We start from the raw sequence: 120,534 nt of genomic DNA on the forward strand, positions 1-120,534 counted from the left end.
ATTTTCTGCATTTTCTCTTTGACACACTAGTGATGAAACTGCTACGTATATTTTTGTATGAACATGTAAATTCATCACAGTTCCCTTCTCTTTCAAATAATCAAAATAAGTAGTGTTCTCACCATTTACTCACTAAAATTGGGTCCTGGAAGACTTAGAAAAGAAATAACATATTGAATTGAGTAGAATTGTTGATATGGGAGAACATAGGAGAGTATTAACAGTTACGCAGCACTTTGAGCATCCCAATATGTCCTATTGCTTGCTTTTCGGTGCATTGTTTTGTATAAAAAGTATCTTACGATATTGTATGATTACTGATATTGCTTACTGATTAAGGAAAAAAGTGGAATGCTCATAATTAATGTTTTTCAAGAGCCACTGATGTCAGAGGTTGACCATTAATGGTGTCATGTGGAGGTCAGCGAGACATATCCCTTTAAAGATGTCTTAACCTACTGTGAAAGGAAAATATTCCCACGGGGAAGTGGGAGTAAGTGTCTGCATGTGTGTGTGTTAGAAAGTGCCATCATCACCATGCAAACACCACTGGAAGAAAAGTATACTTATATTATATTTTGCTCACATCGTTAGGCTTATTCAGTAGGGGAAACAATTTAAATGTGCAACTGTGGTACAATCTTCGCCACCATTTCTGTATACATAATAATAATTGTAAATAATATGATAATATTTCAGAGTAAAACCTCAGCAGTAGAAGTCATTATCACATCCAGTGAGTATTCATAAATAAGTTAGAGAACTGAATCAATGAACTCCCTTTATGAGACATAATTTTATATACAGCAATCGATTGCGAGCTAAAAATAACCTGCAGTGATTACAAATGATTGTACACATGGCTTAACATCTGGCCTACCAAGACAAGTTTTGACTTTAGATGAGTTTGCCTGCACTGCGTCGGCTGTTGTGTGAAGCCAGCACAAGGTTACAGTAGATTTATCACGTCTGCAGACTTCCTTATATTCCCGCAAAGTTTTGTAATAAGTTACAACCAGGTGAGACTGTCCCAAAGGTACATGGTAATTTTTCTAGCTGGTGGACTAATCATTTAAGACTGAAAGCATAATGCTGCATCAATAGCAACACAATTAGAAAAAGACTCATACTGTAAAGGTAGCCTACAATTATCAAGAGACATGAAATAGCGAGTACGCCTTGGCTCTCCTTAGGTGCAATTGCAAGCATTTCTGAGTTAGTCAGAAGCTTTCTCACTTCCCATAACGCCCACACAGCAGTTAAAGTTTGGTGTAACTGTCTGCGCCTATGGTTCAGTGTACTTTAAGCATTATTGATACACACAATTATTAATATTATCAGGAGAACCTAACAAAATCTCATTAAAAGTTGGTTACTTGGCTATACAGTGTATTTGAGTTTCAAGAATGAAATGTCAGAAAATGTACTCTTTGCTATATACTGTATGAGGTTATATGTTGCCATGGAGGCCAGGTAAACAAGTCTGCAGCAAGAGGTGATTTTACTAATTGTCATCTTCTCATGCAGTGTTTGTTTTTTCAGCATTGCCTGCAGACTCTCTCAGGGGCACATGGTGTGAGAGTTCATCCTGCTGCCTGCATGTAAGGCTGGTTTGATTTCAGCACCATGGACAGATCCAGTCAGTCTGTCTGATTGAGGGTGCTGTGCTTATCCTGTTGTAGCCTATAGGCAAGGCAAGGCAAGGCAAGGCAAGGCAAAGCAGCTTTATTTATATAGCACATTTCAGCAACAGGGCAATTCAAAGTGCTTTACATAAACATTCAAGAACATTGCGACAAAGTGCAAAAGAACATTAAGACATAATTAAAAAAGTTATTAAAACATTAAAGATTAGAAAATAAAAACAAGCTAAAAATAAAAGCTAGGATCAAAGCCAAAATAGAATATAACACACAAGAGTAAAAGCTCTAGTGCAGTATAAGATCATTATCTGGTTTAATAAAAGGCAGTAGCAGCAAACAGGAAAGTTTTAAGCTTTGTTTTAAATGAAGTCAAAGTTGTAGTGGTCCTGCAGTTTTCTGGGAGCTTGTTCCAAATATTTGGTGCATAAAAACTGAACGCTGCTTCTGCATGTTTAGTTCTGACTCTGGGGACACTGAGCAGACCTGATCCAGATGACCTGAGAGGTCTGGCTGGTTCATAACATAGCAGAAGATCAGAAATATATTTTGGCCCTAAACCGTTTAGTGCTTTGTAAACCAGCAGGAGTATTTTGAAATCAGTTCTCTGAGAGACAGGGAGCCAGTGTAGAGACCTCAGAACTGGACTGATATGATCCACTTTCTTGGTCTTAGTGAGGACTCTAGCAGCAGCAGGTTCTGAATCAGCTGCAGCTGTCTGATCCATTTTTTAGGAAGACCAGTGTATACATTACACCTATGATCAAGTCTTTCCACTGAAGCAGATCTGCATAGAGGCAGTCAGTTCAGTTGGCTGCATTACCTTCAATTTTTAATTAATAAATTAACTTCAAATTAAAGTTTGGGGGGAGGGCATCCCTGTGCGTCAGAGCTGGCAACATCTGTATGGGAACGTGCCCACATCTGTAAAATGTAAGAACTTGCATCTTTTCCATCCAGACTGTTTGATTTCCTCGTGCGCTCAGCAGCCGACCGAGGAAACCCCTCAGAGATGGACAGACCGCATCTTTCACTGGGACGAGCCGTGAAGCATCCCTTTCGTTTTGCCATCTGGAAAAAAATGAAAGTGTGCTCTCCACCGTGTAACTACGCGATCCCAGACCGTCTGTCAGTTTTACCGACCTGCTACCTGGCAGGCTAGATAAAACCACCGTGAGTGGAGATACGACTCTAACATAATACACTCTAACAGAATCATCTCTCCAGGCTATGAATCTTTTTTTCACTGTTTTCTTTTATTTTCTTATTTTAAGCAACACAAAACACCTCACTCTTTCTGGCTTTTGTGTCGCTGAGTGATCGCGCTCTCTTTCTTTCTTTCTTGTGCACTGTAAAAAAAAAGTGTAAAATAATAAAAAAAAAAAAAAAATTTCCAGCAGCAGGGGCGCCAGAAAATGTCTGTTAAAAAACGGAAAATACTGTCCGTTAATTAACATAAATAAACAGTAACCCCCCCCCCAGTAATTATCTTTATATAATTAGCCTTTATTACTGTAATTTTACAAGAAATATTTTACTTTTAACATATATTTATTGTTAGAATAGAGTAATACACCCTAAATCTAAGACCATTTACATATAAATCACAAATAAAAACATGTAATTTTACGTTGCAAAAGCCCAAATTTACATTAACTCAGAAATTTTGCAAAAAAAATCTGTATTTTTACAAGAAATATTTTTAGAATTCCATGAAATCCTTAAAAAAAAGCTTAAATACAGATAATTACGATTGTGATTACAAAAAATACTGTACATCTAAGACCATTTACATATAAATCACAAATGAAACATGTAATTCTTTTTACATTTTTGTTCTGTCATTTTGAAATACAGACAAAAAATGTAAAATTTCTTGAAAAAAACTGTAAAAACATTTTTTTTTACAGTGTGGGTTTTTTCCTTTCCGTGCCCAGATGTTTGTGCTCATGAGGTCGTGACGGTGAAATAAGGATATCATCAACGCAGGTTCCGCCTCCTGTCACCTGGCCTTGGTGGTGGGACTCACCAAGGAGGTGGAGTCGACCAATGCGTCAGGATGGATGGATGTTGGGTTTAGTTATAGGCTGCAGGCAGAAAACCCTTCTGTCGCCTCACCAAAAACTCAACAGATCAGCAATCTAGATTTTCTTTTTTTCATTTGAAACACTTTCTCTTTTTCTGCTTTATTTCTTTCTTTCTTTCTTTCAAACATGCATGTTCCATATGGGGGAGTGGTGGTGGTCGATAACAAATTTGAGCCCCCTGTTAGACTAAATGCTGTCAAGCTTTACAGAGGGAGAGCCACGAATTAGTAGTGCGCGTAAACACGCACGCACACTCACGCGGATCCATTTTTTGGTGTTGCTTTCCTCCCAAATGAACCCGATAAAGGCTTCTCAATAGGTTGCAACTATAAGATTCAGTGTTACAGCAAGTTGGAGACGGCAGACAGGGGAGGGAAAAGTGGGAGATGGAGAGGAGGAGAGAGAGAAACAAACCATCTCAGAGAAAGAGAGAGAGGAGAAGAGGGTGGGGAAGAGAGAGAGAGAGAGAGAGAGAGAGAGGAGAAGCAGAGGGTGAGAGAGAGGGAGGAAAAGAAGAAGAAGATGAGAGAGAGAGAGAGGAGAAGAAGAGGATGGGAGAGAGAGAGAGAGAAACAAACAAACCATCTCAGTGAGTGAGTGAGTGAGTGAGAGAAAGAGAGAGAGGAGAAGAAGAGGGTGGGTGAGAGAGAGATAGAGAGAGAGAGAGAGAGAGAGAGAGAGAAACAAACCATCTCAGTGAGAGAGAGAGAGAGAGAGAGAGAGAGAGAGAGAGGAGAAGAAGAGGGTGAGAGAGAGAGAGAGAGAGAGAGAGGAGAAGAAGAGGGTGGGTGAGAGAGAGAGAGAGAGAGAGAGAGAAACAAACCATCTCAGTGAGAGAGAGAGAGAGAGAGAGAGAGGAGAAGAGGGTGGGTGAGAGAGAGAGAGAGAGAGAGAGAGAGAGAGAGAGAGAAACAGTGCGCGCATGTCCAGTTCTTCCAGCAGGCTGCTCTCTCAGCTCTCCAATCATTCTAGCGAGTTTCCCCACTCTCAATTCTCTCTTTCTCTCTCTCCCCGTCTGTATCCTCCATGTGCACCGGACACGCAGCTCTCCTCTGAGCGGACACTTGCAGGAGAAGAACCACCATGGAATAGGAATAGGAATACCGCTGGACAAAACGGGGGAAAAACCTCTCTCTCTCTCTCATCTTTCTTCTTTTCCCCCCTTTTTCTGACGCCTTTTTCTCTCTCGCGTCTCTCTCCTCTCCTCCTGTCCTCTCTCTCTCTATCTCCCGATGTCTCTCAACAGTTTCTGAAGGGATTGAAGGAAGGAAAAATGAGGATTATTATTTTGTCTTGGCACTTTCTCGGGGTGTATTCCGCCCTTTGGGGGCTGGCGACGGGGGCTTTCCCCAGCTCAGTGCAGATAGGTGAGTTGGAGGATTACTGGATTTACGCACGGCCACTCAGAGCTGACACACTACACTGAATAGCAGTGGCTTTTAGGACCCTCCAAAACACAAAATCAATGTAAAAACTCCAGGAATTTACTGCAGAAGCACATTTCCTCCTTGTGCATCTCTTGTCTTTTATCCAGAATATGTTTGTGGGTTAAAGGGAGATTGGTGCGTCTTCACTGCTGTGACTCATATATGGTTTATAAATGCACACTTTGACTCTGTCCATCCTTTTGCGTGTATTTTAAAGGCTGTTCTGGGCTCATGAATGTTTCAGGGAGCTTTGTTCCCTTCTAGTCTTCTTCACTGTTTAGACACTGCAGTATCTCTCTCTCTCTCTCTCTCTCTCTCTCTCTCTCTCTCTCTCTCTCTCTCTCTCTCTCTGCCCTTTTCCAGTTACCCTCCTGTCAGTGCAGAGGAAGCCTGTCTTTCAACCTGCCTTATAGATCAGAGATAAAGTTAACCATCATTGGTTTACTTCAGTGCAAACAGACCACACATGCATGGAAACCCCCTCTCTCTCTCTCACACACACACACACACACACACACACACACACACACACACACACATTGGTACAGGCATGTGTGTGATAATGAATTCACTGCATCACTCCGTGTGGGGGGCAGCTGGGAGGTCCTATAATGAGATTCGGCTCCTTGACTCTGTCTTCCTACAGCTGCCAATAAACTTAATACGCTAAATATTTTCTGCTTGGCACACACACGCACACACACGCACACCCACACACACACACACACACACATACATATTTGCACAGGTTTTCGACCATGCATGTGTGCATGCACAGTATGCCTAGTAGGTCCTATAAAAATGCACACATGCTGTATCCTGTGCACACTGCTACAAATAGGCATTCACATACATACACAGCGTGCAGGTAAACACTTTTATACAGGAAAAGCATACATGTGCACACACAGTGAACACACATGCATGCACACACACACTGTGTAAAGCATATGTGATCGTACAGAAGCACACACATGCCTTCCCTCCCATTGACGTCCTCCTTAAACACTCAAATATACATGCATATGATCATTCACTCGGCTCTCCAGCGCTTCACTTTAGGAGTCATTTGCATATCTCTGCATTGCACACAAGTGTGTAATGTCAGTGGAAGCACAGAGCCGTTTCTTTTTGCATGTGTATGTGTCAGAGAGACAGACACAGATGAATTAATTTGTGAATTTTCTTGGAATAACTGGTGCAGTAAGGTGTCATGTTGGGACATATTGATACTCCCCATGTAGTGGAAGTGTGTGTATGAATATGTGTGTGCTCTAAGGTGGAATTCTAACCTAAAAGCATGTTTATTTTTTTCCGTTGGACAATTCACTTAAGATGTGTAATCATACACAGGATATTAAACCAAATGAGTTATTCTGTTAATGCATAGATGTGTTCTCTGTGTGTTTAGTGTCCTGCTTTGTGATCTATACTAAGGGGCATAACAAGAAACACAGACAAAGACAAAGGGAAGATAATACAAACTTGAAGCGTGAATGAGACAAACACACACATAAGTGACATGTTATGTGGTGACGATTGCTTGGTTCAATACGCTCTGTCTCCCAACTCCTCCCCTGTCATCTTTCTTCCCTCCCTCCCTCCCTCCTCTCTCTGTCTGTCTCCCGATGCGATGTCAAGGCTTCGCAGTCTGCCACTGATGCGTCTGATTCAGTTCAACTTCACAGTCACATCACTTTATTTCAGTTCAGTTCAACCCACTCTGTGAAGCAATGTAGAACTAATGTATGGGATTAGCATATCAAACAAATGTATATTAGTATATCACTGATATCCACAGCAATACAGCAAGTTCTATTCAGGTACTGCAAATATTAGACACAGAAGATGACCCTTAATTATTCACAGAGACAAAACATTAAGTAATAATATGACAATATCCCTCTTTCTCAACGTTTGCATTTCTCATGGTGCTACTTCAATTTCAGCTTTAAATCTTCCCAGAATACCGCCTCAAGCTCTTTGTATTGTTTCATCAATACATTGATTTTAGCTCCGTTAAGGTTATACTATCTTCTCTGACTAGGCCATGGTTAATATGTGTGGATTATGTTACATGTTGCCAGTTAATTCAGTTTTCCCCTCCATTTTGCCAATGGCAAGTATACAGTATGCCTCTATATTGCGTTTGGTCCCTTTTCAGTTAATTCCAGCAGTTATTGGCGTTTAGATTACAGTATCAGTATCATTCATCAGTTTCAGGTGATGGAAAATGTTTCAAAGGATCACATGACTCCTAAATTAGTAGAGGTTTTTCTTAATTTCAAGCAGAGGAGTCCACCTCAACTCTATCTCGCTATTTTGTTGGGACTTAATGGGGAACACCACCAAAATTAAGAAATTCCAATATGTTATTTACATGGCCTAGGACAGTTCAATCAATATTTGTGAACATGAGCTACTCTCTCTCAAAGCCAGAAACCAGAGAAGTAAGTCTCACACATGTGATGTCATAATGTATAAAGTCTACAGCTGCTCCATAGGCATTGAATAGGAGACTGACTTTTGGTTTTATACCAAAATGAGCTTTACTCTACTGCTGTGTTCTCAGTTGTGAAACAGAAAATGTACCCATATACTCAGGACATTTCTCTGGGTGCCCTCAGTGCTATAACATCTTTCCCAATTCATCGTCTATGGAGCAGCTCCACACTTTATACCCCATGACATCACATTTGAGTTTAGTTTTTGGATTTGGAAGAGAGTTGTTCAAGTTTACTAATGTTTTTGGACTGTCCCTAGGAATAACATGTATGAACTTTAAAAAATGAGCATAGTTCCCCTTTAATACTGTCAGCTTCACTGTTTCTTATCATCACTTCTCCCCTCTAATTCTCATTTTGTCAGATGGGCCATATTGAGGGATACTTTCATTTCTAAAGGCCAACTGACACTTAGCACTCGCCCCCATCTCCCTTTCTTTTTGCATGGCCTATGCTCCTCCTTTATTTAGCTGACACTGTCTGGCCTTCCTCCTCTGTTTTCCTTTATACCCTCTCCAACTCATTATCTCTTTGACTGCCTTCCTGTCGGCTTAGTTGTCTCTCTTTTCTTCTCCTCTCCCGTTCTGTCTTTCCGATTCCATCAATGAAATGCGCAGTGTGGGTATCTGTACGCGTGCTTTTATGAATGTGTATGTGTGAGTGTAGATGTGCTGAAAGACAAATTACCTTTTGTATAACAAAGCTAATGAAGATCTTGGCTTTCTTCTCTCTCTCCCCTCTTCTGTTTTCTCTGCCCTCCCCTTCCCCATCTATCTTCCTCTCCCCACATTACTATCCTTCTTCCTGTCTCTCTCCCCCTCTCTGACCACACTCCCATCCGACCCCTCTCCGCCTTACAATGACTCACTTCCTTTCCATGCCATCACACTCTTCTTTTTTCTCTGCCCCGTCTCTTTGTCCCTCTCTCTAGGTGGGTTGTTCATTAGGAATACTGATCAGGAGTATACAGCGTTTCGACTAGCCATCTTCCTACACAACACCAGCCCTAATGCTACGGAAGCTCCCTTTAACCTGGTCCCACATGTCGACAACATAGAGACCGCCAACAGCTTCGCCGTCACCAATGCATGTAAGTAATTAAACGTGTGTGACTGAGAATGAGGCTCAAACACTCTTTTTTCTCCATCTCTCTCTGAGCTCTCTTGCTCTCTTTATGTTCTCTGTTCAGTCTCTCTTCTCACCATACTGTTGGATAAAGATTGGTTTAATTAGGAACTTGAGTTGTTTAAAGGATCAGACCGCAACTTCATTGGACGAGTGGTCTGTGGTGGACATGGCTTTTCTGCAACAGATGCTGAACAAATGCAATTTTGAAATGTTGATTTTGGACACTGTGAAGTGCATTTTGAATCCAAATTTCTTACTGCAAGGCATTTTGAGTTGATGTTGGTGGTTAACTTAGCCAACAATTAAGGCCAATACCGTTTTTAAATCATACTTTTGCTCCTCTATATGTTATTCACATCTATTCCCACTTGCACTATCAATCCCATCTGCAAAAACAGGTAACATTACCCATCACGATTACAGCTTATTACAGCTTTAAAATTAGTCCCGGATGAGTTGTAGACAGTGGTGAAAATGGGTCCTTTGTGTTCAGAACAGAGGGGAACAGTTGGTACCTGTGTCCTCTGTGATCTTTTGAAGGATGACAGCTAATCTTTCACCATCCCTTTCTGTTCTCCGTGAGCTGAGATCTAATCCCTCACACTTCCTCTCGACCTGGAGTCAGGAAAGAAAGAGAGAGTTTGTAATGTTTGATAGTGTTGGTGTTAACAAGGCTATGTGGAAAGCCTACAGTTCAGAAGTGCTCAGCGTGCTACAGGTGTCTGTACTGTATGTGTGTCTGAAATATTACAAATACAAGCGTATTCATATGTCATGTCATAAAAACTTATTTAAAATAGTTCTCAGTGTCTCAAAAACATTTCAAAGGCAAAATAAGAAGGATCCTCTGGTTCTGGCCCTTTAATACGATGTTGACCATAAAGCCAGTGCTGGACATTTGGCGTATTTTACGATGGACATTTGTGTGTTTTGAGGTAGAAATGAAATAATGAAAGAATGAGATTAACCAAACATGACATGCTGGAACATTTTTTGTAAAAACACAATGTTAAGTTGAAATTGCGCTTATTTGCTCAACAGCTTGGCTGTCATCCCACACTTTTGCTTTGCCATTTTCCTGCTCCTCTCTGCACCCCTAGCGTGTATTTATTCACAATAATTATCACTTTTTTTCATACAAACATGTCATTGGCAGGTGGAAGTTTAATTTCATTCATTTAATCTTTCTGGCCTCTTGGAGTGCCAGTTGCCAAAGCATTGCAGTTAACTGAAAATGATCTGATCATATATAGTCATCACAAAAAAAAAGATTATAGTCATCATCATTGTTATTGTTTGCCAGGAACGTGAGATAAGTAAGGACTACTTGATGGATTTGCTTACTCTAGATTTTTGCTTACAGCGTCAGAGCTTTGCTGTGGCTCTCTGCATGTATTTGCATGACGGAAGAAGTTTGGTTATTTGTTTTCTGACATCTGCTGAGTGACACTGATTTATTTACCTGACCCAAAAGGGCAGACACTTTCAAAAAAATACTTGACAGGTGATTGGATGAACCATCTGTCAATCAAGTTAACGAAAGCGAAATTAACTGAAGGCAAAAACATCGGCGTATTTTGCCGTATTTTGCTTTTCTTTCAGAAATATTCTCCAGTTCTGATATAACTGATTCTATTGCAACATCCACGCTAACCTCTTAGGGACCCGCCATTGCTTTTTTGAACAAACAATCGCCTCTATGTGTCGCGTCTCACACACCTAATCCATGGTCGTAGCGGCCAGTATCTCAGTTACGCTGATTGGTCTATGATCTGGCTTGCCGGCCATAAACACATTACTTTAAGCCTGACAAAATGGATTTACGTGTGACATTTGGTCTCGCGATTCTCGTGGGATCCTGTGACATCACGAGAATCCAGCTGCCGTGCAAGGTTACAGTCTATGCCACGCTGATCTAAATGCCTTTTAATGTTGTCAGGTGCATCTCTGTGTGCTTGTGAGTGTTTGCCCTTTTGAGATGAGAACAAATGTCTAAAGGATACCCTTTGTGTAATTCTCTTGCTCATCTGTCTTCTGGTAGGACATTTTCATGTCAGTGCATGAGAGGGTTTAAAGGTTCTGTTGTTACTTCGCACAATCACAGTTAGTTAGTTTAGTTATTTGCACACACAATAATTAAGAGCAGTGATGCTGAGCAGTGTGTGGTGGTTATGTTGATTAAAGAGAAAAGGATGATAATTTGAAAATCGGCTCCATTGTTGCTTTCTGAGCTCTCCTCACTGACTGAATTTCCCTCAAGGGTATCATATCATATCCCTTCATTGACACAATCCTATGATGCAAATATCTTATTTTAGGGAAATTTTCAAGTGATTGTACTGTAATGTTTCACCTCCTTATCTCATTAAACTTTAACAAATCGACCACTGGGGCTGTTAACTAGGCAGGGCGAACACAATCAATACGGTATAATACAACAATACAGTACTCCTCCTTGTGATGTAATATCATTGTGTTGTTTAACAAGATTTTTTAAATAACTTCAAATTGTGAATGATTGCTACTGAAAATGGCAAATAAATAATTCTCAAAGGAGTGCTTCAAAGTCTGAAAGATTTTGAATATCATCTAGCAATTGATCTGTGTTGTTTGTCTGTGTTGTGTTACGCATGAGTAAAATAAGTTTTGACATTTTATATCCCTGGAAGGTATTATTGTGGGATTTAACTGCAGCCAAATGCAAGTCACATAGAATCATAAATCAAAATGTATTTCATTTGTTTGTCTCCTGCCACCTGTATTGCAGCTCCACATGAATGAACAGACTAGTTAATACAACCTACATTGATTGGAAAATTAATAGTCCATCTACTACCTCCCACCCACAACATGCTGCATCTATTTCAGTTCACTGTTTAGCTGTGTGAGTGGGAAGGCACACATTGAATACTCATCAGGTGGCTTTCTTATAATGTAAGGGGAGGGGTATGAATTTCATAAATAATGAGTAAAGGGGCTTTGCTGAAGGGAAAAGATTGGGCACAATCAGTTCTGAATGTACAATATGTATGCAAGCACTGAAGCCAGACAAGCTGAGGTATGTTACAGTGGGTGCTAGAAACCTTATACTACTATACCTACTGTATCCACTTAAACCCCAATGACCTTCCAGTGAGTTAGTTATAACAACGTTCATGCTGTGAGTCAAACATAAACCCAGAGGACTTTATTTTAAATCCTAGTAGATATCCTAAAGCTGAAATATCAAATGAATCGGGCTAAATTTAGTGTAAAATGATGCACAAGACATCTAGAATATTAATTAATTATTAATATCCGTTTGACAGAATGGTGCAGCTGTAATACTGCCAGATAGTGTGGAAATCGTTTTCCTATTTACTTAAGGGGAAATAAAATTGGAAAATTGTAGTATAAATAGATAATAACTTTATTGATCCCGAGGGAAATTCAAGATGTATGATAATATGTAGGATAAGGCCAGAGATATTTTTATTATTGTCGACAAATCCCATTAAAAAAATAAAACCAACAATGAATCTATCCTCCTAACAATTTCTATTTGTCCGAAAACTATTAACAAGACTAACTTTGCTAACAGATCACTAAAGCTAATACAATGAATCCTTAGGACGACATGAATGTCTGTATCAAATGTTGTGGCAATCCATCCAATAGTTAAAGAGACATTTCACCTTGAACCGAAAATATAAACCTCATAGTGGGGCTAGAGGAAAAGTCGATTGATGAGATTGATATCTTTACCTCATTTTATAGTTTTCCATCTTAAAAGGCAGAATAAGTAGGATTTTTCAGTTGCGGTTTGTAAACACAACATTCAAAGTTGGCCACTCCTCCCCGGCTCAATAACACCCTATAACACCTATTGCATGCCCCCTATGATCACGGTTAGGGTTACAGTGCTCCCTAGAGGGTGAAAGCCAACCCCAGATTCACTCTTGTTTTGGAACGAACTTTGTCCACTTTGCGTTTAGCCTCGCTATAGTTGCGTTTTCTTTTTGGCGCTGTGTCCTCCGTGTTCTTAGCTTCCTCTTGGATGTGTGGTTATGATCTGGCACTGGTCGCTACGCTTTTATAGAGGTTGACGCCTAGAAACACAGCAAAATAAGAAAGTACAGGCACATCAAACACATCAACAAGCCATACTATTGCACTGTTTGACATGTTCCTTCATTGCCATGAACACGTTTAATGTGGTTTATTTTGAGTCAATCCCACATACAGTGGTGCTCTGACTAATCGCTGTATTCACCAATATACCAATGTGTATTCATTCGTGGCTGAAAATAGTCCCCAACAAATTCATAATTTATTCCTGTTTGAGTAAAGTTTGCTAAAAGCTACAGGGCCCAGCTGTTTGAGGACATAAAGAAGCCAATCTGAAAATTGAACTATATATTTATGACCCAAATTTTAAAGATTTATGTCTTCAGTTGAAACAAATGGGCTTAGGGCTCAGAGCCATAAACAGGCGAGGACAGTCGGACAGTTTTGGTCTTTTCATGGGACTTGTTAACAAAATTATCTAGTAGAATAACGCCAGCTTTATCCTTTAAGGGATTTATATTTCTTCTCTCTTCTGTGTTTTACTAAAATAAGATTTCCTTTATTTAACTCTGCGTTTCTGCTCAGCTATCAACTCTCTTGCTGTTTGTTTTCCTCTCTTACTTGTTTGTCTCTTTCCAGTTCCCTTTCCAGAGTTTGTCTCTGTTTACCTATCATCTACCTTTATATTATAGATGTACAGACACACCTCTCCACATCTTTGTTTTTGCGACATAGTTGACACCAAACCAGAGCAAGCTTTCTGGGAACCACCCTTTCTGAAAGTTTTACAGCACTGAAAACATTATGGCAGAAACAACTTCCTAGGGACTTGTTAGGAATCTGTGAGGTCAATATACAGTATATACACTATCTGGTATTTCTTGCTCTCTGAGTTCCACCTGTCACATATTTAGGTTCATCTTAGTTTGGAGAACCGCTGAACACCTTTCAAGGTGAGTGCTCTGGAACCATGGTGCAGCATGATACTCAGCCACTTGAGTTTAGCAATTTGCGTCAAAATTAGGTTTTGTTAAAGGTAAAGATATAGAGGATTAATGTCTACCTGAGCAGAGAATGAAGTTTGTTCTCCCTCTGTGTGTGTTGTAATCCCAGCCTCTCCTCGCTTTGTTAACATAGCTGGGTCGGTTGCGGGTGCTTTTAGTGCACGTTGGTGCATGTGAGCGTTCCTCATCGGCTAGTTCACGGCCGCCATTCTACACTGTTCTGCACGGCGGTTACGGCTGATAACGCCGTCGCTGCGGAACCGTGGCACCCACCCTCCGCTTCCCGCTCAGGTATACATTTTCAGCACTGTTGGCACCGTTAGCTGCGAGCCGCTGGCTAAGCCGTCGCCATCTTGAGAGCACGTTTAAGTAATTGTAAAACACTCAATTTCACTCATGAGGCATTGGGCCATAGGAGGAGGAGTGTTTGGGAAATGAACCTCTTATATGTGAACCGTCTGCTCTCTTTCCGCAGGCTACACATAACAAGCGTAACCCCTTCTCTCTGTCTCTGTCTCTTTCTGTCTCTCTTTCTTGCCCACTTGCCTTCTCACTTGTTCTCTCATTCTCCTCTCTGGTACTCCACCCCGACCCCCCGCCTTGTCTCCCCATCTCCTCAGATTCTCTCTCTCTTCCTCTGCTCTTTTATTCTTCGTCATGTTTTGCCGTCTCTCCCCTCTCCACAGGCGTGGTGAATGGATCTCTAAATTAATCCATGACTCTTGCTCCGGGTGGTGAGCGACGCTTCGAATTAGAATGGGGAATTCTGCCTCTGACCTTGGCTACTTCCTCTCTATTCTAGTATTCAGGAAGCGTGAACGGATCATAAAAATCCCCGGTCCCCATCGTTTTCCATATTCACCGAGGAATACAACCCACTTTCTTGTTCCAGGGTCACACATTCACATATCCTCTTCTGCTGTCAATCTTTCTTTGTTATTTTCCTGCATGCACATGCATACCCGTGTGGATGTCTCTTTTGTAGTATTCGCTTAGATGCAAACACAGCGAAGAGAAAGTCAGACATAAAAACACACCTACACAGATATGTGTGTGTGTGTGTGTGTGTGTGTGTATTTATGATGTGTCTCAGCCAGAGCAGCACACTATTCCACTGGGCTCCTCACCAATGCGTCTCTATTCACTGCCTCATAGAAAATAATGCACATGGATTAGCATGACCAAAAGCCGCAGTGAATGTGTGTGTGTGTGGTGACATTTCTGTCCATACTGAAGGCATGTGTGCAAACCTGTGTGTCGCTGAGGTGCATGAGCACACATATGAATGTGACAGTGTGTGTGTGTGCTGTGAAAGAAAGCCGCTGAGACAGAGCGTGATGAAGATGGACAGAAAGTGATAAGGTGAATTAGGGACGGAGGAGAAAGAAATGGAGAGGAAAGGATTTGTAACAAAGAGGTGGTTATGCTTGGTTTGTGGTGCCAGAGCTGAGAGACACAATGACGTGCTGCCACGGCAGTAAATGTGATTCTTGATATGTCGGATAATATTTCCCTTTTAAATCAGTTTCATGTCCACTAAGACAAATGATAAATGACTGTATTGTATTGTGTACCTACTGTACAGCGATAATGATGATGATGTTTAGTGTGGTGTGGTGGTTTGGGTGGTTGATTATTGCGCTGATGCATATCCTCATTTATCATCTAGAGTTAATATAGATTGCACTTATAGTGAATCATTCGCAAATCAATACAGTTTATGTTTTATTGACTGCCGCAGATTGCATTTACATGCAGGCTGCACCTGATTGTCTTTGCAGCCAAACTGTCGGAGTCAGAATCTCCTTGAGGTGTCAGTCTTGTTTTGTCCCTCTGTTGTGCCTGAGTTGAGGACAAAATTAATTCATTTAGAGATGTGAAGGAGACAAGGCTTTTAAATTAGGGATGGTAGATAGACCGTCTTCATATCATCAATTACTGTATTTGCATTAATATAACATTCTAATGAAATATTACACTTCACCTCGATGTAATCTTGGCTCCCATGTTGACTGCTGACATTCAGCACTCTTAGAATACATCTGTGATCTTCACACACTTCAGGACCAGGACCTGGGTCATTTCAAAACATTGTTGATAAAGTGTTATTAGTTGGCAATCGGAGTGTGAGTCCGTCAGGGTGGTTTTGATCGAATCTGTAAACTCTGCTGAACAATCGAAGAAACACAGCGTGTTTGTTTAACCTGCTGTCACTGTATTTTAAGATATTACTGTTTTCTGCTGTTGATAAAGGTTTGTTGGCACCAGTAATATCTGTAAACCCTAGTAAAACAGGTCAGATAATGTTTGATTTACAGTCCCAGTGTAGCTATGGAAACTAGCACACGGCCACATAAAAATGTAACTAAGCTTCAGGTCTATGGCAGCTACCAGGAGATACCACATGAGGACCGTGAGGTGTGTTTTCATCTGCATGTTTGTGACGCTGATAGAGACTGTTCATAGCAAAGACAACATTAAGAAAGTTGATGAAAATAGGGCTGCAACTAACGATTATTTTCATTTTTGAATAATCTAGTGATTATTTTCTTGATTAATTGATCAGTTGTTTGGTCTATAAAATGTCAGAAAATGGTGAAAAATGTTGATCAGTGTTTCCCAAAGCCCAAGATGATTTCCTCAAATGTCAAAGATATTCAGTTTACTGTCATAGAGGAGTAAAGAAACCAGAAAATATTCACATTTCAGAAGCTGAAATAAGAGAATTTTGACTTTTTTTTTCTTAAAAAATACTCAAACCGATTATCAAAATAGTAGGCGATTACTTTAATAGTTGACAACTAACTGATTAATCAATTAAACGTTGCAGCTCTAGAAGACAGACTTTGTTGTTGTCTCATTTTCAGTAACACATATCCAACGAAACCATCTACACTGCAAACCTTCTGCTCACCGCAATCGTTGGTCAATATGAATGAACGGAATCACACTAAACTAAATATTGTTAAAACATACCTGGATGTAACTCCAGTTCTATGGATAGTATATGGATACCCTACTTCTTATCACAAAGTAAATAAACAAAGTGTAAGTAACGTTAATGTGGGGAATTAAAGCCGATATGGCCTGATCACGCACAATACATGCAGTACAGAGTGTTGCAGTGGGGCTATAAACGGGTGAATCTGTCAAAAGATAAGGTATGTACAGCGGGACTCCCATTAACCCCTTGAATCCACTATGAATCTAGCTTCCTACTTTTTAGACTCTAACATTATCAGAGGAATTTGTATAGTCAAATGATTTTCAGTAGCTTTACAGTTATTGCAAGTGTAAATCTAAAAGCTAGCCCAACTTTTCAGTTGCTCTCCAATCGCAGTTCGAGCTTGGTTGACATTGTTTTCGACAGCTCTTGCTGTCGCTTTTCAGGAGCTTGTTTCCAGCATTTCTTAGCACCTTCCTGGTCATTAAAGATGCCAAGTGGAAACACACCCTTCAGTCTGTATTCCCGTGTTGACAAGACAATGACTGCATCTTATTAATTGAAAGGGTGTTAATACAATGATGACCATAGGGGACAGACATGTAGACTAAACACATGCACACATTTTCAAGAGTTCATCAGTGTCACTCTACATGTCCAGACTTGGCTTTGATTAAATAGACTCCTGTAGACACATTGCTACAACTCAGCACCTACACACACAAGCACAAATACAATGTTTTACAGTCTCTCTCTCTGACACCAATATACACATTGATTTGCAATCCCTGTCCGTATATTTCCATCTTCCTCACGTACAACAATTCTCCGTGCCTTTTCCTTGCTCACTTCTTTCATTAAATAGCCCAGTCGTCTTGTAGATGATTTGATACGCTCAATAATAGCACCGAACCATCATCTTTATTGGTGACGTTTTGCATGGTTATATGTCTTCTTAATGGCCACACTGGGGGAAATAGAGTGAAATGATATCTGAAGCCCTGGCAGGGCAAGGAGATTTATTTTGCAGCAAGCCTTCGTTTATTCATGTTACTGGCATACTGAAAGCGCAGGATGACTCTGACGGTGCCCTAAATGCTTTTCCTGGCATCAAGACACATTATCGGTTCAGTGCTAATAGCGTGGCAATAATGGATTTCATTCAAACTTCTCCCATTTACAGGTGCCTTTAGAGGAGCATTATTTTCTTAGTCACCAGCCACTAATTTACATGCATTATATGTTCCTATTTAGTCCTGAGTTGAAGTCAGTTTTTGTTAAAGGAATAGTGATAATGAAACAGTAGTAATGAGCAAAAATACATTGCAGCTCAGTTGTTAATGTGCTTCGCATACTGTACTTCTATAACATCATCAGTACCAAGCCTGCAAGCTCTACAGATGGCAACTCTACTGATCGAGAGGTTCAAAGATGCCTCTTGAATTAGATGGCTCTGATTTCATCTAATCAACTACATTTGACAGAAGTTATAGAAGCAGTATGTGCATATATTTGCATTAACAAGCTGACTGCTTGAGGACCACAAGTTTCACAAAGGAGTTCATCTAAATTGCACTAGACGTTCGTAGTTATGAATTTAGTAAGAGTTGCTAAGATGAGCAAAAATGAGACGTTATGGAGGTAAATAGCAAACTTCTGGGATTCCTGCTAAGTTTTGAAATCAGTCTGACTACCTCTAACTTTTCACATGGTTAAGAGCTGTGCCGTGTCTCAAATTGGATACTTCCGTTAGTACACTTCCATGTAGTACACTGTGCACACTATGTACTTACAGCTGTTGTGCACTCACCTGAAGCTCGGTAGATCCGCTAGTGATAGTCACCACAGACATCACGCCGTATTGGCAGTAATTCAATTTAGACGGATAAATTAACCCAATAATGGCTGATATCCGACTACAGTAGGCCTATAGTGGTACTTAGTGAAAGAAACACATATATTACTTGAATTTGTTTAGTTTGGTGTTCGCCGTTTCAATCACAACTGCTGCAACTTCCTCACCCAACATTTTCACAAGTTTGAAATAGGTTAGTGGCCCCTCCCCTCCCGCTATGTAGCAAAAATGGCGATCGTTGAGGGTAAGAAGTGTCCAGCGTTTCACACTCAACGTGACCGTTTTGAGTATAACATCGGGGTAATACATTTTGCCATACTTCTCAGTGTGAACGCACTTCTGCACTCAAAGTAGCAAGTGTAAATACGGAAGTACGAGAATTGCGACACAGCACTGGTTTTTCATGTTAAACTGCTTCATAAATTACTGACAGACACTGACACAGTCAATGACACAGACATTGTTTTTAGCATGTGCTTATAATCAAAAATATAATAAGCACATTGTTTTAGGAGTAGCATGGTTGAGATGTAAAGGGGAAAATGTCATGTGTTTCATTCCCCGCTGCTGCATTACAAATTAAGGGAATAAGACACACTAGTTGTGCGAACTACATACAGTATCTTAACCATGTTAGTGAACCCCACTTGGTGAATGGTCATGTACTTGTATGCCTCCGTGCCGGTGACAGCTGTAGCCAGAGGCATTATGTTTTTGGGTTGTCCGTCCGAACCCATTCTCATGAATGCGATATCTCAGGAACGCCTGGAGGGAATTTCTTAGAATTTGTCACAAATGTCCATTTAGATTCAAAGATGAACTGATTATCCTTTGGTGGTCAGACGTCAAGGTCACTGTGACCTCACAAAACACATTTTCAGCCATAACTCAAGAATTTATATACTATTACAGTATGACAATTTTACACAAAAGTCTAACAGGATAAAATGATGAAATTATGACATTTTGGATGTAAACTGCAACTTGAGTGGTTTGTGGAGGCATACAACCGTGAGGCGGTAATTCTAGTTAACGGTATTCATTGATATTTTTAGTGTATTTCAAGAGCTTGCAAACCTTTTCATCTTCTGATCCAGTGACGGCCAAATGCTGAACTGTGTGTGTGTGTGTGTGTGTGTCTGTGTGTGTGCATGGTGGCTCATGTGGAGTGCTGTAAGTGCTCCCTGAAGAATCGCTCTGTTGCATCATTTTATTCCAGCGTCAGCAGTAATGACCAAACAGCAAGCAATATTATTAGACCATGCAGCATGTCCCAATGAATCCGCACATTTGCTCCAGGTGATCTGATTTCATTTAGTGGTACAATAAAACAGACTGTTTCTCAGTGTGTCTCACTTCTTTCATTAAAAAGTCTATTGCCGTGGAATAAAACTGACATCTCAATGCACTGGCAATAGTGAGAGGGTTTTTTAAGGGCAGTAAAAGTTATTTCCTCCACAGATAGTGCTGAAGGCTAAGGTTCACAGGAAACATTAGACTCAACAATTATGACAAACGGTGTTTTTTAGTGTAGTTTTTGTTCTTTATTGCCAATTATGCAAGATTAGATCCTGATGGGCAGGTTGGCACCTTGCATGGCAGCCTCGGCATCAGTGTATGTGAATGTGTGGGTGAATGCTGACATGTAGTGTAAAGCGCTTTGAGTGGTCGGAAGACCAGAAAGGCGCAATATAAATGCAGTCTATTTGCCATGTTTTCGGTTTGGTCTGTTTGTCTGTTTGTTAGCAGGATTACGGAAAATCTACTGGCCCGATTTTCATGAAACTTGGTAGCATGGGCCAAGGACAAACCCATTAAATGTTGGAACGGATCTGAATCATGGTGCGGATACACAAGTTATTTTTCACTTTCATGAACATTGCAAGATAGGGCATGGCCTTGGCGAAGGTCTGCGCTCTCTGAGTTCGCTTCTAGTCTTAAAGTTGTAATCTCACCCCTGGTTGATTTGGTGACAGTGATAAAAGGGAGAGAGATGGAGGGGAATGACATGCAGCAAAGAATTGCGGGTCGGATTTGAACACCGGGCTGCTGCAGTAAAGACTGCCTTGGTACATGTTCACAAGTTCACCAAAGTTGAACTGCATTTCGAATGCAAAGATATGAATTTGCTTCGCTACCGGAAGCAAGTGTTTTTTTGCCCCTTGCATAGAATGGAAGTGAACGGTAGGCAAAGTTTAATTTCGCGCATGTGTGATTGTGCCTTTACAGTGAGTCCAAGTTGCTCAGACTGATAACATCGACATGAATGTGTCTCAAGACATCTTAGGACATTTCACTGTAGATTTCAAAGCGATGGTGATATAACTGAGGGTGTATATATTATGAATATTTCTATCAAAAAATCTGATTTGCGATTTTTGAAAGGAAAGGCTTTGAAATAGAACTTTGACTCTGTGGTAAAGCCAACATAAGCAGCTATGGTACTAAAATGTTATGAGTTTTTAAAGACCAATAACATCACAAACATTTTCAGACCTTAAGATGTCAGCTGGCAATATTTTGCATTAATTCATTTCATTGAATGTAGATCTGACGCTTGGCGCACAAAAGGTTTTAATTCTTAGGGGTGAAAAAAAAGCATATGAAACAGCATTTAGGGAATAATACTGATACTAAAGCTGCATTGATATTAATGAAATTCTTTTTTGTGGGTCTGCAGTTCCTCGAGGCAAGATGAGACAGAATGAGACAGCCTTGTTGCAGGTTTTACAGACTAGCGAGCCCGAAGCTGGTTGAGTAAAATCCTCCCACAACATGCCGCAGTGTTTTGTCTGGTTCAGCCAAGTGATACTAAAGTAACACTCCGAAAAAAATATTTGAATTTATTTGCTGCGGTCAGATGGGGTACGTCAATCAGAAGGATGGAGGGTTTTTGTGGTGAGATGTGGATATGAATTCAGCACCGCTTGTTTGCTCTAGCCTCGGTAGTAATGAAAAGTGAATAATATTGTTAGACCATGCAGTGTGTCTCAATGAATCGCCACATTCCCTCCAGGTAATCTGACTTCTCTGGGATAAAAGGCAGACTGTGTCTCTTTAACCCACACGCTGACCCACACCTACACACTCGTATACACACAGACACACCGTAAGAGCCTCCTGCTGCTTCTGTCTACCTAATGTGTTTCATTAAGACCTCTATTTTCTCACTGGGCATGATGGCTAATACAGAAGAAAATGTCTGTTTATTCTCTGTTTGTTTTTCACGCTCTGGCGTTTGGAAGATGAAAAGCACGAGAAGAGATGACGGCGGATTTTAAGTGTTACCCATCGACTTAGCAAAACACAGGGGTGTTTATGCTGAATGGAGCCATGTTCGCTGTAATTGTCTGTGACGTCTTTTTGTTGTTCTTCACTCTCTCGGCTTAGCTGCTGTTGTTTTCATGTTCTGATCAAAGGATTTCCGTTCGCGGTCTTTCTTCTCTTTCAGTCCCTCTCACTTTGCTTTTTTACGCTTATAAGCACAAGCATGCACTTGTGCATAATCACAAACACAAACATGGTGCTTTGCTGTTGTCTCATTCTTCTGCCTCTCCTCCTCCATTTCTCACCTTCAATTTCCTTGAGTCACCATTTATCTTTTGTTTTCACCTCGCTTACAGTATTTCCTTCCTCCCTTTCTCTCTCTGCGTCTCGCTCTCACACACCCACACCTCTGTCTGTCATTGCTCTGTCTCATTACTCATTAGCTGTTAAGTGGCTTTTGGTGTGGGACAAAAGCTGTGATGTGCGCGTCGTGGGTTTATTTCAACTCAAACGGACACATCAGCTGCTGAAGCACACACCGAACTACGCCTACACCATCACATCTGTCACCTGCAGGAAATATCTGACACTATGTTTTGTTTTGATTTACCTCCGCCATTGCCACAAAGTAGAACATGGATGATTTCAGTAAATTATATATTGTAAATAGCACTGTTTTACTGTGGTACAGTTGATTTGGACACACACACACACACACACACACACACACACACACAAGAACCCGTCCCCATACCCTAGTGTGTGGTTGTTTCCATGGATTTATGATGTGGATGAAAGGAAGGGCATTAGTTAATATTGATGAGTGCTGCCACTCGGCCCTTCTCACCGAGGCTCACTTAGAGATGAGAGGCATGACCTTTACACACACACACACACACGCACCCACACATAAACATATGCGCCCACACACAAACACTTACCGTCACAAATACACACAAAAAAACCCAACAAAGGTGCAGTACGGTCATGGTTATATATTCCCACTTTGTGCCTTTTAATTGGAGAAACCCAGCATCTGTATGTGTGTGCGTGCATGCAGACACCTGGTCTACTTTTTTTTTTTTAAACCTGTATTTTGCTCGTTTAGAACATTGAGATATTTTACCAAACCTCAAGTGTCAGCCTTCAACCAATCCATCCCAAATGGCCAATTGGTATTCAGCAAGGTTAACAGATTCCCAGGTAACCAGCAGGTAATTCATCACACTAACAAATAGGAAGAGACAGAGTAGGAAGCAAAAAAAGCTATTACGCTGATCAGAGCAGCAGCGGGAAGAGAGAGAAAGTCTCTAATGGAAATAGAGAAAAATAATTAATTATGCACTCTGTGGCGATTATCATGGGGGCTGATACACATACAGTAAAGAGGCAGGAGCTACGAACACATGAGCGTATAGACACACAATCAGCGATGCAGTTGAAGCAAGTCATCTAACCTTTATGCCAGACAGAGAGATGACAGCTGTGTATATTTGGACGCGTTCTTGTTTGTGTGTTTTCTGGCCTTAGAGGTCAATTTCTTTCTGACAGCATTGGTATTTATCTCCTTAAGCTCACTGGTTTACCTGTGTGTGTTCATGTGCATGTGAGCGCGAGCGTGTGTGTGTCCATGTTTCAAAAGTCACGTCACAGTTTGCCCACTCACATTCTGGCTCTTCTTGCTGAGTGCATCAAATAACATGGACACGCACACGCGCACACACACACGCACACACACACACACACACACACACACACACACACACACACACACACACACACATCGATCTGGCCCTTCAGACAGTCACAGTGATGGATGGACCTTTCCTTGCTTCTATTTTTACCCCTGAGCACTCTGTATGTCTGCCTTCTTATCTTCACAAGTATAGAAACATGAAGAAAATCCCCCTATCATCACAATATTAACTAGTCTGTACGTGTGCTGGGAGGATATTGGCGATTCTGCATTTTTTACACACTGGTAGCAGCCCAGCAGGGTTTTTTTTTCCCCTGACTGAGCCACATCTTCCTCATTCAGCCTCCCGACTCTCCTACTTCAGAGACAGAGCTCTGCGTGGAACCACTTGCTGCCTCACAAGGAGGTACCTGAGGAGTTTTTTCCTCCTCTAATCATACAGAAACATGTCAAAGCAAAACACAGTCAGCAGTGATGAAAGGCCAGGTAATACTTTAGAGACAGACTCCCGTGGTGCTTGGATGTGCAGTCTTAACGCTCCAGAATGCGTCTCATTGGGTTTTCACTTCAGCATGTGACTTTAACTGATACTGGAAGTAGATTGTTTTCTGATAATTCCTTAAAGGTACAGTGTGCAGGATTTGGTGACATCTAGTGGTGTGTTTGCAGATTGCAACCAACTGAGTACCCCTCCGTCCACTCCTCCTTTTCCAAGGCTGCGGTAACGTGAGCCGTTGAGTGCAAAATCATGGTAACACCGTTAGCCTCGCTCAGAGGCTATCCTTTAGGCCCAGACACACCAACCCGACATCAAAGAACTAGCGGCGATGAAGGCCACCAATTGCGTCGCCTCACGTTGCCTTTGTCTTGGCCAAAAAGTTGCGCTCGAACACACTGCAAAGATGACAGCCAATAGCCAACCACCACTTACGTTCTGTGCCCGAGTGAGATGAAATAACTCTTCCTACCAGCAAGTCGCGGTAGTCTGTATTTGTCATTGAAAAAGATAAACCAGAAGACCGAGCACAGCAGATATACAAGCCGTTGTTATGATACATACATGAAATAAAGCGGCGTTTGCCGACCATTTTCACACCACTCTCACTCACCAATTAGCTTCATTCTAGATGACCATGTTGTGATAATATCAGTGTATTTGAATGATCAGATGAGATGAAGATTCAAAATGAGTAGAGCCCTCTGTGTTTTTCCTCTTGACTTAACTCGTTTGCTTTCTTTCCTCACGTCCGTTTCTCATCTTGTGCACTGATTTGTTTAAGATGAATAGCCAATCAGAGTGTTTTCTCTCACCGACGGGCGGCGCCGCCGATTCAACATGCTGAATCGGCCGAATAAACTCCGGCATTGTTACTTTTACTTAAGCATCTCAAAAAAAATCTTCCACCACTGGTTATAGTCACCCTGCTTATGATTTGGGTGCTCACTGTTAGTCGTGGGTGCCCGAGCAATCCTTTAACTCTGTGCGTTGTAATCCCAAATGCTATCTTAAACTGGGCTCAAGCTCTTTTTTTTCTGCTGATCCACAAGAGATTTGAAAACATCAATTTGAGGGAAGAGGAAAATCTGTTTGACCCTCTGTAAAATCATGTCCAATATTAATAGAAATATTTCTTCCCAGGCTGTGACATTATCAGCGTCAACACTCGAGGAGGATGCAGCTCTCGATTATTTATAACACACTATGTTCCCTCTCATTGTAAAGCCAATCAAAATAGCATCCAGACAATAAAACCTGATTGGAGACAAATTCAAGTGATGTTCATATAAGTGGAGTGTGCTACCACTTAATTAAACCTGACCCCTACATTATAAAAACAATCCTTTTAAAACCATGTGTGTCAAACAGTCTGTGTGATAATCACAGTGACACATTCTCAATCGTTGTTTCTACAATGACTCACTCCATTTAGAGAGGCATTGAGTTGGGAAATGTAAACGAGCTGAGCATCAACATTACCTCGTGGCAGTGCGGGAAAAAGTTCAAACCAAGGTCAAAGCCTTCCCATCTGGGGCCCTTTTAGTTGGAGGAGTCACCAGAGGGTGCTTACTAAATGGGATCACCAACCGCCTGGAGAACCCCACTGCTGTTGCTTTGTTTTTTTTCCTCTCTAATATCCTGGAGGTAGAGGGCAGTGCTCACTGCCCGCTCCAGAGCAGCGTCTAGACTGTCTCTGTAAATAGCTTATTCTGACAAGAATCATTGTATTCCTAGAAATCTGTCTTTCCTTCTATGTGTCCATCCATCCATCCATCCATCCGTCTGCAGTACATGCTACATTTTAATTTCAGTAGCTAAATGCCGTTCATTAGCAGATATTATTGTCTTTCGACTGAGCAGCTGGATGGAAACACTCCACTCAGAAAGCCTTGATTGCAATCGTTGTCAACGCACAGTTAGTAATTACACATATAGAACTCCCATAGGTAAATGTCAAACTGTGAGAGGGAGTGTGTTTTATGTGCCAAGATAGAGCCCATTACTTTTATGTTAAATTAAGCTCTGCAGTCTTTCTTTCTTTCTTTCTGTAGTGGAGATACACCAAATCCGTTCAACGGATCCCATTCATGTTCTAAGGAGAGCAGGAGATTCGGCCGTGTGTTGACTGGCCATTTGCCATATCTGAATTTGATAATCATGACTCAACCTCAACTTTATGCAAATGGTGTCCGTCCATCGCAAGGCAACAGACTCGCGAAACTTCGATCAAACTGCCAAACTAGGCAGCGCTGATCAAATATGAATCAATATTCTGTTACTGTAATGTCTATTTCTCGCCTAAAATGTTTTCAGAAACATATTGTAGTGTACTGTTTAGCCATAAAATTAAAAAGTTTGTCTCCCAGCTGCCATGTTGAAAACAGTGTGAGCCAAAACCGAGCACTGCCCATTGGCTGGAGCAAACCGGGCCATTTTTGGTTCAGTCACATCTTTCCGTTTGTTGTCAGTCAGTCGGACACTTTCGTCCAGGCTGATACCCCGGACTTTTTATCCAGCACCACCAACATGGTCAAAGTTTTCTCTTATCCAGTAAACTCTTTCAACATCAACCAGATGGATTGGCACAAAATATTGTCCACACATTCATTTTTCCCAGACGATAATGACTTTAGTGATCCCCCCAGACTTGTCCTCTAGCACCAGCATGAGTTTTGGTTTGGTTTAGAAAGACAACTCTGAGATGGGTTGCCATGGAATTTTGGTACAAATATGAATTTCCTCATGAGGATGAATTGATCCAGTGATCCCTTTACTTTCAATCTAGCGCCATCAAGTCAAGCGGTCTAAACTTCGGTTTACATCCGTGCAAAACTTTTTTTAAAAGAAGCTTTATTTGTTAATCAACATAAGGCAAATTTTACACAAGGCAGCTGAAATGTATCCGTCCTCATATCCCTCCTAGATACCGCACCACACACATGCATTTTCAGACTGATGGCATTCCCATCACCCTCAGCTGTATTTTGTGTTTAATGCTAATTAGCAAATCTTAACATGCCGAATGGAGAATATGAACATGATTTGATTTGACTAAACCTCAACATGTTAACATTATTATTGTGAGCATGCTATCATGCCGACATTAGCATTCAGCTCAAAGCACCGCTGTGCCAACTCTGTGATTCTCTCTTTCTTTTTTCTGTCTCATTGTGTTAAAACATACTGACAGACAGAAAGAAGAGGAATATTACCTCAGACAGGTTGTGGTGTTTGTAAGGCAGTAGGTGAGACTAGAAAGGAAAGATTTGGGTCAGGAATGTGTTTCATGTCTGCTGTAGGATGCTGTAGGGGAGGGGCAAGATAGGGTAGGAGAGAGAGGGAGAAGAAAATGAAGAGGAAGGCAACTCTTCATCTCAGCAAGAGATATGGTTAAGAGCTGTGCATGTGTATATGTATTTTATCTAATCACATCTGTGTCCTTGGTGAAAAGCGAGGAGATAGATGCTCTACCTGCTGCGTACACTAACACATATTGTTGTCTGCTCGATGTTCCGTTGTTTGTTGTGTATGCATGAACAATGATGATTGTGTTTGTGAAGACAGTGACAGAGTCATTAAAACACCCCCACCGACAGAGAGCATCCACTATGACAATCAGCTCTAGGTGGAGATTATTACACTGGGTCTTATCATGGCAGTGTTATACAGACTGTGAAATACTGGAGCCGATGCATATGCACGTAAACTCACCCTCCATCTCACTCATTCACATGGCTATAAACATGCACACACACACACACACGTCCTTCATCTCTCTTCGCTCGAGGGGATGGATGATAGTACAGATGGCATACTAGAGTAATATTCTCCATATGGGAAGGTAATATCGTCAGAGCACTCGTCTAGGGGGAAGGAGAGAGGGAGATTAGATCTGCAGAGAGAGAGTTTCTGTTGTGTATGGCCACAGGATTGCACACGACTGGATTTAGTAATGTGGAATAATTGCTGTTTATTTCATTGTAAGTAGATTGCAGTAAATGTAGTTATACACATGCAGCTGTAGGTGTCCATTGAGCTGCATATTTTTCCATTTCTTAATCTGTATCAGATCATATTGTAATGTCCCTTTTGGGACATAGAACGTAGCTATGTATTTGCATATTAATAATGAACTCTTGTCTAATGAATGTCGCCTTTTACTGTACATAAAGAATGATCCCAGTCACATTCCACACAGTGAGACATACAACATATTAATTAACACTGTTAATTAACACTGATATTGGATCGGTACTTGGTATCGGCCGATACCCAAAGCCCAGGTATCGGTATCAGGACTGAAAAAGCCGGATTGGTGCATCTCTATGGAGCCCTATTTGTTTGGAGCAGGTGGCCAGGTATTACACATTGCACCTTTAATATATTGTAGTTATTATGATGGCTAAAGGACCTCTAATCTAGACATTATACTACTTGTTTCTACTAATTACTGTAATGTAGAGATTATCATTATACACAGCTGATATGTTTGAATCAAAACAAGGTTACCTTAATTGGGTGAACAGCTGTTTCACCTCACCACGTATGATTACTTAACTGCAAACTGTGCTTTATTTCCTCCTGTTTATATTTTTGACTCCACGGTCTGATAAGTACACGTTTCTGTTTGGCTGGCATTTTAAAACCATTTACTGTGGACCCCTCGAACACAGTAAAATCAGAGTTAATCATTAGACTTAGCTGTTATCAGTGAGCAACAGCATGCTACACTACATTATTTTTTAAAAAACACTAAGTTCACCGTGTGTCTCCCCCACTTTGTCTTTTTTTTGCTGAAAAAAAACAGCATTTTGTCAATCATTATTGCTTATTTAATGCATTTGTAGTTCAATTTCATATGCTGGTAAAAGAAAAATACTAAGCAATCTGTGTAGCCGTGCCAGAGACGATGGCATGATGCGACAAAATCTCACCAATATGACCTGTGCTTTTCCCGCTGAAACAACTATCTGTAAAAAAAAAAAAAAAGGGTGATCAACAACACAATTTCCCCTCGTAGATAAGAGATACTAAGATTCATTACTCTACAACCTCCTTCAGGTCACTTCCAGCGTTGTAGAAACAACTCTAAAAGACTGCAGGCTATAGATTGTAGCTTCTTTTTATAGAGCAAATCTATTTTTCATGAGAAGACTTCTGCATTTTGAGCTCCCTGGACTTTCTGAGTGTTTTCCTGCTGCAGATGCTCTTTACGATGCTGCCAACCGAGAGGAAATGAGAGACGGGAGAAAAGACACACATGACACTAACTACACATCAAGCTTGTGAAACATGTCTTTCGTTACTAATTGGAACGAGAAGGGATATTTTCTCTCAGGCGGACTATAGGGAGGGCAAACTCTGTGTATGTTCCTGCATTAAGTGCTCATCCAACCATCCATTTAAGCAGTCGCTCATATCATGCACGTCTTTGCACATTCTTCTCCATATTTCATTTTTGCGTGTGCGATTATCTGCCCTATTTGTTTATGGTTATCTGCCTCAAGATAGTGAATGAATCATTAGGAAGCAAAGCCCCTGAAAGCGTGATGTCCAGATAAGGCTCTGAATGTTTATCTGCACATGTGTGATATGTGTGTAATGTGTAAGCCCAGTGGTGTATGCAAATAGCATGTGTGTGGCTGACCTAGGCCACTCCATGAATGTTTATTGCACAACATTGAAACACTGTTTATCTGGTAGAGGTGAACAATTACTTAATTTTAGCCCTGCAATTAAGATGCAAAAAGATATGAGTACTGTATACAAAAATTGAAAAAGTAAAGGTGTTAATGCTGGTTTGAGTATGATTTGTTATGTATTGATGAAGAGTAACCCCTATAGCTTTGTAGACCAGAATAATAATGACAAAGCCATTGTTCAACAGACCTGCTGTCAATAGTTAGAAGCATTCTGCTGACATACATTCTTCGACTTGTCCTTGTCAGTGGTTTGGCCCAAGTTCCCAAGCCAATTACCTGTTAATGGATTATGTTTACTGAACACACTGTGTTAAATGTACCTATTTATGTCTTTGATGAACTTCTGTGTGTTTGTTTCACACGCATGTGTTCGCTTTGGCTGTACTGCTAAATAATAACTGCTGCAATGCAAAGAAACATGCTTAAGATTTCTTTTCACGCAATTTCTCTGTCAAGGAGAAATCTGTTTCAGATAGCTTTCTAACTAGGACATTCTGGTGCTGTGCGTCTTTGATAAACTTTTTTTATTTACTGTTTTCATTGGGCAAATCCTCAGCATTACATTCCCTACCCAAGAAAAACAAGCAAATCAATGAAAAATGCACTGTGAAGAACAAAAACCTGCGCAATAGCTGCAGTGTGCTACATTTTGCAGCCCTAGTGTGTACATGTGCATTCTGAGATGTGGGTCGCCCACCAATCAAAAGGTCGGCGGTTTGATCCCCGGCTCCTCCTGTCCACATGTCGAAGGCTGTGCCATCTGTGTGTGAATGTGTGTGTGTGAATAGGTGAATGTTGACATGTAAAGCGCTTTGAGTGGTTGGAAGACTAGAAAGGCGCTATTTAAATGCAAATCCATTTACCATTAACCATTTACTTTGCTAAACCCATAAAATAAAGCAGCTTAATTGAAATTTAAACCCCAAATGTATTTTGCACCTCTCATCCATCACAAACTTTGTGAATATATGGGTTTTCCCTCTTCGTTGTTCAGAAAAAAAACAGAAGAGAAACAATAACAGTCTTGAGCTTTTTTTGTTAACATTGTTATATAATCTTATAAACTGTACGATGAGGAATTCAATTTACAAAATATGTGTCTTTTCCATTTTTTTTCACACTGCCCCGACCGACGAAGTGTATAATAACAATAATAAATAAGAATAAAATAAGATAAGATAAACAAAAACATCAATTGTTATTAGCACATGTAGGATAGTATGCAAGTCTGTGTGCATGGACTTTACAGATGTATTGCTCACATAATGCAGAGCACACAGTATTTGTTTTAGAATCCTTTACAGACATCTGAAAAAAGCAGGTATCTTTTGGGCACTGAAACATGCACTCATGGCTTCAGCAAATGTCATCTGCAGCACCTTTACTGTATAGCAGATGACTTCGCCTCTGACTGCATTCACCATTAGTAAAAAATGCTTTGAAGAAATATTTGTGTTGTCTGAATTTGAACTTGAGTCATATGTGAGGTCGTGGAGTGGACAAGCCCAAGAAAATGTTGTTTTTTTGTGGTGTTTATTCAGACATAAATGTCTTTGTACCTTGGCGGTGTACAGATTTTTCACTTTTTCTAATGTTAGGGTTACTTTAGGAAAATAAATCAAATCTCAAGTTGAAAAAATATCATGAAGAGTGTTTTCTCTGCTACATAGTGGCAGGCCAATTCGACTCTAAAGACAACTCAAGGTTTTAAAACTGCATGAATCATCAGGGCTTAAGCTTATGGTTTGTTTGTTTGTCTTTGGCAAAACTGGAGAGGTGCAGCACTTAGAATGTACTGTATTCATCACTGCTGTTCCGGGTTATTTTCTCCATCTGTCTTTGTTCATATCCACTTTGTTAGCAGCTCATAGAGCATTTTTGTTTTTTACTATAAAACCAATCGTGCCTGAATACATATGTTCGCCTGTTACACTATCTGTCAGTTCTGCACATCTTTGGATTAATACATGTTTACACATTTTTTTTTCTTAAGTTAACTAGCAATGCTCTTATTTTTAAATATGTCCCCCCACTTATTCATTCATTGGAAGCTTCTTTGCACAACCTTCTCTGTCCTTCCTCACACTGGCCAGCGAACAGCTCCACTGGAGCAATAAATACTGAGTGCCTTGTTCAAGGGCACCTCAACAGTGGCTGTTGAGAGAAGTTGGAGCGCTACTCATTGCTTCCCCCACCAACCACACTTGAACCAGCCATCCTCTGGTCACAGCCCTGTCTCTCTATATTAAAATCTGCCACCACCCCAACTGGGTTTACTTTGACATTTAAACATGTTTTGTATGCTTAATTTGCCAGAGTTACCCCAGCATTTGACAGACTGTGCTATAATAACAACCTTGATTCCTGGCCTCCTGTTGCTGAAGTGCTCGACCATCATATTGAAACTCCACCTGCTCGCTCATTGTAATTCTCCGGATGAGAACCTCGGCAAAAGGCTAGAATGTGAATTGAGGTATTTTGTAAAGGAATGGGGGTTGAAGAGCACACAGCAACCTTTAGGGACGTATGTAACTCATTCATTATCCCTTCACTGAGAAACGGCAGCATAAAACTGCACTAATCAACCAAGGACAACGTGCAAAATAGATTAGGTTGACGGTTATGTTTTGGAGGTCAGATTAAATGATTATGTGGGCAGCACAAGAATTTCAACTGTTTTTTTTTTTCAAAAGGTCTCTGCAGGAAAGTGAAAAGCTGGGTTTGTCCTTCATTTATGGTTTGGTCTCGTGAGGCTTAACTCTCGTGTAACTCTTTCAACCAAGATCATGTGTGGTCAAGTCTCTAGAGAATATCTGTTTGTTTAATCGTGATTTCCGTGTGTGTGTGTTTGCACAATATATACCATCGACGCTGTGAAGTGTTAGTAAGTTCATTTAAGGTTATGGAGGAGTGTCTCGAGGGAAATTTATGAGCATGCAGTGATGGCGAAGTGTGTGTGTGTGTGTGTGTGTGTGTGTGTGTGTGTGTGTGTGTGTGTGTGTGTGTGTGTGTGCATGTGTGCGTCTGTTTAGCTTTCATCAGCAGAGGTTGACTTTTTGCCGGGGGACAAGTGGTGTTCACTGTGCTGCTACCCTGCAGTGTGCGTCTGTGTGTGTGTGTGGAGGCTCCCAGGGGGACTGGAAGTGTAGTTACACTGCGGACACTCGCAGGAACAATGAGAGGGAAAGGTCTTGTTCTCCTACACACTCACCTGTCTCTTCATCGCGCCTTCTCTCATTTTGCTATTTGTTATTCAGGTGTGCTTTGCTGAGCCAAATTATCTCAAGCGTTCCAGGAGATACAATAAATGCAGCAACAGACACATCTTGCATCTTTGAATTGGGGATGTTGCTGATTACATAATTATTAAGCAATCAGTGTGTTTTTTGTGTCGGCGCCAAGGTCTGTTTTAAGAATATGCGCAGCTTCCCCACTTGAAAGAGATTAATGCATCTACCTGAAGGTTTTTAAATGAATGCCACTTCACTTAGTTTGATAGTTCAGTTAGGTACTCCGTTGGCTCCACCAATCATTAGTATTTAGGTATTAGGTGAAATAGCAAAATAAACAGACAAGAAAAATATAAATGTAAATAGGCAAAATATACATGTAGATGTTATGAAAAATACGTGAAGCACCAGTGCCTTATTTCACTTAATTTATACATTTTCTTACATTAAATGCAAATAAAGCTGATACACTGCTGCAATAACTCTTGACTTAACATCAGGTAATGTATGTATTTCATTGCATTTTATAATCATATTTACTTAAAGTAATATTAAATTATGCAGTCCTTTTAAACAGCACTTTATCATAAGCCCATAACATGCTGTACCTTAAGGCCTATGCACCATCATTTTATCTTTCATTATTTCACCACATTTGTTACCCAAAGTGAAACTGGATGTTTTTTCTATTTCCTAGATTTTTTTCTCGAAACTCAAGCTTGACTTGACAATGATTACTAATTGAAAATAAAAGCAATCACAATACTTGGTAAACAGACAGGGGTAAGATAAAATGTCAAGGTCTAAACACAATTACCACCAATCATCTGCTATTTTTCCTTTTAAAGGAAATTGGAGGCTCTGAGATTGAGGTGTCAAATAGGTTTTCAAACCAGTAATCAGACCCCTATCTTTTATAACATATTGCAGATATGCTGATATCTAGAGCAAATATGACCTTGTTCAGCATATATATTGGTAATAATAACAGACATACCATCAGCAATGTGACAGGCCAATCTGGGTAAAAACCATTGGAGAGAACGCCACCAATCATACACAGAACATCTAACCACATTCACATTCAATTGTGGCAGCCCTGTCTCTTAAAACGTATGTTCACATACAGCTAAACTGCATTCTCACGTATCACAAATATATTTGTAAGTCCACGGATGGCCACAACAAGTGACGTAGTACATTGAGCGACCATTATTGAAAGTTGGAATAATAATGTTATTGAAAGTTACGTAGAATAATAACGTTATTGGTAAAATAATGAGTATAAGAAGCGAGTAAGTTCAGTTTACTGGTGGGCAGGTAGTGAGGGGGATGGGTCACCGGCTTTTCCCCCAGGAGACTGCTGTTTGTGTCTCGTGTGAAACGTAGTAATTTTAAGCCAAGCCATGATGGTTTTTTTTTACTAAACCTAACCCAGTAGTTTTATTGCCTAAACCTAACTAAGCAGTTCAATTGAGAATGACAGTTTAGTTGTATGGTAACTTAATTTTGTAGGACATTGTAGGGTTGATTGTGGACCACAATGTAGCACACAATACACAGATAAAACATAACTTATGTCTGTAACTCACTCATTGCCATGGTACATGCAGCTTCCCTACACTCATACCCCCGGCATACTACAATATAAAAAAAGTGTTCATTATAACTAAAAAAAACAACAATATTATTATTTTCAATTTTTAAGTCATATTTGTTTGGTGTTCTCTTTGTAGAGAGCAATGGTAATATAGGAAGGTTAGAAGAGTAATCCCCAAATTATATGGCCTATGTGTTGTACACTTACCAACAATATGCGTTTAAATCGTATCCACTTCCAGCAGTGATGTGGTAGTCCGACATAGGCTATTTACTAAACGTACATCAACTAGCCACCCCTATAATTCAGCAGATTAATCACTCGCTAATTAGCATAACCTGTCCCGCTAATCAACATTTTATTTTTAAACCCATGATTCCCCCGTATCTGGGGCTCATTTTAGTCCTTGACAGCTACATTAGCATTGGAAGCACCATGTCATTACCAGACAAGTTTGTTCACAAGTTTTCTTTAATGATTAATGTGTTTGTTTTTGGATTCCCAAACCTTCTGTCTAAGACAATCTGTGTTTACCCAGGCTGGGAGCTCAGCAGACACACTAACTGTAGCCACAGTCTGGTGGCTGCTTTGGAGACAATGCTGTGGTTGTTTGTCCCAACGTTTGACATTTGGTTGGACACTTCACAGTCACATGTGAATATGGTTTGTCTTTGAATGCTCTTCACCCCGCTGGTACTGTACATAACGCAGAGCTTGACTGTGTCCACACAGCCCAGTGCACATGTGCTCGTTACATATGTAGGCCTACTGGCTTTTGATTTTAATGTGAACCATACAGTATGGCTGGTTATACAATACCTCAATCCTAAATTCTTATATACAGAGAGGTACAAAAATCAAAAGATTCGACAGAAAAGTCCATATAATGTCACCAATGTAGGTGGTGAATAAAAATTATTGCACTTGTGTAAAATGTTTCCCCCTCAGCTACACTTTACAGTATATGCAGCTAATGTCCAAATTACATTAGATACTGTATATAATTTAATTCATAAAGTAAAAAAAGTCAAGTAAGACTGTGTGCTGAAACATTGTGCTATTAAATTGACAAAATGTATAGGGGCCTATATTGCTGTCTCATAAATTTGGGTAAGAAACCACACAGGACTCGTTAATATAGAGTAGTTCCAAATACAAGCTTGTAATACCGACACGCTATTTTCACCTCCGTCAGCAGGTCAGAGACTGCAGGGTCAGCTGTGGAACAGAGCTCCAGTCGGAGCAGGAGGCATATCACTAAATTGGAATAAATACAAACCAATACGATTTGGTACTCCTAATTAAATAGCTGTCTTTGCTCATTCTAAGAGAGATACAGTAGGCACTTAGGGCTTGTGTCCACCAAGCACCTATTTTTTTAGCTACCAGCAGCAGCACTCAGCAGATGCTTGGGGAAAGTCCCAGTCATGGTTCTTACTGTTGCTGTGAGATAGTATGAGACTACTGGAAGCACAAAGCTCTTTGGGAAAAATTGGTTTTTAACTTTAATCACACCGCGGCAGATTAAGTAAAAAAATATGCTCAGCTCTTAGCACTCTAAGAAGCAAGCATCTTTTTCATTGCAAACGAGGAGGTAACCAACACACTGTGTACATGCAGACATTTTACAGCTGAAGTGCAAACAGAGCAGTGCAAAAACATAACTCTGTTTATGTCAGTTTCAATAAATGTTTTTACAGTGAATACTAGGTTGTATCAATTAACTGATGTTGAGTTGCTTTGATTGCATTAAAATAATAGCTACAAAAGTGAACTTGTTTTAAAATATATATATCTCTTTTTAATTCTCTGAAATACAAATATAATCCCTGCCACTGAATTTACTTTGAGACATTTTGATTTGAGTAATGTAGAGGCCATCTTACAACATATTGCCTGCATGCTGACGTAAATGGTGAAACAGACTGCCCTTATTTAGTACTTTAGTACTTTAGTACAGAGCAGAACTTGGCTATTAGAAGCAATTTGGGGTTCAGTGGGATTCTTGGGGTTCTTGCTTAAAGTCTGCAAGTAAAATCTGAGATTTGTCTCTGAACACATTATACATGTTAGAACATAATTGCTGAAACCATGTGAAAAGACTAAGAACTACATAGTACTGAATTGTGGAGTTAGAACATTGAACTGTTTTTCACCATTTTTGTGTTCATGATGTTTTTGGAGGGACCTGAAATCATGGCTTGACGCACCAGAGTTATCTTTAGCATAACCCCAAACACAATATAAAAACTAGATCCCATAGCATCAATGGTTCTCCCTCTCAATCGCGAGTTACAACACTTGTCTGTCTGTCTCTGGCCCTCTCTGTAAGCCTGTTCCAGGACTGGGCTCACTGGCCAATCACAACCAAGTTGGTTTAACTTGTGCTTACGTCATTGGCTCCTTTGTAGCCGTCTTCGTTGCTACTGTTGCGACTGTAAAATGGTGGATACATATTTTTGAGCATCACAACCCCCTGCGAAATAACTCTTTTCACCATCATAACATGATCAATTTGGTCCGAAACTCTAGAAGAGCCGCACAATTGAATTATTTCATCCCCATTCAAGTTGGCATCGGGCTAAACTGGAAGTTAGCCGGCTCAGCTGGTGGAAGTCTCTGGAGTGCATCCTCTATCTTTCTCTCATAGAACATTCTGCAAAAGTAGCCTGCAGCATTAAGATGGCCAACAAGAAGTGTTGTGTATACTGTACATATGAAATCAATCCTCATCCACAATTGGCTGTGGCTTCAGTGCCTTCAGTGGACATGCCCCCAGCGTTTCAGAGCAGAGAATACTGCTTATTTTTTTGCAATTTTATATATTTGGCAATTTTTTTAATCATTCAAATCTGGCTGGGTGGTTAATAACACATTTTTCTGTGGTGTAACAAACTCAGAACACATATTTATTTTTGCTTTAAGGACATTTTGACATGAAGACCCGGGGATTTGAACCAACAATCGTGCAGTCAAGGGACGACTGGCTCTACCTCCTGAGTCACAGCCATCCAAGCGTGTCCTGTGTTGTGATACGATGAGCCACTTGACATTGACAGACTCTGAACTGAATTGAATTGACCAAATCATATCAAAACAAGTCCAATTCAATTTAATGGCAGAGTAAAGAGAAGTAGTAATGCGAGGCCAGGAGATAAGGGGAGATGGAGAAGAAGACGGAGGAGACAAGCGGGAGAAGGAGATGGATGGAACGAAGGAAGAATGAGGAATGACGAGGTGAGGAGTGAGACAGCAGGAGAAATGGCTGGTGGGATGTCATTTCCTCTGTTAAATTATTGCTCTGTTTATCTTGTGAGCACACTCAATCACTGTGGACCTGCTCAGCTGGAAGGGCATTCACTAACAAACACCTGCATCTGTGTGTGTGTTACATCTATCCTTTTCCATCCTTATAAACCACAAGGAATGGCAGAATATTACAGTAAAGTAATACAAATAGTTTGTCATCTCTGTATGTGTGTCTGGCACACACACAAACGCTTCTCAATCTGTCGCACTGTCTGCATCATCATGCATCAGTCAGTGGTCAATGCTTTGTACTGTAGTTCTGCAAAAAATACTTTTGATATAAGATGGACCACTTTGTGATATTACAATTCCTCCAGCCAAATGCCAGGAATCAGACTTTCAATGTCTCTGAGTTACTTCTTTGGCTTGCTGTGTGTTTAAAAGTGTAAAACTGAGCCATTGTTTCACCGTGGAAAGCCCACCAGATGCAGCGTTACCTTTGGCTTTGGACACAAATCCAAATCCTCACTGATGCATTCAAAGTTTGAAATTACTAGAAATTTGGCAGAGTTTGCCGCTGAAGTTTTAAGACTGTCCTCCCAAGAAAAACAACAGCATCTGTCAATGCCAAAAAATGCCTCAAAAACATTTGAACACATTCAGGTGACTAAGCCTTCTATTGCCTGAGAGAATTATGACTCATGTCCATCGGGAACAACGGAGGAAGTCAGGTGATGTTATTATAGAGCCAGAAACTGAAAAGAAAGTAGCAATATTACCCCAAAACAAGATGTATTTCTAACCTTTAACCCAAACCATCCTAAACCTAACTTAGTCGTGTTTGTACCATAGACTGTATAAAATATGGACGTAGTCTGCGTGACGTCACTCATAGGTTTCTGAAGCCGTCGCCATCTCAGCAGTGACTGCGCAGCCTAACTAACGGCTAATCCAAAGATGTGGATTGTCCGTGAAGTTGAGGTGGGCCCGAGTGACACAGCAGAGCAGACAGCTCGCAGCTAGCGACCTGGTACGGCACCTACCTGTCACTCAAAGCAGCCACACCCTCAATTATGCCTAACTCTAAGCCTTAATATAAATGAAACAGTTTAATTGTATAAAAATTCACCCCCTACACAGTTGTCAGGAACAGCGATACTGGCTACAGAGATCAACACTATTTTTTTGTACCAGGCTGTAAACATGAACTGCAGTATTCAGCAGTTCCACATTGGCTTCATTTCTCAGCACCGGAGGTTGCTGTTTGATTTGTGCCTAAACCTAACTAAACGTTAAGGGTAGTGTTGTCAGATCATGTAATGGCTTTATTTTCCCAACAGTAATTTGTTTTAGAAGGCACAGCTAAATTGTGTCATCATGCGAGATTAGGAAATGCTTCTTTGTGTCATTCTGAAGGGCAGTTACAAACGATGTACTTTGACATTTAATTTTACTTTGGTCGGTTGTTTCAAAGCACTTCCATTCACTTTATGAAATATATTCATCAGTTTGATACAACATAAAGAATAAAGAGACCATTTGGTGTTAACCAACATTTTTATAGTCCCAGCAGCCCCTATTACATGCACACTTCTGTAATAATGCATCTACTTATGCCCGAGTTATCTCTCTGTAGGATTGTAGCACAGAACACTCATCATGTCTCAGATCACACAGAGATGTGTCACAACAGCAGTATCTGCTTCAAAAATGCCTATAGGTGAATCATGCTGGAGAAAACGGCTCCATGCACCCGGGGCTGCCGGGCCCTTGTGTGAAATTGACAAGTCGAGAATATTTGAAGGTTTATGCATGGCTACAAAACCGCAAAGGAAAATATGAAAGCCCTTCACGAGAGAGGAGTGCATGCCAAGTGTGCCATGATGTAGGAAATCAGCAGTTTCTGCAAGTTTTGTCTGTGTGATCGCCTTTTCAGAGGAAGATGAAAGTGGTAGTTTTATGCAGTATGCGTCTAGCATGGTGAGCGAGTTTCTCCTCCCCTCCTCACTTTCTTCCCCTTCTCCCCCTGTCTGCTGTGATGAATGGTTTTGATATCAGCCGTGTGTGTGTGTGTGTGTGTGTGTGTGTGTGCGTGTGATGAATGTGTTCGTACTGGACAGACCCGCAGGGCTTTAGCTACTGTTAGTAGTGCTTAAAGATGACTGGAGTAAAAAGGCTCTCTGTCACATCCCTCTCTCTCTCTCACACACACATGCACACACACACACATGCACACACAGATTAGCCCTGTTTAAAGGACTGTGTCCTAAGGGTATGCGGCCCAGCACTGTGACAGGTGACATGCCGTTTCCTTCTCTTTTGCTCTCTTATCTTCTCCCTGCCTCCCTCTCTATCTTTTCATCTCTGTGGCTGCAGACCTCATTGGTGAGGCAGAGTTTCCACATTGTCAGTATTGTATATGCCGCTCCAAACGTGTGTGTGAATGCATGTTTTTTACTGGTGTATCATGCTGTGAGCAGACACGCTTTGAGCCACAGTTGTGCCAAGAGCCTCGTTTTGCCAGGTTCAGCATCACAAGATTTCTAACACGCCTCAGTGAACACAGGTCCCGGGGACGTTTTTTTAATAGTGTTGCCATGATAACGAGCATCGTTTTATTCCTTAAAGGGCATGAGATTAGAAGGCTGGAATGCTTATTGCAATCGCTGATTGAATGTTTAGCAAAAGGTATCCTTTGCCATGGTGACACATCGATTTTCTGGATGTCACAGACCGAACTGCATATTTCCATAATAATGTCATTATATTGCGTATTGCAGCCATCATCCGCTAAGCTGCCAATACTACATTCAAGGATACAGATTGAGGACACCCTTTTCTTATCTGTTCAGATTTGAGCGTGCTTAAATGGCAATAGATAATCCTGCTGTTATCATGCTGTGGTCAAGTGCTCTGGTGCATTTAACATGGAGCACTAGGCGATGCTACAGCCACAACTCCACCCAAAATCCTGATTTATTTCTACTTGGTCAAAAATCCCCAGCCTTTTGCCCAGGAGACCGGTGTTTGTACCCCGTGTGCAACCAGAAGTCAACGTTGATTTATTTGTCACGTAACTTCTGTACTAAAAGGGATGGTTCGGGTGTTTTTGAAGGGGGTTTGTATGAGGTATTTATCTATAGTGGGTGTGTTACCTACAGTAGATGACGGTCGGTGTGCCCCCAGTTTGGAGAAACAGACAAGAGCATCGGCACCGTAGCAAAGCAATACAGTGCTGTGGACGGGAACGATAGAAAAACGCATTTTAACCACCTAAAAGAAAGGCTCCTTAAGAAAAATGTATATCTATTTAAGTGGACGATATATGTAGAATATTTTCCGACGGCGAACTGAAAGTGAATCTTATCTATACTGTTTTTGTCATCTGAGCGTGCTGGCTTTGGAGAGAGCATATAAGTTAAACTTTCAGTTCAGTTCCACGCCAGAAAGGAGAAGGAAAGGGCTGTCTGACAGCAAGATAATGCAGTGAAAATATTCTAAATATACTAACACTGAATGGATATCGTTTTTTTTTTTTTTAGATGAGCCTTTTTTAGGTGGCTAAAATACGTTTGTCTGCCGTCCCCATCCACAGCACTATATTGCTTCGCTCCAGTGTTGGTACTCCTGTCTGTTTCACCAAGCTGGGGGCGTGCCGACCATCATCTAGTGTTAATAATACACCTACTATGGATACCTCATACAATCCCCAAGTTACGCCAATTCCGGAGTTATTTTAACCCAAACCATGATCTTTTCCTAAACCTAACTAAGTAGTTTTGTTGCCTAAATATAACCAATTTGTTTTCTGTGAAGACAGAAGTTTATTTTGAAAAGACTGTATGTATGTAACAAGCAGATATTGACACTTGTTGCTGGACATTTGTCGGAAAACGAGGAATAACATTTCCGTAAGATATCAGACGTATGAGGATACATTAACATGCAGTAGATACTTGGCTTCGCTCAAGGCAAACTGTATGTTTTAGGACCCCCACAGGTTATGGAATAGGCTCCAATTCCAGGAAATATCTGAATACTTGACTTCAGCAGTTTTGTGGATAATGCCTCTCGATCGTTTTTCACGGGAGAGCAACAAACGAGCCCAACTCTGTCACTGTGTGTGTGTGATTGTCTGTGCCAGAGAGCCTGATGTTCCAAGTAATATGCTGAGCTAAGAGATATGAACTTGAGACACTAATGAGATGTCACCAAAATGTGTTAATTTCCTCATGACTTTACAAAAAAAGGAAAGAGAAGTGCTGATTGGTCACATCCATGGCTCATTGGACTGAGATAGTACCAGTTACAACCAACGAACGAACCATCAATGTTCAATCACTTTTGCATGTAATTGCCTCTCTCCCCAGTTTCTTGTCACTCTCCATTTTCACTGTTGACTAACGCGGAGAAATGCCAGAAACTTAATATTAAAAAGTAATTTTTGAGGCCCATGATTTCCCTAATGTGCAGTGCTTCACACCACATCACAACAGGGTATTAAAAATGAGTGAAATCCAAAACTGGCCATTTATGAAATGTCAATTTCACAGTCCTCCAACCCATTTGGTATTTATAAAGCAAAAAGCATTTATTTTTTTCAAAATATGACTTCCACTTAAATTGTTTGTTTTTTTTTCGCTAGAAGTTGTGCATGTCTTAAAGTTAGCGGTCTCAAGCAGTAAATAAAAGAATTAAAGATCAATGTCTTGTTATGAGAGGGATGGAGTCTTTCCCATCATACATTTAACAGGTTGCCTCTATCAATAAATACATTCATTTATTAATGATGCACTAACCCTAATTAAAATCATATTTAGATTCCTTGATAGACCTGATAATGTTATATTTACATTTTTACATCTCGACAACAAAGAACCATGCCCTTCACTAACTTATCTTTGACTGATTTTACATTTTAACATTTTATGAGAGTATTTACTATATAATATAAAGTAAAAAGTACGATAAAAGTGTCTAATAATAATTAATTAAATAAATACAAACAAATAATAATTGAATAATTAGTTTTACCCAAAGAACATGTCGATATGAACAATATTTATTTTTAAATTTTTATTTATTTATTTATTTTTTTACATTTGTATCAACTCCTCTCATCTGCACATTGTTACTGAACAGTCAGACAATACTGTTTATAACAATAGAAACATGTACAAATGTACATGTGTTCTTGGAAAAGAGATTTTAATCTCAATGAGTTTTTTACCCGGTTAAATAAATGATATATATACATACATTTGAAATCAAACTGTAAAGCTGTTGTTGTAGCAGCACTAAATACACATATCTTTGAAGACTGGTTTTCTTGCAGTAAATAAATCAAAAGAGGACAACCAATCAGAAAAATTAGTAAATGAGCTGTCAAAGAATGCGCTAAAGAATAACAAACTAATTTGAAAGCCAGTTGGAAACTTGTTTGAGGATCGATGCCAGCGTCATCCCTTTTGTATCCTAATTACCCTTGTGAGCAACAGGATGTGGAAGCCATCACCTTCCTTGTTTATTTTGCTTTGTGATTGTTATCAAAAGTCTCGCTTCAAACCATCACAGCCAAATGTATAATTTGTTTAATTATCCTCAAGTGAAAACTGAATCCTCGCACAGTTGGGTGGTTGTTGATGATTTCCTTTCTTTTTATAATTTTTCTTATTTGACTGCACTAGGGAGGAAGCAATGTGTCAGCAACTATTAGCATAATCACTAACTGCGACAACACCCATGGCCATAGAGATAGCTGCTTCACCCTCCTCCTGGGTACCTGCCCTCATTTTCCTCAATCAGTGCTCTTATTCTTAGAAGCTTTATTCATGCAGCCTGAGGGACATGGCCTGGAGGAGAAGTCTGGTGGGGTGAGGTTAGGACAGGTGCAAGAAGTGGAAAGATCTAATCAAAGAGAATAAAGAAGTGACAGTGGAGGGTGGCAGTTTTACCCAGGAGCCCTTTCGTCTGCTGTCTCTCACCTCTGACCCCACATTCAACTCTGTATTCAGACATGGGTGCCAAAAAAATAAGCATTCTGGATGGCCTTTGAGGCAGCTGTGTGCATTTTGAACCTGAATGTGTGTGTATACTGCGTTCATTTAACTCCAGCGCAGGCACACACACAAAGAGCTGTGAGTGCATTTAAGGACTAATTCCCAGTCCTTTCTTTTCCTTCGCTGGCCTGCAGGGCAGCATTTCACATTTTCTTCTTCTGCTTCTCTTTGTGTATATACGTATATATCTTCAGCATCCAATTTCTTCTGTTTTCTTTCTCTACCTCTACTTTCTCTCTGCAGTGTCTGCTTGGCAGACGCACTCTCTCTATCGTCACTGTCTGAGCCCTATGTTTGGAAACTACTCTCTTCCTCTCTTGCTCCTTTTCTCTCTAGCTCAGCTTCTTCTTTCCTTCCCTCAGCGAGTGCAACTGAAGCCCCCTTTTCCTCTCTGCTTGAGGCCGTTTTGTGAAAGAGGGAAGATAGGCAGACCGAGGCAGACAGAGGGATGAATGGCCTCATTCACAAGCAACCAGACACACACAGCAGCACAGCGCACAATACACTATCACTCTCAATAATCACTGGCCTGTTTATGAAGCTATTGCGGCTCAGTTATCTTGTAAACTATGTTCTGGTGGAGAGGATCAGATATGAAATCCATAAGGTGGCTGAACTCCCCTGCCAGACTATTGATTGTCGAGCTTTATCTTTTATCTTGTCTTTATAATGCTGCTGATGAGCACACTTGAGGCCTGCTGTCAGTATAAACGTCTCAACAACTGAACATTGGCATCTTTTGTTTCATGAATGTATTTTATTAAACCAGACAGAAGACAATTAGACAATCTTTTAATTATAAGTATGGGAAGAAAACAGAACTATTTCATTCTCCAGAGGTCATCCATAGCTCTTGGTGTGGTGTCCACGGCTAAAAACAGTTGTTCCACTGCTTAAAAAGCTCTCGTGTACGCCTTCTCATTTTTGTCTGTGTTATAAAATAGCGAGCACGCTCTCTCTCTCGAAGAATATTGATCCTCAGGCTTTTAGCTTGTCATCATAACATTGCTGCTTAGGATGGATGAGTTGTTGTCTGGGCTAAAAATATTCCGCCCATGTTTATCCGGGGATGAGGACCATGTGTTCCATCGTTTCACGTCTAATGAAAAGCAGTATTGAAAAGCAGAAGTTGAACATGTAGATAGATTATCTGCTTTTTCAAAGAGTCATTGTAAAGATGTCATTTGTATGTCTGTTTTTACCTCTCTATAAACACCCTGTAAAATGATATAGAAGCATCACATTTGACAAAATTCCTTTTCTAACCTCTGAGGTGGCAGTGTATTTTTTTTTTCTAAGAAGTTGCCCCATTGTGCCATAATCTATGTTGTAGTGTAGAGGAACAAATATGAAATCCATACAGTGACCGTGCTCTCTGCCAGACACTATTGATCTACAGACTTTGTCTTCTGTCTTGTCTTTATAATGCTACTCTTTAACAGAGCTGTGGTGCCTTTGTCAGAATAAAAGTAGAGTTTCATTGTCTCTGCAGAAGGAACCTTTACATTGCAATATTGGGTTTTATAGTGGGATTTTCCTTTTTATCACCATAAATTAAATTTTACTGTTACGTACTGATTAAAGGACCAGTTGTAACATTTAGGGGGAGCTATTGGCAGAAATGGAATATGATATTAATAAGTATGTTTTCTCTAGTGTATAATCACCTGATAATAAGAATCATTGTTTGTTTGTTACCTTAGAATAAGCAGTTTATATCTACATAGGGAGCGGGTCTTCTTCACAGAGCCAGCCACCATGTTTCTACAGTGGCCTAGAACGGACAAACCACTGTGTTAACTTTTCCTGCTTCGGCCGGAGTCAACAACGTTATTCGCTCCGTCGCGTCACTCCACTCAGCCGCGGTGAAACAAGACTCGATAAACCTCTGTTGGTCTTGAGGAGCGGCAGCATGTATTTCTGCACAAACTGCAACTTCCACTGTTCATTCACTTGATGTTCTCAAAGCTAAACTAGAGAGCCGCCGCTTTCTCTCTCTCGCTTCACCACTCACTTCCCATGTACATACATACTCTACACACTGGCTCTGCTCCAAATGACCCACGCTACTCTTACAACAGCTCTAAAGAAGGCCATTCACATTTTCATGTCGGCCACCATAGTTCTTCTACACGTTTGGCACATGGTAAAGGGTTTCAATCTGCAACATCACCGCTAGATGCCACCAGATGTTACACACTGTACCTTTAATACACTCACTACTTATATTTACTTTTTATGAACTTTTATTCTGTAAGGTAAGATTGAATATCGTGCAGTGAGCTATGCATCTGTTGTTTTCCTGTACTGCTCTATTCTGGTGGCATTGTGGTGTTCCCACAGTGTTGGGTGTCTGGTACCACTTGAAGGGGCATTCTTACCTTCCTTTTGCTTCACTGTTTTGGTGGACTTGGTAGTTTAGTCTTGTAATGTATTTTTAAAACAGTGAGCGAAAAAGATTTTTCTAAAATGCTTCATTTTATAATCATTTTACTTTTACATAACATGGTCTGCTATATAAGTTGGATACTGCGCTACATTCTACAAGGACTAAACTACTGCAAAATGGGAAAGAACACAAAACTGTTGCACAAATGCGTAAGGAAAAGAAGCTTTTTTTTTGCAAATCTTTTTTCATTGGAGTCATTGGCAGATTTGACAGTAAACCAATGTGTGTGGCAGGGCTGTGTGTGGTGATCCTGATGTGGGTGTTTAATGAATATTTTGCCTACTCTGTTCAGCTTTGGCTGAGCATTACCTGTGACTGGCAGACACATCTCTTCCTTGTTATCTGGAGACACTCTGGACGGGACACACAGTCCCTATCATATAATATTATACTGATATCATATGAGAGAAATATAATAAACTCACTGTTGAGTAGCTACAAAAGAATGTGTGTTATTATTATATGATATAAAGCATTGATACTGAAGATAATATTGGGTACGAGGCCATGAGGTGTAAATACGACACAGTAAAATCCTAAATTACTATATGAATAATTAAACATTCTAGAAATAATTTGTTCTTGTATATAGTGGTGGTGAATGTGGTATTTTAGATACAGTCCCAACACAGATATGAATATTATAGTAATATTATATAGGGTTTAAAATGATAAACCGGGAACTATTGTTCTGAAAACATCCCAATTATAAATGCCATTTAAAATAATTATATGATGTACCTATGTGTCTGTGTTTTAAGTCTTTAGCCAGTATTTTTTTTGTTGTTCCTTATTGTACAAGTTCTATCTCCTTCTCTACTGACCTCTAGACTTGATATTTTGTCTGTCTTTACAACACCACTTTGGAGAGCTGATAGCAGCTATCAAACACTAGAGACAAATAGGCAGTGTTGCCAAGCAAGCGAGTACCATCCACCTAGTGAGAGCTATGTCTTTGAAATCACTAAGGTACAGAAATCTCCCCATTCCTCTTCATTGAATGTTCAATAAACTAATGCTACCGAGAAAGCCAGAGGCATTTGAGAGGCAGCGGCTCAATTAAAAAAATGGTCCCCCCAAACTTTAGGGAAATATACTGACACTAAAATAGTGTTGGAGATAAAGTGTGTAAGTGCTGGCTGCGAGATATTTTAACATAATAATTCACTTTGAAACCAGCCTAGGCTTTGCTCTCAGCTGTATCTCTGTATCTGTACCTCCAGTCTCCTAGAAGTTCTGTTTAGGCCTACCACTAATTTACAACTGAAAATATGTTTTGGAGGAAACACAATGCTGACTGAATTACATTTTTTATCAGTATAATGAGAAAATGTTGTTAATTCATATATCTGGCAAGTGGCAAGATACATTAATACTTAACTTATCAGTGAAAATGTTCATTAACAACGTATTTAATTTGTTTTCAGACAAGATATCCAATCTTGCAATCCAATATTTGCTGGTAGCAATGAAAGTAATTCTTAAAATTATTATTATGATTATGCATATGCCGTTTGATTAAGGTGGGGTCAGCCATATGTTCCCTCAGCATCATCGTTGTTCCATGTTAAAATCAGTCTATAACTTTTTGAAATATCAGGCCAGGGGTCCTTAAAGGGGTTCCAGGGAGTCCCCAGCAAAAAGGGGAATCATTTATTTTCACTATAATGCCATCCATAAGTAACATAATGACAGATTGTATGACTATTTTTGCCATGGGTTTCATACTCTTTCTGTAATAAAACATCTAAAAGTAAAACATATTATCAAATGGGGGTCTGTGGTCTAATTTGTGTCAGTTTAGGGGTCCTTGATGTGAAAAAGTTTGGGAACCACTGGGTTAGGTTTAAGCATGAGGAGTGGGATTGGTTAGTGTTAGAGTAAGAATATCAGGGTAAGCCAATTAGAGGCAGAGAGCAAGTCATGCCTTCGTCCGGTGGCGTCATTCTGTATAATAATTAGCCATGTGCTTCTATTTGTAGTATTTTGTAGGCCCTTTGTTATCGGGTTAATGGGCTTTCGGCATTTTTTTCAGACTATTTGGGGTTTCGGAATAATGAGCCGTTGGAACAATGGCGTGGCACCAATAAGAGCTGTTTGCCGTGTGACTCAGCATTTTCTTTTTCTAAACGTTGGAGCCTCACATTGCGTTAGTATAATATGTATACTGATTACTGTTTGCAATTTGTGATTTTATTCCTGTTTTGAAATTGTATCAAATATCCAGAAAAGTTGTGTTGTGTTTCTTGGAGGACTTCATATTGCTAGCTGTCTACGTTAGCTTAAGGCAACTCATTGTGAAGACAATATAACGTTAACAGTGTTCAACTATCAACTATCAGAACTAACTATATGAAATTAGTAATAGTAAAATAAAGCACTTCTCATATTGGCATGAATACTTGTTCGTAATATTGTTGTCATATTATTGTTGTTCAGACATTGTTCAGCTATGCAATGCATTAAGTAAAAATTGAATGGCTCGAGACTTAAAGAAACTATTTCATCCCATCCTATAGTTCATGAATGAAAGGTTTTACCAATTACCTGAAGTCAAAGCGTTCTTATTTAGCATGTGAAACTCCTGATGTTGGGCAATATTAGTTTGCTGAGATTGTTTTGGATATGGAATAACTATAAGAGCCTAAAAAAAACCAATATACTCTCTTAAGGATCAATATTATTTTTACCTTAAGGTATATTTAAGGACCAAATCTGAATGTCAAGGTGGATTACACACAGTAGTTAACTTAATGCTACTTCATTCCTCTCATACTTTTACAGTTTTTTTTTAGCTTTGTCTTATTCTTTTCACCCCATATTGCTTTTTCAATGTTGACTGATCGTGAGTGTTAATTAATTCTACACTATGGATTAGTTGTGTCGTATAGAGCTTCTCTCATTTTAGAAACTCCACTGCGTGCTGCAGGATCCTCCACTCTTTGCTTTTCTCTGTATAAAAAGAACTCTGAAAACCCACGCAGTGCTGAAACACAATAGAAACAGGAGCCTTCTTCCCCAGAGGTTACTACTGTAAATGCCTTAAACGTGAAATGTCAGAGTAAGGCGCTGGGCGGTAGATTTCTCTCTAATTATGCAGCTCATAAAAGCTTATTATTGGCATTACCTTCCCTCCCCCTCCAGGTACCACTGTGCTGCACTGTAGGCAGCCCCGGGCAATGCCAGGAAAAGTACGCTGTATGGCTTTTAAACAAGTTCGTATTCCTCATTTACACTGGTGCTTCTTTAATCTTGGCCTTTACCTGCAGGTAATGAGAGCTCACTGTAGTTTTGGGGTGCTTTTGTGGCTGTCTGGAGAATTTCTCTGCAGCGAGAGGGTTATACAGACTAATGGGTGAGAGGCAACTGCAGCATCAGGACTGAAAGTCTGAAAGTTTTGTGTTGGAGGATGGGGGAGTATAGGCTTTCTGTGTGTTGGTATGTGTGTGTGTTTTACTTTTTTATGTTGTGTGCTGTAGTGCAGTGGCAGTAAAATCAGTAGCAGGTTTTATCTGTGAGCATCTGTTCTTGCTGTCATGTGCAATACAAACAAGGGTCCGGTCTAGAGACAGAGGCACGATGCTGAGAGAGGTGAAGAAAGAAAGAGGGAGGGTGGGGAGAAATATGGGAGACACATGGGATACAATATACCCGAGAAGCTATTTGTCTGTACAGTATTGTACTGCTGGAACGACATATTTTCTTCCCTGTTATGCAAATTGGACAAAATTGAATTTGAAAAACAAGAAATAGAGTGATGTGCCGAGTGTGCACATGATTGAGAGGTCTTTCCAAATGCACAGAGACACAAATGAAATGAATCAGAGAAAGCTGCAGAGGAGGTTGCTGAGTTTTGATGTAATGTATAGAGTAATGCAGATAAAGGAGGGTCGTTCTGAAAAGATTTATGGAGAGGTCCGCACAGAGAAAAGAGCCCAGTTTGACAGACAGAGCGAGGCAATTAAGAATCCGAAAAAAAGACAGGAGAGTGTACACAACGTATGGAGATGTTGAGAGAACAAGCGAGGTGGAGGCAAGGAGAGGTAGAAGTAGAGGTAGAGGAAGTCCCAGGAGACCTATTGTGTCCGATGCTTTTACTGTGGTGATGATGCACCCTGCCGCTGGTCCCCTCCTCTCATTAAAGCTTTATGAAGCAAGCTTAGCACACATTTTATTACAATGACGCCACTGTCTGGCACATTCCAGCCTTGCGGCGGGGTGGTGGTGTGGTGGAGGGGATTGCAGATGAAACAAGCCCATGGAGACGTACATCAGAAAGGGAAACATGGGAGAAAGTAAGGATGAGAGCCAGCATCAGAAGGCATAGATATAAAAATAAGCAAGGGAGAAGGTGAAAGATAGTAGAGAAAAGCAGGGAATGAGAGTGGGTGAATGAAGAATGAGACATAGAGGTTTTTGTTATGTGCTCTGGGCCTCTGTGCGTATGGTTGCAGATGTCTTGGTGTTGTTTAGAAATAGAATGGTTTGGGAATAAGGCTATCAATATTTCCTTAAGTTTTGATGGAGACCCAGGAGGTAAGTGAAGAATAAAACTTACAGACAGTGATGTCACAAATTGCATCTAGGCCAGTAGATTCAGTCAAGTTTACAAAGAGATGCACCAGTTGGCATGGGAGCAGCACTCCACTCTGTTCCCCATTATGTCACTTCACATGTGCGATGCTTTTGTTTTTGTTCTGCTCTTTTTTCTATTTTTGTTCCGTTCCTCAAAACAGCTGTTCCCAAAAAACATAAATTCATTTAAAAGCAAGGGAATGACATGCTGTCAAAGAAATGCAATAATATGTTTTTTGTCTTTAGACAGTGTAGGGATGTAAGAAAATATTTATACACATGAGTATCGCGTTATTATGCTGTGCGATACTGTATTGATTTTCCGAAACACTGTATTGATTTTTAATTAACCTCTTAAAAATGATGGCCCGATAGGTATTCAATCTTTCGGAGGTTGTAGTGGGCTCAGTTTTAGGGCTAGGGGGAACTAAAAAAACTGAAACTAGAAAACCTAAGGAATCCATTGGTACCAACCAATGTCATGCTAGCCAGCGTTGTGAAGGAGTCTAAGGGATCCCTTGACCTCTGACCTCAAGATATCGGAATGAAAATGGATTTTATGGGTACCCACGAGTCTCTCCTTTACAGACAAGCCCACTTTACAGTTCGGGGCAAAAAGCATGCAGTTTTTGCATGCAGTATAAATGTGTTATTTTTGCCTATTCTAAAATTGTGTATTTCTGGTGTTGTGCTTTATACTATGACAGTTTTCCTAAAATTAAATTAAAAAAATCTCAATATATTTTTGCAGTATCGCAATATAATGAATCGTTACCCCTTCATCATGATACGTATCGTATCGCAAGATTCTTGCCATTACACAGCCCTAAGACAGTGTAAGGACGCCATTTCTCTCAGCCAACAGATGCCATTATGAATCCCTGCGTGTTTCAATCTAAATATATGCACACATCTCAGCAAACTCTCTGCATGCTGTTTCCTTCAATCCTTATCATTGCACTGTTATTTTGATGAACATTTGCTCTTATCTTCTGAGCACTTATATGATGTCAACCTCAATGATTTAGTGTAAACGTCTTTGTGCATCCCAGGTACTGGACTGTAAAATATAGCACCTGTCATATAGCAGTTTATCACACGCAGTCTCATCTCTATAACCATCTCTTATGTCGTTATGTGCTCTGAAGTACCCAAGAAAACCTGGAAATGCCGTGCAAATCATCTTTTAAGGCTATAAGTTTGTTGACTTTGAGGACGCAATGACTCAGCTCCTGCTGAATGACGCATGCTACGTACGTAGTATGCTAGTTCCCTGAATTGAAGACATTTAGCTGCTGTCATAATCACACACTAAATCCCTGCCTTATCGCCTCCCGGGTGCAGGGGCCTCGGCTTTGTTTAATTGCCACAAGCCGGAGCGTCAAAGCTGCATCTCCCACAGTATTTACCCCCACTGAGGCTTATAGCTGATAATGGAATTACTCTGAGTCCCAGGAGGAGGGAGTGAGGGAGGAACGGAAAGAGGAGGCAGTTATAGAGGAAAAAGAGATGAAGGAAAGTGGATGAAGGAAGAGGGAGGATGGATGCAGAAGAGAGGGGAAAAGGTACAAGATGAAGGGATGCACACAGAGATCAAAAGAGGGAGAAAAGGTTACAGAGTGATGGCCGGTTGTTGCCAAAAGCAAAGTCTGCAGCCCCCCCTGTCTTACTGTTTACTCCAGTGTGACGTATTAAAGGGTGGGGAGTGAATTATGACGCAGGATAGAGCTCAAAAAAAGCCTGCCTGAAAGAATCTAGCTGAAAGGATGAATGGGGCTGAAGAGAGAAAGGAAGGATGAAATAAAAGGATGAGAGAAATAGAAACATTAAAGAGTGTAAAAAGAAAAATGAGTTGACACACACATTCAGTCACTTCACTCGCTGAGTCCTTAGAAAGTGAAACAGGCGTTTGTGAGCACATTTCGGTTGATTTGTCAGAATATGCAGGACTCCCCGACTCACATTCCCAAGAGTTTTTTTTTTGTGTTCAAACACAGTCTTGGTCGAGCCGCACTGATGAACGACAAAACCGGAGCCGGGGAGAGATTTTTGTGGAAGCGAGATAGCGGAGGACGTCAGTGCTTTTCACTCTCCTCTCTGTCATGGTTGAAAGCTTCGGGCTGTTTGAAGACTGAGTTGCAGTGTTGTAGTGGAAAATTACTTCACATCTGAAGTGAGCTTGCGGCTCGGTCAAGGGTTTTGTATCTGTGCGTGTGTGTGTGTGTGTGTGTGTGCGTGCATGGATGGATCTTAAGGATGTCAAGCTCTAAAGCAGGTGGGATTATTTGACTGTAATTTCCTTAACAACTGTGTAAGCAGCCATGCCAGTTTGGGCTGGTGGGAATGATTTTGTGCCAGTCAGAACATTTAAAAATTGCTTGCCATGGGCGCTTGTAGGGTAGTCTGATTTCCACCCATGTGCATGTAAATGCATGTGCTTATACTTTATAATTACATGATTTTGTATATGATGTGTTAAGAGAGGGATTATGCTTTTAGTGCCATGAATCTGTCTCATGTTGTTATGGATGAAATTAAAGTTTTTTCAGAGGAAACTCAACAAGACTTCTGTAATTTTAATGATGCATCTTCAAGCCTTTTCTCAGTTTCATTAGACTTTTCACATTTGTGGGTGCTAACACACACGGCTCAAAGAGTGCTATTTGTGGGTCTAATTAGGAGTGAGAAGTTATGGCTGACATAAGTTGAAGCTGTCACTCATTATAAATGGTTGAGATGTTAAATTCCACAGTGGGAGTTCAATTAAGGAACATGAAACGTTCTCAGTTCCATCTTCTTGTTTGCTGTTTTCTACTCTCTTCATTTGCAAAACAGTGTCATTGAGTATACTTTTTTTCTTCCTTCTTCCTACATCTGGATCCCTCCTCTTCTTACCCCTCCTCTCCTCTCCTCTCCCCTCCTCAACATCAGTCTGTTCTCAGTACTCGAGGGGGGTCTTCGCCATCTTCGGCCTTTATGACAAGCGCTCGGTGAACACGCTGACGTCGTTCTGTGGGGCCCTGCACATCAGCCTAGTGACGCCCAGCTTCCCCACCGAAGGAGAGGGCCAGTTCACTCTGCAGCTGCGACCGTCCATCAGAGGAGCTCTGCTGTCACTGCTGGACCACTACGACTGGAGCCGATTTGTCTTCCTCTACGACACGGACAGAGGTGAATGCACAATTCCGAATATATTAACAAGCTATATGAAGAGCTGGTGTATATGGGTATATGATTTTGTGTAGGGTTTTGAAATGGGTTTCCACATGAATAGGTATAAACATCCAGGGAAATCAACAATTATTCACTCAGTATTATTGTTGGACGTTGAAGTTGATTGTTCCTTGTATGAACTAAGATAAGAAAAGACAAGTTAAGCCTTTATTGATTGGGATTGGGAATTCAGTTGTAGCACAGAAACAAGTACAAATAAGTAGTCAAACAATAAGTAATTAGAAGTTTATAAAATAGAAATTATTATACATGAGCAATTAAACTCAAAATGACATGGCAAGCAGTACATGCAGTACCCATGACCAGTGTTGTGTAAAGCCTGTCTCAAGTGAGGGAGTGAAGAGTACAAAATAGAAAATACATTAGTCATTATTAGTCACTGGGTTCAGGGATTGAGGGAGGTAAATTGCATGACTGGAGTGAGTTAAAGTATATGTTAATTTTTAAAACTCCACCAGTTCTTATCAAAGTGCTGCAGTACAGCAGCACGGTACAGTTTTCTTTGTCGACCTCACCTCATCTGTTTTCTACTCCATTTTCCTTCCTTGTTGGATTTAAAGACAAAGGATAGAGAGGGATTGGGGAAAGTGTATATATATATATATATATACAAAAGGGGCTGTAACTCAGTATTATGAGGTGTTTTTGGACCAAACCGTTCTGGGGAACTCCCCCAAGAACTACAGTCTACAAAGTGTCTTCAAGCTGTCCAGTGCAGCTCGCACACATCTCCAGCTGGGAGATCAGTGAGCGGCAAGTTTGCTACATTTCACAAGCTTTCTTGGCTTTTTTAGTAATATGAAAATAAAAGAAACAGCTTTGTTACATGGCACAATCATATAAACGCAAGCAAAATATTAATATTTTTTTATTATTCTAAATAATAAGCCGTCATAAAAGTATCTTTTGGGATTTCAGTTTGAATCGGCTGTTGTTCTTGGGCTCAGTGGGTGTGCTTTGTGCTACTGGGTTACCTCGCTGAGCAGCGTCTCTTCTCGTTATTTGGCTCATTTTGAGTGTGCTCATGAACAAGTTAAACTCTGGACTTCACCGTCGGTCCATTTGGCCGTGTTTTCTTCCATTTTTTTCGTTACGAGCTGTTGTTTGTGTTTTGTGTTGTTTCTTGTTTACATGGTTAATGGGTTTTAAAAAATGACGGAGAACACCTACTCTGAAATAGGAGCTAAAAAAGTCCCTCAAAACGGCGTTCTAAGAACTACGATCGTTCCTAGTTCTTGTGTTGAAAACACAATAAAAAGGGGAGTTGTTAAACTAAGTTGTTAAAACTATGAAAAAGTTCCTCCGGTCCGAAAACGTCTATGGTCTACATTCACTGTATACCAGAACTGCCCAAATGACTGGAGTGACGTGTCCTGATGACACCGCCAAAAATTCACAAGCTCTGATAACAAGAGCTAACTCTGTAGATCTGCCGTCTTCTACCGCTGGGCTTAAATTAAACACTCAGCTATGGAAGATTAAATAAGATTTTCCGAATTAGTCTGGTTCCAAATACTTTTTTTCATGGAGAATTAATCCGTTAATTTGGGTTCAGTTTGGAACGGCCCACTGAGAACGCTATTATAATATCATCAAGTCATAAGAATCTTTATTTGGCCTTAATGTGACTCCGAATTTAGCCTTGTTTTCTTGTGGAAAAGCACCATGGCTGTACTACTGGATCTTCGAGAATACAGCTGCAGAAACAAGGGTGTAATTTGGCACTTCTCAGCCAGAAACTAAGGTTTGGCCTCAACTCTTGCAGCGTTCACCTGCCTTCAATTTAACCATCCCATCATGCAGCGCACGTAAGTTAGTGGAGCAGGCACAGCTGATGCCCACGGCCCATAACCACTGTCATGGGAATGCTTGGCACGTTATCTCTCTCTCGCACATACAAACACACACACACACACACAAATATATACACCCACACACACACAGACTAAGTCCCTGCCACAGGGAGAGAAACACAGGTCAAACATGACGCAGAGTCCCCAGACCATGGTATAGTGGCGTGTTAGGGAATCAGTGAGCTGCACAGTGTGTGTGTGTGTGGGCTCTGTCTGTGCCTCTGCCAGCCTCCCTCTGGTCCAGGTTGTCTGGGTTAGTACCCAGGGGGAGCAGAGGAAGAAAGAGGAGGGTGTGCAGGAGGGACAGGTTAGGTGAGTCGGTGCTGGTGGAGCAGCCAGAATAGGAAAGGGAGGAGGAGGAGGCAAACAAGGTGACGGGGGGAAGAGGAGAAAAGTGGAGGTAAATGGGAGGCGGTGGAGGGAAGCAGGGACGAGAAGGAGGAGTAAGAGGACAGGCAAGCCTCTGGGGATATACAGTAACACATAACGGGAAGAGGGGGTGAAGATTGAGAGGAAGGGGGGAGAAATGGAGCGGAGGATGGATGCGTAGACTTTGGGCTTGACTTGGCCAAGGCAGGGCCCTTCATTATAGGCTCCCATCAGGCCCTGCTGCCGGTAATGTGCTGGAAAATGGGCAGTAACGCTGTGATCTGTTTTATGCTCCCTGCTCTGCTCTGTTCTGCTCCACAGACAGCCTGCTGACACACACACACACACACACACTGAGGTACGTCCACAAGCCTGCACACAAGCTTACAAAGACAAATGCTTACAAGCACGCATAAAGTCACATACTGTAGATTAATGTATGTACATCTGTGCAGGCATTACACTAGATTACAAATGTACACAAACAACTCACAGACAAGTGTAACCCTAAACACAAATACATTTAGGGCTCAGACACACTCATTCACTTGTGAGGCTGGAAAGATAAAAGAACAATCTCACACCACACAAATAGACAGACTACACACAAAAATACACACATACACACACACATCAACACTGTGATTACTGAGGCTTCAGATGTGCTTTTTTTGTTTCAACTCAAGCAGTAAATAGCTGCTTCCACAAAAGTAGAATAAAACAGGGTAACAGTTGGCACTGTTGCACTCCAGTGTGTGTCTCATTTAGTGTTGTGTCTATTCATGTGACTGTGTGTGATGCAGATAGTGTGGGTCTGTAATTGCCATTTTGTACACAAATGCGACTTTGAGTGAATTGTGAGATATTGTTATTTTATTTCCCACAATTCCCATTCTAGCTCAGAGACGAGTTAACAACACATTTGGAGGTTTGGTAGAGATTACAGCGATCATTATGATACAAATGCAGTCGTGCCAATATTGTAAAGGATTATTATTGTGATATTGAGCTCTCTCATTATTGTTATTTTTTTTTTCACTTGTTATGACCCATCGAGACAGCTGTTCAATGTAATATACCTTAATTCATTGTCGCTCGCGTTGCCACCTGCTGCTCATGGGATCGTATTAACTTTGAAACTCATCTAATGTCACGCCAAGAGGCATATTCATTCTATTCAAACCTCTACTCCACTGTGTGGAAAAAGATCTTTCCTTTCTGTGTCTATGAAATTGATGAATTGATTGAGGTGGCAGCGTGTTCTCAGGTGAGTTGCATTTGAATCAAAGTTCACTACTTAACAAGAGACAATGAGAAGTTTAAAGTCAAGGAAATGTCACTATTAACAGTCTCCATTGTTTTGGCTCATAACTCTTTGTCCTGATAAGCTCTCTGGGCTGCTTGATAAAGTGACATTCAAGAGACGCCGGTTGCTTGAAGCGCTTTACCCCCACTTTTGAAGATAAGATGTAAAGGTGTTGCTTTGGTAAATGAGATGAGCTGATGAAGCTGCTGGAAAGTATTGCACATCAAATAACAGATTTTGCGAATACAGGGTCTTCTTTTAAAAGCAGATGAAAACATATATTTTTTCCAAGCTTTTAAGTTGTGTTTAGTGTGTGGTTAACGGGTAAAACTTTTATTTCAGAATCAGTATTAATGCTATTATTCCCTTTTTAATAATAATAATATTACCTTATGTAATACCTTCCTATCTAATGTGTTCATAGTTTATATGTTTTTGTCATGTCTGATCTTTGACTATTTTTTGTTTTTATTTTGAAGCACATTGAGTCTATGCCTTTTGTAAGAAATATGCTGTATAAATAAAACTCGATTGAAACTTGGTTTAAGTTTTACCTTCAAAAATTGCAAAATATAATTGCTCCACTTCCCAAATTACGGCTTCTACCTACAGCGCTAACTCTCTCTTCCACCCTTTTCCTTCCCTTGCTCTCTGTTGTCTAGGTTATGCAATACTGCAGGCAATTATGGAGAGAGCGGGGCAGAACGGATGGCAGGTCAGGACACACACACACACAAACACACACATTCCTGGAAACAGGTAAAAAAAACACACACTGATGAACATACAGTACGTGATCTCATGCGGCATACATACACACAGTACATGTGTAATTTACACAATCACAATCTTCGTTTGTGCTTGTGTGCTTATACACCTGTCCTGTACGTACTTTATCCCAGGTGAGTGCTATCTGTGTGGAGAGCTTCAATGAGGCAGCATACCGCCGACTCTTAGAGGACCTGGACCGGCGCCAAGAGAGGAAATATGTAATTGACCTGGAGCCTGAGAGACTACAGAACATCCTAGAACAGGTAATATCATTGTACTGCTAACCAAAGTTTGTTTGCACATGACGGAAACCATAACGCTGATATAGACTGTATTATAAGAGCAGTATTCAGAGAATTTTAAACACACCTACCCGCCTACTTAAATATGCCACCATTTGTAGGCAGAAATAATATTTATGTTCAAAATGTATTGTATACAGCCTAGTTGGTGGGATGGAAAAAAAAAAATATATATATATATATTAACTAATAGTTGAAGGGCGGGTCCATCTGCGTTCTGTTCCATTTTTATCAAATGGAAACGCCCACTCAGCTGTTGCAAAAAGCAGTGACATAGGTTACCAAAGTAAGCTAATCAATGCTAATCAATAAGGTTATGAATAATGTTACGCCAGCAGTAGCTGAGTCAAAGTGAGCTGTGCTAAGTTTGGATTAACTGAAAGGTTAGTTCAGATTTATTGATGCGGGGTTGTATGTATACTTCTGCTTTCTGCAAGGTAAAATTACTGCTTTTGTGAATGTAGTCTGGTGGCTTTGAAGAGAGCGATATAACAGCTTCAGTTCCCCGTCCGAAAGGGTTTGTCTGATGGTGGACGGGAGCAGCAGAAAAACGTATTTTAGTCACCCAAAAAATGTTTATATTATATTAAGTGTATGCTATATTTAGAATATTTTCACTGCTTTACCTTGCCATCAGACAGCCCTTTCCGACGGGGGACTGAAGCCGTTATATCACAGTCTTCAAAAGCTACCACACCAGACTCCATTCACAAATGCAGTCATTTTACCTTGCAGAACACGGGAGTCGCTGGTCTATCGCTGCATCGATCGGTTAGTTTGTTTGCGTTATTGTGTGACTTTTGGATCCAAACTAACACAGCGTCCACATCAGAACATTGCTTAGCTTCCGTGCCGGTACTTCTGTCTGCTTATCCAAACTGGGAGCATGCCGACTGCCATCTAAGTCACTGTATGTGACGTTAATACACTCACTATAAAGCTGTACATATACTGTACATATAGCAGCGTCATCATGCAGAAACCTACATCAGGTCACATGGGAAAAAGTTTTTAGAAGGGTTTGGGAAAATAGCATTTTGATGCTAAAATGTATGTACTTTGACCAAAATTTGAATATTGGGATTTGAGGACACAAGGAGCACCACTGGGAAGCAACAGAATGATATAACAACCTCATAAGATAATGGACCCGCTCTTTAACTAACTAAGCATAAATTAAACATATGAGCTTTTAATTGGTGGTTAATTACGACAATACATCATATGGTGCATTACTAAATACTATAGTCCCTAGTGTAGCTACAGTACATCACAAGATTAGAAAAACAATCACTATTGGCTGACTGCAGGCACAGGATGATATTTGACAGTGATCTGGAACCTGAAGGACCCTGCAGCATTTTAGATCATGAGATACTGCTTTAATGGAGGCCGCTCTACAGTTTTATGTGGCACTGTTTCTATCACTGAGATTACTACAGACAGGGCAGAGATTACATCACTGACCTGGACTTAACAGCACTTAACACTTAATAATGAGGTCGAACACGCCACAATGACACATTATTAACACCTCAAACCACAGAAAACAGAGTACAGAGTAAGCTTTGTTTATAAAGTAAATTAACGAGAACATTTTTAACAATTAAGTATATTACATTTCCAATTATAGTATTTGTTTCCCACTGTATTAATGGTGTCTGTCTGCTTAACTCAGCTAGTTGCAAACAACACTCCTTATGCTTTCTGACATCTGCAGAGAAAACACAATTTCAGTTTTTCCCTGGAGTTAAAAATGTGACTTCCCCAACAGCTACATCAGCGCATGATTGCAGTAAACACACCATACTGTCCATTCAGATACTGATTTTGAGCGCGCACACACACACACACAGAAGAACATACAGTATATGAAGGCACACACACTCTGACACCTTACGCTTGTCCAACTTCATTAGATTATCTGTCTTGCTTGATGGTTAAGCTCTGACAGGTGGTGCAGATGTACGTGTGTGTGTGTGTGTGTGTGGTGTGTGCATGTGCCCTTTGACTCAGGTCTCAGTGTAACATCCCATTGGTTCTGCCACCTGTCATCACATCTGATCCTCTGTCTGCACATCTGACAAACTCAGTGACACACACAGCTAAACACTCGTGCTCACACGCAAATACATACACCCCCACACACACGTGCACATTTTTCTGTAAAAATGCATACCAGCTCCTAATGCAAGCTGCAGGCAGGCAAACATACACCAGCTTTAAATGCACACACTCATACAGCTACACACACAAACGTACACTAGTAGCAGCATCCCAGACAGATAGACAGTTTCTTAATTGGCTTCTGTGGTGAGTGAACAGACAGACTGAGACACACACACACACACACAAACATACATACACACTAGTATATACTGAGACAGGCATACAGACACAAAAACGCACTCCCGACACAGTGGGCTCTGCAGTGCTGGCATTGGCAAGCTCCCCTGCTCTGAGACAGAGACTGCTCTGTTTGACGGCCCCTGCCAGCTGCGATCTGTGTGTGTGTGTGTGTGTGCATCTGTATGTGTCAGTACATAGCTGTTGATACGTGTGGATGAGCGAGACAGAAAGAAAAATGTGAGCAATTTATTAATTAAGTTTAGACACCATGTTAATACAAGATGTTTTGTCAAATATCTGACAATGCGCCATATTTCACTCCATCCCCCCGTGCAGATGTAACGATGCCATTACACTATTGACTTCAGCACTGTGCCAAACCGTCAGCCATTCAAAGTCAGACAACCACACCAAACAGATAATCAGCAGTCAATTGTGTTCAATGGCAACACGTGTTGATAGTACATGAAGTGGAAATGATTTAGTTGGATGAATTCTTTAGTTGCAGCAAGTTGATGCTGTAGGGAAAGCTGAAAGATATGTTTTTGTACGTATGTTCACGCTTATGGTGGGATAGTTCAGGTGTTTTGAAGTGGGGCTGTATGAGGTACTTATTCATAGTCAGTGTATTACCTATAGTAGATGACGGTCGGCACGCCCCCAGTTTGGAGAAGCAGACAGGAGTTACCGCACGGAACTAAAGCAATGTATTGATGTGGACGGGACCGGCAGCAAAACATATTTTAGCCACCCAAAATAAAGGTTCACCTAAAAAAAGCAATATCAGTTTAAGTATACGCTATATTTTGAATATTTTTGCCAGTTTACCTTGCCGTCAGACAGCCCTCAGACAGGAAACTGAAGCTATTGTATCCATCAATGCTCTCGCCAAACCAACCAGAATCCATTGAAAAAAAACAGCAATTATACCTTGCAGAACACGAGCGTTGCTGGTCTACCGCTGCATCAATCGGTTAGTTTGTTTGTGTTATTATGTGACTTTAAATTACTATTTTTTTCCAATGGAGTCAGGTTGCTTTGGCATAGATGGAACAGCTTCAGTTCCCCGTCAGAAAGGGCTGTCTGACGGCAAGGTTTACTGGTGAAAATATTCTAAATATAGCGTACACTGAAACAGATTTTTTTTGGCGGGCCTTTCTTTTAGGTGGCTAAAATAAGTCTTCCTGTTGGCCCTGTCCACAGCAGTACATTACTTTGGTTCTGTGCAGTAACTCCTGTCTGCTTCTCCAAGCTGGAGGCGTGCTCACCGTCATCTATTGTAGGTAATACACTGACTATGGATAAGTACCTCAGACAACCCCACTTCAAAAGACCCAAACTATTCCTTTAATATATCTGATGACTATTGGATCTAGGCACCTTTATTACCAAAACAAGTTAAATCGTCCTTCTTACAAGATGCGGGCATCTTTTTAAATAAAGTTGGACCAGAGAGACAACACATTGCTGAAGCTCTTTAAATGTTCCAAGAGGCTGCAGAGTCTGAGCCAGCATGGTACCGACACAGACCCATCACTCCCTCTGCTTTTAATCAGTATAAGAATATAACCACAGCCGCAGATGGTAGGGAGTCTCCTTTATTTGTAGTTTGACTCCCCTGACCTGCTCCCTAAAACTAAATTAAACCAACTTGCAAGTTAATTCAATAGCTCACAAGTTAATTGTGTATCCTACATGCGCACTGGTTTGCCACACTACATTCATTGTCAATTGCTAGAAAAGAAATGATGTATTTTTTCTCTCTCTCTCTGTTTTTCTTTCCAGGCTGTCAGTGTGGGGAAACATGTAAAAGGTTACCATTACATCGTAGCAAATCTGGTAAGAACTCTTAATGGCATTGCGTGCCTTTGGCTGTTGTTTTGCGACATGTTTAGCAGAGTGTTGGTGTAATGTCTTGTTTTAATAGCCTAAAAGAGGATAAATCCTTTTTAATATTTCAAAAAAGAAGAGCAAGATGAGGTCTTAAAAAAATTAGAATCACCCATAACACACAATCAATGTCTACGTCTTTAAGCCAACATTATGAGACATACTTAACTTTGACATTCAGCTTGTCTCAATGTTGTTGATTTTCCTGCAGTTATTAGCAGAAAAATCAACAAACCGCGGTTGCCAGTTCCACCTTGATCTTTTAATATTCCCACCAAGGTGCCCTTTTTCTTTTCACTCCAGAATTAATACATTCGTCTCTCCCCAACAAAGTCAGAGCTGCGGATAGCTGCCGTAACTCGCGTCAGTTAAATGACGTATTGCTTCAACCTTAATCCCTGAAATCTGTTCCACAGCCGTTCTCTCCTACACTGTGAAAAAGGGTCCACTGAGCTCAGGTCAAGCTAGATAGCCTTTTAGCAATTAGCATCCATCACCCCAGTGTAACCCTCACACGTCTTTACTCTCTACCTCTGTCTCTGGCCCGTTCCCAAATGGCTCCTTCTCTCCACGACCACTTCACTACGAAGTGTCACCCTGCATGAAGTCTCAGCTGTCGAAACCACTCCATATTAAGTATGGGTATAAATAATCAGATAAATTGTAGGAGTATGTGGTGTATGACTCTTCCACTCAGTTCTTTCTGTGCTTGCATCATCCCTCTTTTCACCTTGTCTTTCCATCTTTCTCTCTCTCTCTCTCAGGGATTTAAGGACATATCTCTGGAGAGGTTCATGCATGGCGGGGCCAATGTGACTGGTTTCCAGCTGGTGGACTTCAGCAGGCCTATCGTCATTAAACTGATGCAGCGTTGGAACAAACTGGATCAGAGAGAGTACCCTGGATCTGAAAGCCCACCTAAGGTGCTAAAAATATGCTGTCCCATCCTTAAGCACACAAGATTGGAAATAACTGAGTAACAAATGACATTTGAAATAGCTGCAATAGCGGGTTTTGTTATGGAAATGTGCTCTTCAGCAGCCCTTATTCTTCTTTGTCTACTTTATTCAGGGAACAAAAATGCAGAACTTCACTTTACTTTAGAAATGTAGTAAAAGCTCTTTTCCACTATAACAAACCGTCAGTACAACTGCATATACACCAGAAGATTGTGCACAGATACACACAAATATTTTCAGTGCACACACGCACACACACACACATTTAGGGGTGGTTGCATTGGTGTGCAAATTGTTCTTCGTACCTGAAATTCACCACAAAAGTCAAATTCTTCTTCCAAGCAGGTCACTAGTCACAGGGTGATGTGCTGCATTTGAACCATTCAGAGTGTGATGTGGTGCATTTGGTATCGCTTCTCAGCCAATCAGAGTGTGACCTCAGGATGTTGGAAAGGTGACCCTGGCTGATCAAACTATGACTGAATGCATAAATCCCTCTATGTTTCTGTTAGGTTAACATGATGCATGCAGATTCGTCAGACTTCTTTGCCATGTCTGCCATCCTCACCTTTTCCCTCTCACTTTTTCCTACATACAGTATTCCTTGTCCTTGTCTCCTAATCTGTATCCAAATGCACTATTATATAATATAATGCATCTCATTGTGTCTCTTACTGTATATCCACTCTCCATTCACCATCAGCGTCTATTTTCTCTCACTACCCATGTCCCTTTCTCTGTCACATTAGTGTGCCTCTATTTAGTCTCTCCCACTCCCCCCTTTCTTTCTTTCTTTCTTTCTTTCTGTCTTTGTCCCTCTCTCCTCCTTCAGCCAGTGTTTCCTCAGTATTTGACTGCTGCTTATGATCACCGCTGCTAAAATTTCACATGAATAGCCTCCACTCTTGTGTTTCACCAAGTGCAGGGCTTAGCTTCTCCACACACACACAAAGCAGAGCAGATAAGGGACAGGTGAAGTGAAGATAACGTTGTCGGTATCGGTTACAAACAGGCTCGGTAGTGAACGACACGCTAACATGGTGACAGATTCTGTGTTTTTGTTGTATTCTCTGTTTAAAAATAGCCTTTTAAAATGCTACATTGCTTGTCAGCAACCGGTCAATTGGTGACTGAGGACTTTGGCCTTGTATGCTCTGATTAATTTGGCATGCACCAGTCATGATTTAGTTTTATTGAAAACTCAACTTCTGGCATTTGCGCCTGGTGTTTGTCACCACTGTTGTGGAAGAAGAAAAACGGGATTAACAGCTTTAAAAGGGACTTGTTTTCTTTTTAAATAAGTGCTGTGTGGTGGATTTAATTTATGCAGATGTGAAGAGTGGTTCATGTGGATTTGCGAAATTATTTGGAAAGTAGGTCTCACTGATAAATATTTAAAGAAACTTTAAAATGTTAAATTTGAGAATTCAATTTGGTGTGGTTGTAGGTTCCCGGCTCATCCGCCGCCCAAAAGCAGTCAACCTAGGAGAAAACACTGCTCAGCACACCTCTTTTGACCTGGTACTGACCTGCAGCACATTGCATTTGTTTTGTGCATATGTGCAAATATGTCTACCTACCTATTATTAAGACATCATACTGCATCTATCTCTCCCTTCCTCTTGGCTCACACTCACATACAGTCACTCTCAGAGGACACACATACACGAGGTAGTGATGTGAGTCTTTCAATGCTGGTCATGCACTTTCATTATTGGAATGTCATTTTTCACCCGAGGACCAGTGTTAATTGGCTTATCATCGTTCTCAGATTGACCTGATGAAATTTTATTAGTGGATGTCAGCTGCATCAATCGACCCGTTTACACAACAGTTGTTGAGTTAATGGAGGTAAACGTATTATGCATACACATGGTGACCATGCAGGTAAACACAACTGCAGGTGTTCTCAACTTTCAGAAACTTTGTGAACATATTCACTCAAAGGTTCCCCTCCCAAAATTATGTGTTACCTCTACCTTTTGCAAACAAGTAAACACGAGTTTAATGATTTAACACAATAACACAAAACCAGGTATCTCTAGTGACAACAGATGCTTCCAAATTGCTCTAGGCTAATTGGTGCTGTGTAAAAACTGAGCTCAGTTAGCCTTGGGCCAACTCGTCGTAGCCTCAGGCCAAGTAGAACTCTGGTCTAATAATGTGCAGTGTGAAAAGCACTACAGGGACATGCCCCTTTCACACTGGAGACTGGATTTTTGGGCTAGCTGCGTTTGGCCATCAATCAAAATCTCTTATCCCAGAGATTCTCAGCTGCTGTGCCTTGAAATGAGCTCTGGGGTGCCTGGAGATTTTGTTGGAGTATAATGAAAATGATCAGTGACCTGGCAAAGAAATATACTATAACTTCATCAAAATTCAGCCACAATGCTTCTGATCTCACGTATCTTCTCAAAGCTGCAGCCTTTTTGGGGGCTTTTTCCATCAAATGCCCTAACTGTATGACTAGAATATGAATAGATTTACAACATCTTCGTTTGCATATTTAATAGATAATGGGGCTGCCTTTATATCTCAATCATTTTTTAGGACTATTACTGGGGATGCACAGATACCGATATTGGGTATCAGGCCGATCGGATCGGATATCTGTGACAATGGGGCTGATTCTATGTTTATAAACTATATAGACTGGAATTAATTGAATTCCTAATTAAGTGTTGACCAATTTGTCGCTGTATTAAAAAGGTTCACACTAGAATTGTAGTTCCTGTTAATTTTTAAGATTTTTTACCAAGTTGCCGGTGTACGATTTATTATTTTAATAATAAATACCAGCTCAGTAAATGTATATCTATGTATTTATTTGTTCCATTTTGTTTCACAATGTTAGGAAAGCAACGTTTGAGTCAAGTCTGATGTTGTCTTACACGTAACAGAATAATCCCTGTTACTTCCGCACAGTGAGGCTTACAGCTTATTTATTAAACACTGATATCGGATCGGTACTCGGTATTGACCGATACTCAAAGCCCAGGTATCGGGACTGAAAAAGCTGGATTGTTAAATATTACTGTAGCTTCTGTGTGAAAAGTTGCCCATGCTTTATTTTATTACATACACCATGTATAAACCTGGTCCTTGGCCTGATAAGGAATGGTGAAGTAAACTGGTATTAGGCTTAGGGCTGGACAATATATCAATATCATATCGATATCGTGATATGAGACTAGATATCTTAGATTTTGGATATTGTAATATGGCACACAGTAAGTGTTGTCTTTTCCTGGTTTTAAATGCTGCATTACAGTAAAGTGATGTCTTTTTCTGAACTTACCAGACCGTTAATGCTGTTCTATTATTTGCCTTTACCCACTTAGTGATTATATCCACATTACTGATGATAATTTATCAAAAATTCCATTAATATTTTGTGAAAGCACCAATGGTCAACCCTACAATATCGTTGCAATATCGATATTGAGGTATTTGGGCAAAAATATCGTGATATTTGATTTTCTTCATATTGCCCAGCCCTAATTAAGCTACAGTATTATGTTTCATCCTATTTGAGAATGCACAGTTTCAGAGTTTTGTCTGTTTTGACTCTGTGGATTTTAGCCGAACTTGGAGATTTGACCTGATCCTAGAAATATTATCCAGAATTAGGTGTTTTTAAAGAGCTAATACTGTTTTCCATGTGTCCCGAAGGTGTTTCTGTTCTTCCTGTGACAGAAATTGAAAACAGTTTGCTAGTTGGCTCAGTTTTGTTGTTGTTTTCTCGTTGAATTCTATAGTCGTCGTATGTCAGTCGCGCGCCTAAAGGCTTCTTTAGTTTCAAAGGGGGGAGATGAAAGGAGGATGACATGGTTGCACAGCCTTCCAAAACACTTCTTGTGGGATGCAAATCAAGGGATGTCAGTGAGAGAGTAAAGTACCTGCAGAGGCGTGGAGAGCATCTCAGAGAGTCTCTCAGCCGACTTCCCTCATTCCTACCAATTTCATCTCATCACTCGTTTCTGCCGCGAAAGTGAAGGCGGCCCGCTGTGTGTTTGACTGCCTCTGTCTGCGTGGCGCTGTGTGTGTCCGTGTGTTGGCTGGGTGGGTTTGTTGCTGCTGAGTGTGTGCTGCTGTTCCCCCGCTGTGATTTGCCTATAATGAATTTGTCAAACAAACTGTCAAGATCGCCACTACTTTTAACAGATTCATTAGAGAACAGCTTTCTCTTTTTCTCGCTCGCTGTAATGTTTAAGAAGCTCCCTTAAAACATTGAATTTTTGTAATTAACTCCAACTCACTTCAAAAGGGCCACATCATTTTTTAGAATATAATGAAACCACTTTTATAAGTCTTGTGAATCTAAATTTCACCATCAAAAGAAGGGGATTTAATTAACGGATTTGCAATATGATTTAGATTGAATGTCTTTTTAATGGCCCAGTGACTGTATTTAAAACTATAAGCTTGATATACAAGCTAAAGCTGGCACATTTACAGTTACATTACATTTACAGTGATGTTGAGTGATGGTCACCGGTGTTAACCGTAACTGTGGAAGTCAAATAAAAGTCAGAGCGGTAAGATAGATTGAAACACAGGTCAGCATGTTTGCATACCGGTGAGGTTAGTTCATGTGGAGTGAAGATGGTCTGAGGTCTGATGCAGTAATACAGCTGTTGTCTGAGATTACATTTCTTCTCATTTTAGGAATAAATGGCATAGTCCTATGGTGCAGCCCTGCAACATTAGCACATTTTACTCAGAAAGCATCTATTCAAACATTTTGTATCTTATCTCATGGAGTCTTGCAGAGTAAACCATCACTGAAAAGTTTTTTTTTAATGTTGCTGAGCTCCAAACACATCAGAAAAATTCATTTTGCTTTAAAATACATTTGGGTTTCCAACAACGAAATGACTGGAATGCTGATGTGGAAATATTGCATTTAAAGGCACAATTTATTACCCAAATAGGCCAATGTTATGGTTGTGTTCATTTTAGAAATTATCAATTTTGTTTAATATTGTAGAAACAATTTAAACTTTTATGTAGATCCACCTCAGCTTTGTTTGGTCAAAAAATAACAGATTGGACATTTAGTTATTTTAATCCCAGGATAAGTAAAACAGGGTCTCATTATTATTTTTTTCAGGAAACTTTTTAATGCCTTTCTCTCATTTCAGATTTTTGCATTACCTGAAAATTAATTGTATTACAGGATTAATTTCTCTCATTCTGTGTACTGACAAAGTATTTATTTGCCTGACAAAAAACTTGTCAAATTAATAACATTATTTTTTTCTGTCTCTTCCTCCTCTTTTTTTTTCCCTTCATTCTTCAGTATACCTCATCTTTAACGTATGATGGCGTACTTGTGATGGCCGAGGCCTTCCGCACACTTCGCCGTCAGAAAATTGATATCAGTCGCCGTGGCAACGCTGGTGACTGCCTGGCCAATCCAGCTGCTCCCTGGAACCAAGGAATAGATATGGAGCGTGCACTCAAACAGGTTGGCACAAGTTTGATGTTGTATAGTTTAGTATAGACAGGCTGCGAAACGCTCAGACAGATGTTCACACACACACACACACGGACAAAAGCAGTCAGCAAAACAGCTGGCATAAAAAAGGGGAAAATGTCCCAGAAATCCATGCTGACGTTTAAGTGTTTTAAATTCTTGTTGGGGCTGTTGAGTTCACACACACTTAACACACAAACTTGTATTACTATACTTGTGGGGACATTGTAATGACTTTCATGCACTTCTAAGGTATCTACCATGACATTAACAATAAGCGCTATTCAGTATCTGTGTAACAATACATCGATCTGGATTGATATATTTATTCAATGATCAATGATGTTAAAACATCGATACACATCATCATCTTTAAGATACACCTTTATTTTGAAATTCCCATGCCACATCCAAGCATACCTCCTTCCTAAAGAGCCCAGTAATGAAACTGTCAAATCAGATTTTAGTTGTTTTTTGTGAGTTGATATAAATGTAACCGATTGTGTTAAATGAACATAAGATTTTGTCTCATATCGATCGCAGGCCCCTGAATTGAATCAAATCGAAATTGCATCGTGGCAGACTTTGTGATATCAGCAAATATTGTATCGTTGTCCAAAGAATCAATATGATATAATATAATAATCATGATGAAACTTGTGATTTACATCTCTATTTACTCCAGCCATTATCTTAACCTTAACCTAGACAGAATTTTTGTTATCTGACAAATTATTCATATTATATGAGCTATTCATGTTATTTTTGGAGAAAAACAAAACTTTGATGCTACATTTAATTAAAATAAAATAAAATCAAACCCCATTTTGATACTTATGGTTGAAAAAAATTCAATGTATTAACATTCAGTACGTATCTCTCTATATAGCATTGTTAGTGTGGTTGTCTGCCATTCCCACACTGACACGAGGGCTTCACAGGAAACGATGCACAACCAATAACTCCAAATCACCTAGACTGAAATCTTAAGGATTATTGTTTTATTTTTCTCCAGTCCTTACTATCATTGCTGTCATAAATTCAGGTGCGCATTCAGGGCCTGACTGGGAACATTCAGTTTGATCACTACGGGCGGAGGGTCAACTATACCATGGACGTGTTTGAACTGAAGAGCAACGGACCACGCAAGGTAGGCTCTCCTCACGGCTTAAAGACAATGATAAACAACATTTTTAATTTATGGGTTGAACAACATCAGAAACATTATTCCATGCAGTTGTTGTGACTTATTTTCAACTGCATGTTAAAACTAGTATTTCATTATTTCAGCAGGAAAGTCGCTGAAAGCACATAAGCTTACTGTTATTGTTAAAGGATCATTCCTGTAGTTTTTAATGTGTGCTGCATTTTTCTTGTTTTATCCATCACGATGGTTGGTTGTTAAAAAATGTATGAATTTACTGAGTAATTATCTCTGTAACTCTTAATTAATACCTGTCTTACTGCTGTTATACATATTTTTATATAACTTCAATTGAACCATCACAGCTGGAGTTTTAATAGCTTTTTGGAGTGTGCATTGCGGAGCAGCTCCCAGTCAACCTGGGGGTTAATAAAACTCTGCAGTGACATAAATAAGGAAAGTTTGAACGTAATCCTTATTCGTTACAGCCAAAATTGGGAGGATATGGCTCAGGTTGCGACTACTCATAATTCCTCTTTACTGGAAAGAAGCACACATGTAGCACCTATAATAAAGAAATAACACCGTGTTCCGGCTTCTCAAGTGTTCCTTCGACAGCGATGCGTGTTTATTGAAGGTTCCTGGCTCACATTCAATATCCTCTACAGTTCCAATGGGAAATCTGCTGGAGTCAGCTCGTTCTGTTGACTCTTTTTTTACTTTTTATTCCTTTCACCTCATCTCACACAGTTTCCATTTCCTTGTTTATATCTATTCATTTGTGTTTGTGTCTATTTTGATTTTATTATAAGCATTTTACGTTTTACTTTTGAATGAATCGCGCTATAAAGACTGATTGATTGGATGATTTGTTTTTGTTTTATCTCTCATTCTCTCTCTCTTATCACTTTGTTTCTCTCAGATCGGCTACTGGAACGACATAGACAAACTCGTGTTGGTCCAGAATGAAAATGCTCTGTCCAACGACAGCACGTCGATGGAGAACCGAACAGTAGTCGTTACAACCATCATGGTAATGTACCCTCAGGCTGCTTTCATTTCTGCATAATTTGGGTGCTGTTTAAGATGTGGGTGAAGCTGTCCTTCAACACGCATCAGTCTTTTTCCAATTCCACAACTTCATTTCACCAAACACCTTGCTCTCACCTGCTTTCCCAGCTCACATCTGCCTCATGTAGAGGCTTGGAGTTTATGCAGATACAAATTAGTGCAAATGCAAATGTCACATCAGGTGCACAACAGGTGATTAATACTCTGTGTTACACGTGCTAAATAAAAATAGAACTTTGTTTTCTGTAATTTTCAAGCAAGATCAGGTGCATTCACATGGAAAGTGAGGGAAGAGAGTAAGCTTGGATTTCCAGGAAGCTGGTTACAGAACTAGATAATGACCAATGTGTGACAGGCATGGTTTGCTGCTGTAGTACGGTGGTTCCCAATCTGGGGTTTGGGACAAGGGGTCACAAAATGACTAACAGTATAGAAAAGAAGAAAAAAACAAAAAACATGTTTCCACTTCAGCAAATTTGGGGAATTTTGTCAGATGTTTCACTCAGTTTTGCTTTTTTTACATTATTCGAGTGAAATATTTTAGCCTTTTACACACCAGGGGCATTTTTAAATGTCACATAAATATATTTTTTATCAAACTGTTGTTTTTGTCATGAATACTTTCACACAGAACGCAAATATTACGGGCCGAAAAATCAATTCGGTTGATTTTTCTGAGCTTTCACACCGCGAATAAATACATCAACCAATCACGTTGTACCTCAAAACGTACACTATAGTGTACAACAACACAGATGCTCCGTAGTCTGAATCAAGACAGCAAACTTTATTATTCCTTTCAACATTGACAAAGTCAGCGCAGACCAGATCCACTCCTTCCGTTCTTAACTTTCACAATAAAAGACCTTGATATATACACTTCGTAACTCTTTACCAGAGACAAACTCGTTCAGAGCATTTTGCTAAAAGGAAACTCAGTAAAATAGCTTACAATAGTTCAGGCTATACAACAATTTACCTTAGACAGACTGCTAGATGGTGCTGTGGGTCTCTCTCTGGGTGTACTCTCTGTAGTTAGTCATCTGCCTGCGCGAATCTATTCGAATCTGTTATTGAAAAATTGTCGCAACTGTCGCAAATTTGCATCGCTGTTGGTATGAATAGTTTTGATGCGTAATATTCGGAGGCGAGTATTTCGCATTTGTGTGACGTTTATTCGTGATGCTCCCGGTGTCTAAAGGCCTTTAGTCATAACCAGTAGACGCACCCAGTATTTAGGAGTCACAAGTTGTTTTAAGGGTTCTCAAACAAAAAAGGTTGATACATATCGTAGATAGAGTTCAGGGTTGAACCATAGGCTGGAGGCAGGAGTTTACTTCCCTTAGTGGCCTAAAGGATACATTCAGTGTCAGAAAGCCGGGGGATGAAGTACAACGTGTGGATGTGATGTGGCAGAGTTTTGTTAATGTCAAAGAAAAATCAGGTTGGAGCAGGATAAGCTGTACGAGTTGCAGAGAGCTCTCAGAGTGCAGCCAGGAGGGAGTGGCACTTGTCCAGCTGGAAGATTACACTAATGTCTCATTAGTAGGCAAATCTAAAACTGACCTCGGATCACCATTTAGAAGTGACCTCAGTCCAGTCTCCTCTAATGGCTTTCACATAGACACCGGTCTGCAGCCCAGTATAATTACTCTCCTCTTTCTTCTACAAACACGGATAAAGGAGGGCTAATCGGTGGATTCGTGCACATCCTCTGCTTACATTTGATTTCACTTCACCCATCTGCAGCCTTTTTATGGTGGCCATCCCCTTCCTGTAAATGCAATCAGTCTAATTCAATTGGGCATGCAAAATGATGCAAGTGAAAGCAACTCAGAAGACTAATTTCAGCCCAGAGATAAAACAAGCCACAGATGCTTGAGCTTCGGCAATTCAGCATTTTGTTTCAGGCCACGTTGCTTCATCCAGCAAGTATGACCAAAATATCTATAGCTGTACTGTAGTGCTCATAGAAATACCTATAAATGGGCAAATGTTCAAAGATTTGATAACGCGGGGAAAGTCTACAGCGCCTCCAGTGGCCAGATGTTGTAGTCAGGTCTGCACGGAGGAAAACAGCCACACATGCTGCAGGAAAGAGTTCAGAAAAGTGAATTCAGCTGGACTAAATGTCCCCAGTGTCAGTCCCGCCTCCAGACATGCACACTTCAACTGGCAATGTGTTAAACCTTAAAGTGCAGTGTGTGGTGCCCGCGGCAAGGTCCAAGACAAGCAAATACAAACACAGCAACACGATCAAATAAATTAAAGGGCGAGTTGTTACTCTGTGACAAAAATCCTATTTTGAATATGTGGATATTATGTTAATATACCATTGCTGTTAAAATATACCATATCATACATCATATATATCTCTAATTACATTCATTTTGTGTGGCTGAAAAATAGATGAGTGTGCAAAAGAGTTTGGCATTACTGCATACGTCTTTTCGATGTTTGTTTCCTCCCTTTTTCTTCCCATCCCTGTCTGTCTGTCATCTTGCCGTCTTCCTTTAACTCATCTCTTCAACCCCCATATGCCCCTCGTTTTTTACCTGCATATTTCTCTATGGATGGTGACCTCAGCAGGCCTTGGCTAACGTTAGCTCAGCCACCTCCTCCTCTTTGCAGCCTCTGATGATGAGGAAGCCTCTGCTGCGACACTGATGCCGGGTCTGCAGACAGAGCGACAGACTGAAACACAGACTCACCTGAGTCGCAAACCCTCCTCGGGAAAGACAGAGGACAGACAGACTGATAGACCGAGTGTCTCTAAAGCTCTGCACAAAGACTCACTGTGCTCTATTTTTGCTTTGTCGTGATTGCTTTTTTTTCTTTATGTATATTTTCTGTTTGAATAAGTGATTTGTTTTTTAAAGATTATTTCTTAAAGTGGTTTGCCCTGCATTAACACAGAAGGAATGGCAAAGAGGGACTGAACAGATGAGAAGGAGATTCACGGCCACCGTGTTTTGAGCCTGTGAGGCGCTGTGCTCCCCATGACAAAATAGTGGAAAGTAGCAGTGAGCACGGCTCCAAATCTTCAACAGTATTGGATGCACATTAGTGGCAAGGACAGAAGAAACAAAGCACCGACACTCAGAGATAAGGGGTCTTTTTTTATTTGTTTTTGACGAAAGCCACAGTTGGATGAGAGCTCTGCGAGGGATTCTGTTGCTGCTGTCAGGATTTGACATTTGGCCACACAAAATCACCAGACCATCACACAGCCCTGTTAATTCACATTCTTTTCACTCCTTTCGAGGATACCACAATCACCACCAGCTTCTCTGCTACATTACAGAGAAAATGCAGAACAAAAAATCTCACAGAAATCTATCATTTTTTCTATGTCTCTTTGTATGTTTTTTTTTTTTTTCAGAGGACAGTGCAAGGACAGATCTTGGTATTTTGCAGCCCTCACCTCTTGATACCTCTCTCCCTCCATCTTCATCTTTCTGCTCCGTCACTCTGTAAATCTACTCAGTCATGCTCACTTGGTCAACTTTCCTCTACTGTATTTCAGCTCCAGTGAGAGCTCTGAATGTAAAGGTTTTCAACACTAGGGGTGCACAAGAGATCCCCACTTTTCACATTGTAATGGCACCTTTATAAATGTTTTAACTTCTCTATAATGTAAATTTCACACTAGCATTTTAGCAAAGTGCATTGATGGGGACTGATTGTTTTAGCTTGTTGGCATTTTCCTTTACTAGTGTACAATTACTGCACTTGACGTAGTCCCTGAGGACATGCTTTGGCCTTAGGTAATTACAGCATACAAAATGCTCCTTATTTGTATGTTTAATTGGCTTTAATATAACATTGCATTATAAAGAATCCTTAAAATCAATACAAATTACCTTTGAATGTATTTTCTATGATGGATGGATTATCAAAAGGTGTAGCACACAGCTTTAAAAACAAACTGTACAGTCCACTCACTGTTAAACGTTCTTGTTTATGAATGGAAGGTCAATATTCTTAACCCACAACAATCATCAGGATGCAGGACACTCTTACACAGAGCTGAAGATATGAAATTGACATTAGGGAGGTGCATTATTTATGTGATCGTGTAAAGTAGGTCAAATTGCAAAAAAAAACAAAGACAAAATATGCAAGCTTCTGAAAATGTTGGCTTTGGAAAAATATGTAACAAGTTCAACCGAAATGGTGTCACACAAAAAAGTGTTGTGGCTGCTGGTTGACTGATGGGCTTAGTGAATCATTGACTAGACAGACAGCAAGGCTTGTTTTCGGCTGGTTGGTTAGTTACCTGGTGGACTGACTCGCTCAGCAGCTCACTGTCTTTGTGGCTGGCTGACTTACTGGGAAAAGCTTTTTAACTGGCATGTTGACTCAGTGACGGACCGATAGCCATTGTGACTAATAGTCTGGGTGCTGACTGTCTGTCAACTGGTCACTTGTTTCAAGTCGACCGGCTGACTGACTCCTGAACTGCCTTGCTCTCTTTATGGCAGAATAGCTGTGAGATATTCATACTGACTCACCGGCCAAATGTGTGCCTGGATAGATGATTATGTACTATAATTGCAGTAATTAATGAATGAATGAACCGATTGACCAATTGACTGACTGAAACAGGCTGTGACTAACTGACTGCTTGGCATGCTTCTTTGGCCATCTGAATGGATGGCTCGCAGGCTTATTAAATATCTCGGTGGTTGGCTAACTCGTAACGTCTGGCGAAAGTGTGGCTTTTTAAATGCTGAACTGATTGGGTGTCCGGTTGGCAGCCTGAATTAATGACTGGACAGTTAGGTGACTGTCCAGTCGGGATGCCTGTCTTTTCCACTGGCTGACTAACTGGCTTACATAGCAAGTCCTGTCTGCCTTTTTGGCTCTAGTGTGAAGTGTTTCATGTCTTATCAGCCCCAACCATTTGCTTCTACAAAGCTGCTCTCCCTCTTTTGCCCACCCGTCTTTATGTCTGTCTTTTCAGCCTTTCCCCTCTCTTGCTTTTCCTCCTCTTTACACTTTTCACGTTGTCATATTCTCTCCTCCTCTTTATCTCTCCTTCACACTTTCCCTTTTTCTGTTCCTATCTATCATCTATTCTCCCTGTAGCTCTCTCTGTTTGTATTCTGATCTGCCCCTTCATCTTTCTTCTGTAGTTTCATGCAGCCAACACGCCCCACATCCCTCTCTCCGTCCGCTTCTCCTCATATTTCTCTTTACCATGCCCTCCATTTCTTTTCCTTTCAACCCTCCTGATCAGCATTGGCATTATTACCTTCACACCAAGACAAAGGCGTCTGGGGCAAACTGATAACAAACCTTAAGGAGGCTTTAAAGTGAAACAGTGCCACTGTTGGCAGAGCTCCCACTGGTATGTGTGTATGTGTGTGTCTGTTTATGTGTAGTTGCTTACATGATACTAAATTAACCCAACAAAGTAGCCCGCTTTGATTTCAAACACTTGACATTGTAACGTGATAAACATGAGGGTAATTTGACGGAGGACGCAGCTGAGATGGTTGGATACTCCTTGTTAACACAAATTAAGTAAACGGTTCCCCTTGAGATTCAATGATTTAAGATGAAAAGTGAAGCGAAATAGCCGTCTTACATTTTTCAAGGGAGGGTCATTAATGAGACAATCTCCTGATGTGGGACACTAAATACATTATGGTGCTAAATAAATATACTTAAAGGAATAGTTCCAAAAAATAGCTCTTTTCTTGCAGAGAGTTCAAAGACGAGATCGACACCATTTGATATGTGGCTGGAGCCAGCAGCCAGTTATCTTAGCTTAGCATAAAGACTGGAAACGGCGGGAAACAGTTCGCTTTGCTCTGTCTGAATGTAAAACAAGCTGCCTACTAGCGCCTCTAAAGCTTGCCAATTAACATGTTACATCTTATTTAACCCCTTCGGTGTTTTGTGCCGGACTATTTCTTGGCTGGAAGCAGTGACCTCCTGGAGTCTCGGCTGGTTGCATTCAACCTCACGGTGACGACAAGACTACAGTCATTGTTGCTAAACTAAGCTGAGCTCACCATCTCCTGGCTGTAGCTTCATATTTAACAGACAGATATGTGAGTTTATACAAGAAAGTGAATAAACATATTTCCCAGAAACTTTGATATATCTCTGGATGAGAACTGCTGAATTAATTAATTAGATTAGCTACTGTATGAAGTGCCTCGGTGTCCGTTGGGTACGTAATAATCTCTCTACAAAGTACTCCCAACATTTCTATTTCAGTGGTTCCAGATTCTTGAATTTGTGTTTCAGTGTATCCAAAACAAGTCTGCCAAGTACTCCAGTGTTTTAATGACTATAATCAATGTCCATCTGGTTACAGTATTATCATCATTCATTCTTTTCAATTTACTTGAAAATAACTTGAGTGACAGTATCTATTCCCTTTTTGTCATTTTCAAGTCTACGCTACTTTTATTTTGTAGAAAGTTTACATTTTATGTTTGTCTTTGTGTTCATATGCAGTTATTGACATATAAGCATGCACCAAACATTACAGGCAGTTTAGTATCATTCACCAAATAATCTCTTCAAGATATTATTTGTAATAATGTTGATATAATTTGGTGGGTCTCTGGGCCTTTAATATCCCACCAGGTTGGAAACCATCAAGTTTATGATGCAGAGCAATGCAAATTGAAGTGAAGAATGCACAGCAAGATGATTGTGAAATCCTTAAATTAGATGTAAACAGTAATTAGGCTACAACTTTGAATCACACTGGTATAGTCCTTTAAAACTGCTCGCACCTGTATTACTTCTGGTCTTTATCCCTGCTACAGTAGAGAGCAGTCATCACGGCCGCGTTGATCTATGAGGGAATTTACTTGAAACTGTGTTGCTGTTCATTACCATTATGATTCATGTTGAGTCAAAGGAATGAGCGCCCCGGGACCTCATAATGTCCGTGATAATGACATTTTTAGGAGAGATGTTTTTGCATAATCTGACATTGAACACAACAGGAATAAATGTTTGTATTTGATGATGTTGATGTTGGTGATAAAAGTGTAAAGTTTCTCAGTTGTGTGGAAGAAATGTATTTTGTTTTAACAACTGACTAAGAAATGTGATAATGTAATGCTCTGGGTGTTTTTTGTTTGTTTTAAAATGTGTGTTTTCATATGTAAATGTCACATTATTCTTATTGTTCTTATTGTTTATGCACAAAAAAAATGGACATGCATAATAATATTTTTTTTTACAAGTGCTAGAATTGTTGGCTTAACACTTAACAGTACATTTTCAAACTTACAAACCATTTAAGAGGAAGAAAGATAAGTTGATAAGTACAAATTGATAACGAAACAGGAAAAGTCTGCTAACATGCCCAAAATGGCAAAGAAAGCATGTTGATATTTAGCAGATATAATAATTACCATGTTCACCGTATTAGTGTTTTAGCATGCTAACCTTCTTCTACAAGATTGAATAACTGTCTTTGAAAAAGTATTTAAACATAATTTCGCCCTCTTTCACCCATTAGTCAAGGAAATGGTTTTATTTCAAGCTTTTTGTTTACTGAAGAGAAAGAGGATTCATTTATAAACCCAGTATCCCTTTGTAGGTTTTTTTTGTATTGTTCCATTTTACGATTTATTTAACCCCCCTGCCTGCCTTCTTCTGATCTACACTTGCTTTCAATGTAATTCAATTTCCCGGATTGAAGCTCGCTCCCTCCGAATCTGTGTCAGAGTGATTTTATTGCCCTTTTAAAACATGTCTAAAATCATCTTTGATCAAACTGTATTTGTTTTCAATATAAACCAATTCCCTGAATGAAGAATTCAATCCAAAATATGTTATCATCTTCTATTGTGTTTTATGATCTCCATAAACCGTTTCATAGCTTGGGAGTGTTTGGATAATATGAAAGCCTATTTGATTAATTAGATGAGATTAGTCTTTGATTAAAAAGGGTTTGATAGCGTTTTAATAGGCTTGGTTTCAGTTGGATTACAGGGTGAGCAGCCTCGGGCGTAATACCATAAATCACTGCTCGTGATGGATACGCTGTCACTCAAACGCCTGTGTGTCTCTTTCCTCCATGGGTATCCTACATAGGTGTGGTAATGTGTGTGCATGCTTCTCTGTGACTACGTTTGTGTATGTGTGTCATCCCTAATACACCCACCATCTCACCAGACAACATTAAACTCCCTCTTTGCTTTCATCTTTGTTTACTGCATGCACAGAAATCATTCTACCTCTTACGACACATTACCAAAGCAGCAGTCTGCCTCTCTTTTTCTCCCCTCTCCCTGTATTTTTCTTCCTCTTGTACATTTCGCTCCTCTCAGCATTAGAGAGTCAGGTGCAGGTCCCAGCGGAGGCATGTAGAGTCAGACAGAGGTATAAAACACGGCACTAGAAGTCAGAGACACAAGATATAAAACATCTGCCTCAGACATGGCCTTTAAAAAACTCTAATATTTTTCCCATTTTTATTAACTGTGCAACTGTTTCTATCAAGTTTGGGTGGCTGCTGTGTTTTCCTGACAAAATGTTTTTTCTGTGAGATGTTTATCTTCTTTAAAGGAACAGTGTGTAACATTTAGGGGGATCTATTTGCAGAAATGGACTATAATATTAATAAGTATGTTTTCTTTACTACTTAACTGGCTCTAGAAAGGGCCATTCATGTTTTCCCATCAGCCACCGTAGTTCTCCTACACAATTGGCACACGGGAGAGGTTGCAATCTGCAACCTCACCACTAGATGCCGCCAGATGTTACACACTGCACCTTTCATTTGGATTTCAAAAGAATTGGATCTGCATAAAGATGTGTGACTTTCAGTTTACCTTTGCTGCCTTACATACAATTAGCCTCTTATAATGATGTGCATATATTTAATATCTGCTTTCAATGAGGCTGGTGCTCAGTTAAATTTGGCAACATTGCTTTGGTGTGTTTTATAGAGCTGTGCTTCTCTGTGTATGATAAATTGATATAGGTTTACTTTTTAAAATGTTTATACCTATTTTTTTCACAGGAATAACTTTCATTCGTATCATTTTTCTTTTGTGCAATATGTGTTTTCCCCCGGTATAGTGTTTACAACTAAACTGCTGGCTCCTCCTGATAAGTTTTCCTTCTTTTAACAGTAGCTGTTGTCATGTTCCTCCAAACAGCTGTGTCTTTCTCCCCTTATGCTGGTTTTGTAGGAGGGTCCCTATGTGATGCTGAAGAAGAACTGGGAACTCTATGAAGGCAACGACCAGTTCGAGGGATACTGTATTGACTTGGCTTCGGAGATCGCCAAACACATCGGGATCAAATACAAGATCTCCATCGTACCGGATGGGAAGTATGGAGCCAGAGATCCAGAGACGAAGATATGGAACGGCATGGTCGGAGAGCTTGTGTATGGGGTAAGTTTGGACTTTATTGATTATGTTGTTATTTTTAGCATTCATTATTTATTTGTGTAGTCTATCTAATGCAAGAAAACAGCGGAGAATGTCTATCACAAGCTCTCAGATCCCAAGATGATGTCTTCAAATTGTTTATTCAATTTGATTCAATTCAACTTCAGTTTATTTATTGTTCATATCACCCAAAGAGTCTCTGGCACACTTCACAGGTTAGAATACATTAGAAACATTAGAAACGTAGTATGTACGAGTAGACACACAGGCAGAATCCCAAATAAACATGTAATGGAATTTTACTTACAGGACGGAGGTTAAGCAATTAAGAAAGTTAAAACAAGAACAATGACAAATTTGAGGTCATCAAAGTAGAAAGGAAAAACACATGAGTTTTAAACCTAGATTAAATTAAGAGATTATTTGATTGCCAAAATGGTTTTCAATAAATGTTCTGTCATTTGATTTATAGATTAACCAAGTAATTTATTCAGCATGAAACCACAGTAATAGACTGTCTTCAGAAATCTTAAACCCATTTTATTTCAAGATGTTGTGTGACAGCCCCCGTCCTAATACTTCAGCATGACAACGTACTATATACACAGGGTAGGAGAATGTAACATGTTCAGCAATCCAGTCCAACAACATTACGAATTCTGGCCTCAGAGAAATTGTGTTGAATCAACACTTCTCTGGCACAGAATCAACATAACTTCAACATTGTAATCTTATAGTATAATATATACCTGCAGGACTATTACATCGCATTATATGTGTTCCTGCTATTGTGACCTCACTGCAGGCCAACACGCAACAGCTGAGAAATGCTCAAAATAACTCTTATGCAGTCTATAAAGTCTGCGTCTCCTTAGTTACCGTGTCAGATTCCTGTGGAGATGCTGTGTCTCAGAGGGTTCACTTATTTCTTGAGAATTTGGCAAGCTGGTTACAGTAATTATGCTGCGGACGCCCATGCACGGTCTGAGATTTCACATTGCTGCTGTCTCGATGCAAACTTTATCAACATGCAGAAGACAATGTCAGTCGTCACTTTGCGGAAGAGTGAAAGTGGAGACGTTTGCTGCAGAACAGCGACAGCATGAATTAGCCTCCAGAAACCGTCTAGTGGAAGGTGACACGGCAGAACCGCTGCATTGACTAATCAGCTTGGATTTGTTACAAACACTTGCAGTCATTTCTGATGTCTCCTCTGCCACACAGAGAAAATACATTTGGAGGATTTCAGCACATTGTCCTCTATTGCATGTCCTTTACTCTCTGTTTATCTTTCTGACTTTCTTCTCCTTTTCTTACATGTACTCTTGTCTCCTGCTTTCTGTCTCTAATTTATATTATTTCTCTGTCTGTAGTGCATTGTGGTTTTTTGATATTCTTCTGCCCTCTCCTCCCATTGCTCTTTCCATATCGCTTCTGACTTCCTTGTCTTTCTTTTGCTGTTTATTCTCCTTGCATTGTAACATCCTCACTCCTTGTAGAGAAGGAACACTTGTCATTTGATAAGCTGTTTATTGTAGCCTCTTTTTCAGTTGAGACTGCAGACGTTGTTTAGACACACGCAGCTACTCAGAAACAGAAGCTCAGGGGCGAATTCGCAAAAATATTGCACAGCTTTTTCGGTGGCTAAACCTGCACAAATAAGACAAAAATGTGTAATTCTCAAAGCACCCGCAAAGCGTTAAATGCACCTCTTACTGTGCTGCCAAGCAAATAACGTCTCAGTCCTCATAAACTATTTGCACATATTTAAATCAGATAATATGCAGACATTTGGGGCAAAATTGGCCCCTTTCTACCAAATTAACCTCATTGCAAAAGCACTAATAGCCACACGCAGTTACAGTGAAATTATTAAAGTCTTCAGAGTGTTGGTGAAAACTGAAGCACATTAGTAAGGATTGTCTCAAACTCCTTTATTTTGGGATGCAGTGAAAGGATCAGTGGGCAACTCTGGTTCTGAAAAGTGAAGCTAATGCGGAAGTGCCTTAAACCTGCATTCTTTGTAATAGCCAGCAGGGGGCGACTCCTCTGATTGCAAAAAGAATAGTATAGAGGTAGCGCAATATCTTTTATGAATCGGACCTTGAAACAGGGCAGATAGCGGTTGCAAATGGTGTGCAATTCATTGTGCTATCAGCAGCAGCAATCTATTCTTTGTGAATTCGCCCCTCGGTGTGCTGAATGAATGATGTTTTAGACTCTTCTACAGATTTTGCGTGTGTGGGTCCTTGCAGACTAATTTATATTCTGGCAGTGTCACTTTCATGCCTACGTATGAATTACTTCTCTGTCATTCTTCTGGTTTTCCCTCTACCTCCTCTGTCTCTTTCAACCCTTCTCTCTCCCCCGCTGTACCACTTCCCCTTCTTTGCCTCCCTTATTTCTTTCATTCCCGTCCTTATGTTGCTCCTTCTTCAAACTCCACTGATCTTTTACTGTGCTTGTCTACTTCACCTGCTCCTCGTGTTTCAATTTTTATTCCTCCCTCTTTTATCTTTGTCCTCACTTTGCCCATCTGCAGGAGTTCACAGAGAATTCCTGCTCACCATCAGTCTCCTGCTTTACATGAATTTACTGCACATTAACTACCACTACCATGTGACTAAACTTAAGTACCGGTACTATTCTCCCCACCCCCTCTTTGCAGAAAGCAGAGATTGCCGTGGCTCCGCTGACCATCACTCTGGTGAGAGAAGAGGTGATTGACTTCTCGAAGCCCTTTATGTCTCTGGGAATCTCCATCATGATCAAGAAGCCCCAGAAGTCTAAACCAGGTGTTTTCTCTTTCCTGGACCCGCTGGCCTACGAGATCTGGATGTGCATAGTGTTCGCTTACATTGGAGTCAGTGTTGTGCTGTTTTTGGTGAGTGGGCGTTAAAAACTAAAAGTCAGCACTTGACTTGGGTTGCAGTGGATTTGAAGTGTTTTTAAAGCTTTAGGGGTGGAAGAACAGATAACTTATTCATCTCAAAGTCAAAAAATATTTCTCAACTAGTGGGCTACAGCAGATGGTGCCCTGTCTGACCTTGTAGATCCTTATAGTACACATTTACTGCTGATTAGAAGACAGTTTGGTCAATTTTAATAAGGGGATGATGGCAGTTTTTTGCTGCTCTATGCATTTTTCTGATGATATAATAACTTGTGTGATCAGCACTCTGAGAGTACACAGTGCGTATGTTTTAATGATTTTTAAAACTCGTCAATAAATTCTATCAGTTTTCGAGTATGGTAACATTGCCTTTATACCCACAACTGTTATGTATTTGAAGAAAGCTTCTGTGAAGGAAATCATTAGATACTTAAAGGTGTCCTATCTGGACAGAAATACCATCACAGACAGCTCTGTATAAGATATGCAAATACTTAAAGGAACAGTGTGTAACATTTCGGGGGATCTATTATTAGAAATATAATAGAAATATATATAATATATTATTCATAACCATGTTTTCATTTGTGTATAATCACCTGAAACTGAGAATCATTGTTTTCGTTAGCTTAGAATGAGTCCTTCATATGTACTCTCTATGGCTTTGTGTGTGTTAATCTCCCTCTCTCTCAATATGTTGTTGTTTATTGTTTTTATGTACCTGCACTGGTTGTTTTTCCTTTATAGACCTCTAAATGATCCATGACACTTTTTTTCCCTTCTCTGTTTCAGGTGAGTCGCTTCAGTCCGTATGAGTGGCATGCAGAGGAACCAGAGGAGGGCACAACAGAGCTGGGCCCCACCGACCAACCTCCCAACGAGTTTGGCATCTTCAACTCCCTCTGGTTCTCACTGGGAGCCTTCATGCAACAGGGCTGCGACATCTCGCCACGGTGAGGGGAGGGAAATGGCGTGTGTGAGACAAACAGAGTGCATTTGTGTGCGCGGCGTGTGCATCAGGCTGAGTAAGAGATGTAGTATTTGAGTCTGTGTTCATAGGAGAGTGTGTGTGGGATGGAGATAGCGTGTGTGTCTGTCTAACTGTCTGTAATGTTGGAGTGCTTTAGTGTTAGGCTGTGGTGATTCAGACGGTTGACAATGTGAATCACCTCTCTTAGCACTTTTTTAGCTTTCGCTGAACTGGACTGCTTCTCCCAGACAGTGTGTTACAAAGGCTGTGCCAGAAATACACATAAATAGACACAAACAAGGAAGTGAGAAGAAAACACCTGCACATCGTCCAGCGGCCGTGTCCATATGGGTGTGCTGTGGTGGGAGGCTTAGCAGTTTGCTAGATGTGTATGAATTGTTAATGCACGACTGAAGAGGCAGAGTCCGGCTGTATTTTTAGAATATTTATAGGAATATGGCATTTTATTATTGATAACCTAAGAATGCAGTTTAGTGAAATATTCATGGCCATCATACTCAAGACCTTTAGGGAGCAAATCTAAAGAGAGATGCAGATAGAAGAGAGTGATAGACGATGAGCAGAAAGAAGGAAAATGTGTGAGCGGATGAGTAAAATGTGTGTAGCAGAGATGTGAATGGACACTTCTCACTTCATCATAGACATGGAGACAAAGTGGTCAAAGGTTCGTACTGTGCTGTAGGACAACAGTGAATAGTTACAAATAAATTGTGAAAGTGTATAAGGGTTTAGAACATTATGATAGAAGTTTATGATGGTCATTCCCATGCTCACTTATGTCTCATAAGTTGTTGCAGCAATTTTTGGGTTGATACCATTTGTTACAAAGATTTGGTGCTAAATTTAACTATTTTTTACCACTCAAGAATTGATACAAATTATCAATAATTCATCCAAAATACCACAGTAAGACACCAAGACCTTGAGTGACCACCATAGAAAAAATCATGCTGTGATTTGGTTTAAAAAAATTTTGACATTTGGAGATTTCTGCAAGAATTGCATTTTTCGGCGATTGGATGGCAAGCACTTCTCTCAATTGTCGATATACCTAGGAAAGCCATCCACCCTCTGAATGCTTTAGGTCTGTAGTTTGTGGCTGTTTCATGTTTCATGAGGCTCTGATTATCCTAGAGGTCAAGACTGTTTAGGGACCCCAGTATGCAGAAATATTCCAAAACATAATTTTTCAAATAGGCAAAAATAACACATTTATACTGCATTAAAAAAACTGCATGTTTCTTGTCCAAACCTGCATGTGATGATCAAAAAGTGAGCATGTCTGTAAAGGGGAGACTCGCGGGTACACAAGAGAACCCAATTTCATTCACATATCTTTAGGTGAGAGGTCAAGGGACACCTGTGAAAATGTCTGTTTTTTTCCCTCGCCAACTTTGGAGCGATATTTAGCCTCCTTCCTGACAAGCTAACATGACATGGTTGGTACCAATTGATTCCTTACAGTAGGTGATGTAATTAGGTTTTGTTTTCACCAGCATTTGTTTGTCTGTCTGTCTGTCAGTCTGTTAGCAGGATTACTCCAAAAGTTCGATATGAATTTCAATGAAATTGTTTGAAGGGGTGGAGTGTAGCACAATGAACAATCCATTAGATTTTGGTGGCGATCCGGATCATGGTCCGGAGCAGCCTGAGCATTAAGACCACAGGGTATAACACATGTGCAGTGTAACTGATGACGTGTTGATGACGCATGACCCCGCCTCCTTCTGAGAGCAGAGAGAGACGTGTGTAGATGTGTGGCGAGACTCTGAGGTGCGGCGGCAGCTGCTGGCCGTCCGCAGTGAGAAAGAAAAAAGCGGTAGATGAGGGGATGAGAGACAACGTAGTGTGATGTTATACAGATAAAACAAGGCTGCTGAATGAGAGAGGCATCCGCTGATACGTTACACGGAAACACACTGTGTTAATAATAAGCCGACCACCTCACGGTACCGACAGCTGTGAGCTGTGATCTGTTTTTAAAGTCAGGCACCTTGGCGGAGGTCTGCGCTCTCCGAGTGCCATTCTAGTTCCATATGATACCAACCTGCTACAGCCTCTGAAAGACAGAAACGTCTGTCTGGATCACCAGGTCTCAGATTAATATGTACGGATATATCTTTGATTCTGTATCCCTAACATGATCATGTGTGAGAATATTGTTTGACTTGACTTTGGCAACACTCACTGAGAAGTAGTCACTGCTGTGATGTTTTCCCCTCAATGCACCAGCATGTTATAGTGATAAACACACTTGACTGGAGCTTCCTACATTTCGTTAACTTTCCATTTGTTCCAAACAAACTGTTGTTATTGCTCTCATAAATATTAAAAGCTTTTTACGCTAAGACACATCACTGCCTGTGCAGCAGGAATTAGGGTTTATCTTGTAGGTGTTGGGAATACTAAATGTCCATTATTGTGAAGAATATATATGAAAAGGTTGTTCATTTATTTAACCCCAGACAGCCTAATTCCCTTCCCTCCCTTTAACTTTATGCCCAGCCTCACTGACATACATATAATCTTTAACAATCTTTTCTCATCTCAGGGACTTTTTTCCTGCTTTTAAACCCAGTATCTCTCAAATGTTGCATTCCCATTAGCATTTCACTTTTGGCAAAAGGACAAAAGTTCTACATCGGTTGCCCAAACTTCACTTTCTTCCTCCTCTTCTTTTGCTCTTCTGCCCTTCTCCTTCGCTCTTTCATCCATCTCTTTCACGCTCTCTCTTTTCCTTCCTCCCCCGCTCCCCGACACCTGTCGTCTCCCACTCCTCCCCACTATACTGAGACTGACAGGCCAATTCTAGCCCAAACACACAGAATGGAAAACACTCACACCAGCTGCACACACACACACACACACACACACACACACACACACACACACGGGATGTGCACATGAATACACAGACGCTTCACACATTGCTTACAGTATACGTGTAGAAAAAACACCCGCTGTGCAGTATCACAACAATCCAACACACACACGCAGACCTCTCCATCACTTGCAGGACTTGTTATAGATGTGTGCGCAAAAGCTACAGCTGTCATGGTGATAATGTGATACTTAACATGAAGCCAGTGTTCGTCATACAAATCACCCGGCCCTGTCACTTCCAATACAGCACAGCTCCTCTGTAGGCCAAGATTACTGCGGTCCTAAGTGCCTGATTATATCGGTAGAATGAGAAATCTGTCACTTGTGTTATTTTTCTTCATGGAGGAAGTTTCAATGCAAACTAAGCTCAGACAATAAGGATTTACCATGTAAATTCAACATGATGTCTAATGTATCATCACAATGTCAGTCTCTGGAGGAGAACCATTTTGCAACAACTAGTACTGCAGCTGTATGTAGTGGTGTGACTCTGCTTCCAGGATGATCAGAGAGCAAACTGATGGAAACATGCTGCAGATTTGGATCAGGCTATGAGACCCCCTGCTGGGTACAGAACAGAGCTTTGGAGATGCACATCTCTTAATGGTAATATTGACAGTAAGGGGACATACGAGCTAACATACTGTAGGCTGATTTACTGTTTCCTAATGAGGAGGAGGAGGAGGAGGCCGACGGGGGGGGGGGGGGGGGGGATGAAAGCAGTAAAAGATCAGCGCATGAAAATGGTGGTAGTACAAACGAAACACTAGCACAGCACTGACTCTGAACCATGATGGATGTACAAATAAGCAACTGTTTGCGAATAAGTCGGACATATCAACTTAAAAGGCGATGTGTTGCGTTGATGTGTTTGCGCCGCTGCCCTCAAGTGGCCAAAAAAAGTCAGTTACTGCAGGTTTAATTACGCTCTTCCATTGTGGCAACATAGGCAGCATCAAGCAGCAGCATACAGTAAATGGTTCAGTATGCTTGAAAGGAACCATTTCGTACACGGTGTCATCCAATCACATCTAAAGGCAAAAGTTTTTGGCCATACTCTGATTGAAAAGCCTGCCGTTGTAGTGACAAGATGCAATGAATCGTATAAGTGGGCATAATGCAACGCATTTTCTGTTATAGCAGGAAAGGTGTTGGGGGAGAGGGCACGCTGTTAAACGATCTAATAAGGCCATGCAGGACAAGTTAGTGCTACAGTGTTTATGTGAATTACCTAGTTACTAGTTATGAGAAGTCATTGTCATTATTGATAACCACCCAACTGACATGACCAAAGCTTCCTACCTGAACAACACCCATTGACGTCAGTGTTTCTCAAAGGTTCTGAGGTAAACATAAACAGTCGATGCATACGAGTCGCGCTGCTGCGCTCACATATTACACAATCAACTCTTTGCAACACATCCCCACCACATCCGTCTATTTAATCTGTCACGCTCTGCTCACTCTTTTGTTCTGCCTAAGCTGCTACTGCTACACCGCTCACTGTGAGCATCACTACATCATCAGCTGCATTCACCTGTAGCTGCTGATTGTAGTGAGTCACTCCCTAATCACTCTAGGCGTCAGCGTGAGCAGGGAGTGATGAGGCTTAGACGTCAGACATGTACTGTTCCTTGCATCCACATATAACCGTTCAGTGTGAACTGGGAATGATGCAATTTATTATTATGCAAGAAGAGGTAGAAAATAAGTATGAAATTAACTTGTTCATTAGATCCTTTGATGAAGAAATGATGTAAGCCAGTAGACCAGGCTTTCTGCCATAAAACCAAGTGATGGATGAGCTCTCACTGTGACATTGTGCTCTGCAGAGACACTACATCATGTCCTTAGAAAAGGAGACGCGTCATGCATACCATCATGTCATATCATTTTTCTATCTCCTCAGTACATTACCTTTAATCTCCCATTCTCTTGTTCACCTTTGCGGGCAGACAAAGTCATAATGCTAACTTCAGTCAGAACTGACAGCACGAATGTGCTACAGATATACAGATATTATCATATAACAAGATGTATTCCTGCATGCAACTTTCCTTCTAACAGAAATATCCAACATTTATTTAACATTTACTTTCATTAAAGGATATAGCAAGGCACGTTCACTTATTCACTCCCTCAGTTTATCTGCCCCTCTATGAGCTGAATAGCAATGTCTGCAAACAAAACACTGAGACAATTACTAATAAAAGAGAATGCATAAAAGAATTGGAGAACATTTCTTGCTGTGTCTCTATACTCAGCCAGAGTTTCACTAACAGATCAAATCCACAGGGTCTCAATTACAGAGAATAACACTCTTCTGCGTGTGGTGTGTTGATTTAGGCCAATAAGGCAGGTGTAATTTTACACAGAAATCTGGGCAAGTGGAGCTTTAGTCTCTGAATGAATCAATGATCAAGTAAATTCCTTTAAAGAGGACCTATTATGCTTTTGTGCTTTTCCCCTTTCCTTCAGTGTGTTATATAGTTTTTTGTTCATGTAAAAGGTCTGCAAAGTTACAAAGCCCAAAGTCAGTTACTCTCCTCGACAGAAACACTGCTCCTGAACTGCCTGAAACGCCTTGATGGAAGTCACGCCTTTTCTCCCGTAACATGGTGATGTCACCAAGTAACACATTTGCATAATATCGGCCTAGCGGCTAGTTTGGCATGCCCTCAAACAAAGCTAGTTAGAGCAGAGCTGGAGCGGAGACCGAAGAGTTTGGTTCAGTCGACCAATCACAACAGAGTGGGCCAGCTGACCAATCAGAGCAGACTGGGCTTTTCGCTCAAAACAGAGCGTTTCAGACAGAGGGTGAAAAGAGGTGCTGCAGCACAGCCAGTATGAGAAAAGTAAAGCGTTTTTTTGGACATTAAAAATATGGACATGTTCTAGTAGAAACCTAAAATACAAGTATGAACCTGAAAATGACCATAATAGGTCCTCTTTAAAGCACTATTTTATTTGACACAAAATCAACGACTTAATTGATACTATATGAGTTTGAATGCAGTGTTGACTATTTTATTTATTCATATATATATATTTTACATTAGTCCTCTGATAGACTGGTGAATTGCTATTTTAAGCGGTGTTAACTTTGTTAACTGATGCCCAACTTCTTTGTTTTGCCCTGCGGTATTTTCCTTCACATTATCGTTACTTTTTCCATCTTCCATACGTCTGCCCCAACCACGGGATGCTAATTCATGCTCTGGTGTTTTTCATGTCATCCATCCTGCAACTTGTATCGTCTCCGGTTGGTCAGCAGGGATCAGAGTATTGAGGTTGACATTTACTGTTGAGCTGTGAATAAAGGGAAGGACGCACAGGTAGAGATTTGTTTTACAGTGAATGCGTTTTCTATTTTTCTGAAAGTGGGTGCAGTCTCCCTGGTTGGATATTTACAGCGTATTTGTGTTTTTCTTTCTCAAGTAAAATCTTGTTTTATATAATGTGTCATCTTACAACCTTTATGAGCATCCGTTTGTCAACTGCTCTCCATGTGTTACACACCGGAGGTTTGACTTTATACACTGAGCGTGTGTGTGAGACTGTGTGGGTTGTGTATTGTGTATTGAGCTGCCATATAGGTCCATTGGTATTCAGTGTGGGTCCCCCTCTCCCTGCTGCAGTCATCTCTGCAGTCTGGGAGACACAGTATAACACACACTCCTATTCAACTCTCCCACTTTCTCTCTCCTCTTTCCTCATCCACCTATCATTTTCCCTTTCTTTCTTACATCCTCTCTCACTTAGCGCCTGTTCCTGTTGCGTTTGTTGTTTAATCATAAGTTAATTGATATTTACATAGCTAGAAATTACAGCACGTGTGTGATGGCATGTCTGCGTGCTTTTGATAGAAAACTATTTTTTTTCTGAGAGACACACACGTGCTCTCTCTTTTACCGACTTGTTTTTCCTTCACCTTTCCGATCAAGCAGAAGATAATGGCTGGCAGCAGAGATGAACGCATTCACACACACACACACACACTTGCACACATCGTCAGAGTGACCTTGAGATGGCATTTGCGCCACACACACACCTGCCATCTTTGAGCCCAGGCTTTTTGGGTTTGTAATGGCGGCGTTTGGCACCGGTCACCTCGCGAAGGGTGGCGATAAAGTGATGGACAGTTAGATGATGGGACTGGAATTTAAAAGAAAAAAAAGAATAAATAGCATGAATAAATAAAGAATAAAAAATGGAACAGGTTGTACATTGAGGAAGACTAAGCGCTGGAGAGGGAGAGAGAGGTAAACTGATCACCAGTGAACATCTCCAAGGGATTGGATCTGTCTCTGTCAATAAACATCTGAAATTACAGCTCTCCTCTCGTGTGTGTGGGGGTGCATGTGTGTCCGCTGCTGGGTGAGGGCACTTCTGGCTCTGAGTGTATGTGTCATGTGTAAGTATTGAGTAAATGGCCATGGGTGTGTTGAATAGTTAATGATAGCAACAGATCCAGCTAATGGTTTGACTAACTAACTACTGTGGAGCGCTGAAGCTTACTGACTAATTAATGATCTCAAGGTCACTGGTCAGAGCCCAGTCCCACTGACCAACTGTGTTTATGAATTTCACCAGTAATAGTTTTTATAAATCCTATCTTCTAATCATATCTTTTCTGCTTCACTGATATAATCCCTGTTATTATTTTATTTGATCACGCCTTCGTTATCTGCCTACTGCACCTAATCTTTAATCTATTAATCAGATTTTCTTTCATGTGTGTCTGTTTGGCTTCACGCCTTTTATTCTGCCTCCATCAACTGTATAGTATTACTGATGGTTTCAATCAGGCAGTCGATTCACTTTATTTCACACCTGTAGTCCATGTAAGAGAAAGATAAAAGCCAAGAAGAAGAAGAAAGCCTGTGTTTCTATCTGCATTAGTCTTTCTGTCCTGTACTAATCAAACATTCATGCTTCACTTTCCCGAAACATCAGACGCACTAATAGCTGTCAGACTCGACATTTGTTAACACGTCTGTCACCATCACTTGAAAAAACCTGGTTTGTTTGCACCCCAATCAGATCGCAGCTAAAAAGTGTTGCATTTCCCCTGTCGGCATGTCTTAACTAACGAACAAGGAGATGAGTTTTTAACAAGCTCACGATTTGCATAATGAAATGGAACGCATGTCACCCGTGATGTCTGGTGCGTCCAAAGTAGTTTGCAAACTTGATTTCAGAATTTATCTTGGATCAGGAGCCCCCAAAAAGGGGGTTCGGGGGGGGAATGCCTGTAAAATGTATGCTAAAACTGCTGTATAATATGTGGTATTATATGAGAAAAATAAGATGTTTATAGATAGGTTTACAATTTTCACAATTATCAACAGCTATCCAGCGCTGGCTCAGTTTGTATCTTCGTGTCTGCTTGTATTTGTGTGTGTGGATGTGTCAGCATCAATCTACTTTAGTACTTTAACGTGTTTGTGCAAAGGAATGTTCTTCTGTGTGTGTTGGCTTTGTGTGTTTGTGTGCTCTTGTTATGGCAATTATATTAACAGGTTTTTCTTCCCAGATGATTGTGATTACTGTCATACTTGTAAAAAGCCAAACAGCGTAATCTGATGAAACAAGTAGATGATTGAGCTACGGGGAAACATATTTGTCTTCCATTAGTCTCATAAGAATGAAAGTAAAACACACATGCTAGTTCATATGCACACGTGCTTGCAAACACAGCGTAAAATTGCAGTCTCTTCGGTTACGTGACAGAATTCAGATGCAGTGGATGACAAGGAACTATATAGCTCGGAAGTGTGTATGTTTGTGTGTGACAATGTGTGTGTGTGAGACAGAGAGAGAGAGAGGGGAACAGCATGCCATTAATCTTTCACACAGAGGATACGGGAGGCAATCTGTTGGCTATCATAGATGATACATGACCTGCTATAGAATGATTCGCCTGTTGCATACCAACACCCGACATGACTACACACACACAGGCGACACACGCGTTCACACTGCCACAAACACACTTGCACACTGACATGTCGCATAAAGAATCAAGGACGTCACTCTCAAAGCTCACCCACGAACACCAGAATGCACTTGTGACAGGAGCTGAAAATTATGTGCACATGTGAACACATGCATGCCCACACGGTCTCATTTGATTGGAGCTCCATCGATCTCCATATGGTAGACATGCTTTCCAACTTCACTCCAAGGCCAAACACCGGTGGCGAATACCTCCTTCTCTCTTTTTTCATTCACACACACACACAAATAAATCAACCAAACACATTTACAAAGAGACATGCTGTTAATCATGTTGTCCTCAACCAATCTGTTTTTCATTCCTCTGTAAGGTGGTGGTCTTTCATGCTCACTGAGATATAGAACCGTCTTAGATATTCTGCCTTAGATTACAAACTGATTCATATCAGCAACATACTGTACAATATTATTCGATCAGCATCAGAAGCCTTTACCTGAACTTAAGTAGACAAGATAGAGTGAGGGTGTCGCCTTAAAGGTGATTCATTTCAGGTAACTGTGTGAGTTTGTTATCTTGTTGCTATCCTAAATAAATTGCATATTAAAATGCACTGCATGCATTCACCTGCTGCACGTAGATTTATGGACCTAAGAAATTAATCTGTCAAGTGAATAATTACATAAAGCTAGATAAGCAGTTTGTTTTTGATGAATACATTTCTTCAGTTTGGGATGACAGCGCTAATGTAAGAAAGGAGTACTCTAATCAGCTGATGAACAACAGTGTTTGCATGCACTAAAGAATTTGGATTATTCCCAGGTTTCAGCAGAAGTCTAATTTTTAAAAGTCATGAATCTGTTTAACAGGTCTGAATAATGTGGTCTACTCTATTTATCTAAAGCACTGGCCACAGAAATAGAGATGATCCCTGACCACTCCACTGTGGTTACCCAATAGGGATCAACCGATTATCGATTACCGGCTGCGATATTCAACCATTTTACTATTATCGGAATCATTTCTTTTTCTTTTTTTTATCCGATTGCGATAAAATAAATACATTTAAAAATGTGCTACTTTGGCTCTGAGGCAACCGCCTCTCCCTGTCATTGCTCACCACTCTTTAGTCTTGCTCAGTGTCCCGCCCACAGCCCTATCTGATTGGTTACGAGTGATAGCCTACCAACACTGAAAGATAGTTTGTCTCTGACATTCAGCCCACGTTGGACGCGTTCAGAGACAGCCATCACTCTGTTTGTCAATGTTAGTAGAGAATTCGGTCTACATCCCCCCGCCCCTACCTCTCTCTCCTTCTCTCTCCCGCCCTCTCTCTTTCTGTCTCGATGGATGCACTAAAGAAAAGGTCTAAAAGTGCAGTATGGGAGTATTACACTCAACCAACACCTGGGAAGGCAATGCATGCAAAGAAGGTGTCAGCATGGGAAGGGCAATGGCTCCTTTCTTTAAATATAACGTGGAAAAGTTCTCTTTAGCAGCATTTAATTAAACATGTGCTTAAAGGCGTTTAAACAATGCATAAACATTTTTCTGCAAAGTACAGTATAGCTTCCAAAACTCTTTTATCGGTCTGATTGCCCTGAAAAAAACATTTTGGTCAACCCTTATTGCCCAATGCTAGTAGTTTTTCTTAACGGGTCAAATACAGAGGACACATTTTGCTTTAGTGATCAATAAAGTGTAACTTAAAGTCCAAATGAAAGCTTTTTTTTATTGCTATAGCATAAATACCTGCTCTGTAAATAACTTGTCCTATGTTCTCCAAACATGAACACACATCTTTTCCTGCACCATAGCTGGTTGAATGAGTGACCAAACAAACATTCACAAGGGAAAAGTGAGCTACTAATGTCAGTTTGCAGGCTAGTTTGTTAGCTATATTAGTTGCTCAGCTGCAGCACATTAAACAGCATGTAAACGTACATGCAAATGTCACCTCGGTCCAGTTAGATGCTGGCGTAGTCCTATATTGGTAGGCACTGGCTGAGACGAAAAAGCATTTCTGATAATTTCCCCAAAGACCTTTTTCCTTCTTTTCAATAATAGAAAACTATAAAAAGGGATGGCTAAATGTGATTTCAGTTGGACTTTAAATGGACTCCTTACATGTTAAAGTGGCACTCCCAAAATCTAATATAGGCTACACAAATCAATGAAAGTCTCTGCTTTCAAACTCGACCATTTCATGAGATATAAGCAGTATGTTTCGCCACATTTTGGTGATAATATAATTGTTATGATAATACTGATCATAATGATGCACAGTGGAGAAGGGCACTTCTCTACATCTCTTTATCTTTGTCTTCCTCTTCCCTCCTTTGCTTTTATTCCCCCCTTCTCTTCCTGTTTGGATGTCCACTTAAATCACACAGTCACTCAATCACGTCAGAATAAAATGCTGTCACAGCCCGTTTACCAGCTAACCAATCAGATCACATGCCCCTCTTGGCCTCTGTTGGAGACCCTCTAGATTCTATTAAAATGACGTTCTTAATATGCGCCATCCATATTCCTGGATCCCTCTTGTGCATTGCTTTTGAAAGTGAACATTTCCAGTGCAAAACGAGTTCTATCTTTCTATCATGAAGTCTTACCTGGTTGAAAAACAAAAATGTTCCTGCTGTCTCCTAATAGGTACAAAACAAAACCTAACAGCTCTTTCTCAGCAGAATCCATCACAGTGTATGCCAGGTTCATTAATTCAGGTAAACAGATCAATGCCTCAAGGACACATGCTATCAATTCATATTTGCGTGTGTGCGTATGTGTGTGTGTGTGTGTGAGTGCATGGGGATAAAGTGGTGTGCTGGCTTTCAAACAGCAGCAGGATGCGGAGTTACTCCAAAAGGTGACAATTTATGCCGAGTCAGGCGTCAATGCACCTCTCAGCTCTCTCACTCCTCTCTTCTCTCTCCAGCAAGCACTCCTTAAAACCCAGCCCACCCTAAAAATAACTCCTCACTGCTTTCCCATCAGAGTGGAATCAGCTACCTGTCCAAAAAATGTTGGGCCTTATTTTCTGATTGCTTGTGAGAGGATATGAATGTCACCCAAATTTTGTTAAAGCAGCTATAATAAAAAATTGTATTAACATTGGATCAAATGATTATGTGCCATGTGAAAGGGACCACTTGTAGAGACGAACCCACTGATATTTATCCCTCAATTCTGCTGTTTACCTCAGCTCTAGTGTTGGGGCATCATTCAGCTCATTGTTTTTGTTTTGCAGCTTGCAACTTTAATGTTTTGGTTCACTCTCATCGCTCTTATAACATCGTTTCCAGCTGTTTTCAGCGAAAAAGCTGTAAAACCCCGCTGTACACCGCCCAGCACCAAACAGCAGACCAAAGTTAGCGACTCGCTGAAAAACATAGTCGAGCATATAGTAGCTAAGGAGACATATATTTCCTTCAGGAGGTAGAGACCAAAAACAGAGCTAAAAAAGAGTGATTATTGGATCAGGTGGCCAAAAACATGACTCCAAATGAATGATATTGTTGTTGGATGTGTAAATAAGCCACTGTTTGGCATAGATATATTGACTTACAAGGTGATAATGCATCAGTGTTGTGTTCACAGCTTGTTTCCGTTGCCAAAAAAACTGTAATTGCAGGTTTATTACATTATTGCAATGCCCATTCAGAGTAGGCCGATTGCTTGGCCCCCAGAAGTTCTGCTTGTAGTGTTGTTGAGAACTGCGGTACGGCTGCTTGCACCCGCCAAGTGTGAAGTTGATTAGATGACCGGTTCTTGAGATATACGAAGGACATTTATACATACACACAGACAGTGATTCCTTCCTTTATAGTTAGACAATGCTGCTACAGCGCCACCTATTGGTCGAATGGCACCAAATTTACGATGGTCCCTCAGACATCATATCTACACATGTCCACCAAATTTCTGTTTGTAATATAAGCCGTGGCCACAGCATTTGAGCTGACTTTGAGGGCCTGCTATAGCAAAACTGTATGGAACATCAACAATCCAAAAAAACTAACTTTTTCTGGCTTGATAGAGAGATGTTCGGTACCATATTTGGTGACGATTGCTTGAAATTTGTCAGAGCAGTAGGAAAATTCAAAGTGGCGGAAAATCCAGGAAAAAATAATTTAGTTTTTGAGAGTTACGGTTCATAAATTGGAGGCCAAAGCATAAAGTTGTTGTTGTTTTGGCACCACAATCTGGTCAAATTACACCACATTTGACACTGCACTCCCTTGGGTCCCCAGCAATACACCCACCAAGTGTGAAGTCGATGGGATGAGTGATTCTTGAGATATATGAAGGACATACAGAAAGACAGACAGAGATTTCTCGCTTTATAGTTAGATATACACACTTTGAAAAATTAATTAAAGTAAATGAAATACATCAGACAATTTACCTATTTGAAATTACTGTCATCTGGATATAAGCACACAAGCTTTTCTATGACTGGAAGTTAGGTGATTCAAAGAGGCACATTTTAAAATCACTGATTTACCGAGTGCAAATAACATGGATGTATTCATATTCACTGTGAATGTTCCCTTTAGCTACACATCTTTGCTTTTTGGGAAATGGTACAAAACATCTTCCTTTTCATTCTCTGTGAATGTGATGGCTCCTCTACATTTTTAAAGGAAACGGAGGAACTGTAAGAATATGTTTCGCCCAATACCCGCTCCACTTTCTCTCGCGTTCTCTCCAAAGCGTGGGTATTTGATGTCGCCGTGTGCACCCATTAGAACTTCAAGGACTTTTTATTGACTGCAGTGCTTAAAAGAAAACTTAACGTGTTGCTCCCCTCTCCCGTCTCTCTATCCTTTTCTCTAATGTGCTCACTCTCGCTTGCTCTCTTCCCCTTTACTCAGTGAAAACATGTTTGTGCAAACAAAATGAATTGCCACTTACTTTGATGCTTCAGCTCACAATTGGTAGATAAAGAGAGTAAACATGGAGAAAGAGAAAAGGGAGAATGAGGATGAGAGGGATGGAGGAGCGCCCAGATTACAATCTGTTGTAGCCTTTGTTATTGTTAGTGCTGAATTGGTTCGAGGCTTGAAAGACAATTACTGTGGCGGTACTGTCATTTTCACAGTCATGCACACAGTGGTGTCGAAAATGCTTTGTAAAACTACGGCGTGTCGTGTTGAATATCTCTGACTCAGGAACTAACCTCAATTATGTTTCCTTCTCTGTTTTTTTCCCTCTGTCATTCTTTTATGTTCTTTTCATCCCTTTAACCTTCATCTTCATCTTTTACCTTCATCATCCTCTACTTGTCCTGCTAATTTCTCATCTACAAATATCCCCTCCTCTCCTTTGTCTGTCTTTTCTCCAGGTCTCTGTCTGGACGTATCGTTGGAGGTGTGTGGTGGTTCTTCACCCTCATAATCATCTCGTCTTACACAGCCAACCTGGCTGCTTTCCTCACTGTGGAGAGGATGGTCTCACCCATAGAGAGCGCAGAGGACTTGGCCAAACAGACAGAGATAGCCTACGGGACACTGGACTCAGGCTCTACCAAGGAGTTCTTCAGGGTATGGACTCCACACACTCTGCTCATTTACTTGAATCTGTCAGAGGTGTCACTCTTTTACTATGTTAAGCCAGAAAGTCACAGATGACCTGCTGGTCTCGCTGTTAACACTGATATTAATAACCCAACCATTACTGCACAAAACCAGCTGTGTTCAAGGATACCATACATGTCATGACGATTTACAGAGACACATAAAATGATCTTCATTATATCTAGATTGTTTTCCAGAAAAAGATTAAAGGTACCCTGTGGAGTATTTGACCACTTGTAGTGCAGTGGAGCAAGTCAATATACCTAGGAAAGCCATACCTCCTCTGAATGTCCACGGTCTCTAGGTTTGTGGTTGTAAAGTTTCATGAGGCTGTTTTTATCCTAGAGATTGCAACAGGTATTTTATACAGTGACATCAAGTTTCAAAAAATGGTCACACTATATGAAACAGCTACTCTGGGGACTAAAATCATCACACATGAATACAATTGGGCTCATTGGGTCCATAAGAGTCTCAGCTTTCAAGTGATCCCTAATTTATGCAATTCCAAGACTGTTCAGGGACCACAGTATGCAGAAATATGCAAATACACCATTTTAGAATAGGTGGAAATAACACATTTACACCGCATGCATAAAACTGCATGTGATTATCATAAAGTGGGCATGTCTCTAAAGGGGAGACTTGTAGTTACCCGTAGAATCCATTTCACATAACTCAAGGTCAGGGGTCAAGGGACCCCTTTGAGAATGGCCATGCCAGTTTTTATCGCAACAATTTATCTTAACTTTGGAGCATTATTTAGCCTCCTTCCTGCTGAGTTTTTGACCACTAATAGTGCGGTGAAGCAATGTATTTATGAGCTACTCCCCATTTTGTTTGCATCTAGACACATAAAAGCATCAAGAAACATAGTGGAGAAGAAGAAGACTAGCAAACATGGATGTGAACAATGCAGGTTTCAGAATCTCAAAATTAGTTTTTGCAAATGTTTCATTAAGAACGAAATGCATTCAACACGTTTGTTAGGCCTCAAGGATACACGTGTTTCAGGTGAGAAACACTGAATGTAAACACTAAACTCCACAGGGCACTTTTTAAGAAATGGATGTCAGTTTTCATATCGCTTGTGATCTGTATTTCATTCTAAAAGGCCGTTATATAAATGTGATGGTGCACGCCCATGTGTCCCTCGGAGGTGAAGAACGCCATTGCTTTGCAGCATTCGTCACCTCCACTCCATCCATTATTGCATTATTGCTTACTTGTGGTACAGTATAGAAAAGGGAAGTAAACAGGATGCGAGAGGAAAAAGTCCAGTGACAGTACAGGAGGTTACACAGCTTTAAAAACAAACAACACAATCTTAAAGTCACTTGTGAAATAAATTGGCAGTCAGTAAGAGGAAACAAATGCGAGGGAGGTGTCTCGTTTATTGAAGCCAGACAAAAGCCGAGCAGCAGGAATCTGCTCTGACTGTAGGCAGAGTGACTAATGACAGTGTAAACCAATTTACAATAGTCCAGGTGGGAGGAAAGGAATGAATGGATGACTTTCTCCTGATCTTGAATTGAGAAAGGCTCACATTTTTGGAAGTGACGCAAAGCTGAAATGCCTGGCTTTAACTTTTCGGCTAATTTGTTTATAACACTTTATCAAAGTTCACATCGAGCTTTTGGAGGAGTACTAGAAGAAAAAAGGACCAGCGTGGGATTTTAAACCTCATGATTACAATGAAACAATGTTTGTTTACCACACCTCCATTGTATGGAATCACTTCCCTACTCTGTCAGATAAAGCAATGATAATTTAATCTTAATAATGAACAGTAAAGAGCAGTGAAGTAGAGGTGGACAGAGCTGGAACAGAATATACTCCAGCTGTTAAAATAGTGAGCAGGAAATTAGAGCGGAGTGGAGTGAAGTGAAGCGGCCCAGAGGAGACCTGTGGTGGCTTCACCCATTGACCTATTCACCCATGTGGATAGCAATTACATAAGCACTCATAAACACATAGACACACATCTACACAATGCTGATGAAAACAGATTTTTTTTTTCTGCAGACACGGGCAAAACACCAGAGTCACCACATGTACAAAAACAAATCCGCTCTGTCACGTAGTCATGCTCTGTAGGAATACTCAGAATTGTTTGTGCATTGTGTGTGTGTGTGTGCATTTATACCAATTTACAGCTATGCTTTGTAAAGATGTGTGCAGTAGGGTGTGTATTTGGGGATGTGGAAGAGGGAGGGGGAGGTTGTAGCAGACAGTTTGTGCTTCTGTGAGCGGCTCTGGCATCATCAACATAACGAGCGGGCTGAAATCTGTGGAGGGTGAAAAAGCAATTTACTCTCCCACAGCTGAGGGGGATTCGCCACCGCCATTAATTATCTCTCCATGTGTGTATGTGTGTGTACGTATGCACGTATGTATGCATATTCAGCCACATATGTATGCGTGTAGATGTGCATATGAGTGCGTGCGGCAATTTCCCGCCAAGCAGATTTGTGTGTGTGTGTGTGTGTGTGTGTTAAATGTATATTTAAAAGTAGTGTGGATGCCTGAAGGTGACTTGCAGCATCCATTTCCTCCTTCAGCCTCACTCATTGTTAAAGAATCTGGAAAGAGTCACACCGCATTGTCACACATCCATCCCTCCGAGGCCAGACGCTGTTTTATACGTGCACAGTCATCATCATCACTGTCTCCCCCTCTCTCAGTCTCACTCTCTCCGACACACAAGCAACACACACACAAGCGCATATACATATTTTTGCGGCCAGATGGAGAGGATAGAAAAATAAGTGAAAGATGGATGGATGGATCAAACTTGAGGGATGACGATGATAGAAGGGCTGAAGGTGTAAAAAGGAGGGGATGGTGAGAAGTTTTTTTGTTTTTTTTCTACGACGGTAGACAGTTAGAAAATAAGAAGAGAAAGATTGGAGAGATGGAGAGAAGAGGGGCCTGCTGGTCCTCATAGATGTCAGTGACATTATTATGGGATAGGTGTCCGTCACGCACTAGTAACACACTCACACACACGCACACACCATCCCCCGGGCGCCGGTTTCGGTGGCTGAGGCCGTAGCTTGTCGCTTGCAGAGCGACAGAATAACACTTAATCACCAGGAGAGAAAGAGAAGAAAGAAGCAGGATGCTTCTTGTGGAAGATGACAGTTTGACTCCTCTGCTTGTTATTTTCACTCTTGAGTGAACATGAGAACACATAAATTCACACATACACATATAGACGGGTGCACAGAACTGCACATATGCATGGTATATACACAATATAATACAATCTACTGCATCGTACCATACAGATGTCCTCTGACTAGCGGTACAACCAGATCAGTATGCCGCTATTCCAGTCATAAACTCATTTAAAGTTAAGACTGATGCTTGACTTGTCGAGGGAGATGGAGTGTTACATTTTAAATGTGGTTATAAATGTCATTATGTGCCAGAGGATCCAAATGGAAGATGGAAGACAGAGCCCTCCATCAGCAGTGTAATTTTATTCAAGGACTATAAGAGCGAAAATCAGCTTGAGCTGCTCCACATCATAAGAAACTGGAGCAATAAATGAAATGCAGTAAAGGCATATAAAATAATCATACACTTTGTGCGAGTTCAATCTCGGAGCTGTTCTGTTGTTTCTTTAGTAGAAGCATGGAAAAGGTACTTGTGACTAATCAATAAACAGCATTGAGTGTCATTGTGTTACCATAATGAGAAGCATTGTTTTCACTCATCAGATTCATGCTGTTTGTCTCAGTAAGCGTGGCGTGTAGATTTGAATAATCAAATCTGTGGTGAGAGAAGCTGCTAACACTGCACAGCAGCGAGATGTGAATGGACACCCAGAAGTAAACACAGAGTATGGATGTGTTAACAATAATACACTACAGCATTCTTAAATGATGAGGCTGGCGTTGTTCTGTATTTTTCTTAGGGTCGACAAATCCCCTGAAAAGCCCACAATGCGTTAGTGTGTTTTTTAGTACTTTTGAGTTTCCCAACCCGGTCCGTGGCTCTCAGATCCAAGCCAACTCATCCCTACTGAAGACACACAGCCTTTAAAACAACCGTAGTTTTTAGCAAATCGTATTTAATCAGTAGTAAATAGCAGGGCTGTCACTTGATTACAATATTTAATCACGATTAATCGAATGATTGTCCATGATTTATCAGGATTAATTGCAAATTAATCAAAAAAAAATTTAATCTGTTCAAAATGTACCTTAAAGGGAGATTTGTCAAGATTTTAACACTCTTATCAAAATGGAGTGGACACATATGTTTTCTTTATGTAAATGTATGTATATATGTATTATTGGAAATCAATTAACAATACAAAACAATGACAAATATTGTCCAGAAACCTTCACAGGTACTGCATTTAGCATAAAAAATATGCTCAGATCGTAACATGTCAAACTGCAGCCCAACAGGCAACAACAGCTGTCAGTGTGTCAGTGTGCTGACTTGACTATGACTTGCCCAAAACTGCATGTGATTATCATAAAGTGGTCATGTCTGTAAAGGGGAGACTCGTGGGTACCCATAGAACCCGTTTTCATTCACATATCTTGAGGTCAGAGGTCAAGGGACCCCTTTGAAAATGGCCATGCCAATTTTTCCTCACCAAAATTTAGCATAAGTTTGGAACGTTATTTAACCTCCTTGGCGACAAGCTAGTCTGACATGGTTGGTACCACTGAATTAGGTTTTTTAGTTTCATATGATGCCAGTATCTTCACTCTAGCTTTAAAACTGAGCCCGCTACAACCTCCGAAAGACCGATTGCGTTAATACTTTAAAACGATTTTGCGTTAACTTTGACAGCCCTAGTAAATAGTCAATTTGTTGGGGACTATTTTCAGTGGCGGATTAATACACATTTGACTATTGAGTATTTACAGCTACAGCGCAGTGTATGTGGGGTTGGCTCAAAATAAACTACAATTTGTTCATGTTGGTTCATGGTGGTGAAGGAACATGACACCTAATGCAACAGTGTGGCTCACTGATGTGTTTTTAATTGGATGGAGCTCTATGGCACAGAGGAATAACAGAGCTACTTGGCTACACAGGCTTATTAGTAGGATTAATCCATTGTTGATTTTTATATTTTCATGGGATTGGAAGACAGTATGAATATAGAATATCCCCAAGCTTTTTATTTCAAGGGTTAAACATACAGTTCAACAGCAGAAAGTTCAACCATAATGAGCTACAGCGGTGACAGTTTTGTCAAACTGAATCCTGTTTCACAGGGTCACTTGAAACTGCTACTGAGGTTCAGTCGCAATTGCACAAATAGCCTAAAATGTTACTGTGTTCTGAGACCTTACCCATCCACGATGTTCTTCCTCATCTACACCTGTGAAAAACATTGGCAATATAGGACTATCATGGCTATCCTTTCTCTCAATCTGTCATCTCTTTTCCTCAAATGAAATCATTTGTAAGCAGTCTGGCCTAGTCTTCTCTTCACTGGACTATGAAAACCATCATCTGTGAGAAAATCTGGCGTTGTATGTTCTGCAAAACGATGCCCATACATTCCTAATTAACATCTGCTCTCTCCTCTCCACCCCAGAGGTCCAAAATAGCCGTATACGAGAAGATGTGGTCGTATATGAAGTCTGCCGAACCGACTGTCTTCACCAAAACCACGATGGAGGGCGTGGCGAGGGTCCGCAAGTCCAAGGGGAAGTACGCTTTCCTCCTGGAGTCCACCATGAACGAATACACGGAGCAGCGCAAGCCCTGTGACACCATGAAAGTCGGAGGCAACCTGGACTCCAAAGGATATGGGATTGCTACACCGAAAGGCTCACAGTTAAGGTGGGTGGAATAGTGTAACAATAGGAGGCAGTAACAAAGCTGATACTGTCCTATTGCTGCGATATTCCACCTACCCTGCTGTGCCTTTTATACTATACCTAGACTAACCTGTCACTGCTGTCAGGTGAAAATCACCCACAAAAATTAAGAATTGATTTGGATATTGAGTGTTTCTCACAAGTACTAAATTAACCGCAAAAATGGCACCAGTACAATTGATGTATTTATTATTATTATAAACTCCAAAAAGCAAAGAAGCAGTTAGAGGTTTTCACCCAGCAGCAGCGATACAGATGAGTATGTTGAATATGCAGATTGTGTGTTTCATCATCTCTTGGTCACTTAACTCCTTGATTTCTTTCTCATTCTGGCATCTTCTTTAAATTTTGTTTTTCTGTCCGTCCGTGCTTTTCCTCACTCTTTTCTACCACCTCTTTTTTCACCACCTTAATTCAGGGCCTGTTAGCTCCATTTCTGTGTCCTCTGTCGCTGTCATTCGTCCGTCCCTTTATGCTTACATCCCTTCTTTCTTTCTTCTTTTTAACCACTCTGTTTCTCCACAGGGCCACCTCACAGGTAACTTTGTCCATTTGTCTGTCGTCTCGTCTCTTTGTTCCTTTCATCCTCAGAGACGGTAGTCGTGATGGTGATGATAATGATGATGATGATGGTTATGATTATTATAGGAGAGATTTATGAACTGAATATGGCCGCGAGGAGGGTGCAGAACCTCAGACTGCTGCCGCTGATTCCAGAGCCACGAGGGGGAATTTATAGACGAACAGGAGACCAGAAAGTGAGAAACAAGAAGTAGAGGGGCTTGGCCAATGGGGGGACTAGAAACTAAACATAATGCAGGATCCCACGTCAAAAATACAAATGAGAGACAAGAAAATAGTCCTTCAATTCTACACAAATTTGAAACGTATTAATGGTAATTGGACAACCAAATTAAACCCATATCAAGGAGTAATCAATTTATTTTAAAGAATGCACATCAATATGTGTAAATGTTAATAAAGAGAGTATAAGCTGGAGGAAATGACTGAGAAAGTGACTTGAGTTTAAGTCCTAAAGTTGGTCCTTTTGTTTTTCCCTCAGCAGACACTTGTTTATCTAGCTTGTTAACTCAAGCCTACAGTAACAGTCCCAGTGGTTTTCACTGAGGTATTCTATCAACACAAATAATTCATTTTTCAGGTGACTGTGACAGCAGCGTAGTGAGACTTTGTCTTCACAATGTTACAAGTGACTGCTGAGGGAAAATAATTGACTAAATTCAGCAACGTCGGACCGCTTGCTCTCTCTTCCCTACCTCCATCTCCCTCTCTCTGTCAGCATTTCCTCATGAAAGGCAAAACACAAACAGCACACCAGCCTCACAATCCTGTCCTATAACTTTCCCCTGTGTGTGTGGCAAACAAGTCCCACGAATCCCTAGTCACTGGAGTTTATCCCATGTTATCTACACAAAAGGTTTTTCCGTTTATGAGGGAAAAGTGACAGACAGCGGGTGGATAGGTCCCTTTTTTTAAGCCCCCCTCCAGAACACATTTCTGGGACTATCCACGGTTGTCTCTGGCTTCTCTCTCAATCAGCGGAAAACCCGATCTACCAGGTGCACACGTGTGGCGGGAAAGCGTGCAGGTCAGATGAGCCTGCCTCTCCTCTTGGTGCACTAATCACAGCGCTAATTTGATTTGATGATGTTGATGAGGAGAATGAATGCCCTGATGATTAAAATGTTAGGAATATGCTCTCTGAAGTATAGCTGCTTTTGATATGATTACTGATATGTTATGATCATGACTGACAAAAAAAAATGTTTGAACTGTTTTCATCCATACCTCTTATACGCTGATGAGATTAGTTATGGCTTGTAGATTAGATCACCCCAGAGAACACTCTCTGAATCTCTTGACTATCTTCACTCAGAGAGCTAAACCTTCAGAGGGTTTTACTCCTACGTTCCTAATTTGTCCTGAAGTGACGACCTTTCAGTCACAAGCCAGCTCTATACCTGCAGTATACCAACACACACTGAGATGAGATAGGACATCCAGATAGTCAGGTGTATAGACAAAGGGGACGTCTAACAAGTGCAGTGACCTTTTTGTAGAGATTTTCCCGGCTGATTACAGCATCTCACAAACAAAAGAGTGGACAGCAGTGGGTGGTAGCAGGCGAAAAGACCAACAGGGAAGTCCTTTACAGGTGTATAACTGTAAAAAGCAGAGATGTACCAAAGCAGGAGAAACGGGACAAAATTAATTTATAAAGGTCATGCAGGAAATAAGTTGACTAAAATAATTCAGCCCCTGCAGCCGTGTTTTGTAGACACTCTTCCGGACATCACAGTAAGGGAGCAGGCCACATATGGAGGCAATCGGCGGCAAATTAAAACAGCTGCTTGTCTTATAAAACTGCTGTTGGATTGTCTGTCTATTTAGGCCATTGTTTTCGCGTGTTTCAGCTAAATATGATATAATGTTACATATACTTTAGTAGGATATGATGGGGGGAATGTCATCCCCTTTGTTAGCAAAATGACCAAAATGCATCCCACTGGTAAACCTGCCATCCCCCCTCTCCATCGCCTAGTAGCAGAGAGTGCAGGGGTTGTTTAGTTGTTAGTCTAGTCTGCCTGACTCATAGATCCTTTGTCTGACTGAGGTTTATGCAAGTTAGAATACATGGCCCCGACCATGACTCTGAAATATCAGCAGCCTAACTGTGCTGTCTATTGATAAACCCCCGGTGCTGTACGTGGTGCTGAAGTAGCAGACATATTTGTAATTGCAACTTTTTCTCACCCTCGAGTCTCGCCCTTCTGTCAGTTTGGTCTTGGATCTATAATACATTCTAAATTATAAAGCTTGAATGCATATTATATCCCAAGCAGCTACTGGTTACAGTTCATATCAGTTCAGTACCAATATAATCAACTTGGAGAGATTTGAAACATTCTCAATATATGTAATCCATTTTGTCATTATGTTATTGCATGGTAATGCAGTTGAAATAATGGATTCTTTGAAGTTTTCTGGGTGATGCACTGAAGTGTCGGTGAGAACATCTGAGATCTAAGAGTGGGCTGCTCAGCATTCACAAGAAATGCGTTGTTGTCAAATGATCAAACTAAAAGAAAATCATGAAAAGGATCTCTTCCTTTTTGTTCAGAAGCTGTCTCTTAAGTGTTGAATGTTTTCCACAACTTTAAAAACCTTTTATTTTTTTATTTTTTTATCATTGCATTCAACTGCACTGCAAGGCAATGATCATAACTGTTTTCAAAACCAAAGATAACTGATTTACTTATCAAGTGGGTTTCAAATATTGGCACATTTTAATGATTTTCTAAAATAATGAGTTGCTAAGAGAAGTGGAGAGTTTCTCTTTATAAACATGCCTGATATAAAGAGCTTAGCTGAATATACACACCACGTGAATGCCTGATATTTAGCCCTGTGTCCCTGAATTTTGTTTGGAGGTCAATCCCTTCAGGGGTGCTATAGGAAACTGGAGCCAAACACACACACACACAGAGTAGCAGGAAGGCAGGAGAGTACCAGGAGGGTACAAGAGCACCATCAGCAGGCTGCAGAGACCTGGTTAACACGCTTTATACCAGCAATCTGACTCTCACTGTGGAGCATCCTGTGTTAGTGCAGCAGAGCGATGCAGTAACGTTTTTTATAAAAAAACAGAAAAAAACATTTTAAAGAAAGTATCTGAAGTAGAAAGAAAGTCAAAGAGAAAGAGTAAGAGAGAGCGTTGTCTGGGGTGCATCCTTCCCCACTAACCCACCTTTGTCCCTTCAACCCCTCTGATTTCTCCCCCCTCTCCTCCCCGTCTTCCTCCTGGCTGTGGTCCACGTCCATCATGTCTGTCTGTCCCTCCATCCTCTGACCAAACTATCTTATCTGTCCCTCCTTTTTTACTTAAAGAAATGCGGTCAACCTGGCCGTGCTAAAGCTCAACGAGCAGGGCCTGTTGGACAAATTGAAAAACAAGTGGTGGTATGACAAAGGAGAATGTGGCAGCGGGGGAGGGGATTCCAAGGTTAGCCCTCTCTGTCTGACCACCCCACCACTAGGGGGACAGGGGCCGATCACCGGCTAGGCAGCCCGCGACGGCCCCTGTCCCTGGAGTGTAACGCATGCATCTGCCCTGGCGATGAGTAAAGCAGCAAAGAGGGAGGGCAAAAGTGACACCCTAAAAACTCCTGGGACACCCTGCAGCTTCAAAAATAGGCACAATGTTGCATCTGCTGTCAGCGGTGTGTGCCTTTTTCATATGAAAGGTTCAGACCCAGTGACAAAGGTACAACACTTGAGCTTGTTGAGTTACAGAAAAAGAAAAAACACCTTAAAAAAAAGGCATTTTTGAAAGAAATTAATTGGCTGACCTAAAAGAGAACCAATTTTTCTATAATAATATATTATATTATTTCATGTTAAATCATTTGGAAAAAAAAATAGTTTCAATATCATGCAGGGAAATGTGTCCCCTTTGCGGGTGAGTGCCTGCCAAGATAAATCAAGCACATGTCATGACGATAATAACCATTTACAAACGTGCTTGGCACCGATCTGGTAATGCCCCTCTGAAAGGACAGAGTGTGAAGGTGGAAAGATAAAGAGAGCAATTACTGTCAAGACAGGAATATTCGCCCCCTAGTGGCAGCTCTGGGGAGAGAAGAGAGACTTGAGTCAAATTGCAAGAAAGACATGAGACACCAAACTGAACCTTATCACCCCTTCAACTGAGAATCTGTTGGTCGAGTACACGGCAGATGAAACGGGTTTTAAAACGTTTAATGGAAAAACGAGACCCAAGTGTAATGGCAGCTCTCGGATTCTTTCAGGCTCAGGTTGACTTGAGGCAGAGGGGACGATGAATAATTGATAGCTGCACAATGCAATTACAGGATAAAGTTTCATCTCTTGTTCGTTTGTCAGATTTCAACAATTCTATTTAGAGTCTTTTTTTCTGTTCAGTTTTCTCTAGTGTGCTATTCTTGTTACTTTTAGGTCATGCATGAAATGATTCTTGTTATTTTCTGCACGTCTTAGCAGAGTTGTAATTTGATTTACTTGTTCAAATCCTACCTCTCGTGTTTTTACACAATAATAGTCACATTATAGAATCACATATATAGCTGTCTTGTTTGGATTAAAGCAAATCCCTAAACTGACAGGTAAAGCCAGTCCATTGAGCCCATTGTGTCATCTTTCGAATATAGTCGAAAACGCCCCAAAAATAAACTTAAAAAGAAAATATATTGAAATCTACCAGTGGCTATAAAAGAGGTAAAAAAAACACTACAACACTAAACAAATGGCCATGTTTTCAGAGCTCAAACCACAAAAGCTAAACCAGCTGATGTCACATCAAGCTACTGGCAGAATAACTGTAAAATAAATCAATTCAGCATTTCCTACTACCAATATCAGCCTGGTCGCACAAAAGGCGTATAAATGACATGATAATTTGAGGAGATAGATGGGTCCAACAAACACAGGCCTTTCAACCAGGAGACCAGTGTTCCAGACCGGTGTTTTTAGTGAAGTTTGTGACGTATTTTCATACTTATGTTACATTGTTTCCGTATGTATTTTACTTAGTTTACGTACGTTTTTTAAGGCCAATCACAATGCCTTTCCTAAACCTAACTAAGTGGTGTTGTTGCCTAACTGCAGACGTTGCCGTTGTTTTGTTGGGTGGTGTACAAATGACAAGAGGAACGTCCTTGTAATGTTGTGCTATTTATACGCCTTCCCATGAGATCGGGTTGATCAATACAGAGGAAAACAATGCATCAGTGGTTTGGGGATGTCTTCAAGAGCAGCAGAATTTAGATATTTCATTCAAAACCAGAAATGTCAATCATATGGTGGCACTAGAGTAAATATACATTTTTACATACATACATTTTGTGCCAGTTCATTTAGTAGATGTTGAGATATTTTACTGGATAAGTGTAAACATTGACCTGCTGGTGGCACTAGATGAAAAGTCAGAGGATTACCCAAGTCAGGATGCGACCTCTGCTTACCATGAATGGGGAAGCGAAGTGCGATCTAAGTCCAACAAGTAAAGATCATACCTGTAACAAGTTAGGAGTTCCCCCTGGCCTTCAAAGTCTGTAGAGTTCAGGAAATCCTCATTCAAACCTGTCTCACTGTAGCTCTCTCTCTCCCAGTTGTAGCAGTGCTAGCCTCACGCCAATAGTCCTGGCTTAACAGTACTTGCCTCTGGCTCAGAGTAGGATCAGCTGGGGCAGCATGGGTGTGTTACCTGAAGTGACAAAGGTGGGTCCCACTCATATGTCTGTAGCTCGCCTTAGCTCCAAGCTCCCCCCAGCCCCTCCACAACGAGCATACACACATGTACTCAGTGGGATCCACTCTAGGTCACTTGATGTGAACAAAAGTACTGTTTTCTGTGTAACTGAGCTGTGCAATGTAAATGTGAAATACCCTAATAACATAAAATAACATGACCTATGATGTTATTTATGTTATTTTTACACGCGAAGAACCCCGGTAAACCTTGCAGTTTTGAAACTGAGCGAAGCAGGCGTCTTAGACAAACTGAAAAACAAATGGTGGTATGACAAGGGAGAGTGTGGACCCAAGGACTCTGGAAGTAAGGTCAGTCTCACGCTGCTGCGGCCCCTAAGAACGCTATAGCCTGAAACTCTCATCCTGAATACGCTCCAGATTACTGCAACTACTGTTTTAGCAATAGTCAATATTCTCAATTAGCCTGAAACATATCTTGAATGTGCCCCACTGTAGACTAAACTGTCCATTTAGTGATTTCCTACAGCACTTTTCCTACCTCTATTCTATTGATGCTGGACCACATTTACCTAAATATGCATCAGATTAACTCAAATTCTTGTTCAGTTTCTGTGGCAATCTGTGGCTATCCCATCTTCATTACAGTTAGCATCAGAAATACAGCCAATTTTCACTCATGTTTTTTGTTTTAATCTCATACACTTTTCGGTAGCCTGAAACTCCAGATGAGAATACTACTGTTTCTTTAGCTTCAGCATTATTAACTTGTTAGTTTTGCCTTCATGTGTAAGATTTTATCAGGACAAAGCTCTCTATTTATTTCCATAACTTGGAGTGCATGGTAACCCTTCATTTTACAGGTCTATACTTTTTAAAATAATATCCCTTGTAGTTTTGTGGAAGAGCTTTTATTTGGTGCTGATTATAGCCTTGGTCATATAAAGAGCAATTTGTATACTAATGCCAATGCAAACAAATTACTAAAGACTTCAGTGCACAGCAGGTCAGCTGCACTTTCATGTGGATTTTGTCAACAGACAAGCATTATATATTTAACATGTATGTGGAGAACATAGTTTTCAATAATAAATCAATACTGAATTAATAATTACATGGTTTTAAGTGGAGCAGTTCTTTCCTCTGGGAATTAACAACTGTATATAAGCTCAACACAACCGAGTCAATGTTAACTAAATTAACTGCTGAACTCCATTTTCCTCATATTGAGAACCAAATTATTCTTTTGAGGAAGTTTCCTACAAAATTAGTAGAAAATTATGGACCTGTGAAATAAAGCGTAAGACAGGAAGACTTTTACAGTACAGTGCATACAATACAGGAGCTGCTCCACTGCAGATGTTTAGACTCCTGGAGCCTTTAACTTCCATTGACTACAGTGAAATGTCATCACCGCTCAGATTAAAGCCTGCTCTTTTTGACGTAAAATTAGATGTTGATTTAAGCTGCTTTGATATCATGTTGCTATGTTACAGTTGTAGAAATGTAGTATGTTTCTGTAGTTGTATTGACTGTTACAGATGTGTAGTACTGTATGTAGTAGCTGTTGTGGTGATAGTAGTACTAATTGCATTTGTAGAAGTAGAATGTAATTGTATGACAATTAATAATTAACACGTAATTTTACTAGCATACAATAGTACATTTGCAACACTAAATGTCACTAAATGATTTTTTTTTTCTATGACAATCTACATTTTTGTGTCTAACCGACTGTACCTATTGTCTCTGTGCTTTTTCCCACCTCTTTTCCCATACTCTTCCTCATCCCCTACTCCTCCTTCACTTACCGACTCCCGTTATCCTCCTCTTCTTCTGTCTCTCAAATTGTTCCTCCACCTCTTATTCCACCTGCCTTTCTCCTCTCCTTAATCACACGTCTTCTTTTTCATGCACCTACGTAAACTTCATCCACCACCATCATCCTATCCTGCTCCTTCTATCCATTTTTCATTTTTCACCTTTTCCCTTCTTTTTTTTTTCCTTTCCCGTCAACCCCTTCTCCTTTAACTCCACCCTTCTGCTGCCTCCTTTATCTCCACTCTTCCTTCCACTCGTCCCCCCACTCTTCTCCACACCTCCTCCCACTCCTTCTCTCCAGGACAAGTCGTCCCAGGCTCTGAGCCTGTCCAACGTGGCGGGGGTCTTCTACATCCTTGTGGGCGGCCTTGGCCTGGCCATGCTGGTGGCCCTGGTCGAGTTCTGCTACAAGTCACGGGCTGAAGCCAAGCGCATGAAGGTGGACCTTAGCCCCCCCCACTGCCCCAGCCCCTCCCCCAGCACCCAGAATCTAGCCACTTATAGGGAGGGGTACAACGTGTACGGCTCCGAGGGGGTCAAGATATAGGGGTAGGATTTAGAGGCTCCCATATAGATGGGGTACTGGTGGTGTTGATCATGGTGGTGGTGCTGTAGATTATTGTATTGTCAATGTAGAGGCTGACGCAGCAGCCCCACGCAACCGTGTTGTTCTTCATGTGGTGATGAGGATGTGGTCAAGCATTGTGGAACCAAAGTAGCTTTTTTATGTTTTGGCTGTTTTTTTTATTTATTGGCCTGATATTTTTCTTAGATTTTTGGGTTTTAAATTTGTTTTGTTAAAGTTATTATTATTTTTTAATTCTTTAGCATTTCACCCCTGGCTAGATTGGGGTTATATTTATGTGACTACAGATTTGGTTCCATCGTCTTTGGCTGCAGATGATGATGATGATGATGGTGATGATGATGATGACATTGATGGTGATGCTCTTGGCTCATGACTTGATTAGGCACCTGCATTGTAATTTTAGCTAATAGTTAACAAAATAATGACGGGGCAGGGATGCACAACTCCATTCTGAGGGGCTAGCGCTGTATTAAATTCAGTTTTATATACTATATAGGGCTGAAAATGTATGTAGCAATTACTTACTCAGTTAATTACTGCTTGTTTTGTCCAACCAACAGTCAAAACCCAAATATATTCAGTGTCAAAGTCAAAGAAAAGCAGCAAATCCTCACAGTTGAAACAGATGAAACTACATTAAGTAAGGTTAAGCATTTTTGCAGAAAAAAATACCTGACATTATAAAAGTTTCAAGTTTATTAATACTAATACCTGAAACTCATGTGCCAAGATCTGTAATATTTCAATTCCATCTAGGCTTAACTATTTTAAGGTTGTAATAGTCTACATTGGCACTTCACTACCCTGAGAGCAAGTTTGTTACTGTGATGTTCCTCATTAAAAATCTGTGAATGCTTCAAGCTACAAATTAATTAGCTGTAGACACCAATTATTACTAATTTGGGTCTGACTAAAACTTTTCAGTCATAATGTGATAGATATCTCAGGATTATATATATATAAAAAACACTATTAACTTGTTTTTATGTCAGTGAATGTCTGCCATAATTTTCATAACTAGAATAGTAACACCTCTGCAATGTCAGAATGACATGAGTGTACATCAAATGCCTTGTTTGTTAAAAGCCTTTTAAAGCCAGCTCACGCTGTGCCAAATCAAACCAATTTAGAGCACACTTTTGATAGCTTAAGCAAAGTTTCTCACATTCCTTTGAAAAAGTGATTTAATCTCATCACATTCAGGTAACATGTATAATTAAAGAAGTTTGAGTTATAAAGAGAATAAATTAAATAGCAGGGTGATTTGTTTTTTGATCAGCAGCGGTTTTTAATTGGTTTATCCATAGATAATAGTCAACCTGCAGCCATCAGTTGATTGAGTGGTATTAATTATAAATCCCTGATTCCTGTTTATAATGCTATAATTATTAGTCAATCCCTTATGGGGGAAAAAAAAACTATTTACTAATCTTGAATTGTAGGAGCTAATCAAAATAGTAGCAGTGGTTTTATATTGATTACCTGATATATGAATATTTTATTTCAAATATTAATATTAAATATTCAATAAATCGGATATACTACTAATATTTAGTGTATATATGTGAATCTAATTCACTTTAACGGCAAACCAGGTTACAAAAATCTCTAGTATAGCTAGTAGTCGGCTGTCACTGTTTCCTTACATTTTTAATGTACCGTCCATAAACTGGAGTTGTGCACCCCTGTCGTAGATGGTCCAATCCAAACAGGCACTCTGATTTATTCCAGCCTTGCCTACTTCCAAACAGCCCAGTCACTTAGTGTTACTGCAGAGGAATAATTGATGAAGCAAACACTTCATATAGAACGGCTACTTAGTGATGCTGTTGTAAAAAACACGACTCATGTTTTATTGATGTAAAAGAGCAATTAACTGAAGTGAAAGGAAACACTGGACCTCAATTTGAGGATCTGCTTAACAAACCTTTCAGAGGCATTATAAGGTCATATTTGATGACCACCTTGAGTAGGATCGATACACGGGATGCGAAAATAAAGACGGTTAAATGTGGTACACTAAATATTTCTGTCTATAATCTGTCCAAAGGTTGCCATGCCAACCTCAAATGAAGAGAGTAGTCTATTCCATGTTTTCTCTTTGGTTTTTAATTGAGCTGTACATCAGCATGACAGCACTCATTAAAAGAGTAGTAGGGCAAACTCTTGTATCTGTTTTTGGCAATGTATTTTTGTTTGTAGCTGCAGGGTAAACTGTCTTAGTAAAGATGAAAAATGCTTATTTTCAGATATGGTCCTCCAATTAATGTATCCAAAAGTGGCTTTCATAAGTCTAGCTGTATAAAAGTTATTAGTTTATAAGCAGAACATTATTCTTTTATGCTCTTATTGCAAAACACATCCCCCTAGGGGCAATAAAGGTTTCATTCATTCAAATTGCTGTGTTTCAGAAATCAAAGATGAAACCAATGTTTTCTTTCCTGGCATCATTTACAGAGATACAACTCTCTGGATTGCCAATGATTTCTGTGGAAAACCCACTTACTTCAGTTAGAGCAGAGACATTTTCAGAAGTGTCCCAATTGCAGGACAAGCAACACCCATTTAACTCATCACATGTTCTCAAAAAATGCACGGTCAATCGTAAAAATAAAGCTTTTTGGCTGTCAACGATATGACTGTTAAACATCACAGAGTAGCCTGTCTGTGTGAAGTGTCGCCCTACTCTGAGCAGTATAGTCAGTCACTCCCTCTCTATAAATCTGACACCCTGAATAAAAAATCACTCCTTCCTGTTTTCCTTTTGTCTTTCCAAAGTCCTCACCTTCCAAATCCTTTCAAATCCTCACCTGAATTTTTCAGATTACTGAAACCCAGAACCCAGAATTGCATGGTCACCTATGAAATGCAGATGTCTACAACCCAAATCCTCTCGTCTACTATGTACATGTTTGTTGATTGTTGCCTGCTTTTACATTTACTTTATGGTCACTGTAGCATTTGCACTGTGTTTTAGTGAGAGTTGAATGTGTAGTTTGGGGTGCATTCACACATGATGTCACAGGCAGTACTATGTAGTTACGTTTGTTTGAACAGGAACTAAAAATATGATTCAAACTTTGATGAAAATTGAAATGAAAATGCTTTTCCAATCAGTACTTGGTGAATTATATTCAAAAAAACAAAACTTAAAGGAATAGTTCATCCAAAAACAATATAAAGTGTAGAAAGTACTCACTTCCCTAGGCTTTCTATGGTAACAGGAAAAAAAATTCTATTGATTGGAATTAAGCGAACGAGAGCAGATTTCCCAAAAATGAAAAAAGCATATCAGCGCAAACAGACTTCGATGGAGGACGAACAAAAGAACAAAAAAGGTTAAACAAAGCATTTCCAGATTATCCTATGCTTTTTTAGAGAAAATAGTTGTTTGGATTTCCATGAGCCCATGAATAGATACAACACACTTGGATAATGCTACACAGGAATTTTCAGAAAGTTTTTCAGACGTTTTATAGCCATTTGGTATTTTTCATTCGGCCTTTGTTGAAGTCTGTTTGCACTGATGTACTTTCACTTTCCAGGTGCTCTGCTCTCCTTAACACTATTTGATAGAAAACTTTTTCTGTGACCATAGAGAGCTTCGGTAGGTGAGCACTATGTACAAGTAATAATGTTTTTGGGTGAACTATTCCTTTAAAATTCTTCAGTAACTCTGCAGTAAATGAGTTACTTACTTCTTAACCAGGCAGTAATTGTTTACTGTCAATGTGACTTTTAAGAGCATATAGAAGAAGCCAAATGATTACATTTGAGAAGCTGGAACCACCAACTTTTGGGCATTTTTTGCTTGGAAAATTACTTCAAAGTTTAATCAGTTATCAAAATTGTTGTTGATTAATTTGAGAATGACTAATTGATTATTTGACTAATTGTTTCAGTACTAGTTTGCTTATAATGTGAGCCATGCAACAGCAAAAAATAGACCGGAATACAATTAGCAAAACTTACACAGTATTGTCTCAACTATGTGTTTGATTGCACCCTCAGACCTTTCTAATTGTTAGCGTACTCGTGTGCTTAGTGTGTGTACAGGCACATGCATGTAAGCGTTCTTTGTGCATGTGTTTTTATAGAAATTTCGGTGTCTTGTTGTTGCAGTTTTTTACGCCGATGACATGATTTCTTACAAACTAAAACCTCCACTCTGCCATCTCCACCCTCCTCTCCGTCCTCTCCTCCTCCTCTCCTCATATAGCTGTCTTTTTCTGAAGCCATGCGGAACAAGGCCCGTCTGTCCATCACAGGAAGTGTGGGGGAGAATGGCCGCGTCCTGACGCCAGACTGCCCCAAAGCCGTGCATGCTGGCCACGCCTCCCTCCGACACCCCGGCCTTGCAGTGGTCTCCTCCGGACTGCCCTGAAAACCAAAAACACCTGCCGTGCCTTAACGACACACAAACATACAGACTTCGACAAGGACACACACACGCCCACATGCAATCACACACTTAACGTTTTCATGCATAACACACACACACACACACACACACACAAACATCCATATAATTACACATACTCAAACACAAATACATTTTTACACACTTGAATACACAAACACACACTGCACATCATCATCTCACTTTCCTGCTGCCATTGACTTATTTTTCAAGAGATAAGTGAACTACAACTCTGGAGTGAACAGTGGAGAAAAAACAACAGGACAACGTATGACTATCCACACTTGCCTGCAGCATTCATTTTATTGTTTTTTTTCTGGGAGGATACCATCCTGATATCGACAAACTGACAGGAAAGCCAGCACAGACTTACATGAAATGAACTATAAGCTGTGAACATGACCGCAAAATTGATCATGATGATGATAGTGATAAAGATGATGATCGCAGCTGACGGTAAAGAAAAAAAAAAGACAACCAAACGACTCTTTTCCTGCTCTGTCTTCGTTGGACAGTGTTGGCCAACGAGCCGCACCCCTTGACAACGCCTTACTAAGACTACAAACATTGTTTTCATCATCATCATCATCATGGTCATCGCCATCCTAACTTGGCTGCAAAGAGTGCCAGGTACTTTCACCCTTATAGAAGACCAGAAAACTGTAAGCTTTGAACGTTCGGACTGTGCAAACCTGCTACTTTGCCATGAACTGTTCAAACTGAATGAAAATGCTTTCTTACTACGCATATAGAATGATTTCTCGCCCCCAAAACCAGCGAGATAATCAGCCAATATAGAACAGAAGTAACCTCGAAACACACACGTGTGGCTGATCTCGGCCACAGAATTCACAGGGGTTTGTAAAAGAAAAAAAAGAAAACTGTAGTAATTAACAAAGTCCTTCATCAACAGCATCATCATGACAGTAGAAATGCTAAATAGCAAAGTGATGATTACTTTTTGCCGAGTGGCAAAGGCGAGGTTTAAACTGTATATTCAGTGATGGAAAGAAAAAATAAAACACATGGGCAGATCTCAAATGGCTACCTAACAAAGTGCTTCTCAACCTGAATGCTGGGACCTTATAGAATAATGAATGATGGAGGAATAAATGTGAAGTTTAAACCTGTTTAATTGTGGAAGCTAATTCTGCCTCCATGTCCTCTTGAATAATTAATTCAAATAGCCGGGCAATAGAAAAGGCCAATCAAAGTTCATCATTCTTTACATGTTTCCCGACAGTGGGGTGACTAGAGTAACCATTTGTTTCAAGGGCCGTAATAAGGTTGAGAACCACTGGTCTATGCTGTGTACGCTTCATTTGACTTGAACTATAGGTATAATTTTCAATTTCTCTAAAGGTAATGACTCTAATGGGCAGTTTGGCTGTCATTTGAGATCCTCAGTCTTTTTCCAGTGGCCGGGGAAAGGTATCAGAAAGCTTGCTTTTTAAAACTGTTGTAAATAACTGCGTAGCAAAACAGAACTCACCTGTCTTTTTTAATCATCTTAGATAACAATTCATTGCAATAATGAATATAAAAGAAAATGCCACTACTTGTAATTAAGATCCAATCTTTTTTATAAATCTACATATTATATATAATACAAATAAATATATATCTATACGTCTATAGAGAGCTATAGAAAACATTGATCACAGATTGTCCGAGGCCATGGCATACATTCTGTTATATGGCTGTTTTTTTGATAACTTGAGAATATTAATATGCCACAGTCTCTGTGTGTCCCGCTCAACACTGAATGTCCATCTGGCACTCACACGGACACACACGTACAGTAGAAACGCACGTACACTCTTATTGTTGCATACACAGGGTCAGCTCAGAGTGATCACTCCAGCACCGTGAGAGGTTCGGACCATTTTTATTTTTGCCTGTCTGTCTGTTTCACCAGTAGTTATTCACTGTTTTTCATTGTCTAACAGTGTTTTTATCCCAAAAACCTTTTGTTGGTGGGCTGCAATGGCTCAAATGAGAACACATTTAGTCAGGCCTCTAGAGAGGATGAGCCACTGCGATTACCGTACTGTAGGGAAACAATGCTGTCTGACATTTGGAGAGCGTAGCATTTGTTTTTTCATTTCATATCGCCTCAGTGCTTTTTGTTATCTTCTCATCAGATGTGAGTCAGCTATCCAACACAAGTTCAAACTGAGCAGGGTTTGCACGGGTTTGGGGACATGT

General features: G+C 40.4%; 1 protein-coding gene across 6 annotated transcripts; it reads left to right on the forward strand.

Moving 5' to 3' along the window:
• The first annotated feature begins 4,577 nt into the window (after positions 1-4,577).
• On the forward strand, positions 4,578-119,186 carry gria4a (glutamate receptor, ionotropic, AMPA 4a). 6 transcript variants are annotated; one of them, XM_074641858.1, is made up of 18 exons: positions 4,579-5,094; positions 8,590-8,748; positions 53,894-54,133; positions 58,387-58,439; positions 58,627-58,758; positions 62,932-62,985; positions 63,801-63,959; positions 69,298-69,465; positions 70,520-70,624; positions 71,541-71,651; positions 80,866-81,072; positions 83,738-83,953; positions 84,755-84,915; positions 99,140-99,338; positions 104,944-105,191; positions 109,139-109,253; positions 113,619-113,756; positions 118,126-119,186. In XM_074641858.1, exons 1-18 carry the CDS (start codon positions 4,650-4,652, stop codon positions 118,288-118,290), a joined length of 3,075 nt encoding a protein of 1,024 aa, XP_074497959.1. In that variant the 5' UTR covers positions 4,579-4,649; the 3' UTR covers positions 118,291-119,186. The 6 variants fall into 6 exon arrangements, with proteins under 6 accessions (XP_074497963.1, XP_074497959.1, XP_074497961.1 ...); XM_074641860.1 differs by having other exon boundaries at positions 113,619-113,866; positions 118,126-118,266; XM_074641857.1 differs by lacking the exon at positions 109,139-109,253 and adding an exon at positions 111,733-111,847 and having other exon boundaries at positions 4,580-5,094.
• Positions 119,187-120,534: the final 1,348 nt, after the last annotated feature.

This window comes from Sebastes fasciatus, chromosome 7 (assembly GCF_043250625.1).
Source record: "Sebastes fasciatus isolate fSebFas1 chromosome 7, fSebFas1.pri, whole genome shotgun sequence".
Taxonomy (NCBI): domain Eukaryota; kingdom Metazoa; phylum Chordata; class Actinopteri; order Perciformes; family Sebastidae; genus Sebastes; species Sebastes fasciatus.

Excerpts from the sequence above, each read along its gene's own strand:
- gria4a (XM_074641858.1), top strand. The coding sequence starts at position 4,650 with ATGTCCAGTTCTTCCAGCAGGCTGCTCTCTCAGCTCTCCAATCATTCT. Across the intron at positions 58,759-62,931 it reads TACAGAACATCCTAGAACAG|GCTGTCAGTGTGGGGAAACA; the intron begins GTAATATCATTG and ends TTTTCTTTCCAG. Across the intron at positions 69,466-70,519 it reads TGGAGCGTGCACTCAAACAG|GTGCGCATTCAGGGCCTGAC; the intron begins GTTGGCACAAGT and ends TCATAAATTCAG.